This window comes from Perognathus longimembris, chromosome 2, assembly GCF_023159225.1.
Source record: "Perognathus longimembris pacificus isolate PPM17 chromosome 2, ASM2315922v1, whole genome shotgun sequence".
NCBI classification, from domain to species: Eukaryota; Metazoa; Chordata; class Mammalia; order Rodentia; family Heteromyidae; genus Perognathus; species Perognathus longimembris.
This window is the reverse complement of record NC_063162.1, coordinates 117248510-117392688: the sequence shown is the minus strand read 5'-3', so window position 1 is coordinate 117392688 and position 144179 is coordinate 117248510. Positions and strand designations below refer to the sequence as shown.

General features: G+C 35.6%; 1 protein-coding gene across 4 annotated transcripts; it reads left to right on the top strand.

The window, feature by feature from the left end:
* Positions 1-48976: 48976 nt before the first annotated feature.
* On the top strand, positions 48977-143979 carry Calcr (calcitonin receptor). 4 transcript variants are annotated; one of them, XM_048340037.1, is made up of 14 exons: positions 48977-49029; positions 49225-49398; positions 112066-112143; positions 114917-115070; positions 117874-117984; positions 119504-119616; positions 121614-121705; positions 125746-125872; positions 131319-131472; positions 134893-134953; positions 135033-135099; positions 136664-136882; positions 138051-138092; positions 141989-143979. In XM_048340037.1, exons 3-14 carry the CDS (start codon positions 112093-112095, stop codon positions 142238-142240), a joined length of 1443 nt encoding a protein of 480 aa, XP_048195994.1. In that variant the 5' UTR covers positions 48977-49029; positions 49225-49398; positions 112066-112092; the 3' UTR covers positions 142241-143979. The 4 variants fall into 4 exon arrangements, with proteins under 4 accessions (XP_048195994.1, XP_048195993.1, XP_048195996.1 ...); XM_048340036.1 differs by lacking the exons at positions 48977-49029; positions 49225-49398 and having other exon boundaries at positions 111534-112143; XM_048340039.1 differs by lacking the exons at positions 48977-49029; positions 49225-49398; positions 117874-117984 and having other exon boundaries at positions 111534-112143.
* The last annotated feature ends 200 nt before the right edge of the window (positions 143980-144179 follow it).

Here is a 144179-nt window from a genome sequence, read left to right as displayed (position 1 = left end):
GCCAGAGTGGCTGAACCAGTTTACATTCCCACCAACAATGAAGTAGGATTCCCTTTTGGCCACATCCCCTCCAACAGTTGTTATTGTTAGTTTTCTTGATATAGGACATTCTTACTGGGGTGAGATGGAATCTCAGTGTTGTTTTGATTTGCATTTCTTTTATGGCCAGTGATGTAGAGCACTTGGCCATTCTCTTTTCCTCATCAGAGAAGTCTCTTTGTAAGTCTTTAGCCCACTTGTTGAGAGGGCTATTGGTTCTTTGTGGTTTTGTTTTGGAGGAATGTAATTGTTTTAGTTCTGCATTTATTTTAGATATGTTTGTCCATTGTATGGCCGGTAAAGATCTCACAATCTGTGGGCTTTCTGTTTATCTTGCGAGCTATGTCCTCAAAGAACACTTTAAAGAAAGAAACAACAGCCCTGTAAGAGAGATCACATGATGATCCTAGAAGTAATAAGCACATATTTCCATTTATACCTAAATTGTGTTCTGTGACTCATGTCAGTGTTTATATGGTTTCCTAAAACAAAAACAAAAAAGTACACCTGGGAATAGTAGTAAATGCTCCACCTTGCCATTTTGGAGTGAATACCTCCTTAGGTTTCAGTGAAATGTAAAAAAGGCTTAGAACCTTTTTTTCTTCTTTCTTTTTATCATTGTTATTATAAACGTGATATATGGAGGGTTTACAGTTACATAATGAGGTTATGAGTACATTTCTTTTTGGAAACTGTTACCCTTTCCCTCACTTTCAGTTTTTCCCTTTTAGAACCTATTTCTGAAGCTTCCCTGTTTTTCTCTGAGCAACTTTTGGATTATTTTATAGCCTGAAGTCAAAGTCATTTCTTTTGCCTATTTTCATTAATGAATAAACCAAGTGGCCACTCACGCCTGGATAAGGTAAGTTGCTTTATATTCTGTTTGCATGATGAAATATGAGGACATTGCACTCTAATTCAGAAGGCTAGGATAGGCCTACCTTAATTTTCTTTAGCAGTACTTTTGTAATAGAATTCTACATAACAGCCACTTCTATTTATACATCTACAAATAAATGGATTTGTAAATGTAAATGTCTCTCTCTTTAATAAATTAAGAAAAATTTCTAAAACTTAGTAAAACTATCTTCTGAAATACAATCCTCCTATTAAACAAATGTTTAGTAAAAGACATCGTCCTAAATAAGTAAATAAAGTGACCAAAAGTATAGATTCTGAATCAAAAGTACAGGTCTGAATTTGTATTCCAAAGATTTTTTTTCCAATTAACAATGTTATCTCTATAGACACTAAACCATTTCAAGACTTATTGCTTAGAAATCTATTCAAATAGATTTAAAATATATTATAGAAACAAATAGGGATGATTTTAAGAGCAAAATGATCCATATGAAAATTAAAATGTACTGAGCAGAGTGAATGACACATGTGAATATTCTCAAAAATTTAACTTTTATTTTTAAAACTTAACTGTTGTGATTTTTGTCATTATCTTGTCATAATGTTCATCCTTCACAAAAATACTGAAGCTTGAAGATAAATGGTGTCAGAATTGTCTTTCCCAGACCATAATTAGGAAGAAGGCATGGTAACAGAAGCTATAATACAGCAATATGATCTCTACCCTGGTATGAAATATGTACTGTGCTATTGCAATAGAAGACACTATTATAGATTAACTTTGTCTCCAGCTAAGAGAAGGAAAAGTGGCAGCCTCTGGAAAGATGACGAGAAAATAACCACTGTTTTGACATTTAGACTTCCTCATAAACCACCTGGATAGATCTATTCACTTAAATCCCCCCATTTTTCACTATGACTATGTAAGACTTTATTCATTTCTCTCCACATTTTAATGTCTTCTTCCCTTTCCCCAGTCTCAACAGAGACATTTTCATAGTTTTTGGAGAAAAGAGAAGCCAGTAAGCTGGAACTCCATCAATTTCACTTTTTCTAGCAAACTTTCCTATACCAGAACAAGTACCATATCCCGTCATTCCTGCTACACTGCAGTAAATTGATATCTGTCTCTTTCCGCCCTCTCAGGAAACTTGATTCTTCCATTCTTTTTTTTTTAATATATATATAGTGTAAGCAGCTCTTTCAACATGTGTATCTTTGCACAAGTGGTCATCCACAATGATGTGTTTATCACCCACCATGGAGGAACATAGTTTATTTGATGACTACTTACCAGGTTGAGACCCTTGTTTTAGAAAGCACTTTACTGAAATAGAGTTCATATATGATTCAACCATATTAAAATGTGCATTATATTGACTTTGCACAATTCATAGTTTACAAATATATCAGTTTCAGAATATATCACCCTGCAGAGAGCCCATGCCCTTTAATCACCATTTCCTTAATTCCTCAGTTTTCACCCCAGAAACAAGCAACTGCTGATCTAATTATTGTCTCTAGATAGGCCTACTCATTGCAAATAGATGAAATTATGTGTTTTTTTATTCTTCCATTCTTGATTCCTCAACATTTTCTTCTCAGGTGATTCTTTCTATTGACCTTTCGATACATCCTATACATGCCTTCTTCTATAGGCAAAAGCAAAGCAAATACCTCCAGCCACTTCCTGATCTTCTCCCCCTCACAAGCAAACTTCTGTAGAGTCCATTTTACTTGTAGTGTCTTATTTTCCTCAACTTCACTCTTCACCCCAATCCTGGGAATGATTCCTGTCCCATCAGTGCATGGAAACAATCCTTGCTTAAGTCAATCAGGATTGACTGGGGAATCACTTCTTACCTGATATCTCAGGTGCATTTGTGTTATTTTTCATGTGAATTTTTAAAAGGAATTCTTGACTTCAATGATATAACATTGGTTTTACTTGCCTAAGGGACTCTTATTTTCCTTACAACATTATTTTTTACTCAGATCTTACATATCTTGAAATCTTATTCCCTTTTTGAGACACTATACATAGTTGACACTACCCATGCTTACTTGATATGTCATGTTATCTTAAAGGCACATCAATCTCTTTGCATGTCTGTGGTCCTCCTATCTCTACCTACCAAGTAGCTTAATTATAGTTATGGTCACCTCACCAGGAAAAATTGGAAATTTTATGAAAATAAATAAAAATCTTTTGTGAACATAATAACATTTAAGATGATTTAAATTTCACTAGTCACAGGTACACCTATGACATGAAAAATTATACATATATGTTAGCCTCAGTCTACAGAAAATATTTGGTCACTCTAAATATCTAGAGTTTTTAGTTTCAATATGCTGCAGACTCTCAGAGATTTGGAAGTGTAAAACTGAAGGCCATTGGTCCATGTAGTTAGTGCACATAGTAGAAAAAAAAACAGGAACAATTAGGATTTCTGAAGCATGTGTCAGAAGGTAGACTGGAACTGAGCAACACAATAGAGGTTACACAATCATTAAGTCTGTGCAAGCCCCTGATACAGAAGGATAAAATAAGAAGTCAACTCATAGTTTTCTACCTTCATCTTTCTCTTCACAATAAGGAAACTAAAACTCAGAAAAGTTAAACTACTGAAAGAGTTGTGAAAAATACAACAATAACAAAAAATATGAGCCAAGATTTCTACATCTAAGTGAATTGCTTTATCTAATCTTAATAGGGTGAGATCATCGGAATCATTTGGTCCATGACAGTCATATATGATTGTCATATGTCTCTTGTTGTTTGTCTGTAGTCTCTGCAAGTGTTGATAATTTTATATGGCTTAAAATGATGCTTGAATCTCCAAATGACAGGAGAAAAAAAAATCCCTACCACTTCATGGAAATACCCTCATAATTAAGAAGATATTTTAACTTGCATTTTGATTAGATTTGTAGTGTATAAATTTTAATTCATAACTTATTGAACAAGTTAACAGCAAAATTTTTATGTCAACTGCACAAAATAATATAGTATATAGAGCCTGTGTCAGTTGAATTTGTATACAGATGTATGTGATAAGTATTTGAAAATGCAAATTAATACATTTTCTTTCCCAAGATTACAAACCAAAATCTGCTACAAACTAATTAAATCTTGTTCCCACCAAGAACAAGTGTGTGTCTGCATGTCTGTGTGTGTGTATGTGTGTAGCTCACTGATCATTCTACATCAGAATCAATTATGTATGAGAACTATACAGGAGAATACAGGACTGGAACTTTATTCTTTTCCCCATAATGACACCTGGCTTCATTTCTTAAAGTTTTAGATGGCGAGCTAATTTCCTTCATTTTATTCTGACTACAAATGAGATTTATGTTTGCTTCTGTTTAACTGAGTACAAGGAGCAGGCTATGACTGTAAAATCTAGATTTGATCAAATCACCTTCCACCACCAATAATCGGCACTTAAAACATTATATTTATCCAGGATTCTATGTGTGGTTCAAATGAGGAAATATGTCCTTGAAGCTCTTTAAAAATACTTGTATGAATCTTACAATTTTTTTGTCATCCATGACCTTGAAATTTAAAGGAATAAGGCTTTTGCACTATGCCAAAAAGAAAATTGGAAATTAAAAATAAGAACGAAGATGAGTCACTTGATACATAATGCTGGAATGAGGCTTTCCCCAACCCAACCCAACTGATGCTGTTAATGTTCAGAGACTACAACGTTTATAAGGTAAATTGAAGATATAAAATAGAAACAGAAATGGAACAGAAAATAACAAAAATTAAAACACAATGTAAAGTTAAATCATCAGCAGGTACAATGGAAGTAAGAGTTCTTTAGATTAAAAGGCACATGTTGTCAAGTACAGGAAATAGAAAAGAAAAATACAGAAGATAGGAAGACAAAATTTATTATAAGTTAGTAAGAATTCCACAAAAGAGAAAGAAGAAAATGTGGTAAAGCAATACGTCAAAAGAACGATTGTGAATTTCCAGAATTCATAAAAACCACAATTACTCAGAATTAGCTTCAGGAAACACAATAGGTTCTGAGTAGAATAAATGGTAACAAATCGACACTAGTGAAAAAGCACATCATATTAGAACTACACAGTCAAAAGATAAAAAGATCTTAAAAGCAACCAGAAGCACACTACCTACAGAAAGTAACAGGCAGGTTAAAATCCTGAGTTATTATTCAGTGTGACAATGAAATAACATTTTAAGAAAAAGCAGGAGATTGTAACAAGAATGAACTCTCACTGAAAAAAATATTAGAAGATTCAGCTCAGAAAATCTAAAATGCAACCCCTAAGGATGAAAGAACAAGATGTCATATTTTTTAAAAGGGATAGGCATACATCATACATCATAAAATAAACCTTTAAAATAGTTGAAAAGGCTGAATTTCAGTATATTCTCTGGTCAAGATGGAATTAAATTAAATTAAATTACAAATTACCAAAATAATACATCTGTAAAAGGTCTCCAGATATCTGAACACATTAAAGTAAGACATAGGCCAAAATATAAACCACAAAGAAAATTGGGAAATATTATGAGCTAAATATAAGGCATGATACATCAACATTATAGGGGAGATTCAGTTAAACCAGAACTTAGAAGGAAACTAAAATTCCAAATAAAAGCTGTGTAGAAATGGAATATCTGAAATCAGTGATCTAATTTACTCAGTTAGAAACTAGAAACAAAAATTAGACAGTTACATCCAAGCAAGCAGAAAGAAGAAAATAGTACACATAAGGCAAAAATTAATGAAATTGGAAACAGAAAACCAACCAAATAAAATGAATAAAAGTCCAGGCATAATTCCCTAAGTTCAATTCTAGAGCACAATTACTTTTTTATTCCCCAATCCTAGAGCATAATCTATAGGCTACATCTCCAGTCCAATATTTTGCTGGTGGTTTTTGAAGTGGAATCTCAAGGAGTTCTCCAACATCACCACCACCATCCTGCCCCTGGTCTTGAAACATAGTTCTTAAGATCTCAACCTTTGAAATAGCTAGGATTACAGGCATTTCAGCCTTGTGCACAATCCCTCTTTACTGTAGCAACTTCAATGACACAAACATTCTTACAAAGCAATGGCATGACAAGCATATGCTAATAGTTACAGAAAAAAGGGAAGGGAAATTCAATAGGAATCAGGAGTCCAAAGACATTGTGAAATCTAGTCAGACAAACTCTAACTAGATTTCCTTAGTCGGGTTTTAAGTGTTTAATTTTCTATTTTCTCTCAAAAGGATGACTGTACCCTAGGAATAGCACTTAGTGAGCTAGATCCAGGACTTTCATTTATGTGTAATATAGATTATGTAATGTTAAGTTTAAAATTTTTATTTATTAAGATTTACATGGCCTTTAAAAAATTTACTTGGTATTGGAATCAAAGCTGCAGTAGGGTGATACCCTTGAAATCTTTGTAAGAGAAAGAATTAGTTTTATATTTGCCAGAAACTTTAATCTTTAAGGGTCAAACAGTTATTTAGTTCTACTACATTTACATTTCTGAAGAAAGTTCAGAAATTTTCTAAAACATTTTAGGGTTCTGTCTCATTTTCTGTAAGAGTAAAACAAAACAATAAAGTAATATTATACCATGACCAAGTGAGATTCAATTTCTGTATATGAGGTTAACTTAAAATGTGAAAGATAAATCAATATAATTTATTATACTAACAAACTAAAGGCGACAGTCCTCTGATCATTTAATTAAGGTTAAAAATGGACAAAATTAAGCATCTAGTCATGATTTTTAAATATGCTTGTAGAAAGCCAAGCCCAGCGGCTCCCCCTGCCCCTATTCCCAGCTACTTGGGAAGTGGACAACCGGATAAGGCAGATTGGGATTGATCCAAAATTAGAAAGACTCTGTTTCAACCAATAAAGCTAAATCTGGTGGGATATACCTTCATTCCAGCTACACAGGAGGCATAAATAGGCAGTTTGTAGTCCATGTAGGCCTGAACAAAATGCACGGTGCTTTATTTGAAAAATTACTGAAGCAAAAGGGTGGAGGGGGACTGGAAGGGACAAGAGGAATGGTTCAAGCTATAGAGAACCTGCATAGCAAGTACAAGTACTTAGTTCAAACCCCAGTACTGCAAAAAAAGAAAATTCAATACATAAGGAAGAAAGGAAAGTAGAAAAGAACAAAGAAGGAAAGAATGAAGAAGGGAAGGAAGAGGTAAGAAAAAAGAAAAGATGAGAGATAAAGAATGAGAGATGGAGAGAGCAGTAGAAAAGAAAGAAAGAAAGAGAAAGAAAGAAAAAGAAAGAAAGAAAGAGGGCTGGGGATATAGCCTAGGGCAAGAGTGCCTGCCTCGGTATACCCGAGGCCCTAGGTTCGATTCCCCAGCACCACATATACAGAAAACGGCCAGAAGCGGCGCTGTGGCTCAAGTGGCGGAGTGCTAGCCTTGAGCGGGAAGAAGCCAGGGACAGTGCTCAGGCCCTGAGTCCAAGGCCCAGGACTGGCCAAAAAAAAAAAAAAAAAGAAAGAAAGAAAAAGAAAGAAAGAAAAAGAAAGAAAGAAAGAAAGAGAAAGAAAGAAAGAGAGAGAGAGAGAGAGAGAGAGAAAGAAAGAAAGAAAAGGAGGAAGGGGAGGAAGGAAGGGGTGGGAGGGAGGAGGTGAAGGGTAGGGAAGGGGAAGGAAGGAAGGACTTGCAGGATATGAGGTAGAATGCAGTTTCATACTGTTAAAAAATATATAAATTAGAAAAAAAATCTGCCCTTTGCTAGTTATTATTCCTTCTCATATATCAGATATTTTTATTATGTAGTTATTTTTGTTTGAAATATAAAGTCAAAATCACACCATTAAAATTTATAAAGTTACAAATTGAATGTCACAAAAAAATCCACCCTAGTAGCAAAATAGTATCATTCCCAATAAGAAGGAATAAGGTAAGAGCCTTAGCTCTTAAATTATAAGCAACATCATGCACAAGGTTGCAGTGCAAGGAATACAGATAAGAAATGGAAGAATGTGGGCTGGGAATATAGCCTAGTGGCAAGAGTGCTTGCCTCCTACACATGAAGCTCTCGGTTTGATTCCCCAGCACCACGTATATGGAAAACGGCCAGAAGGGGCGCTGTGGCTCAGGTGGCAGGGTGCTAGCCTTGAGCGGGAAGAGGCCAGGGACAGTGCTCAGGCCCTCAGTCCAAGGCCCAGGACTGGCCAAAAAAAAAAAAAAATGGAAGAATGTACTGTTTGTTTGAAAACATGATTGCTTATGTAGAAAATCCTCAAGAATCAATAAAATGATTAGAACTAAAAAGTCAATTTTGCAGAGTTAGAGAGTACAAGTTGAGTATGTAAAAACAAATTGAATTTCTGTGTACAGCAGTGAGCAGAGATGAACATAAACAAGTAAACAATTCCATGAAATGATTACTGAATAAGTGAGGAACATAACATATTTAAAGATGAAGCACATCCATCCTTCTAGAATAGAAATTATTTTCCAACCTGGTGGCTACATTTAAAGCACTACAACTCAAAATTCTAGCAAAACTTTCAAAATGAATTTGTAGTTAAAATGCTTATATCACCAGATTCTATATATTTATTGTTGAAAAATCTCAATAAATCAAGTTTAAAGTTTTTATTTTATATGTAGAATCTAGATAGTAAAAACCATGAAAGCAGAAGTAGGAGAAAAGGAAAGGAGCCAATAGCAAAGGACAGGGACAAGAGATGTGATAGAAGTTGAATATAATGACTTGCGGCAGGGAGGGAAGGTGGGAGAAAAATGAGGGAGGGATAACCAGTATGACAAGAAATATACTCACTACCTTACATACTTAACTGTAACCCTTCTGCAAATCACCTTGACAATAAAAATTTTAAAGTACCTTATCTACATGTATGAAAATGCCATAATAAAACCTATTATTTTATATATTAATATATGTAATAAAAACAGCAAAAATATAAACAGGGAAGTAAACACAGCCACAAATAAGCATAGGAAAATTTGCTAGTCTTGTATTCTATAAATACGAAGTCACTTCATACTCCTATACCAGCAAATGAAATTAGTAAGTCTAACACTCCAAGTGTTGAAGATTTTGTAGAGTAATAACAACTCTTATATAGATGGCTCAAGACAGTGTACATTGAAGTAAAATTCAAATATCTGGTGAACGTGAATATGTATTGCCTACTGTCCAGAGAAGTACAATCTGCTAGAGAGACCTTACACAGTGCACAGCATGCACACACATGTTCTCTGTCATACTGTTTTTAATAGAGACAAATTGTAAACCACCTGATGCCTTTCAATTGAAGAATGTGTAAATAATTTGCACTGTGATCATATACGAAAGAGTTGTATCAACATATACAAATCACACTGAGTTTAACCTGAATAAAAATGTTGGAAGGGCTGGGGATATGGCCTAGTGGCAAGAGTGCTTGCCTCATATACATGAGGCCCTGGGTTCAATTCCCCAGCACCACCTATACAGAAAATGGCCAGAAGTGGCGCTGTGGCTCAAGTGGCAGAGTGCTAGCCTTGAGCAAAAAAGAAGCCAGGGACAGTGCTCAGGCCCTGAGTTCAAGGCCCAGGACTGGCCAAAAAAAAAAAAAAAGTTGGAGGAAATAATGAATATAGGCCAACTTATTTTAAAATAGGTCAAACACAACATATATCATAAAAATAAAATAAAAGTAGTAACTTGCATGAGAAGATAAACCCTGAGTTATACAGAATGGAGAAAGACAAATACAAAAGAAATTGAGATGATAAGCATAAGGATTTTCAGTAGTGGCATCTTTTCTAAGCTAAAAAGAATATGGCAACATACCATGATTAACAAAATGTAGAAAAAAATTCATAGATAGATAGATGAAAAATAGATAGCTAATGATAATGCTCAAATGTCTTACAATAAAAAACGCTTAAAAATTGGGGCTGGGGATATGGCCTAGTGGCAAGAGCGCTTGCCTCGTATACATGAGACCCTGGGTTCGATTCCCCAGCACCACATATACAGAAAATGGCCAGAAGTGGCGCTGTGGCTCAAGTGGAAGAGTGTTAGCCTTGAGCAGAAAGGAAGCCAGGGACAGTGCTCAGGCCCTGAGTCCAAGGCCCAGGACTGGCCAAAAAAAAAAAAAAAAAAAAATGCTTAAACACAAAAATGTAGTTTATACAGTTCTACTAGTAATATTTTTTATTGTCAAAGTGTGATACAGAGGGGTTACAGATTCATATAAAAGGCAGTGAGTACATTTTTTGTTCTACTTGTTACCTCCTCCCTCATTTCCCTCCTCCCCTCCCCACAAGAGTTGTGCAGTTGGTTTACACCAAATGGTTTCTAAGTGTTGCTTTTTGAATGGTTTGTCCTTTTGTTCTTTGTCTCTCGATCCTTGTATTCCTTCTCCCTTCCCCAGTTCTACAACCCATATAGTAATATTTTTAAATAGAAAAATATCTAAAAGTTACCTGATTGAATAATAAAGTCCCACTTAATTATATTGACTGAGGATAATCTATTGCTAAGATGCCAAAACTCTATTAGATTTAATTCATTTGATCAAAATTTCATGGGGAACAAAATTTTCAGATTGAATGTGTACCTAAAAATTGATCAAACCAAAACATGATAGAAGTAGGTATGCCACCGCTCTTCAGGATCAATACTGATCACTGCATCAATTGGTCTACAAGCCACATACAGATTGTAAAGGTGGAAGAAATGATTGATTCAACCTGATTCTATGAACAGTAAAACATCAAAAGTCTGCTAATGTATCAGATGAATTCAATTAACTTGAAATCTTACTCTTCGACTTTTCTTTGGTTATTAGTTTTCAACTTTACTTCCTGCAGAAAGTTTTGCTCTAATTCTTCCCCCTTTAATGCTCAGAAATCTTCAAATTATTTCAGAAGCTCCCCTGAATCCAATTACAAAGCACAAATCTAAACTGTTTTGACAATACTGTGGTGATAGGGCTCCCCCTATGCTAAGTTAAGAATCAGAATGTAAAATCCAGAAACTCAGAATTACTGGATTCACTTGGATGAGAAAAATAGGATTGTGGCACATTAAAATTTTATAGCAAAATCATAATATTGTTACTTAATATACATTCTCTCAAATTTGTTAACTTCAGTAAAATGCATGGATGCCTTTAAATATGCTGTAGCATATGCAAATATTGATTTATTTCATAGGATTATGTTTCATTATTACAATGTGGATGCATTACAGGTATAAATGTCTAGAAGCACTGTGCTTTTGTGGGTATTTACAATACAGTAGGTAAACCTGTGATTTGAGATCATTGTCTTCCCAAGCCAATTCTCACTTTGTCAAATGGAACTGTGGGATCAGTAACTGGTGGTCAGCAAAGAAGTGTGAAATAATACATTTTGGACATTCAACATAGCAGAATTCTGAACATGCAGCAAATCAAATGCCACTAATCTATTTGCACATAGTATCATTTATTTCATGAGGTAGAGTTATATATTACATCTGCTGCTAGATAGTGAGCAGCCTTCTGAGTTACCAAGACAGGATGTTACTGCAAAGCATTATGCTACAAGTTAAGGAGCTTTGGCTATATAAACTGTCCTTACAGAGCTCTGACGATGTCTGCAAGGGAAAATACCTAGATCACAGTATTCATGGATACCACCTGCTGGTAGACATGAAATGTTGCTACACAGAGAAGGGCAAAGAGAGAGGTTAAAAAAGCCAGTATGTTGAACAGAGTGCTAATGATATTTAGAAATGGGTGAATGAACTTGACACCATTTTATAGAAAGCTGTTGACTATGTTTCTTTTCCTCAAGAATCTTCCTAAAGAATTTCTCAGTTTGATCTGAGATACCTATAGTAATCCTGACCTGGAATGATTGGCTATAATGTGTACCTTTGTAACCACTAATGGTTGCACATACATTCATGCTCTGTAACCTATTAATTCTACTTAGGCCAATGCTTCTCAAAGGGTGCTATTTGTTCTCTACTCATGCAACCAGAAATTTAGCAATATCTAGAGATATTTCTAGTTCTTACAACTGGGAAAATGCTCATGACATCCAGTAGAAGCTGAGGTTGCTGATAAACACCCTACTGTGTACAGAAAAGGGCTCCCCACAAAGCATACTCAAGCTCAAAAAGAAAAGACTGTTATGGACTTAGGTAATCCTGACCTAGAAGAACCAATATAATGATAAAAAATACACCAATACAAAAATAAACCACATCACTTACTTTCTGTTGCTTGTTGTGTTTATTTAATAAATTGTTATGTAGTGCTTACAATATGTACAGGGTTCTTCTAAGAATGTTATGAACATTCTTGTAACAGTCTCATAACAATCTAAGGAACTGTTTATTATTAATAGATCATTTTTAAATGGTGAAACTGAAACATGAAGAGTTTCAAGGCCTTAGCCATGGTTGTCACAACACAACAAGGGGAGCCATAATTAGAAGTTAGGGAGCTAAGCCTCATAGTCTGGTTCTTTAGCCAGTAAATAATACTGTTCACTTTCTACTGAACATATTCTTTTCATCTACAAAGATATCTAAATATAGGATTGTAATTTTAACCATTTCAAGTAGATGATGTCCACATATACTTAAAATGTTATCAATCATGGATGCTTGATATTTCTAGGTCTCAGAATAAGATTGTAAATGTTTCAATGTATGCTGACAATATCCAATCTGACTCATTAGATTGTCAGTAGAAATACAATGAAAGCTAGCTTGTAAAGAAGAATAGATTATGTATAAATTCACAAAAATGGTAATTTTGGAAATACATTGAGGTCCTGGGGTTTTAAGTATGGCTGGACAGAGAATATTGCTTGTCTAGATAACTCTTAGACACTTTTTGTCTCCAGTGGCTATTTCATCGGATTCTTCAAAAGTGATAAAGTTGCCCTGACAAGTCCAAACACCTCTTTTATCACTACTCAATTCTTTTTTAGACCATAGTACCCCCAATAGCTACTGTAATAAAGCAAAACCTAGAGTACAAAACCAGTACTTATTAAAAATATTTTTTTGTGATATAAGCCTGGGTGACCCAGGAGATGTTTCTCTAGGATAAAAAGAAAAGATAATTTTTACACATCATATTGTCAGCTCTCTTGCTAGTCAGCATGGTAAATTTGTAAATATATATATTGACCAAATGAAGAAATGAATGACAATGTTTATTTCCAAACACCATTCTTTCAGATGTTTGCATTGGGAGACAATGTCATTCTGGCAGCTTCTGCTTCTCTCTCCTCTATTTTCAAGATCTAAAAACCACTCTCCCACTCCCACTTCCTAACCACGAAAGAATTAGAAATAACAGGATGCCTAGTAGCTAAGATTTTCTTTTCTAGGATGGAACAAGTGAAGCCAGTCATTCCATTCATTCATCACCCTGTGGGCCCTCTCTTTCCCCTTTGAGCCTGAATTAGACCTCTTGACATTTCTCAAGCTCCCCTGAAGGTACTTAGGCAAGACTAAGATGGTTTTGTAATTTTCTGATGCATTCCAACATCCTATCTTCCATAATAAAGAAGCATATGGTTAATGTGGCAAATCTGATTTTAAAACTATGTTCACAACTGGGCCAGGATCCTCTTTAAGGACCTACCTTGAATTACCTAATTTTCTCCCATCTACTAAAGGTTCCACAGTCTCCAAAAACACCCCAGGCTGATGACCAAACCTTAGGCATACAGCTCTTTGGGGGTAACATGATATCCAAACTCTAAAAGGCCCCAAGGTGAGGACAAAAGCAGGGAACAACAGTCTAAAAAAAAACAGAATATTGAAAAGTAAACATAGATCTTATCTATTAGGATCTAGGAAATTTAGACAAGCTTTAAATTGAGGACTCAAGCAATTGGAAATAAAGCAATAACTTGTTATAAATGTGTATTTAAAATGTAAGAACAAAGCCAAAGCCTAGGATCTAAAACTAAAGAACCAGAATCAAGTAAACAATAACAACAATAAAATTGACCACATCTTTAATGTTATATAAATATATCTGTAGTTCTTGAAATTTCCTCCTTGGTGAGATAAGATACATTCTGAACACAGGGGTAGTAATAATAACCCATTTGTACTGATACAAGAAAAATAAAGTTCAAGAGAATTACTAAGAAGCCTTTAATGAGTGAGTAAATATTCATTAGAGTTCTTTTACTCTGATCTATTTAAAATTTCAATAATATTCTGTTATTAGCCTTAGTGATCACAGGATGGAACTGCTCAAAGTCATAATCAAATTATGTTTTCCTTAACACGTCATTTGGTGTTTCAATGGAATTAACACACATAGTAGAGAAATGTACATACTGATACTGATGGCACAGCCCAGCATAGCTCCCCCTTTTAACATAAGAATTTTGTATTCCAGTTCTTGTTTTATCCATTATTGAACTAAAATATTATCAAAATATTTTATTTGTGTTATTACTAAAATATTTCCCCCCCAAAAAAAACATTTTAGCAACAGATTTTGCAAGGTGCACACTGTTTATCAAGCAGCTGGGATTCAAAGTGAAGCCTTGCCATATGTCACCAAAGAAAACACCTCAGTTTGAAAAACTCAGTTTTTGGGGGGGGGTTATATATTTTTTTTTCAAATTTTTATTATCAAACTGATGTACAGAGAGGTTACAGTTTCATATGTTAGGCAATGGATACATTTCTTGTACTGTTTGTTACCTTGTCCCTCATACCCCTCCCCCCCTCCCCCTTTCCCTTCCCCCCCCCCCCCAGGTGTTCAGTTCACTTTAGAGCAAAAGAAAGTCATGTTTTGATCTGTAGAAGTTTTGGTGCAAGAGCTAAATCTGGGTAAAATTAACACCCTGATAATGTTCTTCTTCCCTACCATTTTCTATGACTGTTCTTTTAAATACAGTGGAACTCCATATCAGATGTAATTGCAGTAGGCACTGGTTTCCACTGGTTTAAACCAACTCCTTCTCAAGAGATTTTTGATTCTGTCTTAATAAACTTTTCTTTAAGTTTAAATCATAAGGTGCAATTTGAAGACGAAACCTATTTTATCCTCCTGAATGACAAACAGTTCTTTGGGGACAATTTTATAAGGATTAACGAGGACAAGAACGCCCAAAGATCATTTGCCCAATTACTGATTTTTTACCATCTTGTATGTGAGACCAGTGAAGAAAAGAGATAAAAGACATTGTATAATCAAAGCATCTCCCATCACCCTCTGAACATACCATAATGCTACTGACGTGTTTATAATCTAGATTCCTTAAAGCCAAAGATTGAGAACCATTTTGAAAGACACTGAGCTTTGTTGCAACAAATACTGGATGTAATATTCTCTCAAGGTGGTTTTACCTCTTACAGAATCTGACTCATTTTCTTGACTCTCCAATTTGGAGGCTACAATTTAATGAAGAGTTATAAGTGAATTACAAATGATTCTTACATATGGAAGTTTTGAGCAATTTTGAAGCTGTTTCAGTAGCTATATTCTTATCAGTTGATGTATTTCATTTATATCCCAGAGCAGAGCAACATGGAGGTGATGTGTAAGACAATCACTGTATAATAGCATTACCTATTATATAATGGATGAATATTTTATGGCTAGGTATAGCATTTCCCTTCTATTTATTTTAGAAATGATGATCTCTCTGTCATGAATTTATAGGAAGCAAAGATGAAAATTATAGGGGTGGGAATATGGCCTAGTGGTAGAGTGCTTGCCTCAGATACATGAAGCCCTGGGTTCAATTCCTCAGTACTACATATATGGAAAAACCCAGAAGTGGTGCTATGGCTTACATGGTAGAGTGTTAGCTTTGAGCAAAAAGAAACCAGAGACAGTGTCTAGGCCCTGAGTTCAAGCCCAGGACTGGCCAAAAAAAAAAAAAAGATGAAAATTATGTTTCTCAACATATACTCTAATTTCAAATACAGAATGGTCTTAATCAGAGAGTTACATTGCCAATCACTTTTAAGTCTATGATCCTCAAAACACACACACACACACCACACACATACCACACACATACACACACACAAGATTTGGGGATTTCATGATAGACACCGGCTAGTTTGTTCATCAGCTTTATTTCAGTCAAAGCTCTGTGGCTGCTACTCTACTTAGTAACAAGATGCACTATGTTCTTGTGCTCAAGTATGCTGCTATCACAAATGTGGCAGTTCACAATTTGCCACTAGAATCCTGTATAGTATTTCTTTTTAAAATTAGCACAATAAATTGTAAAAAAAAAAAAAAAAAGGTTTCACTGTGATATACAAACAAGCATATAATGTGGTGGTTTCTAACCTTTATGTCCTAAACAACTTCATGAATGTTATAAGTTTCCCTCATTATGTTTCTACAGTATTTTTATGGACTGCCTTTGATAATCAGACTCTGTCAAAATAAATAGTTTATTTTCATCCCTTATTAACTTCTGGAGATACAGTCAGTAGTACCTTAAGATCTAACACTTAGTTTACTACCATTAAAAAAAAGTTGGAATGGCCATTATCAAGAAAACTAGTAACAACAGATGCTGGCAAGGTTGTGGCCAAATTGAACCCTACTAAACTGTTGGTGAGAATGTAAACTTGTTGAACCACCTTGGAAAGCAGAGGTTCCTCAAAAGACTAAACATAGAGCTCCCCTGTGACCCAGAACCGGCTTTTGAGCATTGACCAAAAGGATTACAGCATAACTATGTTCATCACAGCACAATTTACTATTGATAAAATGTAGAACCAACCCAGATCCCCCTCAATAGATGAATAGATCAAGAAAATGTGTACATACATATATACAATGGAATTCTATGATTCCATCAGAAAGAATGACATTGCCTCATTCACACGGAAATGGAGTAAAAATCATTAAGTGAAGTGATCCAGACTCAAAGAAACAAACTCCATGTTTTCCCTCATTGGTAATAATTAGTATGTCTAGAATAGTCCTAGCAGAAGATCACAACAGCTCAATAGCTAGTACATATTGAAGGATTGACTCCCCACCCCCACCCTATTGCCTCAGGCCCATACAGATACCAGGCAGGAACCTTAATGTGTGAACCTGCTTTGATTTGCAGGCACCAGGCAAAACCTCTATGGGAACCTGGATTGATATGCAGGCAGGACATCTCACCTAGGCCCAGTTGTATACAACCCTTTGTGGGCTAAACAGAAAAGCCCCAATTTCCTAGACCTACTGGTGCTTTCAATAACCTGCCTCCTTGCTCAAACTCCATATAAGCCTGGTCCCCTCTCACAACCTCCAATCCCGCAGGAAGGTCTGTGCAGCTCGCTGTTCCTCAATAAACAGTCCTCGCCTCTTGATGATCGAGTCCGACCTATTCCTTTTCCATTCTCCATTTTCCCAACACATATGAACACATAAGATGATGCTAAGCAAAATGAACTTCAAGTTATGGAAATAAGTGGTTTATCGTTGTTGTTGTTGTTGTTGTTATTTTCAACCTACCATGTGAAATTATGCCTTTTTCATTCGTCCTTCCCCAGAGTTTTACCCCTGATATCACTGTAACTGATTTTGGTACCCTGGGTATTGTATATACATTTGTCAGAACTAGGGAAGGGGACATCAAAATGGAGGGACAAAGGGTAAAAGGTGAACCAATGCAACAGCAACACTTACAAGACAATATGCTGTAAACCAACTGTACACATTGGGGGGGATTGAATGATGAAGGAGATAACAAGTCTGATAAGAAATGTACTCACTGCCTTAAGTATGAAACTGTAACCCCACTGTACAACACTTTGACAACAAACATTTTTTTTTAAATGTAGCTTCCTAAACTTTTTATGTACTTGTCATATTTTGCAAAACTCATCTTTAATCTTTTTGGGTCATCTAACTCTGAAAAATACAGTACTGATAAATCTCAGCAGTAATAATTTTAAACAAATGTAGTCACATTTTAATACAAATTTGTCATATTTTCTTTATTTAAATATTTTAACAATGTATGAAGTTGTTGAATATCCTTGAAGGTAATATCTTTCCTTTTTCTTTATCTTTTCTTTTTCCTTCACAATACTGGGGTTTGAACTCTATGCTTCACACTTGCTAGGTAGGTACCCTAATATTTCAACCACAAATCCATCTCTCTCTTTTTCTTTTTTGTTCTGTTTATTGTCTCAGTAATGTTCTCTAGTTTTTGCACAGGGCAGCATTCACTCTCCAACTTTGAAGTAGCTAAGACTACAGGCATACACCATTACACTCAGCCCAAAAAGTAAAATTTTAAGTTACTTAATAAATTCTCTGTACATGATTAATATTAGTGTAAATTCAAATTCCACACCTTGCTCTATGACAAGTAGTATTTGGGAAAAGCATTAATGGATACTTCTATTTGGGTAAAGATTAATATCTTTTTGTGGCAGTTACTGTGTTTACTTGTAGACTGGGTAAGGAATTGGTGAGTCTGTGGTCCTTTACATCAGGCAATCACATATATTCTTTCAGGAAAGCAAATTAAACTTATCTTTCCAAACAACGATGTTGCATCTTTTTCCTGGCCCTACTTTTGACATTCAGATTAGATTTTATGAAGTTCCACTATAAGTCTTTTTATTAAACAACTGTTTAATCAATTTTAAAGACACCGAAGTTAGAAAAAAAACCCACACGTAGTTAAAAACACCTTTAAAACCCAGCAATAAGCCACCAGTGAGCTCTGAGGTCACACATCAGAAACGAATGGTTATGAGTTCATCACATCACAGCTTAAATGACACAATGACGGTTTCCAATGACCATATGACAAGAACTGACCTATGGATCTGTTGAAAAAATAACACCTCTTTAAAAATATATTTTGGAATAAAAACAAAAAGCATAGAATACCACATGATATTTTCAACCTGAGAAGGCCACTGTAAATACTCTAAGTTCTGGCTGCTGGAATTGGACCTCCCCCCCACACCCCCCCCCCCCCCAAAGATTCAACTACTACTAAGCAGAAGTCAGAAAATGGCTTTGAAGAGAAGGCAGGAATGGAATTACACATTTCATCTACTGTGAGAGAACTTCTTTTCACCTCAGCCAGTTCCACTTATTTCATTCTTGTTACCGTACATCGTGCCCCTTCTGATTTGAAGCAGCATTCACATAGAGGGGACAGAAGATGAACAAGACTGTATTGGACACATTTGTGTTCAACATCGGAGTCTTTTTGTGTGTGTGTAGATAAAAAGTCAGCAGCAAATGTACTTCACTGGCAAACCATGTAGGCAAAACCAAAGACGCTTACAAGTTGAGAACTGTCTACACATGTTCTTTCCCAAGAAAGAACAGAAACAAATACTAACAAATCAATCTCTCCAAGAGGTTAGCACAAACTAGAGACCAGGCAGGAAATACTGATTTCAACAGTAAACAGCAGCCACTTTTCCATTCCAAACATGCTATTAAAAATTGGTTGTTTTGATTATGTTGCTCTGTAACATTTTGTTTTTCATTATAGTCCTTTTTTCACAGTAGCAAAATTTAATAAAACATGGCTAGAGATGACTGCTTATCACTGGGCAGAGATGACAATGTATCACATCAGACAAGGGTTTTACATGAACCTTTAGCTATTATTTATTGAATATATAGACTAGTTTGGGGTTGGGGTTTTTTTTGCTTTATAAAAGTTATATTAAATGAAGAATTATAATCAGTTTAAAAGGCAAGACAAATTAGTTGGCATAGAAATGTGTCTTTAGGTTCTGTTTCACAGTTTTCCTAATCAATGACTTATGAAGTAGTCATCAGTTCTTACTGGGATTTGCATTATGATAAAAATCTATTAAAATAAATATTGTTTTAAGACATACAAAACATTATTAAGCAGCCTACCAATTAAAATGTTATTGGCTGCTGCTTCTGTGCAGCAAGAGCCTCAGAAAGTAGCTTCATCACTGATTACGAAAGTATTCGTTCCTACAAAATATCAACAAGGAAGATTTCATTTTAAACTTTGGACTACATGTGGTTTTGCAGATGAACGTTGTAAAGCCCCTCTACATGCTGACCCATCAACTGCAAATGTCAGTGTGGATTTCATTTTAAAGTACATACATCAATTCTTGAACATTAGAAACCCACAGTGAGAGAAGCCCACTTTTACAAGGGCAGTAGGAAGGAGAAATTTAGCATCCGCATTGTGTATAAATTTCAGCCTTTCAGTAGAAGCCTTTGGGTTGGGTATAACAGGTATATAAGGTCCTCATGGGCAGCTGAGGTTATACTCACACTGTTAGCCACAATACCGCACCTATGTGAAATTGGATGTACTTAGTTTCAGCCAGGACAAGATATTAGCCTGCACAAAACTCCTCAGAACACTACCAGTTTATATCTAAGAGTCTGGGCACTGTAATAATAGACATTATTTTAAAATAATTATTCTCTCAAGTAATTTTTTCTGTCAATTATAATGCAGAACTCCTAAAATCAATTATGATGATTATGAATGGTTGATAAAGGCTAGCTAGCACTCTACCACTTGAGCCACAGCACCACTTCCAGCTTTTTCTATATATGTGGTGTTGAGGATATGAAGCGAGCACTCTTGCCCCTAGGCCATATTCCCAGCCCCACTGTAAGTATTCTTTTTTTAATTTTATTTATAGTTATAACATGTCATTTTTTAATTTAATTTTATTGTCTAGGTGATGTACAAAGAGGTTACAGTTACATAGGTAAGGTAGTCAGTACATTTCTTGTTGAACATTGTTAACCACTCCCTCATTTTTCTCACATCTTCTCTCCCTGCCAGTCTTCCTCCCCCAGTTGTAGAGCTAATTTCCAAAATATTGTCTTGTGAGTATCTGTTGCAATGGTTCACCACTTATTCTTTGTCTCACCATTTTGATGTTCCCTTTCTCTTCTCTAATTCAGATAAACATATATACAATACCCAAGGTACTAAAACCAAATACAGTGATAACAGAGCATAAACCATAGGAAAGAAAATGAAAGAAAAAAGAAATAATTTCACATGAAAAACCTCTTGTTTTAATATCTTGGGATTCATTTTGCTTGGTATCATCTTATATGAGGAAATAAGAATGGCCAATAAACCTATGAAGAAATGCTCAACATCTTTGGCCATAAAAAAATGCATATCAAAACAACATTGAGATTCCACCTCACTCCAGTTAGAAAGGCCGTTATCAAGAAATTTAATAACAACAGGTTCTGGCAGGGATGTGGCCAAAGGGATTGCTATTACACCGTTGGTGGGAGTGTAAACTGGCTCAATCACTCTGGAAAGCAATATGAAGGTTCCTCAAAAGACTAAACATAGAGCTCCCCTATGACCCAGTAACCCTACTTTTGGGCATTTGCCCAAAGGATCACAAACAAGGCCATACTAAAGCTACCTACATATGGAACCAACCCAGATGCCCCTCAGTAGATGAATGGATCAAGAAAATGTGGTATATATATATACACACAATGGAATTCTATGCTTCCATCAGAAAGAATGATATTGCCCCATTCGTAAGGAAATGGAAAAAAATAGGAAATATCATACTAAGTGAAGTGAGCCAGCCCCAAAGAAACATAGAATCTATGGTTTTTCCTCATTGATAATAATTAGTATATGTATAGGATAGTACTTAGATGATAACAATAGCCCAATAGCTATGTAAGTCTTTATTTTATACCTAAAAATCAAATCACAGATAAAAGTAGGCTTCTAAAATTTGTTCAGAAAAGATATAAATCTAAAATTGTATCTCTAAAAATGCTAATTTTCATAGCATCTGGACTATTTCTGAGGAATGAAAAATTCAAGTAGATGAGACAGAAAACTACAGCTAAAACCAGCATTATCCTTTAATTTTGCGTATTCTAGATTTTAAAATACTCAAAAAACCCAATGATACAGATGTTACATCTTGCCTATGTGTTCTCCCTAAGGAGTGAAGCTGAGAAAGTTTAGAAAACTTTGTCAATTCAGGAAATCTGGACTTAGAGTCTCAGTATAATCATGACACATATTGTTTCTTTGATTTCCACTACTAACCTTTTACTTTATATATATATATTTTTTCAAAAATACAGAAAATATAACAAGATCCTCTGTTATAGGAAATTAAGAATATATATCAAAGACCTGGATATTTAAAACAGTTTTTCCTATTACCAAATCAGAATTATCTCTTTGAAACAGAGTAATGAAGTGAAACATAGCACAGATTTTTTTCACTAATTACTTCATGACTTTTTTTCAAAGATTTTAAGATTTGTCTAACCAAAAGTTTTCTGAGAAAGTCTCAACTCTCAATTATTTTTCACACTATCAAATTTAGAGATGATATTCTGTGTGCTTGTCTTCTATATCATTAAATTCATCATTTAGTTACATTTTGTTAAAAGGCTATCTCTTTGTATTTCCTGAAAATCTTCATAAGAGTAAAAAAATCTGTTTAGGAAGCTGATTTAGTGATTCATTTCTAAAATCAGCTCTACATGAGAGTGGAAATACGGCTCAAGTAATAGTAGAGCACCATACTTCAGCAAAAAACACCAAGGGAGAGACTGAAACCCTAAATTCAAACCTCAATACTAACATACATGCATGTATGTGCACACACACACACACACACATAAATAAAGTAAAATAGGCTCTATAGACCCTCTTGCAGCTATTGTAAATGGTCCTTATGTGAATCAACTCATTTTCAAGCAGCTTGTGCTATGAAAGCATAGGAAGAGGATATGCTGTAAATACTCAGTAACACTGCCTGGATGCCACCCCCAGTGGAATCAATGTTATACGTAGGAAGAATATTGGCCAAAACCATCAGTTAAATTGTTTCTGGGCCTACTGAAGGACCATACAATCTTACTATGGATGTAATCTAGGATGTTGAAATAATGAAGATGGCATAAGGTAGTTTAAAAGGTAGCTGAAAAATGGGGACTGAAAAGTATCAAAGGAATCACAATCCTTATTTTCATTCCAATGAGAGTAAAATAATGTTACAATATTAAGATACCTGAATTTTTGCATGAAAGGGAGTGTTATAGAATTACTAATCTGGGAAAGTAAAAGTTATTTCTATTTCTCTTTAAATTTGTATTAAAAGATCTCATTTTTCATTCAGTGCTTACATCAGTGAATTCATGTCCCACATCAGTAATCCCTTCTCTATTAGATAATTGTTGTGACTTACCGCTAGAAATAGATAATTTGGGGATGTTTCCAACTATGCAAAGGGGCTACCCTTGATAAAAGGGTATCATTAATGCTTCCACCAGTGCATGGGGTATGTAGGAATTCCAAGAAACTATCCAAGTTTTGAAACAGTGTGATTAAAATGGCCAAAGAGGAATGAGATATATTTTGAAGTTATTTCAGTATAGGCAATGCTCTGTACTTGGTTTTATATAGTTCCAATAAAAGGAATTTTGTTAAGGATTTTTAAGCTTTATACTAGATGAGAGAAAAGGAAAGATGAACAAGAAGATCCCTTAGTGAACTTTTGATGGCTTGAATCCTTTTTTGAGAAAGTCACTACAACTTCTTATCTGACCTTTTATCACTCCTGGGTCATTCTAAAGAGAATGTGCTTCATTTAAAGCAGACTCTCATCTTATGTAAACTGAACACCTGGATTGTAATCAACAAGCTTGTAGAAGAATGTGTATATTCTGAGTACCATTATTTTTACCAAATTCCTTGCAAATAGGAAATTAATATTTATAAACTCTCTTGACATATAGATGTGTATCTGCCCATAAACATGGTAAGTTTCTTGAATTGAATCATTGTACCTTTTGTAAAATATAACATTTATGAAATCATACTGTTGTGAATAGCTGTTTTCCAGAAAAGCTCAATTTGAAAAAAACTTCTTTCACCATTACCCAGTAAAAATATCCATATGTTTTTAGATTGTAAGTGAAATAAAGGCTTTTACTATGCAACAAAAGCTGTTCTGTACTTGTTGCAGTTGTCACTATTAATCCAATATACTTTACATATAAATTTTAACCTAAATTTGCTGAATCAAAACCCATTTGTAGATCATATTCTTCATCTTTGGAAGTGCTGCCACAATGAATCTCAGAATATTTTCTCATCACTTAATTTAAACTCAAACTTTAAAAGGGGCTCTTCTCCAAAGAACAATGAGTTACTTTTTTTTTTTTTTTTTTTGTCGGTCATGGGGCTTGAACTATGGGCCTGGGTGCAGTCCCTGAACTCTTCAGCTCAAGGCTAGTACTCTATCACTTGAGCCGCAGCACCACTTCTGGCTTTCTGGTAGTTCATTGGAGATAAGAGTGTCACAGGCTTTCCTGCCTGGGCTGACTTTGAACTGCAATCCTCAGATCTTAGCCTCCTGAGTAGCTAGGATTACAGGAGTATGCCCCCAGCGCCCTCACTGACAATAACTTCTTAATGAAAGAAAAGTACCATCTTTCTTCTAGGCTAATTCATGAAACCCAGTGAAATAGGAAACTGTCAGACACCAAGATAAATAAAACTAAATACCTGTAACTATCTCTGCAGATTGACAGCAAAGGTCTACATGCTCTCACAACATTGTGGGAACTCTGTTATTGCCGGACTCAAACCATGTAATCTCCTTATGTAGCTTCAAGAGATGAAAATATGCATTACATGAGTATAAAAGGTCTGAAGCAGTCAATTATGTCTTTACCTAGACTAGGCCTTGGCCTATCTTCAAAGGTTGTGAACACCTTAAAGGTTGTGAGATTTATAACACTACTGTCAGCATGGTGATAGGGATATCAGTATCAGATAGGACTGGTATTAAAACACACAGTTAACGAAGTCAAGAATCATACAAAAACATCTTTTGATGTCTAAACTTATCAGGACTTATCATCTTTATGTAAATGTTACAACTGATTTCATTCAGATTTGCATTTTTATATCCTACTATCTTCTTACACCTCAAATTCTGTGGTATACTGTGCTTCCTGTTTTAATCATATACATATGTATATTTTTTTATTACAAATTAAAATCTTAAGGACCCTGAAGCTCAACACACACACACACACACACACACACACACACACACACACTCTAGAAAGGAAAAAGCATTCGTGGCAAACAATGTTAATCATCTTTTACTAAAGAGACAGTTTAAAAGTACATTATAAGTAGGAGAATGTTCCTCATTTGAAGTATTATTTTTTCTCAGAAAAATATCATTTGTAGAGCTTGTGTAAGGACTTGGTGGCATGCCTTAATTGATTTGGTCCATTATCTAGCATTATGCATTATCTGACTATGGATTATATTCTAGTAAAAAGCAAGTAAAGAAATCACTTTTTAAAACCACATTATCTTATTTAGGCTTTTGACGTGTTCCTGCATATTGAAGAGAGAACTTAGGTTCCCAAAAGGCTTAATGCACCTATATTAAATAAGTAAGAATTTCATCTTTCTAGTGAGCTTAATGTAGAGAGAAGAAAGAACAAAAGTCAAGAAAAAGAAAGAAAGTTCAACAATGCAAGCTGCACTGAATGCATGACTTGCCCACTCTTCCAAGCAAACACCCTTGAATACATCTCAACATTCTAAGCCAACGAAACAAAACCAGGATCATCTTACTCAAAGTGTTATGTTCTTTGTTTCGCAAAAAAATCGAAAAAGAAAACATACAGAGAGAGATAGGGTAAGTAGGCCCTCACTTTCCAACAAAATATAATGATAGATTAATCATTTTTCTGGTTTTAAGTCTACAGTTTCAGCTACAATTTTGATTCATTTATGATTTAAAATATTAAGTTTAACAGGGCATTATTTGATCAAATTTGCTTACAACATATTTTAGGTAAATACTGAATAAGTAAGATGATATTTGTCATCCCATATTTACATTTAAGTTATACATCTGAAGGAAAGATAATGTCATGTTAATAATATTTAGGTCTGTGAATACTATTTCTAGCAACAAAGGCTTAAATAAAATTAATCTGGCTGGGAAAATACAATGTGATTTTACATATATATATATATATATGTTTGGAATATCTATGTGATTGCTTACAGTGGTTCTGTTATTTTCTTTTCTAAAATAAGCAATTTTCTTGAGATATTATTTGCAACTGTAGTATCGTTGAACTTGAATCTCCTCAAAAGTAATATTGAAAGTCTTAAAGTAGGACGGATATTGTAAAAAAAACATAATTATTTAAGTCTTAAAAGATACTCTACATCATTTCTCACAAAGACATTTCAAGTCATGTATGACTTGCTTCTAAATACTACAGGTATATATTATTAATCTCTGAATGCCAGAGGAGAAATTACGATTAAAAGCCTCCCAAATGCAAACCTTTATCTTTAATCATTAGCAAGTATTTATGAAATCAGCTTGATGGAAGATCTGAATTTGCCTAGTTACTACAACAGTTATTTAATTATAGAATCGTTACTCATTTTAGGCTGTATAAAACATAATATGTTAGCATCATGAAAGGCATCTTATTTTTTGTTTGTTTTGTTTTGTTTTGCCTATTCTGGGGCTTGAACTCAGGGACCTGAGATGAAATCAGTGAACTGTCCCTGAGCTTCCTTTGCTCAAGGCTAGCATTCTACACTTGAGACACAGCTCCACTTCCAGCTTTTGGGGGATAATTTATTGAAGAATCTCAGAGACTTTCCTGACAGGGCTGGGCTTCAAACTGCGATTCTCAGATCTCAGCCTCCTAGTGGCTAGGATTACAGAAGTGAGCCACAAAAGTCCAACCAAAAGGCAACTTTTTGGAAAGACTCAACACAAGGACCATTTGCCTTCAGTAAGGTATGGCTCAAGAGCCCTGTTCAGGTGCTTCCATGAAGCCTATAGAAAAGCATGTTTGAGGTCTAGTCAAGTCCAAGACAATAGGTGTTGTATCAAAATGTATCATTCTACCTCTCCTAGTTTGTCTTCCTTCAGACCAGTATGATTGACTGGTCAGAAATCGAAGGGAAAATATTGGGAAAATTGAGGAAATAACCAAACTAGAACTGACATTATTTGAATCTACAAGATTGGAAAATAGTATCTGGTCATATCAGACTAGAATGCTCATATTTAGATGGCCCCCACTCCCCCCAAAAAACAGTTAAAGTGGTGAATTTTTCATCTTCTTTGTGCATGGATTTTCCTTTGGATTTAAAGGGAAGTGAGGTGTGATTGCACTACTGCATGCCATGATAGCATGGAGCCCCGTGTGCAATATGCCTACTCTGGTTGGCCCAGTGCACAAATGTTCACCAGGCTCCTGTTTATATCCCATATGCTGATACTTAGTGGACAATGTAAATAATGAGGATAATGCCAGAGTCAATATAGAAAGGAATTCATAAGGGTATGGATGGCTAGAGTCATGGATCTTCAAGGCCATTCTCATAACAATATGCCACAGCTGTGGCCGAGAATAATCCTTCTTTAGTGACAATGAAGAGCCTATATTTGTTTTGTGTGAGATAGTGTGGGATAAATACACAGAGACACACAATAAAATCACTCAAGTGAGACTCTCCTAGGTAGGGCAAATGGAATAAAAAGAATTGTCAAAGAGTCAATATTTAAATTACAACTCTTCTATAAGGAAAACAATGGTCCTGGCATGTGCAGATAATCTCTACTTAGTAGAACAAAAGTAAGAAAGTTAATTTGGCCTTTCCTGTGGAAATAGGCACTTTACAACTAAGGAGGTTTAATGGTCTATAATGCCATGTGTTTCTGTGTATGTCGCTGTCAGATGACTGTAATGGGCAAAATAATCAAGGAGAATTATTCAAGACTGGAAATAGAAGACTTGGGAAATTCTTCACTTGATGTGACCTTAGAGTTAATGAATGTCCTATCTCGACTACAGAAGCTTCTGAGGGAATTATAAAAGTGTGATGGTATGGATCTTCCATGGGTCCACAAATTACTGGAGAGCATTTCTTTCAGGAGCCGAGAGTTCTATTTCCCTCATGTAGAGAGTAAGGAGGATTTCATGACTCACTTCTACCCAATGGTGTCTGGCCAAAATGAAGGTTTGCTAGGACCCATGAGACATTTTGGCTTTATTTTTTGGTCTCTCCTTTTGAGTCACACACTCCAGAGAAAACAGCTGCCACATCACAAGGACACTCAATTTATTCCAGGGCAACTTCTTGAGAAATTCAGAACGAGAACCACCTAGCCTCCTCATTCCCACATTTCTACCTCAGAAACAATGTGAGGTAATAAATCTCCTTTGCTTTCAGCTGATAAGTTCAGGAGTAATTTGTTACTCAGTAATAGACAATATATACAGAAGAACTAAAAACAGCTGTATCATTCATCACAAGTGTATGAAATGGAGCACTTCTGAAAGTGCTTGAACATTACAATCCCCATGATGCAAGTAGTACTTGTTGATGTTCCTAACATCTTCACCCAAGAGGAACAAGGTCACTATTAACCCATCATAGATTTAACTCTCTCAAAGAAACATTAAACATCCCCTTCTTCCTCCTCCCTCTCTTCTCTTCCTGGAAACTAGACTTGAACTCATCAGGAGAACATCTACATGAGGAACTTAGAATGGTGTCATTCTATGACACAGGAATGTCTTCTTCCTCCTCCTCCTGCTTCTCCTCCTCCTTCTCTCCTCTCTCTCTCTCTCTCTCTCTCTCTCTCTCTCTCTCTCTCTCTCTCTCTCTCTCTCTCTTTGTTTCCCCCTCCCTTTTTTCCTCCCCTCTCCCTCTCCTTTTTCCTTTTACTCCTGACTGCCTATATTAACATCAGTGGGTAGACAGTAATTTCAGACAGAAGTATTAAGGGGCATCCATCTACCATCTAGGGAGAAAAAGACCTTTCCAATGAATCTCAATGTATCTATCAGAAATTTACATTGAGTTCCAGAGCAAAACCTTAACACTAGAAAGAAATGTCATTTTTACCAGGTTGTGAGTTTCTGTGTGCATACATGTATATTTTTATTTGCATATATGTATATGTTTTCCTTTGGTATCTACAAAGAACTGATTTCAGGATCCCCTGAAAATATAAGAATACAAGTCCCTTGTAGAAAATAGCATTGTATTTGCATATAACCACATGCGTCCACCTTCATACTTTAAATCTTGCGTAAGTTGTTTTTAATACTGAATATGATATAAACATAAAACTGTTGCTGTACTATGCTACTGAGGAATTAAAATCAAAGAAAAATCTGCACATATTAAGTATAAATGCAGTTTTCTTTTCAAATATTTTCAATTTGAGTTTGATTAAATCCACTGATGTAAAAGGCAAATGGTGAGCCATACATGTGTGTATATGCACACACACATACACACACGTAAACCTTTGGAGTTTTGTGGACAGGATGTGTTTGACATGAAACAATGTTGATCCTCAGTGTCTACTGGTTATTGTTACTGTTATTGTTTTAAATATACAATTATTCCATAAAATGTGGGCATTTTTGCTTATTTTAATTGGTGGATAAAGCTAAGAAATGGATACAATGCCCACAGCTTAGACTAGCTGGCTGTCAAATTGCCAGTTAGGTGAATATTCTGTAAAAATGTAAGGAAATATAGAATTATTCTAAGAATTGTTCACCCTAATTGGAGGCAGAACTCCATAGCGACAGGTGAATGTAATGCACATTGGGAAAAACAAGTTAACATCCTTTGTCCTGATTTTGTAGCTTCTGTATCCAACTCTCATTATGTGTGAATGCAGTTTTGTGTGAGTATAAACTGGAATTGGATCACATCTGATAAACTGAGAAATAATTTGACCACTTAGAAAGGAGTGGGGCGGACAACTTAAAGCATCCAGGGTTATCATTGTAATAACAGCTAACGGAATCTTCTGTTTAGTGTGAAAATGACTTTAAACAACAAAACTCTAGTCATTCCAAAGTAGTGAATATTATTATTTAAAACATACATCAAGTATTTAGTATAAGCCAAATTTATTATATGTTTATATTATTTATTTTTCATTAAAAATCTCGTGAGAACAGTTCTGTTGTCATCCCTATTTTACAGATAAGAAAACTGAGACTTAAAGAATTTTACTGTGTCCTGAGAACACACAGAGCTAGGGACAATTAAAGTAGACTGTCCTGAGATGTGCATTCCCAACAATCTCACTAATACTTCATTACACCATCTGTAACCAGAAAGAAAATTATAAAGTCTTATTAAACACGGCTGTAGGATTATGAGATTTTGTTCACAGACATATATAAGCTCTGATTTCAAAGGAGAGAAATGCATATTTACTTCACTTTTCTTGTCTATTAGTCTGATAATATGCAATATACTCTCATAGATAGATAGATAGATAGATAGATAGATAGATAGATAGATAGATAGATAGATAGATTTCTAAGGTGTCTCCAATCCAGAGACACATATATTCAGGAGATAACTGTCTAACTCAAAAGGGTCTTCTTGCCCATTCAAAACCCAGCTTAATCAGTCCCAGATCTCTGTCATCATTGTCCTTGACCAACAGTTCTCAGAACCTTAGGGAAAAACTACAAGCTGCTGCCCAGTGAGGCCATTGTAAAATCTCTTCTCCTATCTATCTTACTGAACAGAAGATTTTCCTATCCACTTCAAACGTTTGGGTGGGGAATCCACAAAGCCAAGCACTGCCCTGAGCCCTCAGCCTTGCACAGGATTATCAGCGACATCTACTGTTTGCCTCTGTGTAATTGGCCCCCTTAATTTACAACCTGCCTTTAGCCTGAGGGAGGCTCAACTAGACAATCTGAGTATCAGTTCATCATGATGAAATGAAAATGTGCTCTCCTTGGGTCATGAATGAAATGAAGACATTTCTTTCCTCAAACCTTGTGATTACCAGGGAGAATTGAATAGAGCTGTCGCTCACCACCACCCCCTCCCCCCCCAAAAAAAAACCTTGTTTCTGTTTTTGTGGTTCAACAGTCCCTGGCAAGTCCACTAGCATGCTCAGAACATGCCTAGTGGAATCTGAATCTACAAGATGGAGTTATCCTTTCAGCATTTTGGAATCATCAACAGAAATCCATCATCTCTTAGCTTTAGAATAATCAACACATTATACCTATTCAAGTAAGGGTCCATTTTTTAAATACTCTAACTGGAGATCAAAATAGTTTGTGATAACCTTGTTAAATGCTTTATGACTAAACTAAAAATCTCAATGAGTATGTATAAATACAAGCCTTATAAGTAGGAGGCTTTCCAATGTCTATGCTTTATAAAATAAAATATAAAAATAAAATATGAAAATCAAAACATTATCAATCATTTTATGCCAGTTAAAGTTTTTATATCACTCTGGTTGAGAACACACATCTAACCACAGAAGCAGCACTGATAAGATCTTTATTCAGAAAGAAACCATTAGGATAAACCTTTGTTGTGCAAATAAGAATGCTAATTAGGCACGCATTTTCAGGGCAAGTAGTTATGAAAAGGGTTCAAAATAACCTTTTGTGACTCAATTCAGCATCTCTTTTCTGACCTTCCATGGTATGCAACATTCATCAATGAGAAGAATAGGCAGTAAGCAAAGGAAACCTAACACTTTTAGGGGGAAAAGTAACTTGAGAACCCAATCTCTGTTCTCCAAAATTCTAAATTAAGAGAATATGGGAGAATAAAGTGTCCTCTCCGAGAGCCATAGGTAGAAATGCAACTTTAAGCTTTGAACCATTATCTCTTTGGTGTCATTTGATCTCCCAACCCAGATATGACCCTAGGTATGAGCATGCACGGATGCAATAAGATATGAATACTGAAGTTTTCTTTTTCCATTTATAGAGTTATTTCTCTCAACAATGTGCTCATAATTTTTCAAATAAAAACACCTAGGCTAAGAGAAATTAATCTACTAATCCATAGTCACAGGTGTAAATTATAAAGCTTACGTTTGTTTAGAATTTTGGAATTATTATACTTATTAGATATCACAAATTCTAAAATTGTACTTAGATGAATACATACAGACTACTTCATGGTGAACACTGGGAATTTTGAGAATGAAAACCAAAAATTGATGGAAGCAGGAGATTACAAATAGATGAAAACAGTGAATAAAAGCAGAAGTTTAAATAAAGTCAGCTGACCTAAGGACAAATACTGGTTGCAGAAAACACAGAATCTGGTCTGTATGAGAGAAGGTAGGTGGGCCGTGAAATCAGAAAGCATCATAAAGTGAAAAGGCTTAGAAGAGAGTTTCATCAGTGGATAACATGATTGGAAAAATGAATTGTTTCCTTAATGCTAGAGTAATAGTTTTCTATAGAGTTATGAATGCCTTGACATAAAACAAGTAATGAAATTATTTTTTTTGAGTTAAATGTTCACTGGGAAACTAGGATCTATTTTAGTTTATATGTTTAAATCTGGAAGTATGAAGTTAAGAAAAGAATTTTGTAAAATGTCCCAATTTCGCTTGGAAAATAACAGTACATTTTAGAAATATTTGATATTGTATTTTAATATAACATTAACAGTGTGAAAGTGCAATTAATATGGCAGCAGTGGAGGGCATCTTATCCCAAATCTACCCTCTCAATTTATCATTAGAAACAGAACCAAATTTGACTTGGGTGAATGATACTAGATGCTAGCTAAAATACCCACATTTCCCACATTTTCTTGTGGAAATAAAACTTCCTAGGCCCACCTCTGAACTTCTCTTTGTGTTAGACAAGATCTCCTTTCCTAATTTATGTGATCAACTCTGACCCTACTCAATGCAGAGGTAATTAGACTGAAAACACCACTGCCTCAAGATAGTTATAGAATTCTATCCATAAATATAAACATAAATAAGCATAAACAGCACAGTGAACAACCAACTGGGTAGACTATGCCTATACATAACTTATGTTATAACTAAAATAGAAATGTTCAAATACAATAGAAATGCTGAAATTCATTTTAATTCCATATTTTGCTGAAGAATTTGTACTTTTCTACTAAATTATGAGAAAGAAAATGTGCTATTTATAAAAAGTAATATGATTCTTTAAGTATACACCTTGTGTTAATCTGATGAATAATAAGTTATTATTAAGAGAAATTACAGATTGTGAGAAGGTTATGAATGCATGCCTACTACAGAGTCTTTCCAAAACTGTATTATAATTTCTCTTTCTCACCTGCTTAGAGAACTGCAAACCAATAGCCACGGCACATTACAAAGTTAGACAGTATGTAGAATTTGAAAGTCTTTTTGTTAAATGAAAAGAATGAACAAGAAAATCAGTGATAAAATACAGATAAGTTGAATTTCTGTCTGGGAATAGAGAGGGAAACTCCAAGTAGCTATTTTCTTGGCATCCCAAAAGAACAAATCTATTTAAAGTGTCACATTAGGAGTAAAGTATTATTTGCACTTATTTTATCGAGTTTTATTCTTCATTACCGAGCAATTTATCTAACCTAACAACCTCATTCATTTACCAATGAGTCCCGAGTGTCTGTCGGGGTCTTATTTCTTTCTGCTCTGAATTCAAGACCAGAATATCATTATCCTTACATGTGTCACAGAGGCATCAGTTAAACATGAAACATAAAAAGACATTATATCTGAAATGAAAACATCTGCCCCCTAGCCTGATCCCAGTTCCCAACCCACATTTCACAGGCTGCTTGCCTTGGCAATGCCATCACCTCCATTATCAATTTTCTCCTCCTTCACCTCACTCTTGTTCTATTTCTCTCCATCTCCCTTCCCTATTTTATCCCATGCTCTCCCTTGTTCTCACTTTTTCCTTCTCTCTTTTTCTTCCTCTCTCACTTGTTACTCTGGCTCTCATTCTCTGTCTCTCCAGATGGATTTGTTTCTGCAAGATTCTGCAAGATATACAAAAACTGATCTCCACTTTTCCATTGTCTTTGCCAATAATCTAAATTAGCCACCAAAACTCCCATCTCTCACTCTGACCACTGCACATCCTTGTAACTAGTTTCCATCCTCCCTATCCCTTTGCCTTTCAACTGAAGATGATTTATTTTCTAAAGCTCAGATCTGGCCACATTCAACCTCTCCCTCCTTAAAAGCCTTCAATAATAATCTGTCCCTAAACACCTTTATATTTTCACCTACTGTCATTTATTTCCCATGACCTTATACTCTGGCTATGGGAAGTAATTCACATTCCTTCAAACAAGATGTGTACACGGAGCTTTATGACTTGCCTGATTCTCTGCATAAAATGCCCCCTTTAATTTCCCTGTCTGCCTGTTCATATTTGCTGTATGTACACCTTCATGATGTCTCTAGGGTACTGCCCTGTCAGAATGAATTGTCCTCTCTCTCCTTTGTGCTCTTAAAGCATTTGATACACATATCTATTAAAAAACATTTATTTCTCATGTGGTACTTAATTTTTTGCTTCTTATTCACCACTCATAAATCTGTGAGTCATTTGAGAAATTATATTTTATGTCTTTATATCTTCAGTATGGAGCACCCAGCCTTGAAGATAGTGTTTCATTTTTCAGAATTTTTATAGGATGATCTAACATTTTATATTAAAATAAAAATTGATTTCCACTTAATACATTTTTATTTCCCCTTGGAAAAAAATTAGCCATTATTTCAGTTTTATTCTCAAGAGGTGATGACCTGAAATGAGTAGGAAAGCAAATTTGGGAGATACTAGCTCTCCTGCCAAATTTACACAGCCAATCTTGAGTATAACATAGAGCTTAATTATTGCCCTAATTATTTACTAAAATTTACCTCTTTTCTAATTAATTACACTTGCACTTGATAAAGATATGGAATTTTGGCAGGTAAGAGAATTTTTATGTATGTCTGTTGTTAATGGCTGGCTGGCTCTGGTTTTCACAGCAGTAAAGGTTTTCAAATTTCTCACCTCTTCAACATGGAAAAACTGCTACTCTCATATAGAAAGCCTCTCTCAAAGAAACAGTGAAATTTCATGTATTGTAAGTGAAAAATCTTAAATGATTTAGAGATCTGTCATTTTCGTCCTTCATTGAGCCACATACTTAGATACCACAGTATCCTTTAAAACATTCCCAAAAAATTAAATATTAAAAGACTTTTGGTCTTCTTAAATAATTTACCCTACTATGAGTCAATGGTCTGAAATTTAAGCCAACAACAACAAACCATGAGAATATTAAGCCCTTATTCTTTCCATATTGTCATTTCAGAAATGCACCAATTCCAATAGACATTTGCCTTCCTCTCAGTTTTTTGAAGTCGGTACTATTTTTGGAATACAAAAGCAGTCAGGTTTTACAGATGTGAAGAGTCTCTGGAACTGCTGATATGATTCTGGCGGTTCAATCATAAAAATATCACACTCCAATAGGGGTCAACCTGTTCAGCAGATGGCTCCATAAGAAGCTTTCCCTGAGCATCCAAATTAGAACAGCCTTGAATCTTGATTCCAATACCATTTTTCAAGGGAGTCACAACTTTTTTCTTTTTCTCAACTTTCAAAAATTATTTTATTATAGAATAATTTCAACTTACCAAAGAAATACAGAAAAGAGCAGCTTTCCATATACCCATCCCCTAGCTTTAGCAAGTGCTAATATTTTATCATACTTTACTTCAGTTTTTAAGAAACAAAACTGTACTGTCCTATTTTAAGTCTCACTTCTCATCCTTCTTCTCTCTCCTAACTATCAACATAAAAATATCTTTTTCCAGTTATCTCTAAATGTGTTAAAATTTATAAAGCATTTAACTAGGATTTGACAAATGGAAATACAAAAATTGGGTTAATTCAAGTTTTGTGAAATTATACTGTAGGATCCAAAACAGGAGTAGGAAACTTATTTCTCTACAAAATGAAATGGCAAATGTTTGAGTTCTCTGTTGAAACTACACAATTATGCTTTTTTTTTTTTTTGGTGTGAAAGCAACTACAGAAAATACACACATGAATGAGCATAGGCATGGCCCCATACAGACTTATTTAGAATAGGTCATACAGGCTGGACGTGGCCCACACGCTGTAGTCTCCTGGCCCCTGCACTAGTCAGATTAGATTGCACTATTTAATTGCATTAATTATGTAGTTACCTGAAACATTGTGCATGTAGAAAATTTTCTGTAATTAGCATTTACTATAGCTTTTGCAATAACTTCTCTGGAAGAGTTCAAAATTGTACCCACTGTCTCTTTTATAATGATAACATTTTAAACTCATTTTTCCATACCTCCTAAAAGGAGGTGGATTTGGACACATGACTAAGTAAGTACTACCCAGAGAGTTGTGAGCACCAGGGCCAGGATGTGGCATCTGAGAAAGAGCCTTCATAAAAGCCAACACACTCCATTTAGTACCTTTTCCCTTTGCTCCTTGCATCTGACAGCTGAGGCTGTGATTCCAATCACTAGAAATCTCTTTTCACTTGTAAAGACATGAACCTCACCTAGGAATGAAAGAACTGTGAGCTGGAGGGACGCCAGATCTTTGGGGACTTAGTAAATACAGACATTAATAACAAAATTATCCCTGGAATGCCCATGTCAATATTCTTTTCTAAGAGAGAAATACACTGTGATATTATTAACCCATAATTGCTTGTGGTTCTGTTACTTGAAGTCATCAGCAACATAACAAAATCTTTCAACATACCCAACATCAATATTCTGGTGTAACAGAATTTTTTTGCCTTTTTTTTCCAGAATCTTCATTTTTCCCTTGTCTTTGTAATGAAGCCTTATAGGAAACTATTTACTTAAATTAAGAAATGTATGCAAAATGTAAGGTTTTTCTCTCCTGTCTATAACTGTTTAATGCAAAGACCCAAAGGCCATGCAAATACTTTATTTTATGCATTTCTCCTATTCTAATTAAAATTAATACCTTCAAGCAAATTCATGCAGATGCTGAGGAATTCTAAGTGTTTTGTTCTAAATGAGAATGCCTGTGACTCTGGAGAACAGACTCTCTTTAGCTGCACTGCCAAATGCTTTCTCTGCACAGGTGTTCCAACACTGGTGGCCACCGTTGTGCTTTGTACTGGGATGGCTGCAGCTGGAAGAAGAGTGGGTAAAATCTGAAAAGTGTTACCTAATGCATAGGACCTATATCCTATTTCATTATCTCTTTGTACTTTTTATTCATAGAGATCTTTAAATACAGCATCCTACATTTGCAGTAATTCCATTTCACATCCATTTTTTTTTTATGTAAAGCCCCCCAGATGCTGAATGATGACTGCAGGAATTTTTATAAAGGGAATTATAATCACAATTCAAAGGTAATTTAAGAAGAACAAGAAGATGAGTAGATATATTTCTACAATTAATATTTCTGGGGAGAAAGGAACCAGAATGTGAATGCTGCTTATCTCTGGCTGGTGAAGTTATAGGCAATTGTTATTTTCTATTATCTCTAGATATTTATTTTCTAAGTCTCCTAAAGGATATTTATTATTTTTTTAAAAGCTCAGGGACAAAGCTCAGGCCCCTGAGTTCAAGACCCAGGACTGGCAAAAGAAATATTATTTTGAAAAATACAAAATATATATGACTCAAGTACCCAAAACACTTGATTAGATATAGAAAGCACATATGAGAATGCAAAATTATAGAGCAATCAACATGGCATAGAAATGAAGGGCAAATAACAGGCCAACAATTCTCAGTTATCTGAAGCATAGGAAAACATAAAGTAATAGCTTATTCTAACAATTTGGTTGAGCCAGTTGTGTTTCATGGTTTTGGAAATGCCTATGCAATTAACCTTCTAGTCACCTTTTCTCTTAATCTTTGAACCTCAGTTTCCTCCTCTGCAATGCTGTACCTGGATCTCACAGCTGAAAATCCATGCAAAATCACTAGACTTCAAACTGGAATAGATGAACAATCAATTTGTATTGTAGTAGCAGATGTTCAGTCAATTCATGAAATGCTGTGTGCATGCACACCATGGGCATCTTTGTTGTACGTAAAACAATGAATGAGAATAACACTGCCTCTACAGATGTCACAATTGAGTAGGAATGGTAGCACACACCCAAACACTTACAATATACCACTCCTCTAGATGTATAGATGGTCAAATTGGAGTAATACAACTTATGCCAAATGTTGTGGCACAACATTCCTTATAAAAGAGGCAGAAGGCAAGATGAGATCCAGAGGCAAACGAAGTAAATTTCATAGTGCAGAGTGTTTCGGTGGAAAGACATAAATAATATATTCTTTCAGATTTTGGCAAAGGAATTGAAAATCCTGGATATCAGAGTTGGGTATCCCATTAACTGTGTGACTAAAGACAGAGTTACAAACCTCTAACTTCAGACTCATCTTTTTTTTTCCTATTAGAAGGATTTCTCCAGATGTCTAAGATAATTTCTGCTTTTTATAACAAATATTGATACAATACTTCAAGGGCTGATCTGACTTCAAAACCACAGATTACATACCATGAGTGCACACACCTGTTTGAATGCTATCTATGCATAACATATATATTAAATATATACATGTAATTCTCATTTCAATCCTATAATACAAATCAAGTTATCATTCCCATTTTCTAGCTAAGGAATTGAGGTATAGTTATTAAAGTACATTCCATAAAGTCACATGATTAAAGATTCAAACCCAAGTAGTTAGTACCACTTGCGTGAAATGTTGTGTGGATTTTAGGGTTTTGCATACAACGATGTAGGAAGCAGTACATTCTAGAATGGAAGCTCACCTGAGCAAAGGCACAGACAGAGCTTTGCAGAAGCAGCACATCACCCCAGAAAGAGTAAATTTCTATATACCTGAGTTTGAATCGTTATTCATTTATCAACAGTGGTAAATGTTTTTAACTATGGTAATCTCTAATTGTCTACGAAGTAGTGGTAGTGATATGGTTGGTAGCAATATGGTCCTTTCAGGATGATATGAGGATCAATAGCATAATGAATGTAAAGTGTTCAACACAGCACTGGGTACCTACTGAGTACCTAAGAAATTAAAGCATTACTACTGATAGATTAATGTCCAAGATGCCACATCACAACTGAAAGATAGGTGATTGTAAAGGTAGTTAGGATAAAACCTGAAAGTATCTTTAGTGCCTCCCAGGATGTTTTGGTTTTTTTTTTTTTTTTTTTTTTTATTCAGTCACGAGGCTTGAACTAAGGGTCTGGGACTGGTCCTGAGCTATTTGGCTCAAGGCTAGCTCTCTAACACTTTGAGCTACAGCTCCACTTCTGTTATTCTGGTTGTTAAATGGAGATAAGAGTCTCACAGATTTTCTTCCCCAGGCTTCGAACTGCCATCCTTAGATCTCAGCATCCTGAGTAGCTAGGATTATAAATGTGAGCCACCAGCAGATTACTGGTGTGAAGTAGCAGCTCCCAGCAGTCATTGACTTTTTAAGAATATTTTATGGCCAATATTACTTTGCATGGTTATAGCCAATATTTAATTTGTTTGAATTTCCTGAGCACTCATTTTGTGGTTGGAAGAAGGTGATGGGTACTATGGGAGAATTGTGCACTACAATATAAAAATATATGGAAAAGAATCCACATACGTTTACAAAGACACTGCATCCGACCACCCAGTTATTAGATTTCTGAAATTTGAGGATAAAAATACGTTATTAAATTCTGTAAGTGTCCATTTCCGAAAGACAAGAATTAAAGAAACTTTTATACTGCCTTCATCCAACAGTGGCTGTCAAATTCACAACTTCTCATTCTGACCAACTGAAGATATGTCAGAAATTAAAAAGAAAGAGAACATGAAGAAAATAATAAAAAGTTCTGAATTCAACCTGTTTGCCCACTTACATGTTAAGAATAAGTGAGAAGTTTGACAATTTCACTAATAAATAATAATCAACAACATTTATGAATATGGAATATATGTTTTGTATTTTTCAAATAGCCTTTATATATTTTATTTCATTTTGTCTGTATAGAATACTCACAGCTAAGTATTATTTTGGCACATTTTTCAAGAGTAAAGCAAGGTCCAGAGGCATTAAGTCATTTTTCAAAGTACACAGAGATAATAAATGGCTTGAGCCAGGACTGAAAAAGCAACCTTTACTGCTCTATTACTTAGTTCAAACAGATAACATCACCACCAGTACCACCCCCTCACAACTACTACCTCCATCCGAAGCCACCATCATCATAGTCAGTAGTAATAACACCATCACTTCCTGACCAGTACAATCACAGCTCCAATACTATTACCACTATCAGCCCTGCTGCCAACAAAATCAGCTATCACCACTGCCTCCTTCACTGTACCATCTCTCTTCACAACCCATACTCCCTGATGCCTCTCAGTGAGAGGCTGGTTTCTTTAAAACAAAATATTCTTCTAGGAAAAACAAGTCATGTCTGTGGTACCTCCATGAATAAATGTCTTTCCAGCTTCCCCCAACAAGAGGATCCATCTTCCTCAATAGCACCCCCCTTCTAGAGCAGTTGCCTTAATATACCTACCTCAAGAGAGTTGCTAAGTTACTACTGAAACTTAAAAATAAAATCAAAATCAACGCTATTTTCTACAGTTATACAGGGGTGCATGTTATACATGCTTCTGAATTTTTTTTAAGAATGAAATTCACAAGATGATGTATTTGAGGGGAATGAGAAAATGCTTCATACTTGATCTTAGCCAAAAAGCTGAGAAGCAATCTCCCTTATTGGGAATAATTAGTACAGGTTTAGGCAAGTCATAGCAGAGCATCACAAGGCCCAATAGCTATACCCTTATGAACACATAAGATGATGCTAAGTGAAATGAACTCCATGTTATGGAAACAGTTGTAACTACTTTCAACGTCCTATGTGTATCTGTAGCTTCTATTATTGATGATGTTCTTGTATCACCTTCCTGTGGTTGTACCTACACTATCTCTGTAATCTTATCTGAGTATATTGGAAACCGTATATACTGGTATTGGAAGTAGGAAATTGAAAGGGAATACCAAATTTGAGAGACACAGGGTAAAAAAAAAAGACAAACAACTACAAAAGCAATACTTGCAAAACTGTTTGGTGAAAGTGAACTGAACACCTCAGGGGAGGAAAGGGAAAGGGGGAGGAGGGAGGTGGGTATGAGGGACAAGGAAACAAACTGTACAAGAAATGTATCCAGTGCCTAACGTATGAAACTGTAACCTTTCTGTACATCAGTTTGATAATAAAAATTTGAAGAAAAAAAAAAGCTGAGAAGCAATGGGAATGAGCAAATGCATAAACTACATTCACAATGATCCACCAATCATCATGTCAGTGTGAGCTTGTTAGCAATATAGAATCCCAGCCCCATTTGTGACCTCAGGAATCAGGTCTCCATTTAATCGAGATCCCATGTGGTTTGCAGCACATTAAAATTTGAGAAGTGTCACCTAAGTCTCTCATTCCACATGGAACGGTGGTTGATTTTTGTCTGAATATTTTTGTGAAGACATCAACTCATATTTATAAGAATCAGAAACACATTTCCTTCTAAATAATATTTTAGAGGAGAACTGCTCTGGGGAAGCTGAGAATCTAGCTGGCTCTTCTCTGAATGATAAAAATGAAAGCAGGTATTTTTTAAGACCAGGAAAGGAAGGCAGCATCAAGTAAGGGGGGAAATTTTGAGTATGCAGAGAAATAAGAACAAAAAGGAATAAACACCAAAGTAAGATATAGAAAGAGATTTGAAGAAAACAATAACCAATAGAAACACCCTTGGACTAGCTTGGGAATGAAGAGACCATGGGAAAGAAAACACTGCCCCCCTTTGAAGTAGAGAAGAGAAAGCTGGTAAATTCTGATGCTGAAGTGGCAGAGGCTGTTAATGAGGTTCTGAAGATGTGATTTCACTCTCTCCTCCCCAATATATACAGTCAGCTGTAATCAATTTATACTCTGTAATCAGTTTTTTTTAATGACAACCTTGGTGACCAGGGTAGTTTAAGCATCACCCTAGGGATGAAATACTAGCTCTTTTCTGGTTCCTTCATGCTTTTCAATTTATCCCTTATCACTAATCCTGTTCTTTTCTCTGTATGTGAACTATTCATTTCTCTGTTCATTTTCTGTTTTTGAAATATTTGTGAACCTGGTCACCTAGCTCTCTGAGCAACATGTAATTAAAAGCAATTTATTAAATATTTATAGATGTCTACCATGGGCCTATTCTTCTGTCATTCAAAATCATAGGATTTTAAATGTTAAGGGACACTACAAAGCACTGGCTGGCTCTCAAGCCTTGTGTCTTTATTCTCTCTCTCTCTCGATCGCTCTCTCTGTCTCTTCCTCTCTCTCTCCATACATCAGCCAGAATTTGTGCTGAGACTGGCAGCAGATTCTGACTATGAAAACACTTTTATACATTTTACATCTCCAATGTAGCAACGGATTATTCCCTCTGTTTTTATTTTACCTTACCTTTCTCAGTGTTTTATACTGCTTTCTGCATAAAATTACTGCATAAAATTGTCCAGCCATGTGAATTATCAGCAAAATAACACTTCAGTTTAAACTATGGCTTGGAATACATCTGTTATAAATGTTGAAACACAAATATTCAAAGAAAAGTTGTATAGATAATATATTGGGTTACACAGTTTCATTCATATATATTTGCCATGTAATTTAAACTGTCACCTCTTATTTTATAGTGAAAACAAAATTCCTTTCTGAGGAAAGTACAGTTCTGTATTTCTAACTCCTGCCCACCCACACCAGGGTCTGCTAGTGCCAGAGTATTAGATTTCAGAGAGAGGATAACTAGTGAAAACAAATCTCTTCCCAGGCAGAATTAATCCTTTCCCTTCTCCCAGGGCACCGGGACATACTTCTACTACAGATGTTTGGATTATTCTTACTAATTGTTTAAATGGCTTGCCTCCTCCATTAGCTTACTCTACTGGGAAGGAAAAACCCTTCTTTTATTCAGATGGCAGAGCATTCAGTTTGTCTTTGGTTGAAACATAAATAATTTATAAGAAAGTTTTGCTTGGCTTGTAATAAATGAAAGTTTTGTTCAGTTGTGACTTAAAAATATGTGGGTATAGAGAAACAAAGAGCATTGCCTATGGATGCAATATTATTCCATACTATTTTTTATCGGTCAATGGGTTTATACCTGTGCTGAATAATTACGAACAGGGCTAGTTAGATATATATTAATATAAGGTCACACATCACTTAACAGCAAGGTTGCATTTTGAAGGTTGTGTCGTGAGTTGATTTTGTTGTTGTGTGAACATCGTGGTATAGATAGATAGATAGATAGATAGATAGATAGATAGATAGATAGATAGATAACTACAACATCACTAAGCAATATAATCTTTTTTTTTCTCAGTCATGGGGCTTGAACTTGGGGCCTGGGTGCTGGCTCAGAGCTCTTTTGCTCAAAACTAGCACTCTACCACTTTGAGCCACAGCTTTACTTCTGGTAATATAATCTTATTGGACCATTATGCTTCACAGAAACAGTGTTACACAATGAATAACTGTATGTGTTAGACTACCTTTGTTAGAATCTTAGCTAACTTGTCAAAATATTTAAAGCTAGATATCGATGGTAATATGGATATAGATATATCAGCATCGGTGTAATGAGAATAAACAGTATGACTAGTTCCTAAAGTTAAAATGAGATAAGGCATTAAAATACTGCATAATATATAGCCCAAAGTAGGTATTCACAAAGACAAAGCCAATAAAAGTACTGATTCCTCTTCAGAAAATGGACAGCTAATAATTGTAAGTACTAAGTATAAATTTTGATTCATCTTTGAGCAAAGTTTTGTATTCCTTTGTATTTTAGTACTCTGCCAACATGTACTAAGACAACTTAGGCTGGAAAGTTTTAATGTCACTCAAGGTTTGTCTCCCCTAATGTAACTTAATATAAACATGCCATAGACTTACAGACATGTACTGTATTCATCCTATACTTGCTATCTCCCACCTTCCTGAACACATATTGTACAGGACAAAGTTACAGACAGACTTTCACAAAGACACAAATGCTATACACACACAATCACAAAGAAATGTACTTTTTCCCTGACTTATATAACTGTAACCTCTCTATACATCACCTTTACAATAAAATTTTTAACTTTAAGAATTGTTTTTACAAGGCAACAAACAGTACAAGAAATGTATCCAATGCCCAACGTATGATACTGTAACCACTCTGTACGTCAGTTTGATAATAAAAATTTGAGAAAGAAAAAAAAAAGAATTGTTTTTAAATTTAGGAAGATTCCTAACCAAATAATATTTTGATGGAGGTGAGGGGAAGTGGCCCTTCATGAGGATTTTCCCAGGGGTATTGGGGGAATTAGACACCACCTCAGTTGCCTTTGCTGACATCTTAGGACAGCTTGCCATTCCCCATGCCTAACTCTCAATCTTCTGTCAGCTATTTTCATAGCATTGCCTGTATCTGAAATCAACGATTTCTTCTTTAGATGGCTTATATCATCTCTGTTCCCCTACTACAACACAAGCTCCCTGTACTAAATTATTCATGAATATTTGAATGAAGTAATGAATGAAGGAAAGCATACATTTATTTCTAAAGTTTTTCTTCTTGGTTTTCTCTAGAATTCTCTTCACAAAATAGGAAATCTCTAGATATTTCCTAGTTTCGTCAGAGATGGACTAATTTTATTCAATTGCTACTCAGTGGTGTGTGCCCCCACCATCCCCTCCTACATTGAGTTATTTATTCATTAAGTTAACAGTTAACCCAAGTGAAGTTTATGTAAGTACAATCTGAAAAGCCACTGGCTAGTTCAAGTGGGATTTGTTTATGTTTTCTGCCAGGAGACATATTCTCTAGAGAAATATAACTGCGTTTGTTGCACCTTATAAGAGGTAAAAAGAAAGACATTTACACAAATACCTATTTCTAAAAATGAAATGAGAAATTAAAGCAGAAGATTTCCTTTAAAGATGCATAATTTATCAGGGCAAAATTCAAATTGCCTCAAAAGGAAACTTTTTCTTAACCAAAGTCAATTAGTATTCTTCTTGTCATTGTGACATGTATATACCTACGAAGGGTAATTAAGAAAGAAAGAGAGAGAAAGAGAAAGAGAGAGAGATGGAGGAAGGGAGGGAGGGAGGGAGGGAGGGAGAAGGAAGGAAGGAAGGAAGGAAGGAAGGAAGGAAGGAAGGAAGGAAGGAAAGAAAGAAAAAATAGCTACCATCCTCTGTCTATTAGTGAGGAGACTACAAAAGGAAGAGACCAATATCCTTATACAGACTAGGACTCTTGAGGCTAGGAACTGCATATTATACTCCCCCCCCCCCCCACACACACACCAATGGTGGCTAGCCCAGTGTATTGTGACACTGGTGTTATTAAATATTAATTTGCCAATATATAAGCATGATGGGTTGGGATATATTTTAATGTAAGAAAAGTGTTGCTGATTAAGAATTACTAATGCTAGGAATTGTACTCCATTGAAAAGTCAGAATTTTTTTCTCTAAATTTATTTTCTAAAGAAAACTAATAAACTCTTACAGACATTTTTAATCCCAAGTAAAAGTAAAAGCCTTTTTCAAACCAGATAGTCCCTTGCATGACTATAGTTAACAAGAAGAGCTTTTAATAGACTTGGTCTTTAAGGGCAATTTTTCTTTCCACTAGCTGCAATTTTTAAAAATGCCAGTGATTTTTTAATGAAAAATCCACTAAATTTAAAAGTGAGGTGCCTCCAACCCTGGTTTTACAAAAAAACAACAACAAACAAAAAAACTGGCATTTCTCCTGAATAAAGAGAACTGTGAGAGCACATGACCTTAGACTAGAAAGTGGCAAGCTAGACTTTATTTTCTTAGCCATGAAGATGGAAGTTTTCAAGGTAAGTGTGAAATTTGTCTCTAAAGGCACTTCATCAGCATCCTAACATGGAAGCCATGCTCTGCAACAGAATCTTCCCAAAGGCAGTAGCTGCCCCATTAGAACAAAACTTTTCTTAAAGGGATGGAAGGAAAGCATCAAAGTTTCATACTGACATAAAGACATAGTATTTACATCGTAAGTAATCAGTAAAAAGGGGAAAAACAGATATTTTAAGATGCTTATTTTCTGAATGTCCTTTGATTACCTGATTTCATTCAAAGACTAATTTGCAAATATAAGGTATTCCATTAGGAGATCACGTTATTCAAATCAAGCATATTAGGATATTTTTTATTATGACCCATAGAAAGAAGTATAGTTTTCTTGCCAACTTGGTAAATGAATGATGCACAATGATATACAAATGTGAAGAAAAAACACTTGTATTTGGCCCAATATGGTAAAGTCTGCTATTTGCTCTTCTATTCAACCTTATTTTTTAAAAAGTCACTGTGCCCACTAAATGGATATTAGGGCTCAGTAATAAATCTCACAGTATTTCCAAAAAACAATGCCAGTTCCTCTTACAAAACATCCACATTTAAACATCTGCTCTCCAAAGAGCTGCTTTGACCAGATACAAAAGTATTTTAGGAGTTTTAAGACAGCAATGGAGTTATATTTCTATCATCCAAGTGTCTTCAACAGGTATGTGATAATTTTGTTATTCAGTAATTTCCTATTGCAGGTCAGTTAATTCCTTCTGAAAGACCAAACAATCTCATTGCTGATCCCATTTCTGCTGTTGCCTTCCCTGAAATCTTTGATTATAGAGAATTCTCCTTGTTTGTACCAAGATTGTTTTGAACACAATTAGCACTTTAATTAGTCTAGGTTGCATAAGCTCAGACCACACACAATTTAAGGCTTTATATTGTATTCATGACATTTTTTTTCTCTTGTTAAATTTTGGACTTTTTCCCCCCTCAGTGGCTTTGCAGTATCAAGTACCCACGTCTCTCAGAATACTGGTCATCACTATCAGTGGGTAGGATGTGCTAGAATTAACCTCGAACAGAGAAACCTCCCTGTGTTCTTTCTATCTCTCACTCAGGGGTGAGGGCTGCAGCGCCGTCCACTTGACAATTATTTCATTCATTGTTACTTCAGTGACAATGGGCTACAACGGAAGGAAAATCTCCACGTTGGAGCCCCAGCAGTTGGTATCAGAGAGATTTCAACAACTTTCACAATTCTCTGCTGTTTCCACTCAAAGAAGCAAATTCGTGTTCCAAAAGAGAATTTTTCAAGGAGTTAGCAGCAAGTGGAGGAGAGCAGCTGAACTAGGACAGATGAAGTAAAGATCTGTATCTAAAGTCCAAGTTTAGAGGCTTTCTTTTATTATTTTCATATTAACATTATTTGTACAAATAGAGGAGTTTGCATGTGTTTTTGCTTGTGTGTGTGCACGCGCGTGTGTTTTTCAAGTCCTTTCTTCCCCTCAAAATGTCCAGCCTTCTTTTCTTCTGACATTTCTGTGAACCACCACGCCACTCTTACTTAGATCCAGAGGAAAAAAGAGACTGTGGAATTTCCCCCCTGCGCCCCCCTCCCCCCCCCGCAGCGGGGCGGTGCCTTTGGGTTTGAATGCATGGTGAGTCACATACAGCCCTGTGGGTCACCAGACAGAAGGTTTCGAGGAAGAACGTGGGGGTACATACAGAGGAATGAACCTGGAAAGAGAAACCCCGGGACTGTCTAATGGGATAGCTGATTTTGTCTCTGGACTCTCTTAGGTCAAGAGCCTGAAAGACCCCAATCACGCAAACGAAGGGGTCTCTGCAGATACTCTGGGCTGAGAACGGAGGGCTCAAAATAGGACATGGGTACACACACTTTTAAACTAAGGTCACTGATCTTTTCAGGGCAGAGCTCCAAGGATGGATGAGTGAGGATTGGCAGCTTCAGTCACAAGGCACCTCCATCTGGGTCGCCTGGAGCTGCCCCCCTGTGTTCACTACCCGGGGAGTGTACGGTGTGTGTGTGGCTGCCGGGCTTTCTTTCCATTCCATTCAATTGTCCTTATGTCTTTTGCCTGAGAGACTGTTCGTGAACTTGGACGGCGTGCACGCAGAGAGCTAGCGACCTTGCCGTCCAGGGACGCGCAGGACGCTGCTTTCTCAACCCCACACCACTAGACCAGAGTTAAGGGGGGGAAAAGTATTGGCCGCTGCCTTGATGCACCTGGCTGTGGGCTCACGGAGGTGGAGGGCGCTCCGTCCTTGGAACCAACTTGCCTGCCTCCCAGGGCGCGCCTGCCCGCCCCGGCTCTGCCCAGCCTGGAATCAGATTGTCCCGGGCTCCTGCTGGCATGGAGAGCTTTCGAGGGGGCTGAGGCACACCCCAGCTCCCCGGCTTCGCCAGTCATCCCCACTGCTTTCACCCCGGGGCAGTGCCAAATGTAGAGGGCACTCAACTCCATCCGACCAACCTGCGTCCTAGGCGCGCACAGCCGCCCAACTCCGGACGCCCCCCCTAGGTCTTGTCAGACTCCCCAAGACAAGGTCTCTTTTCTCATCTCAGCCTCTGAATTCCTATTTCTGCACCCCGACTCTTCACTAGCGTCACACCTGACGCCCTAACCCCACTTGCACGACCCCACTACGGACCCTGTCTCCATAGACTCCCTGTGCTGTGCTCTGAGCGACCGCTCTTGGTGCTAGGGTGACACTGTCTCTGGGGGTAGGATTCTGTGGGAAACTCACCTCCCTCCGGAATTTGGGCCCTCCGGAAAGGGTACAAGGCTCCCCGAAAGCTGCCTTCAGAAGACAGGTTATCAATCTCTTAGCCCAGTCGGTCGCCCCCCCCCACTCCCCCCCTCACCTCACCCCAAGACTCCCTACTCAAGATCTAACTCGGGTCTTTCTCTTGCTTTACGTGTTTATGGTGCTCTAGGGTCCCCGGTACTCGTGGGGTGGACCCCCAGCCTGCACTTGATTGAGGCAGCCGCCGCCAGCGCAGCCCCTCTAAGCGGGCCGGGGCGAGGGGGGTGGAGGGACTGGGAGGAGGCGCGCGGAGCTCTCGGCCCGCCCCTCCCTCTCCCGGGTCTGGAGGGGCTGACGTGGGAAGGAGGGTCTGGGAGGGGCCGGCTCGCCTCCATTCAGCCGCACCTCCTGTGCAGCCCGCGGAGGAGGGGGGCGGGGGGCGGGGCGCGCGCGCGGGCGAGGATGAGGACTTAAGTCGGGAGAAGTTTGCGCAGAGCTTCAGCAGCGGGGCGAGCGAGGGCAGGCTCCGCGAAGGTGCCTTCTTCACTTTGGGGAGATGGATGGAAGATAGCCTGAGAAGGGGACACTTAGCTCCTTAGCTTCTCGAGCCCACCACAGGGTTTTGAACCCATCACTGAAGGCAGAATTAAAAGTACCGGGAAATCAAGAGGGGAGGGAAGGGGAGCAAGTGCCTAAGACTAACCGCAGTTTGTTTTCCTGTCAAACTAGGAAAGCCAGCCGTCCAGATCTGCCGGGTGGGCTGCGCTCCGGTTGGCTGATCTCCCTGGGCTAGAGAGGTGCGAAAGTCCGCACCCTCGCCCCCCGGAGACAAGAGCTGAAGCTTGAGTCTCCAGGGCCACCACCTGCGAATGCCCTTGGCTTGCACTGAGCTGTGTCCACCTGGCCGGTGAGAGAATTCCTGGTAAGCCAAGTCTGGGAATGCGCGGGACTTAAAGCTTTGGGAGGGTCCCAGGGATGCTGAAGTGGAGAGATGCTAATTGCTCTTTGCTTTTTGATTGCAAAAGTGCGGTTTGATTGAAATATTAGTGGTTTTCATTAGGGTCTGATGGGTCTTTTTACCCTCAAGTTAAAAAAAAAAAAGATGATGTCCTAAGAAGATGTTATAACTTAGTCTCTCCTTGAAGAATTCTGATTTTTTGTAAGCATGCTAATATCATTTTCTCCCTCTCTCAAAAGTTTTAGTCTCTAATTTTATTGGGGCAATTATGGGGTTTAAAGTTGTTCAGTTTCCTCAAAAGGTGTTAATAAAGTACCAAATAGGTAACCTCGGCATCTATAAGATGAATGATGTTGTTGTGGATATTGGAAATGAGTACGGTAGTGAACGGCGTTGCCTGTTTAGTCATGTTTTACAAAGAATTATTTTCCAACAATCATTTATGCATAGCAGCCATTCTTCACACCTATTAGGAAAAATATGTTGTGTGCATAGTTTCCAAAAGACTCTTTTTCATGATGTTCTTCCCAAGCCTGGGTGAAAGACATTAAGTAAACCTCCAAAAAGGATTAATTTCTCTTCCCCAAACATTGTTTATTTCTGGAGGTCCAAGGATATCAATCAAAACCTTAAAAACTGGATCCGATTTGTATCCTATCGAGCCAGCTGTATTTACCTAATTTCAAAAAAAAAAAGTTCTATCTGGAAGCTTTCTGATGTTCTATGGTTCATATAAGGCCAGAGGGTATGATCTGCTGCAGACTGGGCATTTGTGGTTATTTGTTGAAATTATGGGCACCTGAAAGTGAAATGTTCAAAATAAACCAAAGTTTTACCATATAGTTCCCGAAATCATTCTTGCAATAGCCAACGGCCCAAATTTGAGGGTATACTAACTCATCACAGAGAAAAAAATAGTTTATATGTGTAGACAGATTGGCTTACAAAGTCATGCTTTTAGTGCTGTGGGATTTGTAAAACATGATTTTTTAAAAAATATTTTGTTAACTTACTATGTGTTCAGTAATTAAATAACTCAACTTTGGGAAGATGATGTTGCTAGCTTTAAATACTAATATTATGAGAGGAACTAGGATATAAATTAGGGGGAAAATCTTTGTAATTTAAGTCAGAGTATTCTCAATGGACACTTGTTTCTACTCAATATTTTAAGAGCCCTAACATCCCTCAGCCCGAATCTATTTTGATTAAACAACGCCTCTAACCTCTAGTTAATTTAAAGAACTGAAGAGGCAAGAATAAGATTTATTCAAATTGTAAATGTTCTAAGATTTTTTTTTTACCACATTGACACATTGAGTATGATAAACGAATTTCTTATTATAGCTGTTTCACAAAATATATGTAATTTTTGAATTTTGTTATTTCATAACACTCAGAGCTGAAGATTTAGTTGATATAAATATTGCTTCTGCCCCCCCCTCCTCCTTTTTTCTTTTAGGTTTTGGAACTCTGATAAGGAAATGGTAAATAGTTGAATGTAGGCTTTGCTTTAGTCAAAGAAAGGGAGCCAAATATTAGTATAGTTGTGCCGTGGCAACTCTGTACTTAATGAATCTTTCAGACTTTTTTCTATATTAACATGAATGAAAATATTGTGGGTTTTTTTAAGGTTAAAGTGAAATGGGAATAGGGAATGGTGGTATTTTCAATGATAAACTATACCAGTATTTGCAACTTGAATTGAAATTTTTCTAAAAAATACAAAAACAGCCAATCCTACCCAAATGAATAAAATTGGAATATTTGGGGAGGGGGTTTACATTTAATGGATTTCTTTAGGTGACTGCAGTATACAGCTAGGATGGAGAACTTCTGTTGGGATGTTTTGATAGAGTCTGTTAATGCTGAAGGGTCTTGGTGAATATAAATGCCGTTTGTTGTATTGCCAGTCTAATCTTCAGACCTGAGCCCGTTAATGTTGGAGGGTCTTGAAAACAAAGGCTGTTTGATCTTTTGCCAGGCTAATATTTTCTTCACATATATGTGTGCATATACATATATAAATAAATTGATGTGTAAATTGATTTCTTAATTAAAATAGAGAAGTTTTATTTTTAGATGTTAGATGTTTAAGCCATAACAGCTTCTTTAAAAACTTATTTTTTCCAAGAAAACAAACTAATGAATTTGAAGCTTATCTGGTCATCCAGAAAAAATGCTTTACTAAATGAATCCTAGCTTTTAGAGATTAAAAAAAATAATACTTTATGAAACACAGAATTTGATCTCCTCATAAGACTTACATGATGGAGATTTTTAAAACAGGAGATAAGGAAGAGACCAGGAAGAAATCATTCTCTTCAGCATTATCAATTATCTTTCAGAGCATTGGTTCTAATATTTCACAAAAATTAGATCTTTCAAAACTCAAAATAGGCATATGTGCCTATAATCATTCTGATTTTACATTTGAGGAAACTGAGGACCCAGTAGATTAGTGAATTTGCTCAAAAAGATAATATATGCATATACATACATACATATATATGTTGACGTCCATGTTCTACATTTTTAAGTTAAAAGCAGCATTTATTTCAAAGCATTCTAGTGTAAAAACAAAGATTCTGGAATAACTCTACTTTGATCCAGATCCATTGCTTTCCAGCTGTGTGATTTGGACAAAGTAATTTAACCTTTTCTGCTTTAATTTCCTGGGTAAAATGAGGATTTATTTTTCTTTTATTGAGGATTAAGTGAGTTAAAATTTGTAAAGCATATGGGCTAGGTGTCTGGTACATAGTAGGTTCTATGTAAGTGTTTTATATTGTTATTTATTCAGAATGACTTAATTTTTATTCTTTATTATATACTAATCATTGTACTAAGCTTGATAATGCATAAACAACTATATCATATCCCTGTCCTAAATGATTTTGTTGTATCCGGTAGAAAATGACAAACAGATAAACAGGATGGTTATTCCACTCAGGTATGAGATTTTCTTCCATTTCAATTGTAATTAAAAGCATGATTTTGTATGACAACTACATGTTTTAAAAAAAAATATTATCTTCCAGATCTCCACACAATGGTTGTTATAAACTCAAATGAAATGTTTTGTGTTTTCACAATGGCATTACAGTAGTGTTTTCAATTTTTATCAAAACACAAATTATAATATGGCTCAGGCTTCTACTTATGAGATTAGAAAATGATAATATGGACAGTTTTTCAGTCTCCAATTTTAATTTTTAAAGTAAATGGTAAAGATAGTAAAGAATAGTAAAGAAGAACCAGCAGAAAATCAGACTATGCTCCTAAAGAATTCTAAGTGCAATTTACTTGACTCGGCTTTCCAAAAACAAAGTTGCCTTCTTGGAATATTTTTGTTGATTTGGTCTTTAAAGAAAAATAGTTTTTAGAGAAGGAAGAGATCAAGGAGCGCAGGCAAAAGTCTTCGACACGGCATTTGCTCTCCGAGACACATCCAATCCAGGCCTGCCCTGCATCCTACATCGTAGCTATTGCTCCTAGGCTGTCACATACCCACAGGGCACCTGGAAATGCCTGAGACATAAGACTCTGCTCGTTCTCATGAAAGTATCTCTTTTTAAAATAAGCCACATTAATTAGGATCATTTGCCCCAACATAACACAGATGTCCTAAACTGAAGAAATTAATTCTTAAAGAAATAATGATATAGAATATTGCCCAATGCAATATTTTTTTTTCTGTTTTCATGATCAGTATTTAACTATTTCAGGGCACTGAAATTTCTTTTGGCCAATGCTTTTGTTTTCCCTCTTAAGAAGTCTCGCAGCTACTTCCAATTTTCCTGGTGGATGTTATATTTTTCATCCTTACTGGTTCAGTATCACACCTTTCTACTTTAAGCTTTGATTACCATTATCAAACTACTTAAATATTGTTCTAATGTTCAGTCACATTCAGTCCCTGCGTGCTAACTTCAGCATTATACAACATGGTCAGCCTTGTTTTCTAAGCTTCAGTTTTATCATCATATATTCATGGTCATTCATGGCTGTTCAGGGACTTAGATCCCCTCTTTGGTTTGATTTTTAAGACAGTTCATGACATAATCCCATTTTTATCTTTCCTATCTATGACAGGCAGAAAATCTGAGCAGCTTCCCTGATTCCAATTTTGGAGCTATAGCAATGCTAGCAAATTGACCAAAGATTTGGAGTCCATCCTTCACTTTCAACCCTGTGTCCTTGCCTGTCAACCTTTACATTCTGTTTATTGCCTCAAATCTGAAGTGTGGATGTGAGTGCATGTGCGTGCACTTCAGCCCTTTTACATCAGTTCAGGTTAATGAGCTGCTTTACTTTTAATTTTATTTCTTCTCACATTCCTAACTGAGACCCCACCTTTAATTTGTCCAATGATTCTGAGTACATCATTTCAAATCCTTCAAAATATATCTCTCATCACACCAACAAATTTCCATCCACATCACTTTACTCATATTTTAAAACTAAAAAAAAAAATCTTAGTGAAGTGGAATTATGTCCTAACCAGAGAATATTATGACAAATTATAAACCTTGGCTCCATGAAGACTGCAAACCAGCAATTATGCACTCAATTTGGTGCATATTGCACTAGAGAGATTCCATGGGTGCTGTCTCAGTGAGGAGGAATTGCTCCTCAGGAACGCTTTCTAGGGAGATGACCCTAGAGAAGGACATGATTCAGCATTGAAATGACTAAGCCTAATCACCTGATTGAAGCCAGGAAGATGTGGTTTGGGAAATGCAGGTATTTTGATTGCCCATCAGGGCTTACAGGACACAGATCGGCATAAAGAGGCTTTGCACACTTGTCGTACAAAAGAGATTACATTTTATCCTAAAGACAATACAAGCCCTGGAAGGGCTGATATAGAGGACAGGAACGATCTCTTTTTTCCTCCTCTGGTAGATCACTGTGGTGTAAAAAATAAGAGGAATATTAGATTGGAAGTAGGCTGAATGTAAATTAATGGGAAGCCAGAGTCTTATTGCAGTAATGGAGGGAGAAACAATTAGGGCCACTTTGCTGGGGGCTAGAAATGGAAATATAATAGGAGGAATTTTAAAACATAATGTTTAAAGGATTTGATGAACAATGGACACTAGAGCTGAGATGAATGTCCAATTGTAGGATGAATTCCAGATTTATTTTGCAGATAACGGGAGCACTATGATGCCTCTTACCAAGTCTGAACAAGGAATATTCTGGAGAGAGATGATAAAGAGTTGCATTTAGAGAAAAACATACATTTAGTTTATGCACTTGGTGGTATTCAGTATAGATATATACAGAAATTTGAATGTTACAAGAGAAATACTAAAAGTATAAATTTGGGTAGCATAAATATATCTCGAAAGCAGACAGCAGTATAGAAACAGGGCCTATCACTATGGAGAAGTAAAAGAAAGAAAAAGGAGAGAAAAAAAGAACAAATTAATAACCAAAGATTTAAAAGAAATGAAAACTTATGGCACAGAACTATAGGAAGCACAACTTTTTAAAAGAAAAATTGAACATGAGCATGCAGAAAGAACAGGAATGGTATTTTAAGGCTAGCAATAAAAGGGAGATAAAGAGAAAGGGAGTTTATGCAAACTGGAGAATACAGGCAAGCACCTCTGCAGATGGTAGCCAGTACATCTGGTGGGCTGAGAAAGAATAAATGCAACAGGGCTTAACTCAGCAGTGGCTAAGTGTGAATTGAAAGCGAAGTGGGACATGAGGCAAGGAAGACACTGATTGTACCCAATAATTTCAGTCAGTTTGTGTTGCACCTCTTTCTTTATCTCCTGTTGCTCAAAGTGCATATGGTCTCCTAAAGCTTAAGTTAAATGTGGCTTCTTTCTTTTAGTGTTTTCTTAATAACCAGTGACCTCCTCCAACAAGATGGAATATTACATCCTGATTTCAGATATCTTCACTGACATGAATATGAATATCTCTGTGTTCATAGACTATGTATATTATTATACAAAGTAATATTGGAATTCCAATAAATGGAAGAAACAGGGTTTTTTTTAAAAAAAGAATATGTATATTATATTTACCCTATGCATTCTTCTCTTTTGTCATTCATTCACTTAAATCAACTCTCTTAATCCCTTTATTATCACAGTATATTGGGATAAAAAGTATGAGTTTCATAAACTCCAGCCCTCAAGCATACTCAAGAAATCCTAGCATTTCATCATAAACAAAATATTTCCTAGATCTTATGTCCTCAGAAATTGCCCAGACTATTTCAGGCCAAAATACTAGATTAAACTGTTTTATAGCTGTCTTCTAGAGCCTGATTTTCCTTTTGTATTATAGGTATCTGACCTCTTTTTCTTATTTTCTAGCTTACAAACCAGAGATTTACCCATTTGTGCTGTCTTCCCAGTATACACGAGAGACTTCCTATTCTCTTACTGGAATTAGCTAAAGTTTACCTAAATTTGACTATAATTATGATGACTACTTTTTTCTAAAGTGATTTTTAGAACATTAAGGCTTATCAATCAAGGTATCAATCACCTTTTTTTTCCTCAAAAACATTCAAATATTTCTCATCAAAATTTCTGTAAATCAGTAATCCATTTATAGCCTGGAGCTGATGGCTTATGCCTATAATACTAGCTATTCAGGTCCAGAATATCATGGTTTAAGGCCAGCCTGGACAGAAAAATCTGTGAGACACCATCTCTAAAATAAGCACTAGCCTGACGATGTCACTCAAGTAGTAGGACACTAACAAAGCAAGGCGAAGCCCCGAGTTCAAACATTAGTGCCACCAAAAATAAATGAATAAAACATTAATAATTCATATATTTTGAATCTTTATTATATACATTCTTCTACTTCAGGTTTTGATTATTTCAATCTAAGGGACTGCTGTTGTATTTATTTTTCTGTTTTTTGCATTTTATTATTATTATTATTATTATTATTATTATTATTATTACTGCTATGTGGTTATATAAAGGAATTACAGTTCTGTAAGTCAAGTTATGAATACAATGCTTCTTGATCAACATCACCCCTTCTTTTGTTCCCCATACTGCCCCCCCTCAATTTATATTTTTTTACATAATGTACATGTAATATAATGACCATAAATTTGTTCTCCCTTCCTCCCTCCAGTCCTACTACTATAGTTAAATGGTATCTGACCATGACTTGAAGTCTTTTGTTGTAGAGTATTGTCTTGTATGACCATGGAATTAATTGCTCTTTCTGTGGTTATTTCAACCATTGGCAGGTTGGATCTCTACCCCCCTGGGCTGCAGGTATCTGTGACTATACCTATAGCAAAATTCTATCTTTTTGTAATTGCCTGCATTGTCTAAGTCTACCTATATTAAGATCATATTTCTGATAACTAAGGACATACGCAATAAAAACAGCAATAAAAATGTGAAATATGATCTAGTTCTAGAATTTCAATTTTTCATTGTCTATACAAATCAACCTATAAGTATCTCATTAAGTATTTTTTTAAAATTATGAACAGTGGCAAACAAATATGAAAACTATATTTAACTGTATTTAATGAAAAATGAAAACTATATTTATCCTTCCTTAGATCTGAAATGTAATGATGTTTTTCCCTACAACCATAATAAGAAAAATCTCTTTCATAATAAATAATAATAATTTTAAAGCTTGGTCATTTGAAATACCCTCTCTATGGTGATTTTTATAAAGTCAATTCAGGCAACAAGTGATAATGGAAAGGCAAATTGAACTGCTCCTAAATTTAGATTTTAAATTGACTTGACTCATTCATTAATTAACCCAACTTACAGTACCATTGTGTTTTTTTTTTCTAGTCATAAGTGTCACAGGTAGAATTCTGGCAAATATAAGAATGCCTTACAGAAAAACACCAGTGTTTATTAACATTGAGCTGAAGTCTCTTTAGCTCAAAATTCAAGGAAGTTCATAGCACAGAGCACACATAATGCAAATCGTGTTAGCAATGTCTTTCCTGGACCTACTACAGAGCTAAAGGGTTAGGACAATATTAGAACACTTTTTCATTCCTAACATCATGTAGATTGCAAAGATGGCATTAAGACCAAACCCCAGCAAGCTGAATGATCATTGCTTAGGGGCCAATTTAGGAAAAGATAAGAATGTATTGGGTTGCTTCTTCTTCCTTTCAACATGAAAATAATTTTACTGTATCCCATGAGGAAAGCATATATTCTTACAAATTAGATGTATTACTTTAACAAATAAAAGGTCAACAAGAAATTTGGCTTTTCTTCTTAGCTACTAAAATATTAATATCTGGGCCTATTTGAGAAGTAGAAGCTTGATGTTAACAAATATCAAAATTAGAAGTTATGACCTCATTGAACCACACCTTAATTTCTTTAAAAAAAAAAAGCTAGCAGTCATACCTTTGAGAGGATGTCACATATTTTCTTGGTAATTAATATTTTACATTTATTAACAATTAAGAGTTCACTGCTTTCATTAACGAGAAAAACAAAGTAGAGACTTTACAATTTCTCACACACAAAAAAGTGATGTTTCTGCTTTGAGAATTCCAGCCTTCGGACTTCATGTCCAGTGTCCTCACTAAAAAAAGCCTACAAAGTTGAAGTCATATACACTTACCTCCCCCACCCGCAACACACATACATTTGTATCACTGCAATTGTACATTAGTTAAGGAGAGTAAGGCACATGAAAAAGAGTGTTCCTGGACTATACTGTATAAAATCAGAGCTTGTCACTGGCATTTTTCTCCCTTCTACTTTGTACAGGCCCTGCAGCTCATGTAATATTCCTGAAGAAGATTGCCTTTCCTAAGGAAAAGTCCCTTGAATCTTTCCTCAATTTATACTAAATCCCCCTTTGAAGCTCTGCTAAACCTAATCAGTTACTTCCTTTACCCCATTCTCTTGCTTTCTACACAGAGTTAAGCAAACTTTGGCTCTTTTCAAGAAAAAGAACCGCATTATAAATGGCAATGATCTACTTCTTTATCAATGTATATTGGATCCTTATTCCCCAATTTATACTAAAGGAAATAAAAGGTTTACTAGCCAATATTTGTAAGGTAGTATCTTTGTTCTATGCAAAGCAATCTGAAAGATGGTGGGGGTGCTTGTCATTATAACTAAAGTGTGCAAGATAGATTCTGAGAAATTAATTAAAGGTGCTAGGACTAACTGGATTGAAATCTGAATAGAATCAAGCACAAAACATCAATCAATGCCTATATCTAAGGAAAATAGTCATCAATTTTTAAAGAAAAATGTTTTCAAAACATTCAAGAAACCATGGATTAAACAGATTTATTGAAATACCTCGATAATAATGACAATGGTAATAATGATTATCATAACACTTACATAGCACTTACTATGAGCCAGTAATGTTCAATGCCTTTTGTAGATTTTAACATATTTAATTTTTACAATAGCCCATGGTAAGTACTATAAACATTGTCTTTTACACAAGAAGAAACTGAAGCACAGAGAGGTAAGTAACCCAGGGAAGAACACAGCCAATGCACATGGATTTGGAAACCAAACCACGGAGGGCTGGCACTGAGATGTAAGTAAAACAGAAGAAGAACTTGCTCAGAATGAGTTTATGACAGCCAAAGTTCTATTACTCTAATGTAAATGTCTTTCACTTTTGCATTTTGTGTCTTTGAATAGCAGATCCATGGATTTCACTCTTTATTTTTTTATTAGAAAATGAATTCAGTAGAGATTCTCTTTATTGATACTAAATATTCACCTGTACCACTGTCCTGGATATAGTACTGCATGCCACATTGTGGTTTCCAGAAAGGAAAAATTGTGCTTTTCCAAGTTGATCATCTCATTCATAAAAAACACATTCAGCGGCAAAGCACTTCATCTATAAATCAAATGAAGATATAGTTTCTCTTAAAAATGGCAAACCACTACTTTTAACAGAACATGGCTGTAAATAAATTTCAAAACTGATCCAGGTAAATAATATGCATGTAAGGAAACATCACAATGAAACACCCTTGAACAACTAGTAGATACTAACAATAAAGAAAATTTCAAAGGACATAAAAAGAAAGTTAGTCAGAAACTCATGATCTGTCTGGTTTTCGTAGTGTAACCAGGGTCCCAAAATGGCAAGTCAAAATACACTGACTTTTAATTAGTCTAAAAATGGATAAGTTTCCTACTCACTCACTTGGAAATGATAAACTTTCCAAGATCTATTTTGGAGCATGGCAACTCTTTTCCATGTTCTCCAAATGGTCTCATTTCCCTATATGATGACGGCTGGTACTTTGTGTACTTGTACAACAGGAAGGGGGAGGGCTGTTCCATATCCAGGCTACTCAGTCTTTCATAAGTGACTTTTGTTTAACATCTCTTTTAAAATTGTTTATCATATCTAAAGTTATTTTCTAGTATTAGTTGTAGTTCTCATTTGCTGTCCTTAAATGTTTCATACATTCCATTGTGTAACATGTTTCACCTAAAATGTTTCCCCTTCTCCTGCTATAGGCTCAGTTTAAAAGCAGTAAAAGCAAAACAGAACCTTGAAATACTGCTTTACATTAAGCTATCAATTTTCCCAGGAATGAGGGAAAGGAGAACACATCAATGAGAAGCTAAGAATATTACAATGCATCTTACTGCATCACTGTCTAGCATCTTCCAACTCACCACACATCACCTCATATTGAGTAAAAGAAAGGGTTGGGTTCCAGAACATATGCACAATGGTAACCGGTGGGCCCTATACCTTGAAGATAATGGCACCTTTGGGTGACCCCCTGAATTAGTTGTTTAGCCACATGGACACTTAGAAATATTAAGTGAAATGGAAGAAAAACTAGAAATGTCTTTCTTAATCACTTTTCCTTTCCTCTTCACAATATTTACAAACAGAGATCCAGAATGGATAACATATGCCATTATTGGGCTTCAGATGTAAGCCAAACAAGGTACAAGCTGGCATTATCTCATTTAGGTTACACACACACCTGAAAGTGAGGTATCATCTTTTAGTTGCTAAAACAATAATAAGAATCAAAGGGGCTGAGAATATGGCCTAGGGGTATAGTGCTTGCCTCATATATATGAAGTCCTGAGTTCTATTCCTCAGCACCACAAATATAGAAAAAGCTAGAAGCAGTGGTGTGAGTAAAGTGATAGAGTGCTGCCTTAAGCAAAAAGAAGCCAGGGACAGTGCTCAGGCCCTTGAGTTCAAGCCCCAGGACTGGCAAAAAAAAAAACTCAAAGTAACTATAATGTCAATATATTAGTCCTAAGTTAATTTTAAACTATTTTATTAAGGATTTGTCATGAAAGTTTTGGGGCAAATTACCTCACTTAATTCTTGCAACAATCACAGGCATTATTATTACACCCATTGTACCTCCAGTGAATGGCAGAGCTTGCTATATGAGGAAAGATGAGTAGAAGGAGAGGCAGAATTTAAACCTAAACAGCCTAACCATACAATCTTTGGTTCACCAACTAGAGGCAGAGCATGCATTCTCACTCACATCTATTTATTGCTCAGACTATGATTTTTTAGAATCCTATCAAGCATTTATTTCTAAAGGGTCATTCTCAAATGTGGACTAATAAGCCATGATGACCGACAGGGTTTCACTGTCTAGAAGCAAAATAGATACCAAAGACAATATGATGAGCTATTAAGTGTGCTCGCTTATATGATTGCCTTTTGCTCTGGGCATATATTCTTCCCATCCTGGAAGAAAAATATCCTTTCCTTTTATCTAATGATAAAGATAATAGATGATAATCCTTTCTTTAAAAATATTTTATTATAAATAAATTATAACTTTGGCAACCCTATGCCCTTTGCCTTGTATTGGGGAAAATGGGGAAGTTTGTTCACAAACTGTAAACATGTAAACTTTTCTAAACAAGTGGAGGTAGTGTTATGAAGGTTGGTATCCAAAGCACACTCCACAGGTATGCCTAATATTCAAGCCTCATGACAGTGAACGCTTCCTCCAGTTTATCAGCAATTTCAGAGAAGGCAGGTTATAGTTGGCAAAGAAAGATATTCTTGCCTATGTGTACATTATTTTAAAGAATAGCATGCTCCACATGCAAGATACCTGCTTCCTTAGCTGAGAGCAAAGTGCTTTCCCCTGTGGTGTCACATTTGAGCCACCTTCACCACTTTGCAAGGTAGTGTCACTGCCTCAGTGAGAATATATTAAGGTGGCCTTGGGTGGCCTTGATTTCCTGTAAGAAAATAATTTGTCTTCATTCCAAACTATTATTTCATGGGTTTAAAATAAGATAGAGAAAGGGTCAAGCATGATACAAGGTATACAGAAGTAAAAAACTGATATCCATTTTGAAGTCTTCTTTTTCCTTTTTCCTTTTCCTTCTCATTTGTGCTTTTGTTTGTTGTCTTGCCCTGTGCATGCCAGACAAGTGTTTGCTGTGCTCAAGCTACGTGCTCACCCAGCCCTTGTATTTATTTTTTATTTTTTAGAAATACTGTGATTCTTATTCTATAGATGAGAAAACTACAACTCAAATTTAAAACATAAGCTCAATCAATTCATCTAGGTAAGTGTTGGAGGTACGGCTTAACCCAATTCTAACCTACCTATAGGAATCACAAGCCTTTTTACAATGCCCAGCATAGGAAGCCTTTGGAAGTCCCACTAATGTAAATTTGTCCCCAGAATTCTACAGACAATGTCTTAGATGCACTTACCCATGTACACCCACGGCTATGTGGGTACATGGGTTATTATTGCCCTCCAGATATGTGCCAAGTTGTAAATAAACCTTTATTATTTCATTTAGGTAGGAAACTTCTCATTATGAAAATCAGATGCAATGTGAACTGATTTGTGGTATACATCAAATCAATAAGAGTTACATTAAAATATTCACAAATAAGCCAGGAACTGGAGGCTCATGCATGTAATCCTAGCTACTCAGGAGGCTGAGATCTGAGGATCAAGTATCAAAGCCAGCATGGGCAAGAAAGTCAGTGAGACTTTTATCTCCAATTAACCACCAGAGAACTGGAAGTGGAGCTGTGGATCAAAGTGGTAGAGTGCTATATATGACAAAAAAAAGCTGAGGGACAGCTGCCAGGTCCTGAGTTCAAGCACCATGATGGATAATAATAACACTCACAATCACAAATAAGAATGAAAATTGTAAAGGACTAACAGGTGATAAAAGAACTGAGCTCCTGGAGTAGCTGGGAGTTATTAGTTTAATGACAAGACAACATATGAAGGAGATCCAATAATATTTTTATACTTCATGGAACAAATAAACTTCATTATGTGATATATGCCTATGAACAGATGTGTTTCTCCCCAATTGTAGATACTATGTTATTTGTTTCTTTATGTTTTGTTTTGTTTTTTAGTTTTGGTTAAGTTACCTGAAGTGTAACTTTTCTCTAAGGTATCTCATAACTTTAATTTTAAATAGGATATTAGAAAAAGTGGACACTGATTCTTTAGTCAAAAGTTTTATCTTTATCCTAACCCTTCACAATAAAAGGTTTCTGTCATTTTAAAGAGAAAGCAGAAGTATGCCATAGTTCAGTTCTCAGAAGGAAAAAATAAGGAGGGAAAACGAATTCCTTTTCCTTTCTTTCTCAGGCTTACTTTTTTCTTTTAAGGTAGCACATTCTTTAGTATTCCTGCTTCTTGTTTGGAGTTCATCAGAAATCTGGAATTTAAACAGCTGTTTCAAATGTATATAGACATGTTTATATACTGAGCTTACCCTGTGTTGTGAGGATGAATATCTAGAACTTAAAGAATTTAAAAGTTATGAAGTTGCATATCTTTCTGTCATTAAGGGTGCTGATTTGCTTCAGGGAAATGGTCACATGCTATGTCAGCCACCAGACAGGGAAACTCATAAGGCTAAATCTCAAAAGGGAAGTTCAGAGACAGAAACACCAGTGAGAAGCAGGAGAGAGCTAGTGGGAGAGAGTTTGAGACTCTCATTTGCTGCACCTATTAATGAAAATGGCTTTAAAATACTTATTGTCCAAAGACAAATATTTCACCAAAGTTAACTTTGCTCTACTAAAAATAATAAGCAGAAATATTTTTTAAAAATGTTCAAATACCTGAGTGTCTTGCCTGCACCTCCTCTCTACCATTAAAAGTGGAGAGCAGAGACACATTTATCTTTGAGCTGGTAGGTTTATTTCAAGTAGTGGAAACATTTTAGATGGAATTATAGACTTAATCTTATAACATAAATAAATCAGTTTGCTAATCCACAAAAGGACAAAAGCCTTAACATATACCCAAGAGAGTTTATTCTTAATAGGCAAACTATAGATACTATAGAAATTAATAGAAAGTATTTGAAAGAGATCATGGGCACTCGTCAGTTGTGTCTTAAGGGTGGGAATACTAACGTTTTGGTTCATGAATATCCAGTGAGGAAGATCTATCTGGTCTGAGTGTGTCACTCTTCGTAAAATAGAGGTGCTGTAGAGACCTGTTAATCAATTACCAATATTTTTGAGAGGTTTAGGATTGAGAAAAGGTGTTACTACATAGCCTAGGCTACCAGCAAACTCACAATCCAGCCTCAGTCTTATGAGTGCTGGACCGGTGAGTGCACACCAATCTTAAATTATAAACTGCTGCTAGATCTTTCAAATTGTCTGATTTTTTTAAACCTGCCAGCTTATCCCAAAACAACTCTGTCCTTTACTACACTAAGACAGTAATTCTTAAGTTTTTATCTACAACAGAATCACCTGGAGAACCTTGTCAAATCACAGACCATGGGCCCCAACCCAACATGACTGATGGGAGTTCAAAGTGTGACAAAATAATTTCTAGTAACTATTAAGTTTCCAGGTGGTCTTGATGCTATTGGTCAAGCTATGAAGCTCACAAATGCTTCCTGAGTAGCTCTTTCAACACTCTCCTCCCGTCCATCCTTTCAGTAACTCAAGGGGTTTCAGTTTGTCCTCTCCTGCTCCTTGCTATTTAGTCTTTCTTTGGGCCCCATTTCCCCAGAAAACTCCAAAGTCAGCCAAGCACAGTAATAATGTAATGAATTTTGTGTGGTGCACACCTGATATCACTGCCCACATCTCTAAAATTTTCTTTCCCTCCAATGATTCTAGTGTTTTCTTACCAATATTTCCATTTTCATATCAGCAAAAGCTGAATGAACAAAAGAAGTTGCTTTTCTTCCTTGATTCTATTCCAGTTAAATGCCTATTACTATGGTAAAAAATAACCTATCTCTATTTGAAAGACTATCAAGAACAGCACAAGAACTTGCCTTTTCCCTTCAACATCTCTGCCAAGTTTTTTGAGGAATACATAGAAGAAAAATAAAGTTCTTTATACTCAAATATTCATTCTTATAGCTCTCTAAAGAAGGAAGTCCAGGAAATTGCTATTTTTCTCCCTAAAACAAATAGAAGCACAAATAATGTCCTATAAAATAGTATTTAAGGCCAAACATTGCTGAATCATACCCATAATCCTAGCTACTCAGGAGGCTGAGACCTAAAGACCACAGTTTAAAGCCAGCCCAGGCAGGAAAGTTCATGATACTATTATCTCCAATTAAGCATTAAAAATTCCAGAAGTGAGGCTGTGTCTGAAGTGATAGAACATTAGCTTTGAGCGAGAACCTAGGGGACAGTGCCAAGGCCCTGTGTTCAAACCCTAAGACCAGCACACACACACACACACACACACACACACACACACACACACACAGTATTAAACAAAAACACTGCCAAACCATAGTATACAACAAAAACTAAAGAAGCCCACAATATGACTGCTTGTAAAACTACTACTTCTGGCAAAATAATTATATTGAGGGCAAGAACTGGCTTATTACTTACTAAAAAATAGACATGAAACAATAGCTACAAGCATGTATTTTAATTTTTGTTATTTTCTCTAATCATGATCAATATCAACAGTTGATACAGAAAAGTGTAGGTATGAAGACTGTGGTATGTAAGTTTCTAATTCAAATCACATACCTGTTGAATGCCAAGTTTGTGCTAATTGATGTTTTAGGCAATGGGAGACATAAATCGGAGAAATAAGGTCACACTTCCCTGGAACTTTTTAAATGCAGAAGAAAATCCATAAGCAAATAAGGCAATATATAAATGTATAAAAATAACACTAAAAGATTAGATGTGAGAGTGACATTATTGATAATTAAAAATATACCATAGTGGAGTGCTGGTGGCTCACACCTGTAATCCTAGCTATTCAGGAGGCTGAAGTCTGAGGATCATGGTTCAAAGCCAGCCCTGGTAGGAGAGAGTTCATGCTTAACTTTAATTAACCACTAGAAAACCAGAAGTGGTACTGAGGCTCAAATGATCAAACACCAGCCTTGAGCTGAAGAGCTCAGGAACAGTACCCAGGCCCAGAGTTCAAGCCCCACAACAGACAAAAAAATCTATATCTATCTCTATATCTATATCTATCTATCTATGTATCATAAAGCTGAGACTAAAATATCAACAGTACAGATGCTGAAAAGAATAATAAATTCAATATAGCAGAATGAGCAGTCTAGAAACACACTGGAAATTAATAAGGGATAATACTGGCATTTAAAAACAGTGGCAAAATGTCAGAAAATTCAAAATGATATCTACCTTCCATTATATTCAGGAACAAAACTGAGGGACAAGAAAGAATATGAAATGTGTTTATTATTATAATCTGTTTTATAATTCTAAACCTAATGCAAAAAATGAGAAAGATTTGACTATCCCTTAATGTAAGTTTTCCATATGATGGTAGTCTCTTAAAAATGAAAAGCATCAGCAACAGGATAAATGCATTGGCAACACATAATATTTACTGCAGTCATATTCTGTCTCAAACACTATTTCAGAAGCTTATGATCATTACTTTTAAGGCTCAAGGATAAAAAAGCTATCACTTGCATTAGCTCGATTTAGCTTTTGTATAACCTATACATAAAACACCAATTAGGCCTAAGTAGATATATTATCTTTACTAGTCAATTTTTCATTTTTTGAAACAGAAAACAATCAAGTACATGATTTTACTTTTTTCATTCTGTGCATTTGTGGTGCAAGCATCAGAGACTATAGGTAACATGATAAAAATTATCTAGCAAGAAAGAGGCAAGATCGAGATTTACATTTAGACCTCCCTGGCTCTAATAAAGAGTGCCTATAAAATTCCAAAGGAAAAATCAGAAGAAAAAGAACCCAACTTTTTAAATGGGAAAAAGTTATAACCCAAAAGTTATCAAAATTAAACAAATGGTGAAGGTCATAACAAATAGTGATTGGTGCGTCTAGAATATTCCTTCCAATATTATGTGTAATACTCCAAGGTTAGATACTTCCTAGATACCAGTGAGGAACTAAAGATATTAACACTATACTGAACTGCTAAAGCAGAATGAGGCAGGTCTGTATGTCCTGACTTGGAACAAATGTTCTTAAGTATTAAGAAAAATAAAGTCTCAGTATATTATACAGAAAAGAAAACAATGTCGTTTTCTAAACTTATACATTCTAAACATGTCTGTTTGTGCACGCACACACACACACACACACACACACACAATGTGTAGTGGTGAACCTCAGATCAGTACTGTTATTGCTACTTTGGATGTGCTATTGAAGCACTAGACTAAGTCTGAGAACTTTAACTTATTAAAGTATAATAGTTCTCCCTGATTCATATTTTATTACCTAAAATATGATCACTTATATTTTTGATCAAGGCAAGAAGGAAAAAAGAAACCAATAAAAGTATGTTAGCACCAATTGTATTTAAAGAGTAAATGACACATAACAGGTTGTCTAAATGCAAGGAAAAATGTTTCCCACGTGTATCTGACTGGATGGCATCCACTTCCATACTGATAAACCACTGAAAAGACTATTAATCCAAAATTCCATACTGTTTGTTCTTTTAAAAATTAATTTTATTGTCAAGGTGATGTACAGAGGGGTTACAATTACACATGTAAGGTAGAGACTACATTTCTTGTCAAAATTGTTACTTCCTCATTTTTCTCCCACCTTCTGTTTGTTTTTGTTGTTGTTGTTTTTGTCAGTTGTGGGTCTTAAGCTCAGGGACAGCACCAAATGTTTTCTGGTGGTTAATTAGAAATGAGAGGCTTTTCTGCATGGATTGGCTTCTAACTTCCATCCACAAATCTCAGCCTCCTGAGTAGCTAGAATTACAGGCATAAGCCATCAATATTTGGCCCTACTCTGCTATTTTAAAGCAAAAACTTTCCCCAGAGAAATAAATTCAAGAATCCGAAAGTATTTTGGTGACTTAAGGATAATATGAATTCAGCAGGATTGTGTGCTTGACCTCTCTAAAAGATTTAGTATTTGGTTAAGATAAACCATGTAGTATGAAATAGGTATCCCAACCAATTGCCCTCTGGGTTACTTCTGAAATACAGGTGAATTTTGTCCTTTTCACAAATTATATTTTTTAAAGACCTCATGGACACAGATTCTATTAATTAAAATTTGACATAAATGTGTCTTAGTCGTTCATGTGAGGCATGCTCCTAGTCTTTGGCAATCATAAGTCCACTGTCTTGCCATCAAGTTTTTGTTATAAAAAATGATTTAAAAGATAGTATTTCAAATTACATCTTCTCTGAAGATGCTTCTTGTTTCAATAAATTTAAGATAAGCTTATGTGCTTCACAGAAGCTACTTCAATAGTCACTGGCCCCCTATCAATGAACTATTTGTCAAATTTGGAATTCAGTGCCTCCCCTCTGATAAATGAAAGAATAAGCTCTTTCAAAACAACTTGAAGGCAGACATCATTCAAAAGTGGTAGTTTTAATGTTGTTCTATGGTTGACTTTTTGCAGTGTAAACCATTATCAAATGTATTTTGAACTACCAGCCCTATTCTTATCCCAGCTGATGCCCCAGGAGTATGAGGGCCTGCTATTTCTTCCTCTCAGGCCAGTTTGAGGGTAATGACTCAATCTGCTTCTAGGCCACCCTCAGTCCCTCAGGGCCAGAGTTAACTATCCCTGCTCTGTTTTGAAGCACGGAAACCATGAGGCATTGTCAGAGCCTGATCAGTTCAAAACCTTGTTCATTCAATCTCTGAATTATTCCTCTATTCATCTGAGTAGTTCCCCAACCCCATGTGGAGTACTGACATATGAGCAGTTGTTTGACATCCTCTGTCATGTAGGGAGGACCTGCTGGATCAGAAAATCCTATCCCCCCTACAGTCCTAGGGAGATGAGGGTTTAAAGTTTACAGAGCCTGCATATAGACTTCTTAGTATGGTAGTTAAGTACAGGCACTCTAAAGTCAGAGACACTAAGGTTAGGTTCTCCTTCTGATTCCTGACAATATAACCTAAGCCCCGTTTCCAAAATAGCTTTCTTAATCATTTAATAAGGTGATGGTTTCTGATTCTCAGAGTTGTTGTGTCAGTTGTATAGTCTTGGCACAATGGCTAGTGATGAAATAAATGCTCAAACATTAATGATGCCATATAAGGTAGCAGGCACATATGTTACAATATATGCAGAGCCTGGCAAATGGAGCATCCACTGTCCTTGGTTCCAGAATTCTGCATTTGTCCTGTCCTTGAACATGAGACTTCCCTTTGGGGCACAGTGCTCAACTTAGCTAGAAATGTCTTCTAATTGATCTCACTAACTTTCTGCTCCTTGCAAGAGGCTGTTGCTGGACTGTCTCTACACTTCTATGTCTTTCCATCCATGAAGTTTAGTTACCTTGCTTTTCCAGTTCTATGCAAGATGATAGATAGCAATCCCTTGTCTGACAAAATCATGTTTAATCATCTGGTTCACTTGTGTCTTCTAACTTTTATTCCATTGCTCTCTTCCATATGTACTTCATTTTCTTAAAGAAAATCTGAATATATAAGAAGGTTCTAAATTTATATTTTTTAAAGTAAAAGAAACAGATACAAATCTCTTCCAGCAAGTGCTGGAAACTTTGTCAGTCTGTGAGAAATAGATTGTCAAATAAATGACTTCACATTTTATATACCATTTTTCATAGTGATTTATTAGAAACACACAAATTCTCACATAAAAGCACAAAACAAAAGCAAAGTCATTTAATAACTGGTCACACCCACATGAAAAAGCCATTCTAAAGCAACAAGTAAATATCGATGCAAGGCTTACCTTTTGACCTTGACAAGTTTCACAGTTAGAGTTTAAATCCAAATATCTTTAACAACTTGACAGAAGCAGAAATGGCAAGTCATTCTTCCTGTTTATCTCCACAAGAACTCTGTTCTGTGGAGCATGATGATATACAGTGAGATTGAGCACCATGCTAAAGATCAATACCTATCATGGCATTTAGAGTGGGGAGTGGTAGAATTTCTACCATGTAGTTGCTCTCCCTGCTTACTTCTAGATCACAAGTGCATCCCCTTATCTAGTCATGTATGAAGGGAAACTTTATAGAGAGAATTTGCTAACACTGGCAGCAGGCTGGCCATATTCTGTCTTTTCCACTACAGTAATTGGTTTTTTTCCTCACTTTTATTATCTGTATGAAATATATTTATTTCAACTATATTTACCTAATTATGGGCTGGGCTCTGTGGCTCATTTCTGTAAACCCATAATTTCTCAGGAAGTGAGGATCAGTAGAGTTGCAGTTTGAGGATAGCCCATTCAAATTACAGTTTGAAGCATAGGTAGGAGGATCTGGTCAGAGGGTCTCTGCACGCAAAACCACAAGACCCTATCTGAATAACTAAAGAAAATAGCAAGAGGTATGGCTCAAGATGTAGAGCACCTGCTTCAAAAATGTAAAGCCCCAAGTTCAAACCCAAGTGCCACCAAAAACACCACTATTCCCCACAACAAATGTAAACATATATACTTACCAAATTATAAAATTCCCTTTAAAGTTAGCTTAACCTACCCCCATTATTGTAATATAATTTTATAAACATGGTTATTTGTAAAATAAAGTCTTAAATAATGTGACTCCTGCAGTTCAAAACTACCAATACCTCTTGCTGGTGGTACAGGGTGGTAGCACAATCTGTCCCCTTTCTCCAGGAGTTGCTATCCTCCAAAGATGACCTTAACTGCTTTCCCAAGGGGTCAGGAGTAGTAGAGAAGAAGATCCTGTAACTTTTTGCCAAAAATCCTTTCATAATCGACCTGGTGCCTACAGATAAAGCTACTATTGTGTCTGAGAACAGACTCTAAAACAGCCAGTACTAAAAAATCCCACAGAAGGAAATTGTTGTGTGGTCATCGTTCTTATCATTGTTTGAACATTTTAGGATTGATTCTGAGCATGTGAATCAAGGTATAGGGGGAAAAGCCTTCAATAATAAACAGAGACTTGGCTCGTTGTTTTTTATAAAGTTGGGAAAGTTTTGCTTGCACATAAGCAGAGCTCTTCTCTGCCACAGGCTTCTTTTTGCCTCAGGGTTCAAGTCCACATTTCAAGTTCAAGAGCACATTTCTCTCAGTTGACAAGTTGTCCAGTAGATGGCACAGTGTTAACACTCTGTTAACTTCTTAACTTCCTGAGTTCACAATTTTCTTAAACTTGGTTGAAAAATATCTAGATGTATTTTTTCATATGTATATCATCAAAATGTACACCCATCATCATTATTTCATTTTTTGGAAATATGATTTTGAGATTAAACAGTTTTGAACTTATTATCTTCTTTGGGGCCTATGTGCTAATGCAGACCCATTCATTATGCTTCTTTCCTTCAACTATTTATATTATAGACTCATTTTTTTTCCTTTCTTGGAAATAAGTAAAAATAGACATTAACTGAAAATGAATCGTAAACGATTACAATTTTTTTAACAAAGTTCTAGAAAAAAGTTGCAGAATCAAGATTATTGAATTCTACTAGTAGTTAGACAAACATCAGGTAGGTCATATCTACAAATTATGAACATAATTAAGCAAAGGTCCCAATACATTCCAACTATTTTAATATGCCATTAAAGTGTTTTGCCATTTTTAATTTATTCAAATATGATATTGCCTGACAGCCTTTCCAATTGTCCTTGTCCCTACATTTCTTTTTATCCTGTGTGTTTATGTGTATGTAAATGTATGTTTAATTCAAATAGACATTCTTGATTAACAATTGCAAATGCTAAAAGTGTTAAATCCTATTCATATTGAACTAAATAACAGGTTTGTTCACTAATTCTTCTTTAAAAGTACAATAACACTATATAATAAACTACATAGTAAACACTGTCTAAACAAGTCATTATTTTGAAAAACACAGGTTAATTAAATATTCTGTGTTTGGAAAAATAAGAAGAAATCTGCCACACATGTAACATAACATGGTATTTAACATAAGTGCAACAAATGACAAACTCAGGCACTTAGGTTCTGAAACAAATCATCCCATTTAATTATATTGTCAGTCTGATCTCTCTAGAAGATAGGACTTTTAGTGATTTTATCTGAACTTCCTTTTTACATTGTTTAAAACACGCCCTGTTACAGCAGCACAATGCTGGGCTGTGTTAGATAGATTAGTTACTGGTTGTCCCTCTTAAATAGTCTGGTTATTTTAATAGTTTTTAAACCTTCTTCATTGTCTTTGTATTTTTAGTTGAGTCACAGATATACAGAACTGAACTGGCTTTTCATTGGCCATTATCTATTATTAAGGAATTTATCAACCTTTACTCTATATAGAGTCCATGGAGTCAGGCAGATTGAATGAATTCCAAGACTATTTCTTAAACTTTTACTTCAGTCTTTTCATTTGGGTACATGCCCTAACTACAGATCTTGCTCTAAAATTAGTCTCCTGGGGAGCTTCCTTTGGAAAATAATGAACAACTTCATTCTTATTATGCAGACAAATTGACTTGATGGCATATAATAGCAACTTCCTAAAGGGAGTATTTTTAAATAATCCATAGTTTGGTGGGGCAAAGAATGAACCAATACAACATCGACATTCACTAGACACTATGTTGGAAATGAACTTTACAACTTGTGAGGAAGGGGAGTTAAGGGGAAGAAAAAGTGGGAGAAAATGGGGGAATGAATAACACTGTTAAAAAAAATGTAGCCATTACCTTATTTAACTGTAACTCCTTTGTATATCACCTTTACAATAAAAAAAAAAACATAAACAACCCATAATTATAAATGCTCAAGAAACAAATAGGAAAATTCAAAGGATCTTAGTTCTCTTTTTCTACAGATAATCCCATCTCTTTCTCCACTTTCCCTAACAGAGAACAAAACATAGAATTAATAACCATCCTTCAAATGAAATATTACTCTTAATTACACAAAACAGGAGAGCTTGGAGTAGTTCATCAATTGATTCCTAAGATTCTATCTGAATTAAGAGATCAGCAGCTAAAATAATAAATGGCTTTCTTCCAATCCTAGTCATTGTCAATTGAAGAAATAGAAAGCTTCAATAACCAGCTAGATGTACTTCTGTGCATAACTGGCAGAAATGTAACAATTGGAAATTTATTTTTGTCATATGTTTTAACTCACATTTTCCATTCTCTTCTTGAAAATAGGGAAATAAGTTGAAGGAAATACTTTTCTTCCTTGGAAGTAATTTTTACTTGACAAAAATTTTAATCAAGCCATTGTAATTCTCTGAAAAATAAACAAGAGTATACAAATTGAAATCTTAATAGGCTCAGAAATAAAAGTTTAAATTCACACCCACAGACACATTGATATGTATACACACGCACATACAAATTATGCCTCCTGGGTAAAATTACCATTATAATTATTACCAATTCATAATTGGCCAAGACAACATAAATACATCATGAATCTTAATAATTAGTTAGAATGGAGAGTAAGCTTCATTATAAATGCTTCCCTAATGAGATGAATAAAAATGTTTTGTTTGTGGAATATAAGAAGTGTGGCCTGGAAATAGTCATTTATTGTCATGCTTTGCCAGAAAGGCAGTTCCACACATTCCTTTTCCCAAAGCCATCACCCTGGGTGGTGTCATGAAGCCTCTGGAGGAGATGGCATACCTAACAACTCTGACACAAAGGTCAGGTGGATACAGAAGTGGCTGATTCTATTACAGATGACGTCAGTAGAGCCAATTGATGTGCTTTAAATACAATATGAAACCTTCCACAGGTGACAAAACATTGTTATGGGTTAGCCATTTAGGAGAGCACTCTGTTCTCACTCAAACTCTCCCTGGTTAATCTGTGTGACTTCTAGGAGCCACTTAACAACTCATCACTGGTATGTGTGTATGTATATGTTTGTGAATGAATAGAGTTGCTGTGCATAATAGTATCAGAACAAGTTTGCTGGAAATCCAAGATGTACAGTGTTTATCTGTCCTAAAACACCTAACAGAGTGACAACACTTGAGTTAATAATATCCTGTGATTAGAATATTACCAAAGATAGGTGGAAGTTTCTGAGAACATAGCACTCACTTCAGTATTAGCATTTTGGGGGGCTTGTTCATTTGCATCAAATTTTTTTTTTACATAAAGATTCATCCAGATATGTATGTATGGAAGGGTGCTTTTCCATTATTTTATTTGTTTAGCTTTTGCTCTAAGGCTTATCCAGTTGAGTTGATGGGGAACCCTCCCTAAAGAAGGTTCTTACTTGTGGTTCAGGGCCCATCTTTGTCAGATGATGAAAGAGGGGTGATAAGAGGTCACCCCATGTTATTAGCAAGACTACAGCTTAATTTCAGGAAGTTAGCAGTTAAAGGGGTGTTGGGGTTTTTTTTGTTTGTCTTTTTTTTTTTGTTAACCTCTTTTTTTTTTAACAACTTAAAAACACTGTGTCAAAAATCCAGCAAAAATAATTGGTAATAGAACGAAAGACATTCCAGACTCAGAAGTCCCATGAGTCACCACTAGACCTCTTGCCAGCACAGGGTCTTTTAAAATCATGTTCTCAGGTTCCTGGCCAGCCCAGCATCAGCTGTTCTGCCGATGGGCTTCCATCATTTCTTTGGCAAAATATCCTCACAATCCAGCAGGCAAAATCTTTTGACCTGGATTTCTCAGTTCACTATAATCTCAGTACTAAGACATATCATATTGAATTTCTATTAAATGTATTTTTAATAAAAATTTTACTCTGTTTGGTATTATGCATCTGGAAGGAGAACTTACATTTGTGCAGTTCGAAGTCTTAATATACTCCATCAAAATCATCTTGCCTTGTAAGTCTAAATTGAACAAATCTACCCTTCTAGGTCAGGATTTTTAATCTGAGGGATCTGAAAGGCAGCTATCTTCAAGGAAGCTATCTTCAAGAACGATAGAGTTTTCTTAAGGAACTATATAGGCCCACTAACTAATATAAACACGTATGGAATTTTCAAAAGCCCGTCAAGTTTATCAAGGAGAACAAACTACATTATCTCATGGATATTTTTTCTTTCCCCATTCCCATTCTACTAATTTTAATACCAATTTAGCAGATCAAGCTGCCCACAATGCAGTACAAAGAAGAACATCCAGGAATCAGTGCTAGGCAGCAACGTTTTCTGCCCTTCTAGATGTCTAGGGAGAGTGAGGGGAAACTAAAACTGATGAGTTCACATTCAGCCTGGGAAAGCTGTAGAGCAGCCTGTCCTGCTGCTGGGCATGAAATGAGCCCTGAGCAGCATGAAATCTCTGACCACAGGTGTAGAGACTCGCAGTGACATAAATATCTTTGCTGTTGAGCAGTTGGAGGACGACTGTGGGAAGATTTGCCTCAAGCTCCTCCTAGCCAAGTCTGCCTTGTAAAGAAATAGTCATTTGGGCTACACTGTTGCCAAAACTCTTGTAAGTGCCCGCCCCCCCCCTCCCTGTGCCCGACTTCCAGCTAAGAAATTCATTCATATCGTGGAGTTAAGGGAGAAACGTAGGTGAGTGTTTGATCATCTTGGATCACTCTAAGAAAAGAAAAAAAAAAAAAAAAAAACAGAAACAGAAACAAGGGAAAGCCATTAGACTGGAGTACAAAGCTGGTGTGTTTGAACCCAAAAATTTGAAATCTACATGATAAATTAAAACACTTTCACAGGCAAAACTTGTAAAGCCAAATAAAAATCGAATTCTAATTTATGTATCAAATTATTAATCATAAAATTTAGTACAGTATTAACAATCTTCCTAAAAAAGACTCAAAGTAATATGAAAATATGCAAAAGAAATGGAAAGCAACTAACAAGGGGGGTAGTCTAAACAAAATGCATGAAAAAATAGAAATTTCCTTACAATGAATAAGAGCTATGAATTAATGTAACAGATCATGTTTGTCTACCAATCTAAAAGTCTTTTTTTTTTATGTTTAACATCTGGCTTGCCTCAGGTATAAAGACTCTATACCATCTAATTTCATTTTTTTTTGCTCTCTTTTTCCTTTTTATTTGTTATCAGAGTCAGAGTTTTTCTATGTCACCTACTAATTTCTGTATATTTTGCTTGGTTTCCTCTCCATTTAAGCAAGATTTTGCAGGATTTTTTAAAAAAATGAAAATTACTATTTTTTCCTGGGAGGGTATATTCCAATGCTGCTTATTGTCATAATTGACATATTGCATCGCAAATGTTGCTGTGAATTTTCCAGTTTCTGTCTATTCTGCCATTTGTTTTTGCTCTTGATTCTTATACAACTTACGTTTTCTTTAGTTCTCATTTCTACTGAAATTTAAAAGGCAGAAATCTTCTACTAATTATTATCACATAAAAATAATCCTAAGTGCCAACTGTAATAACTGTAAAGAGGCCATTAGCAAGAGAAAAAATACAAATAACCAATAATAAAAAATACAGAGACAAATGTGTCTGGCACTTAATTTCAATTCTCTTGTGATTCAATCTTAAAACAAATAATTCAGTGCTCAGTGCAGTGTTTCATTTACAAAGCCATAATTTGATTCTCTTACTTTGGAGCTCATAATCTAATTTATATCTATTGTTCAGTCCAGTGGAGTGAATTTGCATGGCAATCATATGTTATAAATGATAAACTGAAAACACATTTGTATTTCTTCAGACTTTATAAGGCTGCAGTAAATTTCACTAACAAGTTTCTTGCCATTTTCCTACATGAATCAAGATTTGCTATCAATATCAAAGTATACTTCCTATGGAAACTTTTCTAATTGATTATAGATAAGAAAAGAGAGGTGTTGGTTTACAAAGGATGCTGATGTTTATGAATTCTTTCTGTTATTCCACTTACATATCATGGCGATGTACATTCTCCTTACATCTGTTTTAACCTATGAGTATATGTTAAAAATTGGACAATTAGACTGAAAAACAAAATACAAATTGGTTTGAAAGCTAGGATAAAGAAGAGTTTAGTAGGACTTAAGATAGATTAACATCAGACACTGCATTTGCCTCCAATTTTGATGTAAGTATATGTGAATAAATATGTTTGAGCTACATAGGGATCAAAATAGAAAGAAAATATAACAGCAAATATAAGCATTTTATTGGATCTCGGTGAAAAAATTACTACACAATTTATTAAAATGTTCTGCATTTGCAAAGAAATACTTTTAACTACACTTGCACTGAAAAATAAAGTGACTGTAGTCAAGCAGGATGGTGGGTTTACCTACCATCCATCCAGTAATGTTATATCCTACGCTTTAACTTCTGTCTTCTTTATTTATATGCTCATGCAACTATTTCACAGGTTGTGAATGCAGTAGGTCCAAAACTGAACTACTCACTCTTCCAATCCTGCTGGATTAATCACTATTTTTTATTTTCTCCAACAAAAGTTAGTTTTCAGTTGCCTTAGCAACTAAGGGTTTTGTTGAAAGGATCCTTGGAGGAGCTTAAAGAAACCAAAGACAATTATTTATTCCCTCCCTAGCCCCCTATGGGTTAGAACTCAGCATTCAAAGACCCCAGGAAAGCCAAGCAGTAATTACACTCTAGCTCTTGCCTCTTCTGTCCTGTGTTTGCTGAAGTCATTCCCTTGCAGACCTGAATTGCCCATGCAGAGAGCAATTGTCCCACCCTTCACATGGCTTCTCCAATGCAGGCTATACAAAGACATAGACAAGTTCTTTCTTCTACTGTCTAGAATCTTGTCATAGGGAGGCATCCTTCAGTTGCAAAAGTGCACTATGTTCTGTACATCACAACCTTCACTGTAAAATAACTGTTCCCCCTTTTCTCCACTCACCACTCCCTTTTACATATAGAAAAAATAAGCCTCTAAGAGTCTTGTCATCACTTCACCAAGAACCTGCAACAAGTAAGCATCAGGTTATAACCTTGGGTCAGTGTCACCTAAACGTTCTTAAAATACAGATAATCAATCCTCTCTTCAGTTATATTCAACTAATATCTCAGGAGATGGATCTCAAGAGTGCATTATTTAAACAAGGAATTTTATTTTCATAACTTCTATAATAGAGGATGCATGTATAGACTCTTATAGGTAGAGAACAAGAATCCTTGCACATGTGTATCTGTCTTCTTGGAGAAGGCTCTGTGGCTTGCATCAGATTCTTAAAAGGGTCTATAATCAAACAAAAAGGGAAGGAAGTAGCTGTAATACAGGAAAATTAAGATAAAATGTTTTAAAGATTGAGAAGTAGAATGTTTTCCATGTTAGAGCTTCAGAACCACTCGTGCCAGGATAAGAGCACTGACCTGTGGGTTAGTTTGAGCATATGGCAATGCTTTTACTTAACCTTGATTTATTTATTCTACCTTTTGTTTTCATAAAATTTCAAAGTTACAAGAATTTTACAAGAGATTTCTGCATATTCCTTAGCCAGATTTTGCAATCCAATTTTCTCATAATTTTTATATAGACTACTTAAAAATAAGTTGAAAACATTGTGGTCTTTCCCCCCAAGTATATGTCTTATCATATAACTACAGATGAGTTCTCAGAATCAGGAGGTTTTACAATGATGCGATACTATTATTTAATTTGTACCCCATATATAAATTGCACTACTAATTTCTTATATCAAGAATGACTCAGAAGAGACTTCATGAGAAAATACAGGGAAAAAAACCAACTCTAGGAAGTACTAAGTATATAAAAGAAATAAAAATCCTTTCCTCTTAGAGAAAGTAAAAGATGATGTACAATCTGTCATTTTAGAATACTCCTTTTTATACAATTTCAGGAGAATTTGGAATTGTCTACAAGTTCTATTTTTTTCCCAAATCAGTTAACAGAAAACATTAACATTTCTGAAACAGAAGTGTATGCCACTATCAGACAGATTTATTTAGGCTGATCAGTGGAGCACAAACAAAATTAATGCCCAAGCCTACTGACAAAGTGTGCCACTCACTTCTATGAAATAGCATGTGTCTATCTGGGGGCAAGAAGCATTTCGCATAGAAATCAGGTCTCTGGATTTATTTGGCACTTCAAAAATGCTCTTACACTTCCTGCCCACACTCACAACTCAAAACCAATGCCTAGACAGAAGGGAAAACTATTCTTCCTCAGAATAGTAAGATCCTAACCTGAATCATCTGGCTTGTTTCTTGTTTTGTTTTGTTTTTGTTGCCAGTCCTGGGGTGTGGACTCAGGGCCTTAGCACTGTCCCTGGCTTCTTTTTGCTCAAGGCTAACATCTACCTCTTGAGCCACAGCACCACTTCCAGCTTTTTCTATATATGTGGTGCTGAGTAATCATACCCAGGGCTTCATGTATACGAAGCGAGGGCTTTACCACTAGGCCATATTCCCAGCCCTACCTGCCTTGTTTCTTGTGTACAAACTCATAATAATGTTAAATAAATAGGTGAAATTATCCCATGGGATGTAAGTTAACAAGCATGATACCTGAGAGGAAGAAATTATGATTTCAAAGGTAAAAAATAATGAGAAGCTGTTGCTTGTGAACATTTGCATAGCATAGCATTAGCTGAGAGAGTTAAGTCTGATTTGTTAGTGCCCAAACTCCCACAGGATGCTATGTGTATACTTCACTTTAGAATGAGCTCTTGAGAAATTGTCTGTTACCCCTCAGGCCAAGAGCAATTACTTAATAAATATAGAACTCTTCATAGGAAATCAAAAGTTCTTAATTTCCAGCTTTCAATATTAAATACTTTTCAATCTTATAGTCTGTAGTATTTTTCTGTGCATCTCAAGAAAAAAAACCCGGTAAATCAAAAAGGTCCCCTCTTGTCTCTGAGCCATATTCATTCATTCTTCAAACACTGTGACATTCAGTTTATTGATAGTAACATCATAATACTCAACACCATATCAGGTATTTATGTATGGAACACATGAATGTATATAACATATTATACCTATACTTACTGTTGAAATGTCTCCATTATTCAATAGACTGTGCTTAAGTACTTCTAAAGAGAATATAAATTTAGAAAAGGGCTACGCACTTATGGAATTCAAATGTATATGTGAAAAAGCCTAATTAGTATGAAAAAAGACAATTTGCACTCCAACTTGTTTTGGATATATTATGCAACATATCCCAGTCTTTTGAGTTTTTCATAAAATATTATAAAGTATATGTGGGGGACAGAGTGTTGGGAATAATCTCTAAAGTATTGATAGCTTATTTCTATAGATTTCAGAACTACTAAAACTCATGAGCAAAGAGGCTCCCTCCCTGATACTTCCTGTCAAATAGAGTGGAACCCAGAATAAAAGGATGAGACAACCTTTCAGGGTCCTCCCCCCATCCCACCTTCTGGTTCATTTCTAAACATTTACCAAATGCCAAATCTTATGATCTTTATCTCATTGAAACTTCATACTAGATGTTTCTCTGACACACACAAAAACATAAAACCAGTAGCAGTTTAGTGCCTTCTACTTCTCATTGGCCTTTGCATTTCCACATAGATCAAATGTTAATAATAAATTGAAAGTATGAAGTATCATTCATAAGAAGTGCCGGGCTTTTGGAGGAAAGGGTGCCAAAACTTCCTACAAAACTATTCATATTGCATGATTGGTTCTGAGACCTGTTTTAGACATTTTAGTTAATAGAGTTTAACTCTATTTATAGTTAAATAGGTTTGCCTTTGGTTTACTTAAAATAAAAATCATGTTAACTGAATCTCATAAAAGATGATGTATTCTTCAATTTAGTTCTCTTATTCCATTGGAAGGGGGTGGGGAAGAGTGTGAAAACTGGCACTACTTTTACCCTCAACAGGTCCCCAGGCTACCTTTGGGAGAAGCATCATCTTTAATCCTTCACACTTCACAAGAAGTGTTTTGAGGCATTGCCACACCTTATATTTTCACACAAGATCATTTTTTTTGGTTGTTTTTTTTAAAACTGTTTTTGTTTTTGTTTTTGTTTTTGTCTTTTCTTTTTTGGTACAGGGTATCAAACCCAGGATGTTGCACTTGCTAGGCAAGCGCTTTGCCACTGAGCTACATCCCAGCCCAAGATCATTTTTTAAAAATTACTGGAGTGGAGGGTTATCAGCATAGCGAGACTAAAGTTAGTCCATTCGATTTTCAGGTGTTTTTTTTTTTAATTGAGTATCTGTTTTGAATGAAGTCCTTTATCGTTTTAAGTTCCAGGACTTCCTCTTTATTACTGTGGAACTTTCTGTCTGCTTGGCATGGGTATGCTCAGCGGGAAAGGAGCCTTGCCAACGGTCATTTCCTGATGCCATGAATTGACAGTGGCAGAATGGATGGGTTGGCTTCTCCCACATGCATTACACCACAGAGCCCAGATGCTTCAGGCCATGCTGCGGGGTCCCCCTGGCCGTGTTGCCTGGAATATTTTTGCGTGGACACGGAGGGAGAAGGAGGGGGCTTCCCATTTAGCCAGGATCCAAGGAAGTCATGGCTCTCTGTGATTCCTGTATATGCCAGCATCAAACAAAGTCAGAGAATAAGTTTCCCCCAATGGTTTGGTAGTAAACAGATCTTTTGTAAAGGCAGTCAAATTAGTCCATTATAGTTTTAGTTCACTGGGCATTTCTGCATTGAACCAGATATGAGAAGTTATCTTACACACCAAGAACATGAATACTTATGTATTTTGAAGACTTTGGAATCTATTAGCACTTGATCACTTAGAACTTTATGATGTTTATTTGTATTGAATTCCTATACAAGTTCCCTTGGGTCTTTGGTCAAAGAGTCACCCCTGCCACTTATATTTTAAAGAATTGCATCCACAGACTATAATCTGTCCACCTAAAACCTAGCCAGATGGGCTGTTAAGAGAGTGTGCTATATTTAGGGAACTATTCCAGTGTTTGAAATAAAACGCCTTAATAATTTTGTTCCATGTATGTCAGCCATTCTCTGAGGTTTTGGCCACTACTCAGAGCAGTCAGACAGCGTTCTCATTACTTTCATTACCCATCTGTAAAGAGTCCTGTAAATAAACTGCATTGTCTCCTAGTTGCTGTCTCTTTTACCCTGACTTCCTAGTTGCTGTTGTAACTTTTGTTTTGGTGCTGCAGCGAACATCAGTACATGCAATAACATTTCTAAAGATAAATTCATGATGAGTAGCGAGTAGAGAAGCTTTAGAAAGACTGGCAAGAGAAACAAACCTTTTCAACTTTAGACACACTGTCTGAGACTTTTGGGTATGTGGTTTCTTTGAAAAGCCTGTACTTATGCAGTATCTTTCCTAAAATGAAGAAGGAATGAACTTTTTTTTATTGTCAAACTGATGTACAGAGCGGTTACAGTTTCATACATTAGGCATTGGATACATTTCTTGTACTGTTTGTTACCTCCTCCCAGGAATGAACTTTTTAAAGTAGAAATAGGGACTTTTGAGCTGACAACTCTATTCCTTTTTAAAAATCATGTCATATGTCATATATTTATAATAATTATTTCTTCATGCCTATCAATGGATACTATTTTAGAGTATTTAATAGCACCCATACTAATAAAACATTTTTTCTCACTTATCTTTTCTTCTTGTTTAAATTATGTTTTAGTCTTAGAATAGTGTTTTTAATTTGGATTGGATGTTAACATTTTTGTGCTTGGATTATCTATTTTGTTTACTAACTATGTTATATCTATAACAACTTTAAAAACAACTTCCATGATAATTCACGATGATTTCATCATTATTAAAACTCCTGTGACATCATGAATTTTGTTTCAGACCTTGCTAACCAAGTCTTGGCTACTCATAAAACAGAGAATCTAAGGTTGAAGATTCTCTGTTTTGTGAGTAGCATTCAGTTAATATTGTTGATACATAAATTAAGAGAAAGAAACAAAATTCTTTTAAATAAGGCTTAAAAGAGAGAGAGAGAGAGAGTGTGTGTGTGTGTGTGTGTGTGTGTGTGTGTGTGTGTGAGTGTTCCTATGAATTCTTAGTTGCTTTGACAACGTTCTAAAAACAAATTTGAAGGAAAAGACTGTATTTTTCATGTTCCCTATCTGGATTATTTGCTAGCTCCTCAAGTCCCAAGTCCCTGTCAGTATGCAAAATCTTTAACAGCCTTTAGGCTCCATTCAACTCAATTTAGGTCTCCAGTCTTTTTTTTTTTTTGGCCAGTCCTGGGCCTTGGACTCAGGGCCTGAGCACTGTCCCTGGCTTCCTTTTGCTCAAGGCTAGCACTCTGCCACTTGAGCCACAGCGTCACTTCTGGCCATTTTCTGTATATGTGGTGCTGGGGAATCGAACCCAGGGCCTCATGTATACGAGGCAAGCTCTCTTGCCACTAGGCCATATCCCCAGCCCCAGGTCTCCAGTCTTAATGTCTACTTTTTTAAAAATTCATTCTTCACAGAATGAAGTCACATTGAGCATCCTTAAAGTGTTATGCTTATGAATTCTCAATTCAATTACATTCATGCTACTTTTAATGAATTTAAATTGAAGAGATTAAACAAACTTGGACAGCATGGCCAGATGCTGATGGCTCAGGCCTGTAATCCTAGCTACTAAGGAGGCTGAGGTCTGAGAATCTTGGTTCGAAGCCAGGCCTGGTAGCAAAGTCTGTGAAACTCATCACAAATGAACTTCCAAAATAAGTCCTAAGTGGAGCAGTGGCTTAAATGGTAGTGCACTAGCATAAACTCTCAGAGAGAGCAATCCTGAGTTCAAGTGCCAGGACCAACAGAACAACAACAAAGGAATACTTAATCAACCTACCTATGACTAAATAATGTTTTATAACTTAACTGAAACATAAACTAAAATAATTTCATTTGTACATGCCACTATATGTCTTCAGCAAGCCTTTCTTCCAAACACATCCAAATAACTTGCTGCAAAGTTAACCTAGGAAGTTTATGGCTTTACCACTACATATTCTGGTTCCATCTATCTGGAGCTGGGTCAGAGAGTTTGCATGTCTGCAAGTTCCCAGGTGTTACATACTACTGACCCATAGACTATACTTGGAAATTCCATTGGCCTCTTCACATTTTAAGAATTGGATTTTTAACCAATCAGCCATCTAGAAAATTTGAAAATAAAAGGAGCTAAGAAGGTTAAGATATGGATGGATGAAATAAATAACACCTACTCATAATTGTTCTCATGGATTCATTTTGTTTGTTTGTTTTGTTTTCTCCCATGAATGGTACTGCTTTCCTCCACCAAAAAAGTTACCCACCAACACCTGTGTGACTAATTGCCATCTGTGCTCTCTGGAACTAGTAGACGGACATGTCAAAGATCTCTAATGAATTTGAAAATGCACCACTTGTGGAGGATTTCAGGCACGTTTTAATGCTAAGAAAATAGTAGACCTCCTGTCTCATACATCATATTAATCACTAGAATGAAAAGGAGCCCATACATTTGTCTGCTTGGGCACTAAAATTAATGAAAAGATGGAATCATCCTATAATGGATATAACTTCTAGGATGAAGAAAAAAGAAAGCTAGTCAAACTGAAGAGTCCCTAAATAGCCAAGTAGTCAAGAAGGGATGAGGCAGTCTGAATATTTTCATCTATAAATCCAATAAATTGTGAATACTTTGATTTGTGAATTTGCAACTTCCGTGTGGCCAGCACTTCTTGAGAGGCTCCCTTCACCTCTCAAATGCTTAGTTTCCTCATTTCCCTAATAAGTGATAATTATGTTGATCAACACCATAATTGAGAACAAGATGAAGAAAAAAAATGGTTCTTTTTGAACCTTAATTTACTAAAGGTACTAAAGAAACAGTTAAATCCTATTAATATATCTTTGTTCAGTTTGGTTAACTAATTTACATGAGAGTTCATGCTATAAATCAGGTATACTAATATTGAACACAAGACCTGTGTTTAAATAGAATATATGTAAAACTTACATTTGCAAAGCACTTGTTGGTGAAAGGAAAATGTAGGTTAACTATTATTGTAAGGAAAAGGGAAAAATTGCCCTTATGTATATTAATATTTATTTTATTGTGCTGCCTTTCTGATGGCTCTTCTAAATTGAAATGGTAATCACTGACTTCAACCAAATGATTGCCCTTTTTCCATTCATCTACTCATTCATTGAGCAGATGCTAGAATATAGTACTCTGTTATGAGCCAGGCTTCAAGCTATGCCTTAAACCTGTACTTAAATCAAATGTGTATAAGTCTAAGACACAGCATGTGCGAATGTAAAATTGAAAGAAATAACAAAGGCAAATGGAAACATACCTGGCATCTCTAACTAACAAAGTTAAACAAAAAATCATGATATAAGTACACAGCTGTATGGGGCCTCCAAATGTTTCTTTACTCTGTCACTATATTAAATACAAAGTTATATTCTTTTATGCCCCAAATATCACTCGTTCGTCCACTCATGCATGCATGCAACTGTCATTTTTAAAAAAGCTAATTGTCCACAATCATGTGATTACAACTGTACAACAAAACAGAATTCCTACAATAGAAATTGCAAACCAAGATGGGCTTTAGAAATAAAGCCAAACATACCTCCTTCACAAAACTGTCAATACAATTGTTCAGGAAAGTGGTAATAAGACTGTTAATATAGGTTTCAGTCTAGACTAACAACTAGTATGAGGGCAAATCAGGACCCTTAATCAAACCAACTAGGTGGGAATAAAATAGTGTATTACTACTATGGAACTTTGATGTTAGGAAATTTCAGTGTGACTTTTCAAGGCATAATATCAAACTAGACATGTTTCTAATACTTTCTCATTCAAGTCCTTAAAATCATTGTGAGATAAAATGATCTACTTAATGTGTTTAAGTAGAAAATAATATTTTAGGGTTTATCCTAAAATACATAAAATTGAAGTTTTCTCTGAAATTCACCAAATGCTTATTGGGGTTATACTTTTTACCAAACACTGTGAGGCTCTGCAAATATAGTAATGTATACAGTATCCTGATAGGTCACTGTCAATCTTTTTAAATCATGGATAGAATTTATTTAAACAGACTTGTGATTTGAGCACCTCTGAGGTATCAGGGCATCTTCTCAGTAGTTTTAGACTCAGAAGGGAAAAATAGTATTTCAAAGGCATAGACACTGATGGCATATATTCTAGGATCTCAAAAAAATCATTAGATTGCTTGCTTTAATATGTTTACTAAATTAAATTTAAATTTTTGACACTGACAATAACTTCATCCCTGTAATTAAAACTGAGCAAGCCTATTGTTCCCCAAAGTTGTCTCAGCTTTAATTATTTTTACCATGAAGATAGCATTTCTCTCCCCACTGGAGCAATCCTATGTAATATCACACAGAATTCTGCCTTGTCAAAGTGACCCTCTTGTTAGAGACAGGTTCTGTTGTGAGCATCTCTTACAACAGAGATAAGGTTTGTTTTTTCTCAGAAGCTGATACTCAGGACTACCCCTAGACAGTATCCTGATGTGGGTAGAATTTGCTTTGAAGGCTTTCTTTACAAAACCATTTGTCATTTGCTAAAGATGTCTCACGACTTCAGTTGTCAGTCATGATTAAGATGAGGATCTAAAAGATAAAATAATTTATTTCAATGTTTTTCTATAGTCCAAATACCCCTACATGGTAAATAGTTGTATGACCCTTTTACTTTTAAAGAGGGACACACTTATAGATGTGTTATCATTTGCCCTAAGTGTAGTAGATACTAACTGGGACAAAAATTTATGTCATTACATATTTAAGTGCTTCTGGAATTACTTTCTTGGAAAAATTCATGAGATTCCAAAACAGCCTTATCATATACTTAGGGACAAAGGGGTTGGAGGCATGGATCCATTGGTAGAGGTCTAACCAATGAGCAAGAGCATTAGGTATTGAGTTCAAGTACTGGTCTCAAACCAGATTATTTTTTAAAAAAAGAAATATTAATTATGACAAAGGATTGGAGATACAAATATTCGTAAAACACACACACTATTTTCATTTTATCCATGAGGTCAATCACATATATGAGTGTCTTGTGAAAGGTGAATGTAATCAGTAAACTTACAGAACAGCTTAGAATTACATTTGCTTACTTAGCAATAGAAAACTTTCTCCCTGAGCAGAAAGATTAACAAATAAAATATACGATATTTAAGAATATAATTAAAATTTGATTATAATTTGGAAGAGAAACATCATAAATATGTTTTTTAAAAACTGGAAAGAAATAGACCAATATATTAGAGATAATTGTTTGGGGATGATGAGACTAAAGCCATTTTCTTCTCACTGCATATATTCTATTTTATTTGATGGGTGGTTATTACCTCTAAAATGAAAAATACTTACGTATGAAAATTGGAAATGTAATTATCTCATGCTTTAGTCAGAGTCTATGGACAGTCCTTATAGAAAATTCAAGGCAGTACTTTACCCATGTGTTGTTTCTTATTTTTGTAATTTATTATTTCAAAAGGAAACATATGTAATCATCAAAATATTACATATGAGGATAAGATGAGGTTAGTAGTATCTATTTATTGGAAATCACTTCTAAATTTTATAAGTGGTAAAAATAAATCAGTCGACTAATGAATCTAGGAGCTCACCCATGAGTGTTCTTGAACATTCACTTTAACAATAAATTTTCAGTTACTTCATTTTACTATATCTCAAAGTGATCATCATTCTAAAACAATATTAGCAATGCTAATTTAAAACATTAACTTTAGTAAGTAAGTACCATACTATAACAGAATCTCAATTTTCTTAACCCATTCTCCACAATCTGAAAATAAAGCAAAATTTAAGCTAAATAAGACAAATTGATATGCTTTATCTCTGGGGTTTTGCTTCCAAAACATTTGCTAGTAACAAAAGAGAACATAAATTCTTTTTTTTATTTTTAAATTTTTATTATAAAGGTGACATACAGAGGGGTTACATTTGGTCAGGTTACATAAGTCAGGTAATGAGTACATTTCTTTTGGACAGTGTCACCCCTTCCCTTGCTTACTCAAAAGCATCAATTCTTTAAAAAAAATTATTGGTGTTTACTTAAAACCAGTTGTGTTTCTATAACCTAGCACATATTTTCACACGGGCATGAGAGAAACTGTAGAAAAGAAGATGGCATGATGGGATTGCTGGGCCACTTAGATGTGATTTTTCTGACTGTATCTTAGACAGCCTTGCAGTCTGTGCAAAGTAGTCAAGTACTTTGTGATTTGATATATTCGACTCCAAACTGGGAAAATTTGAATATTTAACACTGCAGAAGGTATCTGGTATGCTGGTACATGTCTATAATCCTACAGAGCAAGAGGCAGAAATAGAGTTGAATTCTGGTGTCAACCTAGAAAAGCAAGACTATCTGAAAAATAAGCCCTAGCAAAAAGGGCTGAGGGTGACATGGTTCAAGTAATAGAATGCCCGCCTACCATGAGGCTCTGACTTCAAACCCCAGTTTTGAAACCCTTCCCCCAAAAGAGGACAAAAGAATGTATAGAGGAACTACAATCCTAAATTGTTTTGCTTGTATAAGGTAATTTGTTTACAGCTTAAAATTTATAAGAATAAGATTGTGGCAGGTAAATAGAGAGGCTGATGTGCGCATGTGTACACATGAATACAGGTGTCCTCCACTTGTAAGAGCCCCTAAGGAACCCAAAGGACCAAAAGCTGAAACAGATGGAGAAATTTCCACACCTATCTAAAGCTCACGATTGCATACTATCTAACTGAATGAAAGATAGTAACTCTTGTATAGGAAAGAGAAATAGACTCAAATATTTTACAAATTAATAAATGAGAGGCAGCATTAAGGTAGTTAAGACTATATTGTTTCACTTTGCTATATTTACCACCTTAAGAATTGAACCCAGGATTTTTATGTTGTTATGTTGATGCAGAAACATTTGGCTTCCCTTGTGACATTTCATGAATATGATTCACACTGAAAAAAGAAAGAATGAAAAAAATTCCAGCACACATACATACACACACAAACACACACACATTCATGTTTTGTTTAAATGTTTATATCTGGGATATTACTGAGACATTGCATAAAATGTGATGACTCACTGCTTCTATACTAGAAATGTCCTCTCACCAGTTAGCCTCTTCATTGTTCTTTGTGACCTAGGCTGCTGAACAGTCATGGCTTCTGGAATTGTTGTACCTGGTCCACCTAAGTATGTTTTTCTGAGCAGTGTACTGGGCTTTGAAAAGAACCTCATATCTACCATGTCAAGAATGTAGACCTTTCACTGGCTGTGACACCCAGGAAAGAAAACATGACATTTATAAACTATGAAATACCAAATGTTTTCTAGCCATGCCCCCTTAATAAGCAACTATTTCTCAGTAAGCTACAGTGACCTTTCTTATTTTATATATTTGTAACAACAAATGGGTTCCAACACAACTTTAAGTGGTCATTTAAAAACATGAACATAAAAACACTCACCAAATTTGGGGCTTTTCTGCTTTAAATATAACATCTTGAACACTTCATTCCCTACAGACTGATCCCATGCTTTTTAACAGTTGGGCAATATTATATTTTACTGATGTAAAAGAAATATCTTATATATTATATCCTATATTGTTTCCAGTTCTGTACTATTTTAAAAAACTACTACAAATAGCATCTCATAGAATCTCCACAAGATAGTTTATTTCCAGTTAATTTCAAGGAGTTGTATTGTGCTAAATTTTTATAGATAATTCCTTTCAAAAGGTTCTCCTGAAAATAAAAAAATAAAATATAAAAAAGGTTCTCCTGTACCTCCACCAACAAAATGAAGGCAGTTTTCTTTGCACAAATACCAGCACTGAATAGCAAACTATACTTCATTCTTTCTGAATTAACAGATGGGAAATATAAAATATCAGTGTACATTTAATTATAGAGTTCATTAATGTTTAATAAATGCATTTTCTCTTTTAAGGGGAACCAGACTTATTACTTTATTAAATTGATGCAATATGCAGGAGACATGCAAAGGTACAAAAATAAATTGTTGTTTTGATTAATCTGCAATCATTTAAGTAAATGTTAACTGTAAAGCACCAGATAGTAACTTACTGCCAAGGAAACTATCTCTTCTCTCCTCCCCTCCCTCCCTCCCCCTCCCTTCCTTCTCCCCTCCATCTCTTTCTTTTCTTCCTCTGTTTCTCTCTTGTTCTTTTTCTCCTAATTTTTTTGAAACAGACTCTTATATAAGCAGGCTGATCTTGAATTCACAGCCCTATTTCCTCAGCTTCCTGAGTGCTATGTTTATATACATGTGCTACCGTATCTGGCCATTAAAGATAGTTTCTCTTCAGCTTTTCTTTCCTAAAGTAAAAAAGTATTGTCTTTAAGTTCAAGGCTTATACAATATTTGTAGACAGTTTGGGAATAAACCGACACATACGTAGAACATACCTAGTATTTGCTAGCAGCACAAGTTGGAAGGAAAAGCTTTGAAATTCTGGAAGTGTAGAAAGGAAGAGTAGAAATTTTTAAATTGTGCTTTCCTAAGAAACAGACACCTTTGTTGCAGAGATGTAATGAGTACAATCCAGTTGCAGTTATTAACTAAACATAGGGTAATTATAAACTTTATTCTTTTTTAAACTTTTTTGTCTTTATTGTCAAAGTAAAGTACAGAGGGGTTACAGTTTCAGATGTAAGGCAGTGATTAAATTTCTTTTTCAACTTGTTACCTTCTCTCTCATTTTCCCCCACCTTTCTCCTCCCCCCCCACCATGAGTTGTACAGTTGGTTTACACCAAATGGTTTTGTAAGTATTGCTTTTGTTATGGTTTGTCTTTTTATCCTCTGTCTCTCAATTTTGGCATTCCCTTTCCTTTCCCTAGTTCTAATACATGCATATACAGTATCCAGGGTACTCAGATTAGATACAGTGATAGCAGGGGTAAACCCACAGGAAGAGAATACAAGAGAGGGAAAACTAAGGGGGAAAAAAAGGGTATGGTTTCACATGACATGTTGAAAATAATTACAACAATGATATACCACTTGTTTCCATAACGTGGAGTTCATTTCACTTAGCATCATCTTTTGTGCTCAAGCGGACATAGCTTTTGGGTTATTGTGATATTCTGCTATGACTAACCTAACATGTACTAATTATTCCCTATGAGGGAGACCATAGAGTCCATGTTTCTTTGGGTCTGGCTCATTTCACTTAGTATGATTTTTTCCAAGTCCTTCCATTTCCTTACGAATGGGACAATGTCGTTCTTTCTGATTGAGGCATAGAATTCCATTGTTTGTATATATGAACCACATTTTCCTGATCCACTCATCTACTGAGGGGCATCTGGGTTGGTTCCATATTTTATCAATGACAAATTGTGCTGCAATGAACCTAGCTATGCTGGTGGCTTTAGTGTGGTCTTGCTTGTAATCTTTTGGGTAAGTGTCCAAAAGTGAGGCTGCTGAGCCGTGGAGGAGCTCTATGTTTTAGCCTTCTGAGGAACCTCTACACTGTTTTCCAGAGTGGTTGAACAAGTTTACGTTCCCACCAACAATGTAGTAGAGTTCCCTTTTGGCCACATTCCCTCCAGCATTTGTTATTGTTAGTTTTCCTGATAATGGACATTCTTATTGGGGTGAAGTGGAATCTCAGTGTTGTTTTTATTTTCATTTCTTTTATGGTCAGTGATGTAGAGCACTTCTTCATTTGTCTCTTTGCCACTCTCATTTCCGCTTCAGAGAAGTCTCTTTTAAGTCTTTAGCCCATTTGTTGAGGGAACTAAATGCAAATATTTTTGAGTGAATTTTTCTGTTTGTATATTTCTTTGATGTAATTTTATTTTTGTCCTTTTTATTATCTTCTAGTAGTTTTACAAAGCAGGTGCCATTGAAAGAAACGGTTTATGAATACAGTATAGCTTGATCATTTTAATCAAAGTTTTTACCTTAGTTCATTCCTTATTTTTATAAACAAGTTGGAAAATTTTCTGTCAAACACATTGTGAATTTTCCCCATTTTTGATTTGCCCTGTAAACCTTACTTATGTTTTTGGAGTGTGTGTGTGTGTGTGTGTGTGTGTGTGTGATTTGTGTAAATTTGTGAATAAACTAAATTTTATCTTGTCAGAATTATCCATCTTATCTCTGATGCCTCCTGATTTTGATGTCACACTCTGAAGTCCTTCTATTCCATGACCATAAATATATTCACCTGTTCATCTTCTATTGTATTATTTTGTTTTTATATTTACTTATATTGCTCATCTGAAATGTATTTAGAAATAGAAGATGAAGAAGAGGCCCCATTTTTTCCCCAATGCTCTTGCAGCTATTCCAGTATCATTTATTTTAAAAATCCTTCTTTCCTTACCAATATAAAATGCTACCTTTACCCTGTAATAGATTCCCAAGAGGAACTGAACTTAAATCTGAATTTTCTATTTTGTTACATTGAATTTAGCCCACTTAAAGCTATTCTTGGGTCAATATTTTGCTCAACAAAGTTTTTCTTTTATTACAGATAAAACATGTTATCCTCATTACAGTCATGAGACAGAAAGAAACCCAGAGGGGTCAATTCAAGCTGCCTTCACAGCAACTATGCACAAAGAGGTCCAGTGTGTTTTGTTAGTTTTTCATATTTCAAATCCCTAAAGTTTAGTTAGACTAGGTGTAACAACAAAGGATTCTTCTTTCGATTAAGGTCATATGTTCTTAATTCTCAGACATGTAATTTTTGAGAATTCTATCAATATGGCACCACTGCCTCAGTTTTTATATTGTGTATTTAAGTTGTTATATAAAAATAAATAGAAATAGTAATAACTTATGAGTGCTAATCTCTAGTTCACAAAATGTGATAATTTAATCCTTTCAACTATGTAAAGAGCATTTATTATTATCATTATTATTTAAGTTTGTAGAATAGAAATCATCTCACATGGCAAGTCATCAGCCTAGAGTCATATAGTTAATGACACAGTAATCTCAAGTCAACCTCAGATCACTATACACAAGAGCTCTTTCAATGACTTCAAATATCTTAGTGTTTCAAATTTGGACTTTGTACCATGCATTGTGATAGGCCTTATGTAGCACAATTTTGTGCCCACTTTCTAGGTTAAACCTTGTGGGTGTCATGTACAATTTGAGGAGGAGATTGCTGCTGTAAACATATATTAAAGATAAGAATATCATATTAAAAAAACAGGAGGAGGTATCTTGGGTTGTTATAAAAACCAGAGAATGTCAAGTTGCAAAGGCCCTTCAAAGCAACTAATAAGATATTTTCATTTTATTTACGGGAACTAGAGTGGTGTATTAATTAACATGAAATGATATAAGCAAAGCCATATATGGTAAAGCCAGGACAAGAGTATGTCTTATCACTTGAATATTATTACTTATGATTCCAGTAATTATAATCCAGTAATTCTAATTTAGTGATAAATTGTGCTTTATAGGTACTGGTGATACTTTCTAAAATGTCTTCCCCATTCCAAATTTGAAAGGTCTTTGCTCAATTATGTCCAGGTAGTCCAGAGAAACATTCTGTAACATAATATTCCTAAGACATATGTCAACTTCATCTTTTCTTAATCTCCCCAGGTTGTATTTTTTATCTAGAAAATGGGGTGACAGGAATACTATTCATGCATTACTGTGAGGATTAAAGGAGATGGCAGGTTTTAAGTTAATATATTGTTAGTGCTAGCAGTATTATTTCCATTGCTGTTATTGTTATTTTCTAAGTCCCATTCTCAGAGAATGTCAAATGACACACAAACTTTTAAGGTATGAAAGTTGTTCACAGGGCACATGGAAAAAAATCTGGTCAAATATGCTCAATGTAATACTTGAGATCATCCACAAAGACTCATTCAGAGAATAATATCTTATTTGTCTTTTTTTTTTTAAACCAGTCCTGGGCCTTGGACTCAGGGCCTGAGCACTGTCCCTGGCTTCTTTTTACTCAAGGCTAGCTCTGTCACTTGAGCCACAGCACCACTTCTGGCCATTTTCTATATACGTGGTGCTGGGGAATTGAACCCAGAGCTTCATATATATGAGCCAAACACTCTTGCCACTAGGCCATATTCCCAGGCCCAGAGTATTTTAATATTCCAATGAAAATTATTCTTTATAATTACAACAAAATATCATGTGGGGAGTATATATAGAACATTTTTAAATGTCCATAATTTAAAATTGTTTGTGAAGGGAAGAAGTTTACCTAGAATTCACAAAACAAACATCGTAAATATGTAACTCTTTCCCAATCATATTGCAAAAGGAGATAAAATCTAATACATTACTTCTGTAAGATTTTTTTTAATGATTATCTCCTCTTGTGATTTATCTGACTTTCTAAAGCCTATGCCTTTAAATTATACCAGTTCTCAAAGAGCAACAGAGCAGGCCCAGGTTATTATAAAAGAAAAAGTGTCTGTATATTAAGTACTTACTATATGGTGCTTTGTGGTCCTATCTACTTTGAAGTTCATATTTACATTGTAAATTAGGTATTAAGGTTTTGTTTTTCAAATGAGAAAATGGCAGCTAAAAACAAAAAAAAATCTGACTCTTGTCAACATGATAGTAAGGATACAAACTTAAACCACAATGACATTTGTAGTTTTAGTGATTTCAAAAAACAGCATTTTACAAATATGACTTTTAAAAATGTATGTGGAAATAGGACGAACAAAACTTAGAACACTCAAATGGTAATAGAAAGCCAAAAGAAATAGCTTTTTAAACTGTATGGTTTGTGAGAAACTAGAAGTTCTGTGTTGCAGTATTTAATAGGAGGGTTCCTAATAAATAAAAATATACTATGTACTTATACTATTAGGAATAGATGTTATCAGAAAGACTTTTTTATTTAAACATATAGCAACATGACCAGAAAACTTAATCTTCCTGTTCTCTATGGAACATAGACTAGAATTGTCACTGGGAATTTCTCATATCACAATTTTCTTTAAGCCAGTACACATTAAGACTATCCTAGAAGTGCATTAAAAGGAGAAGTCAGGATTTTCCTCCAGGTAAAGGGAAATGGAAATGTAATAGAAGAATGTTAATCATGCATTGCCTTTACAGAGTACCTAATTTGCCTTAAATACTTTTTTTTATTTTTTGGCAACTCTACTGTCTTATGAGATATCAGTTTGTAAGTACAATAATCATTTTTGGAAGAAAAATGTTTATATTAGTTGTTTCAGTGTTGTCATTTATCAAGGAAAACTTGCTGTGCATGTTGTCTGGACCTATATGTTTCGCTATAGAATCATATGATACCCTTGCATGTGTACAGCAGAAGCAGACAAACCACAGGAGACTCTTCAAGAACTGCTCAAGAACATCTTCTCTCTGAAAAAAGCAATTGCTTTTTAATTAGACTTTTTTAGATTATATAAACTATGGTAATTCATTCCACCAAAAATGTAATTATCTTAAATATTTTAGGATCCCTAGCTGGATTTAATTAAGCAAAAGAATTTTTACTCTTAACCTCTCATGATTATACTCAACAACAATTGTTGATTCCACGTAAATGTCACAGAAGTCTCCAATTATGTATATTTTTAAGACTTCGGATTATGTGTATTACATATTGCAGTACTCAAACAAAAGAAAAGATTTTTTCAAAGTGGATACCAATGAGAGGTACTAGGATAAATAAAAACATGGACAATAGAGTCCATGTTTGGGTTTGAATTTCGATTCAACCAGTTGGTGCACGAAGACCATGGTTTCACCTTGTCATCTCTGGAATGCAGTTGCTTACTCAGGAAAATAAGTAAACATCATCAAGGCTGGCTAGACCAGATCTCAAGAATTTGTGAGTTTCCTTCCATAATAAGCACAAAGCATATTCTGGTAGACACTTAAGAACATTAAATGTTTTTCATTGTACCTCTTATTCAACACTGAAGAGGCCACATGGTTAATGAGAACTTCATTTCAGCAGGGCTCACGAATGTCCTGTAAGACATACATCTTGGCAAGTACTAAAAGAGTAAAGTGATCCAATTAGAAGAAATTTTATTTTTTATATAATTAATGTACTTACAGGTCATCTTTAACTCAAGTTAATTAGCAGTGTAGACAAAGTGACTATCTACTTAGCCTATAACCATCTACATTTTGGAATTAAAATGAATTCATTCTAATTTTACCCTAGGTATTTTTCAACTCTTCATTTAGATTTGCAGAGTACAGTATTTTCATAGAGACAATTTACTTGGTTCTGCTTCCTGAGTCAGAGACAATGTCCACAAATTCTAGATACAAATAAGATGCATTTAATTGAATACTTTCCATTGAGCTTATAAACTGGAAAGTTCTATGTTTGGAAGAAAGTTAATTTCCACATATTTGTATTCAAAATGTTGCCTTGGCCAAAATCTTAAGAGAGAAAATAAAGTTACTTTCTACTTTGAAAAGAGCTGACCTTGAAAGTATTAGATTAATTCTAAATTGGATTTTTTTTTTTTTTTTGCTGAGTTGTCTTGAAAGTTTTTTCATTTTGTTTTGATTTTGTCTTGTGCACTAAAAGGTCTAAAAGGACTTCAGGCTTCTGTTTATTTATATGATTGGAGGTTAGGAATCCTGTTAGTTCTTAAATACCCTATTAGGATCTTCATCTTCCCAGATAATAATGTATTTCTAATACCCGAGTCTCAAAGTTGCAAGCAGCTCTATGAGAGAACAACTCCTCAAATTAGATTTTTAAGTAATGTGTAAGGTAAGACTTCATCATTGCCTGTCTAAAAAACAATATTGTTGAGGAATATTTAAGAAATTTGGAGAAAAGAATTTTGTGTGGTATCTTATGGGATCCTTCTCTGCCCTGATTTTTTTCTGAACCAACATGGTACCTAGTAACTTGCCCTGTCACAGATCTCTCAAAGAGTCGAATCCACAGAAATTCTAGTTCTCTCACCAGAACTAAGTCATCTCCCAAGAGAAAACATTTCATATCATTTACTGAAGATCTTCTTCATTTTTCTGGAGCAAATGGACTACAGCCCTTGAGGATAACCATGAGACAAAATGATAATCATGACATTGATCTTCTTCATAGTGCAGATAGAGTTCACAAACCTCTGAAGTTGTTGTTTTCCTTATAACATAGTTCCTTTCTGCCATACAGATTTTGTAACAGAGGAGTTAGATTTTCTATGAGGAAAAAATGAGAATAACCTAACTTTCTTACCTCAAGTAACTCCTTCCTAAGTCAGCTAAGGACCATATTGTTTCTACACAGGAAAGTGTGCAAATGTTTTCCTTCCTTTTTGTTTCTCTTCAGGTAACAATCTCAGGGAAAGTGAAAGGCTAAACTAAAATACTTAAAGGTTAATGTTGTAACCAGACCACTCCCTAGGAACTTAATGAGATCTTTTCTTAGCCACACTTGGGTCATACTCACTGAATTAGAATCTACAGTGTGGACCATGAACATATCAATGTGATTATAAAGTTCTCCAAGAGATTGTACTATACCTTATACTTGAGAAGCCCCGGGATATCAATATTGTACTTGTTCATATTTTGTGTCTGATTCTTAGTATTATTGATACTGTTTTTAATAAGTCTGAAGGGGCTGAGTAAGTCATGAAGCTTCTTTATTTTTTATCATGAAAGATCACAAATAATTCCATGTACCCACTAATTCTGTTTGAGTTCTAAATATGAATCGATATGGTTAGAAAGATCACCTTACCATGTCCACTTCATTCACTCTGCTGTTATTCAAGCTCCCAGGCTATAGTTAATAAACATTTATTTACTTACAATGCCTTATTTAGAATGACCCTTCACTTAGAAGATAAAATGATATGCCCAGAAGGGGTTGTGGCTTATTCAAGACTAGTTATGCTAATACATTAAATAAATGGAAAAGCTAAAAATAGACCAAAACACTTTTCCTTAATTTTTAACCTGAAGCTCTTGAAGTCTGTTTTATTACAGTCACATATGGCTAATATAATAAATTACCCAACATTTAGTAGCTTGAAACAATAGTGATTTATTTTTGTAGTCTTTGTAGATCAGGAATTTAGACAGGGAGCAGCCTGTTCCAGGATGCCTGAGACATCATCTGGCAGACTTATATAAGCAGGGAGTTAGATTAATAACAAGAAGGCATTTCATGGTAATGGATACTTATATTATCAATAAGAACACCTGCTTTTGGCCCTTCCAGGTATTACAGACACGGCTTCCTTGCAACATGGTGGCTGGGTATCAAAGGCAAGTGTGTTAAGAAAAAGAGCCAAGTAGAAGTGATCTTATGTTTATAACTAAGAATAAAAATTCACAGAGTCCTCTCTGCACTACTCTCGTGGTTAAGTCAGTTACCACACTGTGCCCAAATTCAAGAGAAAAGAATACAGACATACCTCTCAATGGAGGAATGCTCAAATCATGCTGCAAGTGGATCACACGAATACAATGTGTACTGAAGATCCATATTTGCGGAAATAAGATCTGCCATATAACAGGCTTGACTTGCAGAATCCATGTTTAGTTTTGATTATCAATAGAACAAGCAAACACCAAGAAGACATCCCTGAGAAAAACTGAATCCAATCCTACTTAATATCAGCATCCAAACTTAACATTCTTTCTACCCTAAGCCATGAAAATATTCTTCAATAAGATCCTTGAGCAAGTAGACAACAGTGTTTTCTTTATTTACCAAAATGTTTAGAAAATGAGAGAAAGTGCAGCTCCAGCACTAGAAGCCTCAACATGTCAGAAAAAGATTATGATATATTGAATAACTGATAGTACAATGATTCTGATGTATTCCTGGCCATTTTATGAGTTTGTAACATGTAATTATTTTCTTTTTGCCAGTCCTGGGCCTTGGACTCAGGGCCTGAGCACTGTCCCTGGCTTCTTTTTGTTCAAGGCTAGCACTCAGCCACTTGAGCCACAGCACCACTTCTTGCAGTTTTCTATACATGTGGTGCTGGGGAATCGAACCCAGGGCTTCATGTATATATAAGGCAAGCACTCTTGCCAGTAGGCTATATTCCCAGCCTGACATGTAATTTTTTATTGACATTAACTCATTTCATGGAGGATTTCATTAACAAGTCTATTTCTATACACATTGCTACTTGACCATGATCTCTCTTCCACCATTTTTATAGGTAGTGAGATATAAAAAAGTCTTAAGCAATTATTTCTATATCGACTAGCTAGCTTATTTCATTTTTTGGAAGAAAATAAACAAGCGGGACCTAATTTCCCAATTTTTAACCCTACTCCATAGAAATGACTTTTCAGAAATCAGAGAGAAGTTCCTGTGTAATGACTGAGTACATGAACTCTAAACAGCTGAAGGTTGTGGTATTGAATCCCAGCTCTGCCATCTTCTCCTAATGTTGTTGAGAGAATTAATTTAGGCAAGAAAAGTAAAAGCCTTCAGTAGTACTCTAGGCAATAATCGTTGTCATAACAAATAGGTCATTACAAGGGCCACTTGCCAGGAATCTTAGCTTGCTACCTGCAATGCCTCTAACTAAGCATTCAGTTCCAAGAGAGTTAACTAAAAATAATTCAACGACTCTATCCACTAGACCTTTCAACTCTTATTTACAGTCATGACTTTGAGTTTATTGCCACACAAAGTTCAATGTCAATAGAAGCAGAATTAAGGTTAAAATTCAACGAAATTTAGTCAAAAAGCAATCCAATGTTGTACTTTCATTGGAGTGGTCAAAAAAAAAGTCCACACAACTTTGTGAATCCATTTCCCTCTATCAGGTGCTTTTGAGAATATAGTACTAACTGGAAAAATACATTACACTCTGCCTTAACTTATGAACATTTTTGCCATTATTTTTCTTTGGATAGAGATCAAATGGAAATACATTTTAGTTATATTCAGTATGTATATTTTCATAAGTCACATAGATACATAGATAAAAAGTGAGCTTTTTTATCTTACTTTATGTTGACAATTACTTAGAAGCAGGTACTTCATTGGCTTACCCAAAATATGATGTAGACACCAGTGTTTTTCCTGCTTTTTCGTCTGCCCTTTTCTTCCTTGGGACCCAATTCAACATCTGGGCTATTTCCAGAACACAAAAATGGAGGCTTCCCATAGGCCTGCTTTAGATAACCTGCCAATTCATCATCCTTTTGAAATAATGTTATTAAACTCATGTTTTCTCAGGCAGGTAACAACTGACTTAAAAACAGCTTCACTTGTCCCTTTTATAGCTTTCCCCTTCCTGGAGTGTATTGATTTATTCAACAAGGGAGTGTTTGGTGCTTTTCTCATTATACTCAGGTCGCTTATTTTCATTGACCCTAAGCTAGCCTAATTTGGTCCTTTGAGATTTCCTTCTTTCCTAATTACTATCCACTTTCTAGAGGGAAAGTTTATGCTTAGGAGTGTTTCATATAGGAATATAACCCATAGGAATATAACCTGGGAAGCTAGGTTATACAGATCTAATGCCCTATAGGCACTGATTCAAAAAACAATTAAGCCATAGAGGGATATGTAGTACTATGTGGTCCTATTTATTTTCTACAGGGCCTCTTAGTGATTACCTCATAGCAGAGACATCACTGTTGTTGGTTTTGTTGTTGTTTTATTTTTAATGTTTTCTTTAAGGACATTACAGGCACATGCTTAAAATGGTCTCCAAGTTACTAGTGTCTTTCCCAGGACAATTACAATTACCTCTGCCAGGGGATTTTGTTTCTGCATTCCAAATTACCTAATCACTATTCACTATCACTATTCACTAGTCACTATTCCTTCCACTGCATCGGAGTTTTACCACTCAACAGGTTCTAAGGATCCTAGGTTATAGAGTTAAACTTTTCATGACATTTATATGGTTTACTACACCCACTGGGTGGCTTAAACAATGGAAATGCATTTTGTCACAATTCAGAAACTAAATGTCCAGGGTCAAGGTTTCCCTCTGAAGTCTTGTCTTTTCCCTGTTGAGTTGGTCTTCTCCCTGGGTCTTCTCATGCTTGTTACTTTGTGCATCCAGATCGCTTCTTACAAGACCAATCACAAGTTTTAGGGCCCACTCTATCCACCTCATTTAATCTTAATTGCCTTTTTCAATAGCCTGGCTTCACATACTGTCATTTTATAAGCCCCTTGGTACTAGAACTGTAACATATGAATTTAGCCAATAGCATATGGGCATATGTAGCCTGATCCCACTTCGCTTTACCAGTCCCATGTCTTACGTTAGTCTATAGGATTTTCATCACATTATAGACTTTATATGTTGTTTCCAGTGCCAGGAACTCTTTCCTCCTCTGCTTGATAAACTTCAACTTCTTCATCACAGATAATTCAACTCATACCGTTCAGTGAAGCGTCTGTGCCTTCATTTGCTATATATAATTCATTACTAAGAGACTATCAGAACTCCCTTCTGTAGCTGTAATTGTGGCTTCGCTTATAGCCTTCTACTTTGTGTATTATCTCTCTTCTCACTTCTTAAAGCCTATGTTGGTGCAGATGTCATGGGCTTTTTGTTTAGCATTTTCTTCTCCCAGGTTCTAGCACACTATTTAGAACAAAATCACAGAAAAAAATCACTGTTATCCTTAATTTATTTGGTTGAATAAATAATGAGTTGACTCCTCACATTTACAAATGCATTACTACATTGCCAAATAAATAACCACAAGAAAAAAACTGTCCATTTTGGAGTTTCCAAAGCTCAAAGATGTAGCATAGAAATCTCTAGCTGTGATTAACATCTATCCCATAATAAACTTTTCACTATCATTTTGTTCCCACATGGGCAGTACATCTATAATAATTGTTATTAGTTCATTTGTAAGCCTTGACTATTTGTTTCTGTTGAAAATCTTTTTGTGTTGGTTCATGATTCCATCTTTTATCATTTCCCTTCCTGATTTTTAATGATGATTTCAGCACTCAGCATGGTATGCTTATTAACTGAGAAAAGCCATCCTCCTGGAGCAGTTTAGTGGCACTGCATTCTGTGTTTGATGAGTCTTCAGACAGCTGTTCTTATTGTTCTTTCATAAGGGATTCTGTAGACAAACATGCAGAAGGGGGAAAAAAAGCAATTGTTATGTTTAATGGATGAATAGCCCTGATCCAGTGTCATCTATTTCTCTGTCCAGGAATGGGTGACTTCATCATTCTTTTCAAGAAATTTTCCCTCTATTTAAATAAGGCATTTGTATATCTGGAAGCAATGGCTATTCATTGAACTTTGTTGTTTGGCACATTGTCATCTAGAGGAAGTAATCTTCTCCACTAAAACGATAGAAAAGTATAAAATATATTGTTTAGGTCCTAAGATCTTCATTATTATTTCCAATGTGAGATTAATTCTGTGAGCCACCCTCCCCCCACTAGAAAAGTCCCTTCCACTTCCTCTGTTCCCTATCCTCTCATATTGAAGTGTGGCAGTGTTTGATATTTATTTCTCTCCTCATTATTCTTCATCTTCATAGGATCATAGTTATTAACGCTTCAAGAGTCTAAAACTTTTACACATCAATTTAGTCCACATGTTGCCCAAAGTTGTTAGATCTTTATATCCCTATTCCCACAGGAGTTGTTAACCTTTAATATTCCTTCTACCACTTCTTTTATCTTTCCCAAACAGTTTGGGGATCTATCAGTGCCAATGGTTAGTGCATTTCCCCCTGGTATCTTTTTAAATTATTCATAGTAGTATTGTTTTCTTTATAAGAAATTGTGTTGAACTTGTTCTTTTATCCAGAGCCCACTCTCACAACAACTAATCCACCCCATAACTCCACTGAGTCATTGCAATGGCTTATAATCTGAAGGTCTCATTTTATACTGCTTCCACTGCCAATTCAAATCCCAGCATGAGTTTTGGAAAGGATATTCAAACCATAGCACCACTCCTAGCACCTGTTCTGGCCTCCATCCCTCCCTTGTTTAAAAATTCATGTGGACACCAAGAGTTTCTTTGTGAAAATGTCTAAGCACATAGGAATGCTAATTATCACTTTCTACCTTTTCTTACATAAAAGGAACATTCAGGACACATTACTTTGTACCTTGTTTTTCCCCTTACTAATGTATCTTGGAGATTATCCCGGGATGAAGATATTCAGAGATTTCTCATTCTTTTTTTATTAATGGTCTTACATAATAGTTTGTGGGCAAGATATCCTCTAACTTACTTAACCAATCCTATTTAAAAAATGATTTGTTTGCATATCTTTTAGGTCTGAAATTTTTTGTACTTAAAATTTTATTAGCATTAATTACTTGTACAAAGAGGTTTCATTGTGATGTTTACATAGATCCATACAATGTCAAAATTCATATCATCTACACTACTCTTTCTTAATTCCCTTTCTTCATCCCTTCTTAATAGTTTTTTTAAAGCAGGTTTCATTATGACATTTTTATGCACATATATAGTACATATTTAGTATTGCAGATCTAAGTTTCCAAGATCACTGTTGAAAGATTCAACCTTGGAAATGTTGGTCAACATTTTCACTGGAATAGATAGATGATACTGATTTCATCTTTCTAAGAGGACCCTAGAGAAGAATAACTGCACATATATTCTTTAGTCTTAGCATACAAATACAAAGTTATTTTGTTAGGGGAGACTTGAATTTCTTTGTTATACTAAATTGAAAAATAATTTAGTTTTGCTTATGGAGGAGAAAGAAAAGGAGTAGTAAAGGACAATGCACATTTTATATATTTTTCATTCTTATATCTTAAAATTTCAAGGTCAGTGATAGATGTAGGGACTTAATTGATTTATAATTATTATTTGAGTTTTTGTCCAAGATGGTACATCCCAGATCTTTACCTACATTGGGAGAAAGAAAAATACATTGATCCAAGAGGAAATACATGGTTACAGCATTCCTACTGGTATTGTTTGTATCCAAACATTGCTGATGTTGGTTTTATAACTATCTTAGCGCCTATTATTTTAGAGTCAGAAGTCTCCTTGTTTTTACACAAAGATGTTGCAAATTTTAACTATTTTTAGCTGTACTTAAATAATGTTACAATGATAGTATATATTACAAAAAGCAAATGAGATTGGAACATGAATTTGTTGTTTTTTCATTCCCTGTTAAGGGTTATTTCCAAAGAAGCAAAACAGTAACAAAAATTAAAATAGGCAATTTGGGTACTTTTCTATATCACTGAATGTATTTTGTCTTTGTGTTTTGTCAGGAGTTGTTTCTTTGAATGCATTATGACAATTCTTCATTGACCACTGTGATTCATTTCCCTTTACAATTTTATAATTACATTTGTGAACTACATTTTAACACCTAATCACCATCAGGGCCTTTTTAAGAGATGTAATTAGAAAACCCATCAGACATTCTGTCTTAAATCCATTGCTAATTAGTACTAACTCTTCTTTTATTGCGACTTGCCACTGGTATCATGAATGAAGCTTTAATTATAGAGAACGGTTCTCATGGAAATGGCATTCCCATTGGTTTTAGGGTCTTGTTTTTAAATTTGTGAGTAATTCCAGACTGGAGATTATTGTAAAACTTTATAAAAGTATAATTCCAGTAGCCTGAAAACAAATTGAAACTAGAGCCCAGCAATTAAGATGAAATGGGTCTAACTTTTCTCCTCTCCCCTCTACAGTTTTCTTATTCTGATATGCAGACTAGACCCCAGGGCAGTTTCCTCACAGAAAGGGTGAAGTAAACACAGAAAGAGAGCAAGAGAGTGAGTTTTATCCCTTCCTTTTAGCTTGATCTTTCAAATGCAATTTCTGTTCAGAAAGAAAGAAAACAAAAGAAAAAGAGAGAGAAAATACAGACAAAAAATAAAAATAAAGCTGCTTATAACCTAACTCTTTGGAGAGATTCCAGTACCATCTCTGCTATAATAGCTCTCTTACTTTCTCTCCCTCCCTCTTTTTCTCCCTCCCTCTCCTTTCCCTCTCCCTCTCCCTTTCTCTGTCCTTCATTCTTCACCTCCTTCCTTTCTTTCCTCCCTCCTTCCTATCCTCCCTCTCTCCTTCTGTCCATGTGTGTCTTTCAAGTTATTTATTTCCCCTTTTCTCAGAAGAAAAGTTTATATGTTTCTGATATATTAATTTCACATCAATGTGCTGTATGTGGTTGTGTCATCTCATGTCTTGCAAAGCTGGAAGTGTGCTGGTGTGCTTTGGCTTCTCAGGCATGACCACCTTTGCTTGAGAACAGCATGAGCCAGTGCCTCTGCATCAGCCTTGAACCCAGAGAAAATCATGCAAGAGAAAGTGATCCACCACAGAGGACCTGCCCTTGACTCATGAGTCCCAGGCAACTTAAACAAAAATCAGTATCAGTCCACTGAGACATTGGAGCTATTTGTTAAACAGAAAACCCCAAATTTAACTATCCCCTCTAAAACTCAGATTCTATGGCTCAGAATTATGATTGCAATAATAGTACATATGCAGGAAAGTTCCTGAAAGGGTTAAGGGTGGTAATGAACTAATTTTAAAACTTTTGAATTAATTTTGCTTTATTATATTCTATTTTTATGCATATTTAAATTTGTACTTAGAAAAATGAGATTATGCTACATATCCAGCTCAATAACATATTATGAACATTCATCTGAATAACTAAATATTCTAATATACAATTTTTAAATTGGACTTATTTTTCAACTGATACATAAATGCAAACATTTTATATGCAAATGTGATATGTCAATACCTGTACACAATGTAAAATGTTTAAATTTATGTATCTCTCAAACATATATCCTTTCTCTAAGATGAATTTTTTAAAATCCTTTCTTCAAGCATTTTGAAATATTGTGAATTTAAGGCCAGCCTAGACTATAATAGTAAGATGTTGTCTAAAAAGAAAAAAAAATTAAAGAGAAAAAACTACAGACAATTTATTTTCTAACGGTCACTAAATAATATATATCTTACATATGAATATTTCTGGAATAAGTGTGAAATAGGAAAAAAGTAGATTCATAATAGTTCTTTCATAAAAACTATTTTCAATATCTGTTTCTACCATGTATTGACAATAAAATCTTAGTCAAGATCCATGACTTTGATATATATAAATATGTCATATGAGATATAAATGTATATATAATATATATCATATTATATGTATCAAATATATACACATATATATACATTTTAGAGAAGAGATGCATATCTGTTTCAGGTTAATTCTGGGTCCCCTCAGTTACTCCATTTCATTTCACTGATGGTATAAATTCTAGCTCTTACTTGGGCAGTTTCCTTTAGTTCCTATCCTTGGATTCACACCACCACCAGAGGGAGGTAAGGAGATGTCATAGGAATGTGGATCAAACGCTGGGAAAAGATAAATGAGAATTATCCATGGATCTAAGTTATCTAGTTGGCTTCAGACATATTCTCTTATACAGAATGGGTTTCTCAGTTTTCCCCTTTGCATTCCTAAACCAAGCCACATTCATTAATATTATATCTTTGAACTACTAATTGAGTTTGTATTTGGCTAAGCCTTGTTGATTTTTTGTCTGTAATTTCTTTGTATACTTGTGCTTTTAAAAAGTGAATTAGCAAATGGATTCACATACAAGTTCCTCATAAGAACTGATCAAATAAAATATCCACCAGAAAAATTAAATTGTCATGTTGAAGTCAACTTTGACACTATCACTCTAGGTAAAAGTCCATCAAAGCAAAGCTTTGCATATTAGTTGCTTGGGTTATGATAGTAAACAACCGTTATGCTGAAAACTAGTTGCATCACCATCATTGACGCTTGAGGAGCCAAACCAGCCAGCCATCTCTGAGGTCACTCGTTTCACTTAATCTCTCTGTTTTCTAAGGGAATCAGTTAATTTTACAAAACCCTTGAAACTGCTTACAAAGCCAAGCAAAAAAAAAAAAGTGTGTGTGGGGGGGGACAATTTCCAAGGGGCTCAATTTTCCAGGAAATGGATCCTTAAATAATTTAAGAACAAGAAAAGTTTATAATGATTAGATTAAATTTTATGGTACTATTTTGAATTAATAAGTGTGTGCTACCAGAATTGGAAGTGCAGAAGCAAGCAAGCTAGCCCGTTGTAAGGTTCCAGGTGAAATATCTTTGTATGGAATCTCATAAATGGTGAGAGGATTGGGAGATGTGCTTATTAAGAGTAGGTATAAAGGTAGCTCCCCTGTGGGCATGTTCTGCAAGGGATAAAAACTCCATAAGAGCAAGTGCTGCATCTGACTCAGTAAATATTTGATGAGTGAATTCATAAAGGCAAGAAATGCCCTCTGCCTCCTTCCAACCCATCTCCATTTCTTCAAACACAAATAAAAAGATACACAAATCCTAGCAAGGTTATAGGGAGAGGAGGAAAGTGAAGGAATCAAGAAAGGCTTACAACTAGCTAATGAGCATTGGTTCGACAGTACCTCTGGGTAAACACCCAGCAGTAGTTCTGCTTGGTGAAATTTTTCAGTACCTAATATTTAAATAACAAGACAACTTTTTACTTATCTTTATTCAGATCTAAGCACTTTCTATGGTAAGATATCCTTGAAATCATGATCAAACAGAATTTCTGAAGCTGATTAAGAAAAACCAGACTGGACAAAAGGAAGAATTGTGGCCTTGGCTACTGCTATCCACGTAAGACCATACTTTAGAGGCTTCACTGCAGAATAATGAACTCAGCCAGGAAAATCCTTTAATGTGAGGATAGGTAGTAATGTAGAACATGGGCCCAGTTGGAATCATGATAGACATTTAGCCAGAATTATTCTTCTAACTTTCTAACAGAGTTGAGGGAAATAATTTCAGCAAATTTGTTGTTTGGCAGAGAGAAATTTGGAATATTTGAACAGTAGTAGCCCTTTTCAGTTCCACCATGCAATGAAAGTAGGCATACCTTTAAATAGTGTATTATGTAAGGATAGAACCCATGTGCTCCATAAAGAATACTAATGTCTCCATTTTAAATTCCTGATGGTATTTATGAAATGATTTAGTGTCTGCATAGCATGGAATCTTATAAATTCAGTAGAAGAGTTTATCATGTTTGTCAGGAACTATAGTGCTACTTGGAAGTTCTCTATGTTTCAAAGAACATATTTTTTCACACATCAGTATTTGTGAAGGTAGATTTTCAAAATAGTGCACCAGTATATTTTACTCAATCATAGCTTTTTCAGAGCTTTATCGAAGCAAAGACCTGCAAACTTCTAATGCTGTTATAATAAGAGGAAATGCTAATCAGTCTACAGTATTCATCTTTTACTTTGGAATTTCTGTTAATGAAAAAAGAAACATCTTTTGGTCTTAAAAATTAATAGGAACCAACTATTAGTAAAGCTTAAGTGTTTAATGAATGTTAGTATCAGTGAACATAATTAGAAGCAACAGATAATTTAAATGAAAATTTTAGGAAGCCCCAAATATTACTACACTCTTTCTAACAAGTAAAGCTGCACAGAAGAGTATACTTGGTATTCCACATTTCTCATGTTGTTCCAGTGAACTAACACTTTACTATTACATGAGTGCTCACAGGAATCCTATTCTGGAGAACATAATGCAGAAAATACTGTTTCCATTTATTTTCTAGTAATGAATCAAGTGCACTCTAATTTTAGCCACAGCTTTTCTATACAATGTATGCCAAATGTATTTTTGTATTTTATTGAAACTACAGCCTGTTGGATGTAAAAAGAACATTTAATTACAGTCCAATTATCTAACTTAAACAGGTACCCAAAAAAGCACAACAATTTACTCAAAGGTTGTGTAGTCAATATTAGGTTGTTCTGGGATTCAATAGGAATCCCTTAGTCCACGGAGTTTGGATTTTGATGACGTGGAGCAAAAAGGCATTGTATTGCTTGATATGACAATATAAATTGTGTTGACAGGTTACTTCCTGCAGTAATGAAGAATGATTTTCAGATAAGTAATGAAGTTATCCAAAAGAAGCCGTTGTTTAGAAAACAAAGTAGCCTACTCAGTGGTTTTAAAAAATGAATTATCTGCTCAGACTACATCTAAAGAAACATATTAAATAGAGGTGGCTTAGAATGAAATAACAAATAGTAAATTTGAAACTTGTTCTAGGTGTTGATAAGCAATGCTGCTTCTTTCTGGTTTCTACTCCACTCATTCATTTTGTTCTCCTTGTTCTCATAACCAGGATGTGAGTGGAGAGCTCCATGCCGAATTATGGTGCAGAGGAGCAATTGTCTCTGCAATGTCTTTTAATAGCCTTGGGCTCTAAACCAATACTAGGGAAGGCCGATAACCTCAAAAATTACTCTTTTTGTCCATGGGGTAGAAAGGAATACAATTTTTAAGTAAAAGGGGCAGCTCATTCTCATGACTTATGAACTTAATTGATGGGTGGGTTAGAAACTGCATTGAGCTAAGCAGCATTTTCTAAAGTCTCTTCTATAGTTTATAAAGTGTTGCTCCATAAACAACAAATGCAAAGTGTTTCATTGTCAACCAGGTTTAGGAGATGAAAGCCTGAAGTCAAATGTGTGATTTTAATATAGGAAAATTAGTCTTTAATGGAAGTGCTAATGTCTCAAAAAGGGGTATATATAACTAAGGTTTAACTTCTTAAATCTGTTATGCTGTGGATACTTTATTTTATACTTTTCCTCATGGGATTCCTAACTCTTCTATGGAATAGACTTTTAGAACTACTGATCTTTGAGAATAGAAACATTACTTTCAGACACTGACATTTCATAGTCTTTCCACAAAACATAAATACAAATAATGTAACTTCAGTTTTCAGGGAAATGTATTCTCCTTAACTAAAGATTTCTACCCAGTCACTATCATTGAATTAGTGATTTGGATTCTATTTATCCACAGTAGGAATGGTTCCCACTGATCAACCCACCTCTGGAATATAGCAGTCTACTTTTCCAAAGTGGGTGTTAATGGCCAATGCCCACAGCAGTACAGATTTTGTTGCCCCACCAGTATTTGAATCTCTAACAATGGTTTGTCAAATTTCTGATTTGTTTAAAAACTGGTTCTACCATTAGATTTTTGTATAGAGTTCTACAAAATTATAGAGCTCTCCAATTAAGAAACAAAAGAGTCTTTGTTTCTTGTTTAATTCCCCTAAGTGTATAGTGCTTTGAAACCACAAGCAGATAACTCTATGTATACCTTTGAAATGACACAGATAATTACATATATACCTTAAGATGGCAAGTCTCCAACAGGTCCAGACACTTAGGAAGATACTGTTGAGTCAAACTGAGCAACTTCTACATTACAAAATATCAAATGATATCAAATAGATGTCATAGAGAGTATAAGACAATTAATCAACTAATTATCCCATACTCACTTTCATTAAGAAGCCAGCCTCTCACCAAAATTAGATCTCTCATTTGAACTTAATGAGCAAGGTTTTGATGTAAGTAAGAGATTTGATTTTTAACATTCTTTAAAAAATATTCTTACGTCGAACTTTGCTTACCTTAAACACATGCTCACCTGTTACTTTTTTAAAAAATTTATTGTAAAACTGATGTACAGAGGGATTACAGTTTCATACATTAGGCATTGGATACATTTCTTGTACTGTTTGTTACCTCCTCCCTCATCCCCCCTCCCCCTCCCCCTTTCCCTCTTCCCCCATGAATTGTTCAGTTGATTTACACCAAACAGTTTTGCAAATATTGCTTTTGTAGTTGTTTGTCTTTTTATCCCGTGTCTCTCGATTTTGGTATTCCCTTTCACTTTCCTAGTTCTAATACCAGTATACATGGTTTCCAGTGTACTCAGATAAGATACAGTGATAGTGCAGGTACAACCACAGGAAGGGGATACAAGAGGATCATCAACAATAGAAGCTACGGTGTCACATGGCATGTTGAAAGTAATTACCACAGTGATATAACAGTCATTTCCATAACATGGAGTTCATTTCACTTAGCATCATCTTATGTGTTCATAAGGGTATAGCTATTGGGCTCTTGTGATCCTCTGCTGTGACTAGCCTAAACCTGTATTAATTATTCCCTATGAGGGAGACCATAGAGTCCATGTTTCTTTGGGTCTGGCTCATTTCATTTAGTATATTTTTTTCCAAGTCCTTCCATTTTCACCTGTTACTTTGAGCATATCCTTCTGCATTAAAATTTGATGACTATGTAACACCTGTATATCTCGAGTTATACAGCGAAGATGTCATGCATGCCATGTATACAGAGAGCACGTCATGCCATGTGTACTGACCCAGCCACTGGGTAGTTCCATCTATCCTGATTCTCTCTGATGACAAATCACTGGACTATTGTGTGAAGCAGACTTTTAGAAATTAAAAAAGGCAGGGTGATATAGAAGGATCTAGCTTCACTTTTCTACACATGGATAACTAATTTTGCCCACACCATTTGTTGAAGAGGCTTCAACCTGTGTCTTTGGCTCTATTATAAAATATTAGGTGGCTATTGGTCTTGTGTGTTAATTTCTGGATCTTCTATTCTGTTCCATTGGTCCTCGGGCCTATTCTTGTGCCAGCACCAAGCTGTTTTTATTACTATGGCTTTGTAATAGAGTTTGAAGCTTGGTATTAATATTCTCCAACACTATTCTTCCTGACAAGGATCATTTTTGTTCTTTGGGATCTTTTATTATTCCAAATGAGTTTTGAGGTTGTTTTTTCTATTTCAGTTAAGAATGTTGTTGGGATTTTGATGGATATTGCATTGAGTTTGTAAATTGCTTGGGGCAGTATTGCCATTTTCACGATGTTAATTCTTCCATTCCAGGAGCCTATGAGTATACCGCATCTTGATCAATGTCACCCCCTGACAACAATTTGAAACTTAAGAAATAGTTATGGGAAACATATCCAAAGTTCTAAATAAGATTAGTTTTGAGTTGACCTTAGGTGACCTACAAAGCATAATTACTTAACAGTTTCACAAACCACAGATGTATGTTGGTCTATGTGTAGTGTGTGTTGTCTGTGGATGTCTCCATTGACATTTTTGGTTGTTTCATTGACATTGACGTTGATCACTCTAAGTTTCTCAGAATTCCTTTAATTCAGCCCTACTTTACAAAGACAGCCCCAGAAATGTTGAATAGTGCCTAAGGGATAGCAATATGTTTAACAGGCAGGACAATCAAAAAATGCACCTATAAGTATGTGGCAGTCATTCTGCTCTTACCTGTGTTCTATTTTAGGGCATCTTCGGACAAGAATGCTTATCAAGCTGAAAAGAAAGAGAAGAAAAGGGAGCATGAGATAATGTCATGAATTATACTAGTTTAAATCCTTGCACTTTCTTATTTTTCTAGGACAAAAGAGGATCTTAACAACCAAAAATGACTTTCCATTTTATCTGGCGGTGCTTTGCACTGTTTGTTCTTCTGAGTGTAAGTAAAGCAAAAAGTCTTCTGAGCCAATTTTAATTGAGATGGCTGATAAGAAATGAATGTTTGAGTGTGATTGGCTGGACTTTGAAAGGTTGGACATTTTTCTCCTGACATGAAAACTAAGTTCCTCAAAATTCATTTTTTTGTTCATGTTTTGTTGATAAGTCTCCCTTCTTAGTTTTTGCTAATTGTTGTGTGTGTGTGTGTGTGTGTGTGTGTGTGTGTGTGTGTGTGTGTGTCTGGGTTTTTTTGTTTGTTTGTTTGTTTGTGTTTTGGCCAGTCCTGGGCCTTGGACTCAGGGCCTAAGCACTGTCCCTGGCTTCTTCCCGCTCAAGGCTAGCACTCTGCCCCTTGAGCCACAGCGCCGCTTCTGGCCATTTTCTGTATATGTGGTGCTGGGGAATCGAACCTAGGGCCTCGTGTATCCAAGGCAGGCACTCTTGCCACTAGGCTATATCCCCAGCCCCTTGCTAATTGTTTTTGAGAATTTCACAGAAAATTGAATTTTGTTAGTTCCCAAAAATTTAGTATTACTTTTAAACATTTCCATTACTCTCTTAGGCATGGTTTTGAGGAATGATTGTTAATGAAATTATTTATACCTCTTTGGTAATATGTATAGTTTATTTATCATATCAGACTGTCAGATGGTTTTAATTTATCAAGTATTTCTTTTGCTAAATTACAGTATAATTTTCTAAAATTAATCCAGTACTTGGAAATGCAGGTTATGTCATGTTGGAAAATAAGCACAGTCTTCAACAAGAATAATGTAGAGATTGGCACAATATTTTACTCATTTTATAGATGCCTACACCTTATATGATGTATTCCATAGATGCAGAAGCCCTGGGACTTCTGTTATTCATATATTTACATTGTGATTTTAGTTCAAATAAAATCCTGTGTGATAGAGTATATTTGATCATTTCTAAACTTTGCTTAGTAAAACATATAAATTTCTTTTGCTTGGTTGTGGGGCTTGAACTCTGGACCTGGGTGCTATCTCTGAGCTCTTCAGTTCAAGGCTAGTGCGCTACCACTTGAATCACAGTGCCACTTCTGGTTTTCTGGTGGTTAATAGGAGACAAGAGTCTCATGGACTTTCCTGCCCAGACTAGCTTTGAGCTACAATCCTCAGATTGCTGTGGCTCACCTGACAACAGTCTGATTTCTCCTTCCTTCAGTGTTGAAACAAATTCTATTAAATCAAGCTCACTGGAGTTTGTTTCAATATTGCAAGTATGGTAAGATTGTTGTGGGGATGCTCTTTACCTACCCTCATTAAGATGTTATCGCCATAGTGTCAGATGGCAAAGTTGCACTACACAATATACACATGTGATTGCAAAATGTGTAAAGCTTTTCACTTAATATCTTTGTACCAGTATTTCCTCATGGCATCCACGAATTTCCAACTAATACAGGAACATTTTTTAATGGGTTTTCAGTCATAGGAAGACAATACTTGTCTGGAAAAAAAAAAAACCTTAAAGGAAATAGTGTCTAATGTGTATGTAAAATTTGATTTGATGACAAAAGTAGCCCACAATTAATAATGCACAAATGACAATTCTGATATTAACTAACAACCTAAGAGTAAAAATATCTTTCTTAGCTACTTCTTAAAATATGCCTATATTCTAAGAAAAATATGCATCTAAAATAGATAATAAGCCATTAATATCTCTGCGATGTAAGTTCCACAAGCTTTTCTTTCTTTGAGGGCTCAGTAGTATTAAATTGAAATCTTAAAATGCACACTAATGCATTTTTCCAAATACGGATTAATTAAATACAAAAAATAAATGCAAGAACTCTTCAATGTTTTTCTTGTTTCACAGTCCCTGTTCTAATTCCTAATAGAATGAGAGTTACTCATGATTCTTTATTTTTCACAATTTACTGGTGTCAAGTCATATGTTAAAAAAATTGCTCAGTTTCATGAGTAAAGGATTTGCACAAAATCATTTTACTTGGTTCTTTAATTTCTCTTTCATCTATAATAAATTTAATAAGTATTATAAATTTAATTTTATCATAAAATGATTATGCATTAGTATATGAAGTAATCTATATATTCAAAGACAATATCAGCTTTATTTACAATAAGTATCCATTTACTGTTATAACAGCAAAAAGGATCAGTTTTCATTCAGATGCAATTGCTGGCAGTTCTATAACAAATATAAACCAATCCATGTAGTTGTGTTGTAGTGTGCTGGTGAAACCAATTTAAAGAGCTTAAAGTCAATTACCCAGAATTCCATATTTCATTTATTCTGTTGAATAAACAGGAAAAATGGCTGGCAGTGTGCATGATCCAATCCTAAAATAATTTACTGGAAAACACAACCAAAGATGCATATTTATTGCACTCTTTGTTTTTAATAATGTGATCTGTGATTCTTAAGGGTTCCAAAGCAGGCAACATTTACTTGCTATTAGGAATTTTTGGGAACTAGTTACTCTCCTTTGTTTCCATCTAAACTTTTCAATGATAATCAAAGTTAAAAATCCTAGATGATAGAAAGATGTGTATGTGTGGCTGCTGTTTTCGATCATGAATAGATCTTAATAGAATTCTAAAATTGGTAGAATTTATATACAAGATACACATATCCTTTTTAAGTTATAAAACAATATCTTCAATATGGAAATTATAACTGCTTTTTCTAAGAGGAAAAGTATTTGCAAATTTTTATTATGTCCATTATTTATGTACTCATTGATCCCTACTCTGTATAAGTAACTGGGTTTCCTTCTAATACAGCAACCAACCCCAACTCTTCCTGCCTCTTCAAATCAGACCTATCAGCCAATGGATCATGACTCGTTTCTGTACATGTTAGGACGCAAGAAGTTGCTTGATGCCCAGTACAAATGCTATGAACGAATGGAGCAGCTGCCTCCATACCAAGGAGAAGGTAAAGAGAAAGATACATGTGAGATTATGGTTGAAACAGCATGAAGGACTTATTATCTCTCCTGGATAAATACGTAGTAAATAATTTAAACTTAATATTCCAGCAGCTTTTGCACCATGGTATATTTATGTATTTCATGGGACAGATATGCCTCATTCTTCAACTTCATCTAACTTCTTTTGAGCTAATACCTGCTCTCATCAGAACATTACTGCAATAGCTCAGTGCTTGCACCTGGGAAGCAGGAACATTACAGGAGTGGGAGGGAGGGAGCTGGGAGAAGAGAAAAGTGGAAAATGACAAGAAAGACAAGTGGAAAGTGGTGGGCAGAGAATTTGCCTGAAGTGGAACCTGTCAAAATCCTGTTTCACTAATTAGACATACCTTTCTTTAATTAGACATATATTTTATTAAGTAGACATACCTTTCTTTTGCAGTCAAGTGGTGGACAAATTCATGCTATTATTTACGCTCTACACTCATTTTCTCGGAGAATTAGAATATCTCCTGGGCAAGCACTATCAACTTCTCTAAAATGATCTTTGTGATTTTCCAAATATTTTCAGGGTTAAGCATATTCGATTCTCTATAGAACTCTCAGAAGAAAATAAGAGAGAAGATGTAATAGTCTAGAATTGGAACATACAGTTAAATTCTCATCCCTGTTCCCTACAACATTAAAAATTTAACTAAGGTTCTGTACAACTTCAAACATTCTAACATAATCCTAGTTGTCAAAGGGAAAATAGGATTAAACATACTCTTAATAACCATGGTTTGATTGAAACTAAAATCAAGTCAATTGAAAGACATTTATCATTGTAACTGCAGTAATTTCAGTATTTATCAAGAACTAGAAAGGCGTCAGCTGCAGCTCTGCCCAAAGGAGAAACCATGTATTTGAAAGAAATGACACACAGAAAACAACAAAAAGCATTGATATTTTAAGATAGTCGACCAAGTGAATTCAGTTGAGTTTTTAAGTCACCTTGGAAAATTGAATTTTTTTGTGGTATGTTCATTATTTTAAAAATAAAAGTAGCCTAATGCCAGTGGCTTGTGCCTATAATCCAAGCTAGTCAGGAGGCTGAAATACGAGTATTATAATTCAAAGCCAGCCCAGGAAGAAAAGTCCCTGTGAAGCTCTTATCTCCAATTAACCACTCAAAAACCAGAAGTGAAACTGTGCCTCCAAGTGGTAGAGTGAGAACCTTTAGCAAAAAGAGCTCAGTGACAGTGCCTAGGCCCTGAGTTCAAGCCCCACAACCAGCAATAATCAAACAAACAAATAAAAATGAACTTTGAGAACTGCCCTCAAAGCCTGAAATTCTTTAAAGCATGTGGTAGGGTAGATTTAATTTTTGGAAACAACAGGAAAACCCTTGGTGCCAATTCTATCATCCTTCAATTAAGAATAGAGCTACACAAAGAAACATTTTCAGATGCATGGTTGTTAGAATCCATGTGATATGAAGCCATATAGATTTTGAGGCAAGCCCTTATTCAGGGATGAACTGGTGTGTGTATTCACAAGAGATCCCTAATAGCATTTCTGTACATATTTTAAAGGAGATTATTTTTGGACGAAACATTCAATAATTTGACATATATATCTTTTGAGGAAAAAATGAAGTAAACGCTATAAAAATAGTACACAAAGTTAATTCTTTAGTTATGTTGTTGTCAATTTTTTAAAAGTATTTCCATATCCCAATAGAAAGTTCCAGAACAAGATATACTTAACTGTCCACATAGGGAAATCCCACTGAGTCAACACTGGCTGAGAATTTTTAATTATATCTTAATTGTCTAATTTAATCTTTGCCTCCCAAATTGAAGTTTTGATTGTGAGAGCCACACTGCTCAGGACATATTCCTTGCTTAAATTCGTTTATATTTTGCCAATTCCTAGATGCTATTGTTTATAAATAAAGAAATAATGTAGAAAGACTTATTAGAAGTAATATACTGATAAATATACAACACTTGTTCTCTAAGAGTATTTGCATCCTTGAAATGTATTTTATATTTTTGAGGAATTAATAATAGAAATTTTGTCAATGTTTTTCAAACCCTTATGCTGATAATGGTGAGAATACTTACCATACCTTACACGAATGGCAAGACCTACCAATCTAAATCCCATTTCCTGGTTGGATACTTTAAAAAATAAATAAATAAAGTTTTAGAAAGTAGAACTTACCAACATACCAGCCATGGGTTCGTGAAAACCCATTCACTTAACAATCAACCTACACCTCAAAATTCACAATTAAATAAATATAGACAAGACTGAAACATAATCTACTTGCTTTGTTTCTTTTTTGACAAATTTTACATTGGAACCTCTTACAGAGAACCATGAACTAAAACCATGACTGTCATCTTATGAAAAAAATCTGCTCACAAACAAGCTACAGATATTTGAAACTGTTTCAAAAATAAGTAATTGACTCTGAAATGTGAGTTCTGACTGCCTCAGTAGACCAGATAAATGTAAGATTGACTTAGAATCCATTTTCTCTTTTAGTTAAAGCCACATGACTTCAGTGTCATCTTTCTTTAATCCTTTTCATTTTCCCTTTCTTTCCTTCCCTTTTTCTTTCTTTCCTTCCTTCTTTCTTTCTTTTTGTTTCTTCCTTCCTTTTCTTCTTTCCTTCTTCCTTCCTCCCTCCCTCCCTCCCTCCCTCCCTCCCTCCCTCCCTCCCTTCCTTCCTTCCTTCCTTCCTTCCTTCCTCCTTCCTTCCTTTCTTTCTCTTTTTCTTCCTTCCTTCCTTCCTTCCTTTTTCCCCTCAATGACCAGGTCTGTACTGCAACCGCACCTGGGATGGCTGGATGTGTTGGGATGACACTCCTGCTGGATCCATGTCCTATCAGTTCTGCCCAGATTACTTTCCGGACTTTGACCCAACAGGTAAAATATTTTTATTTTATATTTTTGTTATAAAAACTTGTAAAAAATTTCCTGGATTAGAAAAAAAATCAGATTGCTGTGCCTACCTAGTCACACTGCACATTTCAGTCCATTCCAAACTTTCTGTAAATGAAATATTGTTTCATTGTACAAGTATTGAAGGTGTCCATACTTTTACAGTCATATTGCAGGTTCATTGTGCATATGAAATTCTGGCTTATAAAATTAGTTTTACTGGGAGAGATCAAAGGAAGAATTGACATTATTCAAAAAGAAATGTACAATTTATCTAATTTATGTAACTATGATCCCTCTGTACATCACTTTTCGCAATAATAACAACAAAATGCATGAAGGAAAAAAAGAATTTTCCTTCAGAGATATCATTTGTTCCTAAAACCAAAATTCCATCCCACAAAGGTAACAATGATTGAGTTGTAATTGTAGAAGGCCTCTTTTTAAACTAGTACACATCAGTCACTTCTGGGAATTCCCATTTTGATAGAAAAGTTGAGAGTATAGAAAGGGCACTGTAGAGTGCCCTAACTCCAAGCCACATTATAAACTCTAACTAAATGATGTTTGGTGGTAATCTTTCAGGCCTTTGGTGACTCTTCCCAGTAAGTGATGCTTCATTAATCTTGATTTGACAGCTATATTAGGAGTAACTTAATTAGCACAACGATCTGTTTGACCACTGAGCCTACCCAGCCAGTTCCAAAGGAGCAGTGAACTAATGCCAAAATGGTGATAGTGACTCAAAGACAAGGTTTTGATGAGCAAAATGGTGATTTCCAGGTCTAAGTCCATCATTTCAACCCAGGTTTTTATGGAACTCTCAGGCTGGAAGCCATTCCATTTCACCCAAAGAAAAACATTTTTCAAACATCTATATTCCACAAACTTAAATGCTTGAAGATTTTAATGTTGACCTAAAACCTACCTCTTCATGATGCACAAACCCTCTCGCCTTCTAAATGTTTCAAAGTTTTTATTATAGGGAAAATGTTTGGTGAAAGACAGTGAAAGAATAAATAACAATATTGAAATTCAGGAGAAGGTAACGGTGTGCAGGCATACCCCAGAAGGTAAAAAGCACTATGTAACAATGCAGCATTTAGAACCTTGCTAGCATCAACATAAACCAACAGTAATAGCACAAAGCCAAAGTAGTAAAAAATGGTTTAGAACACAAATTCTCAACCCCGATTCCCTTTGGAACCATAGCGAGAGAGTGGGTTTATAAATTTTATATGATTATGTATATCCACATGTAATACTATTAGAATTTGAGTCTCTATGGTTATATCCTGAGACTCTATAAATTAGAAATGGCAATACCTACTTCTGAAGATAAAATGACACAACACATATCAAAAGACCTTTAATATCCCATCCATGTAGCCTCTGTTGACTGCTGTTCTCATTCGTGGTCTATGGCTTTCAAGTTTCCAATTATGTTTCATCCTTCTTGAGATTTTGACTTATTCGGGTCACAACTGTTATGTTTTATTAACAGAAAAAGTTACAAAATACTGCGATGAAAGAGGGGTTTGGTTTAAGCATCCTGAAAACAATCGAACCTGGTCCAACTACACTTTGTGCAATGCTTTCACTCCTGAGAAACTGCAGGTGGGCTCTATTTCAAATCTCAGTACTGGATGGCAAGGTTATTCTTTGTTCATAGGACTGGATAAATATCTGTGGCTTTAAAAAGCTGGAACATTTTTTATGAAAACAAATCAATGATGAGCTATAAATTCTAGACTGTGCAGTGCTATTAGAGGAAGTTTTGTGTCTCTTTTTGATGGGCACTCAGTGTTGAAGAGACTTCTGTGAGCAATGGAATCAAGCCATTGGACTAGATAATGAGAATTCCTCTGAAGCTAGAAATCGGGCAACATTTTGAGACACTTCCTAATCTCTCTCATCTTGGTTAAAGGTACCCTCTCCTCTCCTCCATTTTATTATCAACCATTGAGGAAATCCTTATTGTGAGTCTTCTCATCACCTACTGATACACATATAGTAGCTGAGATTCTTTTCAGAGGCAATCTATTCTTACTCATTAGTACTGTCTTCTTAGCTACTAAATATTTTGAATAACATCTCAGTTTAGAAAGGATTAATTTGAGCACATGTGAGGGAGAAATAGTTGCTTACTCTTCTTCAATTGCATCAGAAATCTGAGATCACAACTAGTCTCTTGACACTGAGAGGAGATAGTGTTGCTGTTTAGCCTCACAGTTTGGATGTTTATCTGAACCACTCTGCAGGTTGCAATCTGAATTGATGTTTCTCTCAACGATCAACCTGAGTACTAAGTAATTACTACAAAAAAAGCCAAAAATAAAAGCACTGCATGCATTTGTTTGCTGTTAAGAAGTTTGAAGAGTATATAATTTTTTATTAAAAACAAAATAATACATTCTATTCATAAACTGTTTGTTAAACAGAAATTCCTTTGTACAACTAAATATAATAAAAATAGAGTTTGAGGACACAATACTAGCAGCACAATTAAGATGAATAAATACCTTAGAGACCAATTGACTAATAGGACATCTTGTCACAAGCTCAAGATAAGGGCAGTAAAGCCAGTGACCTCTTTGCAAATTATTTAGTCAACTCAAGCCTCAGATGCACCCTAATGGAAAGCTCTTTATTTAATAAAGTCTGATTGAAGTGACATGTTACTGAGTAAGGAATTTCCTTTGTGAATGCTGATTAGAATCTTATGGAAAAATTTTAATTATGTTAACTGAATTGTTATAAATAATGCACATCCAAATAAATGATTCTCAAGGTTGCCATATTTAACATACTCGGGCCACATCTGAGAAAAAATAACTTTAAGAAGAAATGCTCCCCTCAAGGCATCTATTGTGATGATTAAAATGTTTTCCACAAATCCTTCTCACAAAACTTTCCCCTCCAAAATCCAAAATGAATCGAGAATTTAATTTTTAATAGTTATAGTAATTATACAATTCTAGTAATAGTTAATAGTAGTTATACAAAACATTTAAGTAGGTCTAGAAAACATAAACTATTTCTTCTTCAACCAAGTAAATATTAGGAATACCACTTTTTTCAAAGGTATATTAATTGTTATGTGACGTTGTGTCTATTTGAATCTCAAGTTAAATAAAGGCACAAAACTCTGCCACCTCTCTGCTTTCTCTCTCAGTGTATTCCTGATATTCCCAGTGCTAAGAGGCAAGAGTATTTGAAAATAGATTCTGTTCTATACCTTATTTATAACACTTCAGTGGCAGATATTAGCTGATCTACCATAGGATCCTAGAACTGAAAAGCTGCCTGGATTACTTACCGGGCATAGGGGATGACAAGTTTTATTATATCTAATAGTATAGCAGTATAGTAGTATATTTTTAAACAGGATTTTCTTCATCTCAAGGAACTTTATTCTTGAAAAGTAGATTGATTTCTGTAAAATAATATGAATAAGCATAAAAATGTATTCTCTAAAATATTTTTGTAATTTTAGTAGGTATTTTAAAGAAGGAAATCTTTGTTGACTTGTAGTGGTATTTAGACATCAAACTGTTTCTTTTTTTCAGTCATTTATTCATCTATTTTTTTTCTTTAAACATATTCTCTTTCAGAATGCATTTGCTCTGTACTACTTGGCTCTGGTGGGTCACTCTATGTCCATCTTCACTTTGGTGTTTGCTGTGTGGATTTTTATGTTTTTCAGGTAAGAACATTTACAACATCTGATTACTTATTTATTTGTCTGTCACAAGACTTTGCAACTAGGGCTTGGGTGCTGTCCCTGAGCATTTTTGTTCAGGGCTAGCATTTTACCACTTTGATCCACAGCTCCACTTCCAGTTTTCTGGTTGCTAATTGGAGATAAGAGTATCACAGAGACTTTCCTATCTGGGCTGGCTTTGAACTGTAGTCCTCAGATCTCAGCCTTCTGAGTAAGTAGGATTATAGGCATGAGCCACCAGCAGCTGGATCTGATTTTTATTTTCTGCCTTAAGTCACTTAGATAAATGGCAAATTTTGCAAGAGTGTGATGTGCAGTGTAGCAAGGCTCTTTCACAAACCATGAGGTATAAATTATTAGGAGTGATAAAGTAGCAAGAAAATTAAATGAGTTAAAATATACCTTACTTTGTGGAAGTCAGGATGGATCCTTAGTTATTGTCAATAGCAATATGCCTCCTTTCAAAGTAAGACAATCATGTAACTCTAAAAAGACATGATGGTAATTCGGTAAATGTTCTCTTTACCCTGGTTAAGGTTCCATCAAGTATCAAAGAGAGGATCTTTCCCTTATCCCCACCCTAGTATCTGAAGGCCATGACCACAAGTTAAAATTCACCCTAACTTTCTGAGCCAGGATATTAGTGGACCCATGATAGTGGTTGGCCAGGAAAGAAAGAATATTATAGAATAATATAATCTTAATTTGATATATGTTAAAAAATATCACCTTGAATGCCAGGCTCAGTGGATAAGGCCTATAATCTCAGCTACTTGAGATACAAGGATCACAATTTGAGACCAGCTTGGGAAAAACTTAGCAAAATCTTATTTCAAATAGAAAGCAAGGCAAAGTGCTTTATGTCTATAATCACAGCTATATGAGAGACAGAGTAGGAGTATCATGGTCCCATACTTGCCCTGGGAAAAAGTAGAAGATCCGATCTAGAAAAAGTAGCTAAAGCAAAATGACTGAAGACATGGCTCAAATGTTAGCTTTCTTGGATTAGTCAGCCCTGAGTTCAATCCTCAATAATTGAATGAATGAATAAATGAACAATAAATAAATAAGTAAACAGGCAAACAAAAAACTTTGATAGTACTCAACAAAATTGAACCAGGGACAGATAATCACTTGTTGACACAGCTTAGCACAACTCCTACTTTTTATTTTTTGCCAGTCCTGAGGCTTGAACTCAGGGTCTGGGTTGTGTCACTGAGCTATTTTGCTCAACCACTGGAGTCACAGAACCACTTCTGGGGGTTGTTGGGGTTTTTTGTTTGTTTGTTTTGTTTTTTGTTTCTTTTTTACCTAATTGGAGGTAAGAGTCTCATGGACTGGCTTTGAACCATGATCCTCAGATCTCAGCCTCCTGAATAGCTAGGATTACAAGTATGAGCCACAATCACCTGGCTACAACTACTATTTTTTTCTCTCCATTATTTTAAAATCTTTGCCTACATCATATTCATGATTCTTGTATTGACTAAGCAATGTAATTAAATAGTAATTTTAACTGAATAGTGAATAATGACATAAGCAAACAGTCAATATTCGTCTTCAATAAATGGTTTAACAGAAGAAACCCTGATAAAGAGCAAGACATGAAGAATTAATCACTAGAATTAGAAGAGTATTTTTATTATCCTGATCAGAACATGCCATCGTAATCATATAACATGATTCATTTTGCAATGTCTCATTTTCTCAATTGTTCTTTATTATGGTGAATAAATACATCATCATGGCTCTTTCACAGCTTTGATTAAAGAGTCTGCTACTAAGAGTTTTCTATTAAAGTTGTTTATATAATACATGGTATATATTAATATATAGTATGTAATATATATATCCATAAGAAAAGTAAAAGAAAGAAAAGTCTTCCACATATGCAATCATACAAGTTATAGGTATAGTCAGGACTGTCAGGACTTTAAAGGTAAACATCACAGGGGAATTGGCAAAGAAAAGAATGTCCCTTTAGCTGAAAATGGATATTTAAAAGTGTAGCACAGGAGCCAAGTAAAATAGCTCTCAACTCAAGTTAGGCCCAAAGCAAAATGATCCTGGTCACACTAGAGGGAATGTCAGGGTGATTGGACAGCACTGAGTTTGGACTCAATTTCAAGAATACACCAGGACAACAACTTAAACCCCAGATGTTGGATAGGGAGACAAATCACTGATTAATAATCTGAATCTTATCACGGGAAGGTGGTGCAGCAGACCTGCAAGACATGAATGAACTGCTTAGGATATAACATTTTACATGACTAACATTCAAACTCAAAAGAAGTCACATAACTTTTATACTTCTCAATCATCTCATTTAAAAATACCTCAGTTAAAAGCCTCTAGGGTATCTCTTTTCTTAACATTAAGTAACATTCCTGGCTCTTAAAAGTTTTTCTTAGATGTGTACTTGTATTAAAAGTGGTTGTGCAAATACAAAGTAATTGTGACCTATTCTTAAAATTTACCCTTAGTAAAATTTTTCTAAAAAAATTTTTGGTCAACATCGCTTTGAATATCTTTCCTGCATTTCACAGTAAAAGGGTTTTTTTATGATTTGTGCAATTAAATGACATCACTTATGTGAAACTTGAGCAAAAGAAAATCCATCCCTTGCTTAATTCTGTATTTTCAGGGTTATTTTGCAATATCCAAATAGTCAATCTCATAAAAGTTTCATGAACTCAAAATGAGATGTTAGCCTGTTCCACTTGAGAGCTGATGCCTCATTCATAATTATGCCATTGAAATCTCACTCCAAAGCCTGCAGAACTCCCCACATGTGCCTCACAGGGTCAATTAAAAGGAGCAACCCTACAGACACCCCCAAGCTAGCAGACTAAGTAGCCGCAGAGGAATTTGACATTACAGAATACACAGGATGCAATGGAACAACCCAGTAACTCACTAAAAATCTGGAATATGAGTTGAAATGAAATCATTACAGAATCCCCCAATCTAAATGTGATTGTACTTTAGCAAGACTAGGTAATCCTAATACAAATGAGAATCATGCATCCTGTGCCTTTGGATAATTGATGTGGAAGTATTTATAAACACTTGGTTATCTTAAATTTAAAAGTTAAATTTAAGGGAGTGATATTGATCCAGGCGCATTGCATTCATAAATTTCTCTGTTAAATGGCAATTTGTTCATACAGCTAACTTAAGATAATAAAACAAAATTGAATTTCTATACACTCTACAACTTGGAACAAAATAAGTCTGTGATTTTACAAATAGCAAAGTCAGTATTAATGACCTAAGCTGTTCTCTCCACCTTCCTCCTGATGTGTCAATGTTTTTCACACAATGCTTATAATGCTAAATACAATTTCCATGTGAAGCATACTGCAAAGCCTAAATGTCTCTTCTAAGAACCCTTCTCTTAATTAATTCTACATTTGTATAATTAAAAGGGATTTTAGCACCCCCTTTCAGTTTTTCTATGAAGCCATCTTGAAAAAGTCTATAAAGCTTCCATGACTGAAAAAAAAATGGTTCTTAATTTTCTGTTTAAATTAAAAGTCAGGCCAAGGGCTGGAGGCTCACACCTGTAATCCTAGCTACTCAGGAGGCTGAGATCTGAGGACCGAGGTTCAAAGCCAGCATGGGCAGGAAAAAGTATGAGACTCTCATCTCCAATTAACTACCAGGAAATCAGAAGTAGTGCTGTGGCTCAAAGTGATGGTGCTCTATCTTTGAGCAGAAAAGCTCAGGGACAGTGCCCAGACCCTGAATTCAAGCCTCACGACCAACAAAAGAAAAATAAGATAGATGATTATGATAATGATGATGATGATAGAGAGATAGACAGATGAGTCAAGAAGAAATGTAATAAGTCTTAAAGATGAGACCCATCTTGCATGTATATATATATATATACATATATATATGTACATTTTCTTCATCTGTTGCTAAGGAAAACATAAAATATACCACTAATATTTTTTCCTAGAAATTTCGACATTGTGGCATTAGGTCATGTTTTATGTTACTTTGTCTTCCAGGAGTCTTGCCTGTCAGAGGGTTACACTGCACAAGAACATGTTTCTTACCTACATTCTGAATTCTATAATTATCATCATCCAGCTGGTTGAAGTGGTACCCAATGGAGAGCTGGTGCGAAGGGATCCGGTTAGCTCTGCATGATTTTGTGTTCAGTTTTATTTTTGAGAGTACCATACTTCAGTGCATATTTCCTTTTTATTTACATATACTATTTGTACAAAGGGGTTTCACTATGGCATTTCCATATATATATTGATCACATTTGCATGCCCACTCTCTATTTCTTTCTTATCCCTACTCCATTTTAATAAGCTTAACAGATTTGAATATACTATTTCCTTAAATGTTTATAATGGACTTCAATCATATTTATTGTCCCAAATATCTTTATATTAAAAAATCCCCACAGTTTTTGTTTCCATCTCTTTAATAAGTCTCCCCATCTTATTCTTATTAACAAATCATTTTTCTATATGAGTGGCCTGTACTTCAATTGGTTGATTCAAAAACAGTTTAAGCATATAACTATTTATGATCTTTCATAATAAATTACCAATATTTGATCAATTTTTGTTCTGAAACATTGACAAAGCTATATTTCATCCTAATACAAATGCATGAACAATCTTCTGATGAGTGCTACCACTTAGGCCTGCACAGACGAGAGGAGGGAAAGATGAAGCAACCCAAAGACAGAGAAGTGGTATGGGGAACTCAGGACTCCTGTCTCCAGAGGAAACCTCATGGGATGGATGGGAATAAATACCCTTTCTTTGCTCACTTTCAGCTCACCATTAGCTGAGCTCACCCAGAAACGAGGGGGCAAGGAAGCCCTGATGGAGGGATACACATGTATGCCTCTGGGGCCACAGTGGTGGGAACAGGGTTGAGAAGGCATCTGGTGACACAAACAGAAGCTGCCTAACACATGAGAAATGCCAGGGGATGTTTTCATTTTAATTTCTCTGCTTAACTGTGTTATGCAAGCATCTGCAGATAGCCTCATCTTTCAAAACTGGCATTTGACAGTTCTGCCAACCCAATGACAAAAATGTATGAAATCTGCCCAGAGCATGCATCCTGTGTGACAGTGGCGTAGCATGGGAAAGCAGCTTAATTAGGCTTCTAATGAATCCAGAGTGTTCATCATTTTTTGTAGTACAAATATATCCAGAAAGGCAGTATGATCCATCTTTTTCAACCATGGCATGTGCTACTGGAGACAAAGTCCTGTCTTACCTGAAGAAAAATGTGACCAAATGGATTTACCTTGATGAGTTTTCTTTTTTAGTGCCATCTGATTTAAATAAAATTCATTTCACTTAATTTAAGCCTCACAAAATCCCACTTGGAAGTAGATATTACCTCATTATGAAGCTGTAAAGTAGGCATAGTAAAGGCAAGATTCTCCCCTACTGAATATATAGATACAGAGTACTAATATAGATACATGGTACTCTTGACTTTATTTCCTTAGGAATAAAGTAAATATTTATACATATAATAAATATATAAGTATTTAATATATAATAAGTGTATATTATACTATAATGTAATATATTATATACATATATATCCTTCAAGAAATGGACTCAGCCATTGCAAAGCAATGATTGTCCATAATTGGACAGACAACTGCAGTTTTGATGAAGCTGAGCTCTCCATTGAGATTAAAACAGAAACAGACATAGAAACAATTCACTAGGCATCTCCCAAAATAGAATGGTCAAAAATTTTTGGATTTTCATTTTCCATGGAGGGAGGGTGGAAACCCTGAGAAAGTTGAGGTAGGAAGTAGGGTATTGAATGTCACTTCCGTTATTGAATAACCAACCATGATGAAGTGAGAGCAATACTCAAATTATAAATTGGACCTTTTTACAATTAGACTTTTTCTCTCTGTCTTTTGGGAGTCTCATCCCTTTATGCCATGCTTCTAGCCTCTCCTCAGATGTTATCATAAATGGGATTCTTCCCTAGTATTAGCTTATGCTAACCTTTATGTTCATGAAATTATCTATGAAGTCTGGCTCTTTTTTTCTGAGTTCACTGCTAAATTACACAAACTGTTTCACTTTATCCAGCCACCAGAGTAACAAAACAGTCATTAGGCTGAAGTGAATGGATATTATTTGGGGAAAGTATCTATTTTTTTTTTCTTTTTGCTGGTCCTGGGGCTTGAACTCAGGGCCTGGGCTCTTTCCCTGCACTCAAGGCTAGTGCTCTGCCACTTGAGCCACAGCACCACTTCCAGCTTTTTCTGTTTATGTGGTGCTGAGGAATTGAACCCAGGGCTTCATGCATGCTGGGAAAGCACTCTGCCACTAAGCCACATCCCCAGCGCTCTATTTAAATTTTTGTATTATCTTTAAGTAGTCTGTCTATGATCATGCCACTCCCTAATACTCTTGATTCCATCCAAAAATATCCATTACATCTCCTTCATCATCTCAGAATGAGTTGAACCTCACATACAAAGTTTCCTGTGTCTCACAACCATAAATGTGGGATTCATTCATGTTTTTATATATTTTGAGTTGTGATTTTTTTCATGAAAAAGGAAAAAAATAATTGGATTTTTTTTTTCCTGTGTATCTAAAAACCAAACCTCCTTTCCTCCCAGGCTAGATTCAATGAGAATGGGCCTTCAATAACAACTTACTTCTGTATAGATGGAGCCACATCACAGTGTGAGAACCCACTGTGTGTGCTCTCACAGGCCCCCTTGTATGTTCTCTCCATAAGGCAAAACTTGGGAGCACGTGTCTGTCACAACACACATGTAAGTAGTATAGGCTCAAACTCAATGAGTGCAGTGACAAAAACGAATTCATTCTTGTCAATTGTGAAGCCTATAGAAACTGGGATATTTGTTTTTAGTACTTTCTTTGAACCCATTTTCCAATGACAGTTTTGTTAAATCTCTTAACTTTCCATATTCATAAAAAACATATGACGTGTCTGTCTAGCAAAGCAAAATTGGTTCAAGAAAAGGCACCAATGAGCTCTCAAGTAGACATGTTTTATACATTGTTCATCCTTGAAACTGTTTACCATCTCTAAGAGCTACACAATGCAAATTTGTATGCTTACTGTGAAATGGATTTTTCATAAATGCATTCTTGGAAGCTCAATTTCTTAACTATCTTTTTCCCAGTCAAGTATTACTTAAGTGGATTGCAGTTGGAACAACAATATGTATCAAGAAAGAAGACATTTTCCTTATTGTTGCATATTTGAATATATTGGGACTAAACAAGAACTCAGATTTAACTGCTCTTCTCAAGCTCTGTCTTTCTTAGGAGTATAGTTTTCTTCTTTTAAAGAGATAGACATAACAGTATCCAAAGGTTGGGTTGTGTGATCAGCATTGTTAAATCATATGCAGAATTATGTATTTATGACTACTTCAAATGAATGATTTCAAATATTGCTTTAAAATAAACTGACAATCAGGGAAATCCCTAGGCAAGGAAAATACAGAAAAGAAAGAAAATGAAAAAAAGAACAAAAGAAAAACATGAGAAACTTTGGAAAACAGAAAATATTAATATTGTCAATCTACAAGTATTCATTGAAATTGCTACTAACATGAAAACTACAACTACAGTCACACAGTAAAGGAACACATATCCAGGAACACTCATTTTATCCTTTATTCAAGTATATGGCTTTTTGAAAAGAAAAATAGAATAAAATTTTAAAGGCATTCTGCCCTCTTAAGAAAACTAAATGCCGGGCTGGGGATATGGCCTAGTGGCAAGAGTGCTTGCCTCATATACATAAGGCCCTGGGTTCAATTCCCCAGCACCACATATATAGAAAATGGCCAGAAGTGGCGCTGTGGCTCAAGTGGCAGAGTGCTAGCCTTGAGCAAAAAGAAGCCAGGGACAGTGCTCAGGCCTCCTGAGTCCAAGCCCCAGGACTGGCCAAAAAACAAAACAAACAAACCAAAAAAAGAAAACTAAATGCGGAGATGTGGGCGGTATTATATTTTGTTTTTTAAACTTTGACCCAATCACTAAAACAGTAGAGAAGACACACAGCGGTTGTCTACCCAACACCAAAGATTTTCAAAAACTTATTTCTTGGAGAGGTGCTGCCTGATCCAAAATGTTACTACACTACTCTTAGGGGTTTTTATTTTGCTATGGAGAGAGACAGAGAGAAACAGAGAGTAAATGGAGTAACCTTGGCTCAGTGATGAATCTCTGGGTTTGTAGTCACTTTAACCGAAGTAGTTTCTTCCCTCAGAAACGTTTGATTGTGCATATTCTCTTATAGGAATTATATTCTTTCCCGATTTTCTATTTTGTTTTTTTTTCTAAGTTAAATTCAAAATAACTCATGAGCATAAATAAGGGCTAAACAGATCTCAGCTTACTGAGTGAGGTGAAAATTGCCCCTTGTTTATATCACTTGAACACTTCATTTCCACTAATATCTACAATTCCATTTTCTGGTTTTATCTATTTATTTTATAATCTCCATATAGACTTGAGAGACAGAATTAAAAGCATTTTTCTTGCTTCATCTAAGGGAAGCTGGCAGAATATTTCTCTACAAAGAAATATCTCTTAAATTTTAAGTTTCCAGTAACTAAAGAGACAAGAGAGATACTCACTGTGGTCTCTTTATTTTAATCCAATCTTGTCATAGAATTTAAAAAGCAAATTAATGATGAGACACTTGCATTACTACAAACTGGAATGTATTGCAGCCCCAAATACAAAAGTTTGAAGAACAGAAGAATGCTTGAGTTCATTCATGTGTTCAACTTTGGTTGAAACTGCTTATCTTTTTTATTTGTCCACAAACTGAGTAGTTTATTTAATGTTAATGACAGAGACTCTGCTATTAGGATTCATTTGTGTTTTTTTTTTTCCTGACTTAAGTGTTATGTTTTTGCTATGTACCTTAAAGTTGGCTAGAAATGTTCCCTTTTGTTTCGGGATCCCACCAGAGGATTCCTATGACTGCATTGTATTTTATCTTTGCAATTCTAAAATATATCCTAGGATTAACCTCCCTAAATATATGAAACTTAGGCTCCAGTGTGTATTTTAAGTAATGAAGTGTGCTACTTGAGAGACATCCTTTCTAGTATGCTACTTTGGGGGATGATGGTTCAAAGCCAGCTGGGTGATACCTCCATCTCAACCAAGCTAGGAGTAATATGTCTGTCTGTAGGCCAGCTATGTTGGAGTTATAGGTAAGAGGGTCACAGGAAAGATCACGGGACCCTATCTGAAAGAAAAGTGAGCCACCGAAATGGGCTATATATGTGATTCAAACAGTAGAGAACCTACCTAGCAAATGGCAAGGCCTTGGGTTCAAATCCAAGTGCTGCCAAGTAAAGAAAGATGTCTTGGATAAATACTCAGGATATAATAGAACACTTTTGTGGGCTTGGCTTTTATTGGAATAAATATGTACATGGTCACTGATTTGTGGTTATGGAGGGTGCCAATGTTGACAGATACTTAGAGAAACTGCTAAATGAAGATGCTTTGGCTCACTTTTATACTTATCCTTGGGTCACTAACTGGCTTCTATTGATGCTTCCTGATAGGTGGCCTGCAAGATTTTGCACTTCTTCCACCAATACATGATGGCCTGCAACTACTTCTGGATGCTCTGTGAAGGGATTTATCTCCATACTCTTATCGTGGTGGCTGTGTTCGCTGACGGTCAGCGCATGCTCTGGTATTACCTCCTTGGCTGGGGTATGTATTTCCTCCCACTGGGTTTGGAGTCCTCTTCACTTATATTTACCTGTTTACATGTCTTCTCGTCTTGGTCTCAGAGAACACAGTGGAAGAGCTTCCTTAGGAAATAAACTAAGTAATGAATGGATGAAAAGCAAGCCCTGATGGGGCAGAGTGCTGTCACACATTTGCAGAACACTTCCTCAGTCTCTTTCGGTCCGTCATCAGCATGATTCCTCCAGTGAAATATGAGAAAATGGAGTCCAACTGAGAAGTAAACAGAACCACAAAGGCTTCTAAGGAGATGATACTTGACATCATAATACAGGCTATGACGGTCATAAGCATAACTGTTAGTTAAGTCTGTACTAAAGTAGAGTAAATGTCTTTCAGAACTCTCTAGAATTTCTCCCCTCTTCCAAGGATGTAAAAAGTCCATTCCCTTTGGAAAGAGAAGAGGTGAGGCAGGAAGATGGAAAAATAATTATGACAGAAACACATACTAATCCCCCCCCACACACAAACAAAAGTTATGCACTCTCAAATTACATCCCAGATGGGCAGTTTCGTGGGCCTCCCTCACTGACCATAGAGCTGAGGGCTTTCCTTGCCAAGTACTTTGATAGTGTGGCAGTAGATCTCAGAGTAGAGGCTACAAATGATCTTCAGCTTGGTCTGCCCCTTATTAAAAAAAAAGTTATTGTAAATGTGATGTACAGAGGGGTTACAGATACATAAGTCAAGAAATGAGTACATTTTTTTTTTGCCAGTCATGGAGTTTGAACTCAGGGCCTGAGCACTGTTTCTGAGCTTCTTTTTACTCAAGGCTAGTGCTCTACCACTTGAGCCATAGCACCACTTCCAATGTTTTCTGTTTATGTGGAACTAAGGAATTGAGCTCAGGGCTTTGTGTATGCTAGGCATGCACTCTACCACTAAACCAGATTCCTAGCCCATGAGTACATTTCTTTTTGAACAGTCACCTCTTCCCTCATTTTCTCCCAGTATTTTTTCCAGCTGACCTCCCTCCCCCACAAGTTGTATAGTTCATTGTCAACATAGTGTCTAGTGAGCAGTGTCACTGCATCTTAGTTCACTCTTGTCCTACCATTTCTATGCTTCCCCTGACATGCTTCAAAATAGACAAACTTATGTACACATATAAGACAAAAAAGTACAGAAATGAAAAACAGAGACAAAGGGGAAGAAAATAAAACCTAAACCAAAAGTAAAATAACAAAACCCTCTTATTTCCATTTCTTGGGCTGTATTTCAATAAACATCATTTTATATGATCATATACACATACTTATTGAGCCTTTGTAAGAATATCCTCTATGGTCTCACTGTGTGAATATTTAGAGTCCTATTTATTTTGTCTTGTCCAAGTGTAATTTTTTGTCTCTTACCATCCTTGTGTTAACTTGTAGATTTACAGGCACATTCTAACTACTGCAAATGAGGGAAACCATACAACCTATATTTCTTTGTGTCTGGCTGATGTCACTTAGTACAATTTTTTCGAAGTCTTTCCATTTTGTTAGGAATGGAATAGAGAGAGTAGGTTGGGAAACCCCTAAAAATATTGGTAATATAGGAAGAAAGGAAAAAGACACAGGGCTTTTTTAAAACATCAGCTTTTTTTCACTGAAAGTCTTAAACAACAAGCATTGTTACCAACTTTACAGAAATGAGCCTTGGAAAGGCTGTGCAATAGACACTTCCATGATCTGTGTTTCCATGCTGGCCCTATGTAAGACTGTCTGTTTCTATAATACTCTTCTAACAGAAATACATGAATTTTAATCAAACATACTGATAAAACCCAGTGGGCTGGCCCTATAATGGTGGAGCAGAGCTACAGATGTGTGGAAGGCTTCATATTTGAAATGATGCTGCTGCCAAATTTTAGTTCCCAGTAACAGAATCTGAAAAATGACATTTACCTGACTCTACACACACACACACACACACACACACACACACACACACACACACACACAACCTCTATCAAATCTAGTTTGTTTCTTTCCACTAAGAAAAAAATAGACTATTTCTTAAACCAGTTTTGACTTATTCAAAATCATCTATCTGCCACACTCAGAAAATTTTCCGTGGGAAAAAATCCTTCCATGGACTTCAAGATTGAATAAATAGAATTATTTTCCCTCTGAGAAAGAATGTTGTTTTTATCTTCATTATCTTTGGAGGCTGAGATAAGTTGCTACAAATCTTGGTACCTGGAGAAAAAAAGAGAGAAGGAAAAAAAAGGCAAAGAACTCCAGGAGTTAGATGTGGCATCTATACCTCTCTCTATATTAAGTAGAAAATAAACATTATCTCTCTACATAATGAGCAGGTAGGGTTCAGATTTCCATATGCCTCCTTTGCTATCTAATTATAAAATGTGTATTTCAGAATAAATCCAGGGTGAGTTTTTGTTCAGCTGTGATAACTGCATATTAGAACTGCTGTGAATAACACAATCATTTTGAGTAAATAGTTCAACTAAAATTATTTCAAGTCAAACATTTAATCAATAATCCTATAGCATCATATCTTTCATGGGTTTCAAAAGTGGGGCTTTATGCATATAGTTCACAGAAGATAAGGATAAATAGGCTTAATTCTCACCTGACACTTTTTTTTAAGTCTGGTGAAAATAATAAAAAAAAAATCCTCTCCAGGTGTTTCAATCAAATCAAAAAGTATCCTACTGCAACTTGATTCATATGAGTCCAAAAAAAAATACAATGATTTTAAGGAAGGTTCCAACTTTATATTTATAGAATAAAATTTTATTTTAAAAAGGCAATTTGGCAAAATATTGTCAGTAATGATCTCTGTTGTTCCATTCATAAATTCAATGATGTTTTCACTAGTACTCTGAGCTTAATTGGGAAAATGAGTACAACACTGCTTCCAAGAATGCTCTCCAGACAGAACCTAGAGGGTAGAGGATACACTCACTTCTCCAAAGTGTTTGTGTAAAACCATTCAGGATTAATGCCTATGCTATAAGCATACAGAAAAATGAAATATATAGAAGGAAGGCATAAGAGTAATGATATCACTATAGCTTCAGAGTGTCCCAATGGTTCTCCATGAGAGCCTAGTCCATTCACAATGAAGAACTTTCTTCATGAAGTAATATACTTCATGAAAATCAAGATCATAAACATAACAATGGTAATAATGGTCATAACTACTACACTGGGTAACTCGTAATATAGGCCCTTAATTATCTGAATACTCAACCTTCTCTGAAGTACCCAATGGCCTAACCAAACTTCTGGCTCCACTAGTTAACTTTTGCACAAACCTCAAAGAGGACATCTTGCCACAGTTCTGGGCAAGGATGCTAGCGTTTTTCCAAGCAAGGCTAACTAGAAGATATGACCTAATCCCCAAGCGTGATTTGTATTCTTCTTCTTTTAGGGTTCCCACTGGTGCCAACCATTATCCATGCCGTTACTAGAGCTCTGTACTTCAATGACAAGTAAGTACTATAATGGTTTTATTTGTTTTATTCATAAATAAAAGGAGTTTGTACTAAATGTTGCCTCCATCGTTTTCAGCTGCTGGCTGAGTGTGGACACCCATCTGCTGTACATCATCCACGGCCCTGTCATGGCAGCATTGGTGGTAAGAATTGGTGTATATATCCATTAGTAAAAATATTATCTCTTGGTTGGGAATGTTATAAACATACTTCTGTGTAATACGTGTATGAAAACTTCAAAGTGAAACCAATTTAATCATACTCTATACCAAGAAAATGTTTATTTTTTTCAACAAGTGTCTTTTGCTTTCTTTATAAAGGAAGAGGTTTACCATCGGTTCATTTGCATACACACCATGACAGCAGTATATCTTATTGTACAAGATTCCTAAAGCTAGACTCTCCTTAGGTAAATGGAAAAACCACTTTCTTCATTGCTGAAGAAGAAAGTGAGATGCTATTGTGTATATTAACTCCTTTCCATACTATATGAAGCACCATTTTTATTTCATAATTGGTACATGAGCCATTACCATAAAAACTGCTGATCACACACATAAAGTATTTCAGGCATTACATAAACATTGTCATGTTGTTCCTAACAGCCACCCCCTAAAGTAAATACATCAAAATGAACCCATAGAAATCCTACTCAAAAGTGTATAAATAATAGATGTCCACTAGGTAAATGCCTTCATGAGCGTGAGGTATGAAAAGGTTCCTAAAGCAGGCTACAAAGAACACTTAAGAAAGAGGTTATAAATTACTTATAGGAAAATTATGCCCACTTAGAGTGACGAGGATTTTCAATATTCCTAGTAAAACAATAAATTTCTAAAACAGAGGTTCAACTTAGCCATCAAAGCAATGCAGATTAAACAGAAATGAGCTAAGCAGCATGGCCTACACTAAAAGTGCTGGCCACAGATTGGCAAGAGTACAGAGCAACTGTAACTCTTGTGTACTACTTGAGGGAATATAAGCCAGAACCACTTTTTTGGAAACCCGTCTTGCCAGTTCCTTACCAAGTTAAACCTACTCTTACAATAGGAATTGGCAAGTCAGTTCCTAGATATTTATACCATAATAATTGGAAATGGGATCATATTGCACCTTCTGGAGTGATAATGCTTTATATAATCTTTGGAGTGGTTGATAAATATATTTGTCTACACTTCTCAAATATATTTGAAATCTGCATTTCAATTATACTTCTAGGAGTTATTTTCTTTAAAAAAAATCTTATATATAAGAAAACTGAGTTGGCTGTCTCTATTCCATAGGAATTTTCAGGAGAAAATTCTCGGTCCTTATTTCACTTTCAGTTAAATAGCCCTGACTAAGGGGAAATCTTAATAATGAAAACACAAATGGGCAAGAGCTAAAAGTATTGTTGTAAGTCTCCTTTATAAGAAATGATAAACCACCAAATAAAGAATAAATTAGAGTTGAACCTACTCTACTTATATGCAGAGGAAGTATTTTCCCTTTTAGGAAAAGAAAGGAAAAATTGAAACCTGACCTGAAAAGGGTCTTCAGTTATACTGAAGCCTCTGGAATTCTGAGGGAACTATGCTGCCCATCAGATAATCTTTCGTGTTGTGTGCAGATGACAACTACTCCTCTGTTTGTCAAACAATTAGTGAAGGCCATCATTGTCCTTACCACCTGTTGAAATAATTTGCTCATAATATCATATCTTTACAGGTCAATTTCTTCTTCCTGCTGAACATCGTTCGGGTGCTTGTGACCAAGATGAGGCAAACTCATCGGGCGGAGTCTTACATGTATCTGAAGGCTGTGAAGGCCACCATGATCCTGGTGCCCCTGCTTGGAATCCAGTTCGTTGTCTTCCCCTGGAGGCCCTCCAACAAGCTTCTTGGAAAGATATATGATTACCTCATGCACTCTCTGATTCATTTCCAGGTAAGGAACCCAGTGGTGTATTTACTTATTCAATGACTTATTCAGCTAGTTGGTTTATTCAATTCTAATACTGGTGACCTTAAGTGTCATGACAGTCTTCAACTCAATAGATCCAATCAAAATTCTCAAGGAAATCAGGTTTTTCAATGCACTTTCTTCTGCTGTGCCTTTAACTCAGGACCCTCACTGGCTCCACTCAGGCAGACCTTCCTTTCATAAATTATTGTGACTCTGGAGTAATAAGAAGCAATGTACTTGCATGGAGCTTTCCCTACTTCCTGCTCTGTCATCTTTCATCTGTCAGACAAATGTCAGGAATCCATCCATAACAGCTTAGTGAATAGGAAGGAAAGTTGTGCCCAAATCTCTCCTCATATAGGAGAGACTAGAGTTTCACAGGCTGTCCTGGGTTTCTCAGAAGCCATCACATTGGAAAAGAGAATGACTGCCCTTTTCCATTCACCTGAAAGCTTTCTCCCAGGTCAACTCTCACGGCCAAGTTTTCTGAGAGCAAGATAGGGCCTGGGAGGTGAAGTTCTATTCTCAGCTAGGGAAAGACTCTGCCACCAGCTCTTAGACAAAAGTTTTCCTGTCTCAATTATAAACTTCAAGTTAAATTGACTGTTTTACTGCCAAAGATTACTAAGGTGAGGAGGATGCCAACATTAATTGGCTTTAAAAGAAAGATTAGGTGTTATTTTTTTTTTTTACAATATAAGCTATTATTTGGGCTATAACTAAAATTTGGGCACAAAGAATCTTTAAAACAGTAACAGGGACCTCAGAAGTTAACTAGTACATAGACTTGTTTCTTATTTGAAAGATTAACATAGAGAAAGGAAAGGGACCAACCTAGTTCACTCTGGCAAAACAAAACATGGGCTCACAGCTATGTACTATGACACTTTTAAAAGATTCATTTACTGAATGCTGTAAGGTATATTAACCAAACTTACTAGAATTGTCCTGGTTTCTGAAAAACAACATTCCAACCAGGAAAGACATTTCTAATGGAATAATTTTGAAGTATAGCACTGGAGAGAAGGAATAATTCTCAAGCCTTCTGTGCTATTGCAGTCATGATATGACTTCAGGCAATACTGTATATTAATTATGAAACAACATGCACACGAAACAACTTCAATTCTATTTTTCCTTCTCTTTTTAGGGATTCTTTGTTGCGACTATCTACTGCTTCTGCAACAACGAGGTAGGGAAGAATTTCCTACAATACTACCACCCATTTACAAAAGACCAGTATTTTATAGTTCCCAAATTGCTTTAGTACACATTTCTTTGGATTTCATATCCACAGTTGATCTCATAGGGTTTTATGACTAAGTAGGATTATGTTTTTCACTGCTTCAGATGAAACTTACCTGTGGATATGTGGTAGAGATGCAGGTAGGACCCAAATAGGCAGCTATATTCTTACCATTTGGTTGTATCCTGAGCCAGTCAAGTTGATTCATTCTGCTGATTCTACTGATTGCTTCATTCAGAACATTGCTTCACAGTTTGAAAATCAATTATTCTCAAATTTAAATATATGTACATATATATACGTATATGCTATCTGAATATTCCAATCAGTAAAACCTAGAGATTTACATGGCAGATATTCTTGGAGGTGAAAATATCCTTTCTTCTAAGAAGGTCTTGCCTGGGAGTTCAATTTCTAAAACCTGAAAGTAGAGCTGCTATTGCCCCAACATAGTTGTAGTGACAGCCAGGATTGGAGTCCAGATTTTCTGGTTCTCAATTAAATGAACTAAACTAACAATGTCTAAGATTCCTACCTAAGACCTTTAAGAGAGTGAACTGTCTCTAGGATTGCATAATTTTAGTGGAAGTATTTAAAAACAATTTAAAATTAATTTCTATTGATCATTCTATGAGACAATTACACCTTGTTAAGATACTGATATATTATCTTCCTATTACTAATTAGATATATTTTTTAGCCATTACCAGTTGATGCTTAATGTATTTTCTATTTGTTAGTTAAAAAATACTCAGTGAACACCTAAAATATTTTCCTGCTCTATGGCCTGTTATCCATTGTGGGAGTTTTTAATTTTTTTCCTTTTCATTGGTAAATTTTCTTCCTTCCCCCCTTCACCCAACAGCTCATTCCTTCATTTAACAAAGATATATTGTACATTTCTTATTGTCAGTGGCTAGCTTAGAGGCCTAGTAGAGATAAGAAATATTCTTATATTGCTAGCTGCTAGAGAAACCCCTCCTTTTTTGTGAGTAAAATCTAATCAATGAAAAGGGCTTAAAGTATGTTAAGTAGTGTCTGTTGTGTTAAGTAGAGTATCACCAGTCAATGTTCTTGCTTTTTGAGTTGTTCCAAGAAGCACATAAAATGAATTTTTTTCACCTAACATAATAACAAAAAAGGCTAATATAAAAATCAGATTCTGTAGGGGCATGCCTTGAAGAGCACAAGAGGATTTTGTGCATTTGTAAAAATACCACAACATTTATTGTGCCTCACCTAGGATGCTGTCATTGGGAATGTCAGGCATAAAAGCAAACCCAGAGGTACTCCACACAATTGAAATGGCTTAAGTTCATTTGATGTATTGTCTCTGGTTTTCTTTTTTTCTTTTAAATAAAGAAGCCATTTCCATTTTCAATAAGATTCTGCTACAGGAAGAATGGGTCATTGTGACATTTCTAATAATATAGATATTGTACACTGTCAAATATAATATCATAGCCTCTGAATGTCAAACTTCTGGGCCACAGCTGGGCGTTCTGACAAGTCTACACATCACCTATGCACTCAGCATAGGCAGAGCACTCACACTTGGAAGTTATTTCCAAGTGCAAGAGATGAAACTGTTATGGGACTTTGTCTCATGGAGTCTTGAGCTTTAGCAGATATCTAGAAGAAAATATGTCAGTTTTACAAAGGTGTGATTGAATTTTTCATTTTTGTTCATTACTGGTATGTAATCAGTGGTGGCTGTTTTAGGAAATGGATCATGGAGGGTTCATGGGTAGACTAAAAGCAGGAAAGGAATTGGGAGAAGTATCAAAACAGGAATCAGAAAGTGTCCATGAGCATATTTAGGTATCAAACATTTTCTACAATTCTTCTAAATGTATAACATTGACTCTCCATACATATGAATAAATTGTTATCTAAGGGGCCTCAAAAAGGTCACTGCAGGGATGAAAATAAGCAAGTGCTTTCCAAGTCATAGCTTAGTACTGAGGATGCTAACAACACCTTATAAACTCTCCCTTTTCCCTACTTCTTGACATCACTATGAGTTGTAGAATAAAACCCAGGTGTAACAATTACATGTTCACACCATCAAACCAGGGCTCCATGTTCTCAAACTTGGCAATAAATCACTTGATAAAATCAGAGGGTAAATGTAAAGTGACTTGTGTTCTTTGCTCTTTTTTAATGTCAGAGATAAATTTATTCATAAGTCCAAAAGTTGGTTTTTTTTGTTGTTGTTTGTTTGCCAGTCCTGGGCCTTGGACTCAGGGCCTGAGCACTGTCCCTGGCTTTTTTTTTTGCTCAAGGCTAGCACTCTGCCACTTGAGCCACAGCGCCACTTCTGGCTGTTTTCTATATATGTGGTGCTGGGGAATCGAACCCGGGCTTCATGTATACGAGTCAAGCACTCTTGCTACTAGGCATGTTCCCAGCCCCCCAAAAGTTTTTAATGTTATTCTTGCCCACTGATGTCTATTGATATTTCTGTTGCTTTTTAGAAGCAATGAACGAAGTCTCCCTGGTGGGTTTTGTTGTTTTTTTGTTTTGCTTTGTTTTGAAGAGCACAGATTCAGTGTTCTTATTCTTATCACCAAAGCAGCATCAGGTTCAACCTGTAGTATTGTAAGCAATAATTGCCCTTATTAAATTGTAATTATTTGCAATGTCGTTTGCTTGCTGATCAGGGTCTCTTTTTATATTTGTGGTTTATAAATGGAAGTAGATTGCCCTCTCCACACAAAAGGATGGGTTATAATTTTAGAATGCAATTAGAGAAGGTTGTGAACTTTCTATAATAATAACTTTAAAATAGACATCTAGTGCTTTGCTTTCATTCTGTGTTGAGTACATCAATATACATGGATACTCTAATTGAGGATTATCTTTAAAAGTGGTGAGACAACACAAATGTTTTGTTTCTCTTGGGCTCTTTTGAAAACTCATGTTAAACTTACAACTCTCTTTCTTGGCTAGCCCTACGTATTTATGTCAGTTTTAGATATAAGCACAATCTTGGTGTTCAATAGATGTCGAATCAATAGAAAATATCAGCTTCATTTCTCAGGACATTGCTTCACCAAAAATATATTTCATCTATATTTATCTATATTTTATGATATTAGACTCCTAATATATGCTTATCATTATCCAACATATTAGGAATCTTGCAAAAGAGATTGATATCCTATTCTTAAGAGGCTTTTACTGTCATTTGCTGGTAGCTCACACTTGGAATCTGATCTACCCAGAGCTATGAAAGCTAATGATCACTGCTTCAAAGCCAGCCAGATCAGAAAAGTCTAAGAGAGGAGCCTCAGACTTGAGTGGAAAAGCCTAGCTAGTGTGAGGCCCCTAGTTCAAAACCCAGTGTGTCTCACACACAAATGTTTTTCACCACCATAACCCAAGTTTTACCTGGCATATCTCATCTCAAGCCATGCTGAATAAGAATACACACACTTCACGAGGATATTGTCATAAAATACAGAACTACACTATGGTTTGTGCATATATTTTCTGTATAGAATTTTATGTAAAAATTTGCATTGTCCTGGATAAATATCAGATCAGAGTTTCCAAAACTTTACCCCCTGGTGTGACATGTACTCCATATTATGAAAGCAACTCAGCTTTCACTCACTGGATTTGAGACCTGAGGAAAAGTTCTGCCCAGAATAGCAAACAGCCTTGCCAGTATTAACTTAGACAAGCAACCCAGGTCTCCTCCCACTTGGCTCCTTCCTCTTCTCCCTCCCAGGATGGTACACTTCAAGGCCACAGTGTATATAATTCTTTGAGATCGGAACTCCAGTGTTCGCCTCTGATAAACCCAAAGGTCACGTTCATAACCTTTCCTCTTCCAGGTCCAAACCGCCTTGAAGCGCCAATGGAACCAGTTCAAAATCCAGTGGAGCCAGCGCTGGGGAAGCCGTCCCCCTAACCGTGCTCGTGCTCGTGCTCGTGCTCGTGCTCGTGCTGCAGCCTCCGCTGAGGCTGGCGACCTCCCTGTTTACATCTGCCATCACGAGATGAGGGAGATGGGGGCCAACAACCATGACCAGGAGGGTGCTGAGGTCATTGCTTTGAACATCATCGAGCAAGAGTCATCCACTTGAATGTGAAGCAGAACGCAGCATTGTGAGACACCTGAGCCTTCATATCCTGGGGGGAAAAAAAAGATAGACCCCGCATTTACAGTGATTCCCATCCTCCCAGGAGCTGAGCATATCATTTGTGAAGAATTATTAAATGAATTTGTCCACAGCAAATCTGAAGAAAGTTATTCTTGGTACTATTGCTTTGGGAGACCGTCTAGGAATGGAGTCTCCCACTGCAACTTGTGAACCCCATTATTTACCCCCAGACTGATAAACACGTATCACAGTAATGCTAGCAAAGTATCAAAAATAAATAAATAAAAACAACGCACGTAAATCAATCTAGTTCAGATACAGGGTGCTCCTTGTTACTCTTGAGCCATTTCTATCTTTGAAGAAATCCAAACCACTTTCAATAATTGCTTTTTTCTTTTTAAACTCTGGATTTTTAATCCGACTATTTCGGTATTTGGATATGGATCTGAATTTTTAATCTTTTTCTTTAAAACAATTTTGATGTTTCTCACTTATTTCAACCATCCATACAGTGTAATCCGCACAAATTATATGGTATCTGGAAGACAAAGTAATTTGCAAATTTAAGATGACTTACAGTATGAAGTAAAGACCTGCTTTCAGCAGAGAGATGTAATGCTTTGTACGAAAAAAGATGTAAAACTGGGTTATTGGAACTATCCCATGCCCAACTTGGTCTTAGACAATCCTGTCCATTGGGCAGGTTCTAACTGTTGTAAGGAATTTGGTCATAATGTTGAATGTGCTTTGGTTGTTGTCATTTATGAAGTGAGAGGTCACAAATAATCCATCACCAAAATTTTCACAAAACTGCCAAAAATTTTTTAGTGGAAGGAAATGCTCTTTAAAGAGTTTTCCATTTTCCTAAATGCTAAGGTTTATAAAGTAAAACACACTGAGGTTTATAAAGCAGATTACCTCTTGTGCCCTTGGGTGCTATCTAGCAGTAAAAGATAAATTTGTTTAAGACTGATAATTAACAGATTCTATAGAAGTCCATTAACTGCTTTCCACCCAGCTTAAAAGCTTAGCAAGATTTTAGTCGTTTCCAGGAACATTCAGAATGGATAATTAGAAATTGATTTGTACTTGATCTCTTTATTAGTAAAACAAGAGAAAAATGCCTACATATTAATTCATGCTAAAATAAAAGTAGATTTTCTCATTAAAATTGAGTGTTACATTTCCAGACCTCTCTTTACTTCCCAGTATAAGATCTTAAAAAAGATCAGTATCATTACTGTCTATGTTGAAACCCTCCAAATCTCATGTCTTACCCATATCATCTTTATGCTACTGACTTTCAGAAGTGATGTAGTTGTGGAAGACAATACATTGATTTGTTCTGGTTACATGTTTAGTGTAACCAGAGAAAATTTGATTTCTCCAGTGAGATGTATTTTGGGTACTACTGCAGTTTAAGTTGTCTTTACTGAGCGCAGGGAGGAACAACAAAGAAGGCATTTTTTCGATCACAGTGTTACGTAGTGATGTTCCCATTTTTGTTTACAAACTTGGAAAACAGAGTATTCCAGGCAGCTCTCGTACAAATGTGATAATCTATTGCTGAAAGTACTTTAAATGTTGTTGTGTTAATGTAGTAGTGACTGAACAGATTCCCATAGTTCCTCATAGTATTGTAAATAGTGTCAAAATTGTGTGAAATTGTGTGAACTGCTTCTGCTGTGTACATGTTTTAATCAATACAGAGCATATTAAAAGCCAAACTATGTATATTTGTATATTTTTCTAAAAAAATACATGATTCATCTTTTCATTCATTGTGTCTGTTACTCATTCATTCCATGCTTTCTTTTCCATTTCAACCATGAGCTGCTGACATCCCACCTTGCTTGTTCCACAGGAGGAAGAAAGAGAACCCAAAAGGATAGGTTAGAAAAACATGAAAAATCTCAAGTTC

Bases quoted from the DNA above. Each gene is read 5' to 3' on its own strand.
- Calcr (XM_048340037.1), top strand. From the start codon at position 112,093: ATGACTTTCCATTTTATCTGGCGGTGCTTTGCACTGTTTGTTCTTCTG. The intron at 125,873-131,318 runs GTTAGCTCTGCA...GCTTCCTGATAG, and splicing joins AGCTGGTGCGAAGGGATCCG to GTGGCCTGCAAGATTTTGCA. The intron at 136,883-138,050 runs GTAAGGAACCCA...TTCTCTTTTTAG, and splicing joins ACTCTCTGATTCATTTCCAG to GGATTCTTTGTTGCGACTAT.